The sequence below is a fragment of the Hippichthys cyanospilos genome, chromosome 5, assembly GCF_059441005.1.
Source record: "Hippichthys cyanospilos isolate Australia breed blue-spotted pipefish chromosome 5, RoL_Hcya_1.0, whole genome shotgun sequence".
Taxonomy (NCBI): Eukaryota; Metazoa; Chordata; class Actinopteri; order Syngnathiformes; family Syngnathidae; genus Hippichthys; species Hippichthys cyanospilos.
The window spans coordinates 23692311-23836489 of record NC_142373.1 but is presented as its reverse complement, the minus strand read 5'-3'; the positions used below and the strand labels follow the sequence as shown (position 1 = coordinate 23836489).

The following is a 144179-nucleotide window of genomic DNA, read 5'->3' as shown; positions in this document are numbered from 1 at the left end:
ATTGCAGATATAGAAAAACTAAAAAAAATATTCAACTGTAAGGCCCTACAATGTTTCAGGAGACAGGGATGGCCAAATAGACAATCACCATTTGCCAGAATGCATGAGGGCCGGCGGCGCCTAGCACGTGCACAGATATGCACACACACGCACCAGCTTTAAATAAAGAGCCTTTTAAGAGACACAGAATCTCATTTGTCACAATCAGACATGCACAAAGTGTTACCTATGTTACGGCGGCTCGTCAGCCTCCTGGAAGCCCTCATGCATCCTCTTGCAGCTCCCTCCTGTCTTCACCTTCCTCCTCCTTCACACTTTGGCTGACAATGCGGCACAGACTGTTAGCTTGACATTCCACCTCCCTCCTCATATCTTTTTCCTCTCTCTCTCTCTCACTTTCTCTTTTGCTCACTGCTGTCTTACTTCCCTTTGCTCCCTCCTCCTCTTCTCATCTACTCTGGTGTCAGCAATTACTATTCAGCAGACGGCTGCAGTGGTCGGTGCAGAGAGAGAACGCGCTGCCACACAATAACACCTCAAAACAGCAGCACTCCCTCCAGTGATCTCAATTTTACCTTGTCTTTTTTCAGGTAAATTACTCTTTAACAACATATTTTTCTATGAAGTACCTCATGCATCACATTCTAAATATAAAATGTCACTACCACAACTAAAAATGTAAACCCACAAGACATAACGCACGTAAATTTACACACACACACCCAGCTGTGCGGAAGGGACTATTAAATATCCTGAGACTAAAACCTGAATTTTATCACCATTCCAGAAGCAAAATATAACAATGGCACATTTTGGATGCAGCTGACATGGCCTTTCATGTTTAAATGCATCAGTGAATTTACTCTGGGAATTCTTGCTTTAGCACATCTAGGTAAATTACAGCAAAATTGCTTAAAACCCTAAGCACGCATGAAATATTTACAGAGGTGTGTTCAATGATGAAACACCTATTTTGCTAATAAACCGCTGAATGTTGAGAAACCTTTAAGAAATGACAGACTAAACCTGGCGGCGTAATATTTTATCCAGCATTTTCATCTATCATTGTAATCATCAGCTGTCACCCAAATAAATCCTACAAATTCCTGAGAAATGTAATATCTGTCTTATACTTGAGAGTATGGGAGTATAAATCAGTCAAGCTAGGCAACAAGCTAACAAAAGAACACCCAGTGAGTACTGACGTATAAGAATACTGCAGGTTCAACTTTGAAGCTAAGTGTCTGTACAGTTATACAGCGAGCAACACTTTTAAGATTTACTTTCACCTCAAAGTGATTGCTGATTATGGTCGGGATGTCACTGTTTCCTCTGCACTTCACAGTCATGGTTACATGAAGGGAAATTCATGAGTACACAATTTCGCTGAACATTTTCATTGTACAGGCCTAAAGGACAAAGTAATGTTTAAAATTGAGATATGATAAGATTAACTTTTTGTCCCCAGGGGGAAATTTGTCTTGGGCAAAAGTGCTTTGACCACAACAATGTTAAAACAAACATACATATAAAACACACATATATAAACACACATTAGCATAGCAGCATGGTACATTCAGTGCAGAGAAATTGGGACACTATAGCATGTTCATGGCAATCCTACGATGAAATCAATCTTGTATTTATAATCAAAATAAATACCAAAGATACACAAAAGAGTAAAATGTTTTTGTTTTTTTGTTGTGTTTTTTTTTTGAGTCAATCACCGATGGGCTTTTAGCAAAGGTATTGTGTATGTAGCAGACAACTTAAGATCACATGAAGTTTGTTTTAGGAAACAGGCTTTTTTTTAAATTTTGTCTGGATGGATGTTTGAATTAAGTGATGATCGTATGATTTGAAAGCCCAATTGGACTTTATTTGAAAATTAATCAAATGTCAGAACTTTTATCATATGGCTCAATGGTAGAGTGGTCATTTCACAGCTGAGAGGGTGTGGGTTCGATCTGCCAACCATGTGAGCGACACTGAACACCCCAGTTGCTCTTGATGTTGCATCATCAGTATGTAGACAAATGACTAGTTAGTGTAAAGCGCTTTGAGTACCAAAGGTAGAAAAGTGCTATACAAGTCCATTTACCCATTTAGTCATAATAAAATGGTGGTATTATTATTATTATTATTATTATAACTAAGGGTTCCTTAAAAGGTACTACCAGTAGAGGTAGTGCCAATGGAAATGGGTGCCGATGGAAGTGTCAATAATATTTGGCTGCTGAAGCAACAAACAGGAAAATACAGTTTGGGTCAACTTCCTAAATAAATGGTCCAAAGGAGATGGTAGAGGAGCCACAGTACTGACGGATTGTAAATGATGAATCGGTAAAAAAAATGTAATATGTCCATCTGCTCATGATATCTAGTGATGTGCATTGATTTCACTTCTTTAATATTGAAAAGCCCTGAAATAGTTCCACTATCTCCAAATACTGCAAGCTTTATGTACATGTTGCTTAACTTTGGAGGTTGTACTGTAAAAGGTACACACAAACACTTTTCTCGCCAATGGCTAATTTGGCAGTCAATGAAGAGGTCAGCTCAGTACAGTACAGTGAGGTCATCAGGCAACAATTACACCATCATAATCCAGTCGGGTTAACGCTTCCACAGATTGCAGTAACGTGACATCTTTGAATTTGATTTAGCAGAACCAGTAACAAACTTTACAGTATTTGTTCTTAAAATATATTCCTGCGCTTTCTTTGCCCAAAAATCATAAAGTGCATTCTTTTCCTGTTTTCTTGTTTGATCCAAAGTACTTCATCCCATATGCTGATTGAATGGACCAGTCACATAGAGAGCATGTGTGTGTGTGTGTGTGTGTGTGTGTGTGTGTGTGTGTGTGTGTGTGTGTGTGTGTGTGCTCACCTGTGTGGGTGTATGCGTACATGTGTGTGTGTGATGCTGGGAATGAGCCAGAGCTCAAGAGGAAGTGCTGCACCCAGGCTGAGCGAGGACATGTAGCACATGCCAAGCTCACTAAGTGCAACCAAGGCATTTGCCCAGACAATGTTATGCACCATTTCCTTGTATAGTTTATACACATATATACATACATGCATAATAAAGAACTGGTAACATATTTTTTCCGATTTCAAAAGGATAACTTTTTATTGAGAAGGCTGCAATTAATCTAAAGTTTTATTCCAAATGCTGCTGCAATTACAAATGAGGCAGCTGAGATCTCTTAGAACAGTTGAACGTGCACAAAATATTCCTTTTCACATGCTGCTTCAAGAAAAATTGCAGCTGTGTTCTTTCATATTTGAACATGAACAAAACAAAAATAAAATGTTTAAAGCACCAAACATTAAATAAATAAACATTAACACAAATAGTAACTACAATAGTGATTTTACGTCTGGGCATGACAAAAAGCCACGAACATTTGTCTAATCTTTAACGGTCATGTTCTTTATTAGAAATTCAAGCATCTCCACATTGTAATGATGTTACATAAAACGCTCAATGAAAGTATCATAAACATGTTAGCCATGTTGGACATGATTGGCTGTGTGAATGAGTATGAGGTTCCCACAGATGTCTGCAATTGCCCGTTAAGGCACGACGACACGGGAGGCGGTTAAAAACAAAACAAAAAAATACTGGTTTTGACTTTTTTGTTTTAAATAACCATAACTCTCAAAATCGCCGTATGTTGCCATTACGATTATCGTCCTATGTCTAGTTGGAACTACAGTGTGTGCGGCTTAAGTTACCGTGGCTTGAGGGGGTGAATTAGCTTCTGAAATCCACTGCCTTTCATCGTCACAAATGTCTTCATATCGACCGCGATGTACATACAAATATCCTGTGTTATTTTGGTAGCTCTCGCACTTGATCTAACCAATGGAGATGCAGAAATGACTCTTATTGTTGCCTGCTTGTTTGAAGGTGTTTCTGAAAAGCTGCCTAGGAGTCAATGTGTTACCACGCTTTTCCTCCAACCAATATGTTGGCACGCATATTATTCTAAAGTAATTGGAGCATCATGTGTTTCTCCTCTTGTATTGTGGTATATTGTGATACAGCAAAAACGTGTTGTGATATATTGGGCAATGTTTTGGGGGGGGAATCTAATGACACCTTGACTATCCTCGCTCACTTGCACGCGCACGTGAATTAAATAACCTAACAAAGTACATATATTCTTACGGAACATAAAGCAAATGGCCCGTAATGAACACAACATAAATCTTCAGCTTGTTCACAAAATTAAAAAAAACAACTAAACAAAATGCAAAAAAATGTATGCAAACCCCAAATTAATTCATACACACATATTACTCACATGCATTGTAAAGGAATTAAAATAATGTATGCACTGTAGTAAATAATGTTACAATTGTGATTGATAATGCTGCCGATATGCTCAAAGATGAACAAACTGGCACACGTTTCATGCTGTCCCCATATTCTCACTTTAGCTGCTCAGTTGAAAAAGTTTATTTTCATATCTTGTTTGTCATAAATGTACTGAGAAATATTAATATTTTTCACTTGGGCAGCAGTTTTTCCCCACATATTTTGAAACTGCAATTTCCAGCAAAATGACAATGGACTGCTTAGCGGCAACAGAGATGGAAAAGACTTAGCAGTTTTGACAGACTTGGTCAGATGTAAATTCCTAGCAGTGACCAAAGTTTATTTTGAAAAACATATAAAGCACTGTTCCAAACCCCGTGATTAGCACGTCCGCCTCACAGTTCAAGGACCGGAATTCAAATCTACCTCGCTCCTTACTGTGTGTTTGCATGTTTGCAACAAGCCTGCATCGGTTCTCTCCAGGCACTTATAGCCGTCATGTTTTTATCATATGATCAGAATTGAATAAACCAAAGTGTAACAATTGATGTTGGTTCTTTGCAGCAAGGATTGCAAAATCTGAAAACCAGAGTGGCTGTACCTTTAGGCTGGACTCGTGGTCTGTGTTGACTTTAAACATGAGTCCCAGTCGCAGGTGGATTTCTTTAGAACGTGAAAAACTGGGGTCAATGTAAAGCACCTCCTGGAATGCCTTGATTGCCCTGCAAAAAAAAACAAAACTGTGAGCTCATCATGAACTGGAAAACAAGTTGCATAAACATACTCTCACACAGCCTGGTTCTTAAGAGATATGCTAGGTGTAAAACAACTGATAGATTAATCAATATCTAATCAATTATAAATTTAAGTGGCAAATATTTCAACAATCAAGTAATAGCTCAGACAGTTGAATTTCGGCATTTTGACAGTAAATAATAGTGTTAGATTTTTGTGGCCTTTCATAAAGGCAAACTTATCTTTGAAGTTAAAAACAAATTAATTTGCAAACGTCTGCTTTTATTTTGGAAATCAATGAGTAACATTTCTGCCCATTTTCTGACGCAGTTTAGAGAAAGCATGTCACTTGTTCCACTGGAGACGCAGTTGAAGCTAGCTTGTAGTTCAAATGTGCTAGATGTGATTGTTGCGTCAGTACTGGCAAGAGAGTCAAACATCAATAGATTTATAAACCAATATTATTATAACAACAGATCCGCTAGAAGCGCTAGCTGAAGGACAACAGGCTGTCTAAAAAGCACCACCAAAACGTGTGTTTGTTAAATTTTACATGGTTTAGAGAGCGCTGGTAAAGTTTGAATTCCATCCCATCAATCATTTCATTCTCTCATTAAGAGGCAGTGTTTCCTCTACAATAATTTAGGTGTGACAGGCCTACGCATCCTTCAATTTTTTTCATGGGTGCACCACTGTGACCGGAAAGGTTTCCATCTTTACAGCATGCATCGGTGAAAATTTCATCTGCTCGCATTGCACAAAAAAAATGATCACAACAATCATATAATTACCATATTTGTCCATGTATAAGTCGAGTGTTTTCCCCCCTCGTTTTCAACCCCCATAGAGGGGGGGGGGGGGGGGGGGGGGGGGGGGTCTGCTTATACCGGCAAACTCATAACAGACCAAATTTCTCCACACATTTGTGTCTGAATAACATTAATTCGAATGTAAAATAAGTAATATGTCATTTAGGAGTCTTAAAATGATTGGAAATACTTCCAATTCGATATAGTATTCATGCGTTTTTGTGTGTTCTTGCACTTTCAAATGCACTCGTCAGGCGCCACCTTATTGCCTCTTTGTTGTCAACAATGAGGCTGCGCGGATCATTTTTTCGGCGGACTTTGACGGATTATGAAATGGAAAGGACGTCTTGATTGGTCTCCTTCAGCCTTTGGACGTGCGCTTGAACAAGCCGGCATGGATGTCGGAAGGTGGAGAGAGAAACAGCAACGGGCAACCTTCCGCGCTCTAATCACCAGAGTCGTCACTTGGGTGAAGAACGTCTTGAGTAAGATCATCAGCAAAGCATATCCAAAGAACTCCATTTCAAACAAATTGGATGAATACCCGTGGAAACGTAATGAAGATGTTTGAGCAAATGACGAGCAGAAAGGAGAGGTCCGGGATTTAAATAGGAGCTGGCATGTCAGATAGTGATGATAAATTTGAGGGCTTCTCGATGAATTTACATTCAACTGTGTCAAAATCAAAGCATTGAAACTTCAAACCGTTTTAGTGTTGCAACTTTAGTTTCAGCATTTGCCTCCATGAGCACATGCAAATTGCCTCGCAATTGTCTCGTTCCGACCCCACCCCCTCCTCTCATAACCGCAGCAGTGTGCTATTCATATATGATGAATTAATGCGTCTAAAAAAAGCGTAATTTTGTTGTTTTAATGACACACACCATGTGTTTTAATTGGACAGCCGTGATATGTGTAACCACATTAAGTCAGAGGAAGACTTGTTTTGCTAAAATTAAGACATTGACACTTTGACATGGTCATCAGGATTAACAATCAAACCCTGATGTCTGGATTTGAAAACGACCATCAAGAACCTAAGGTATTCCACCAAATAAAATGAGGATCGTTTGTATTTGTATTTCTAACCCTAACATAAACATGTAGTAGTACATCCAGACAAACCTCTCGCACATTTGTCGCTGTAACAACAATAACAACGGCATGTTTGCTCAAAACCTCTCTCAGGCAGCTTTCATACACGCACGCACACTTGAACTCATTGCTCTCATTCCCTCCACCTCCTCTCTTCAGTGACCCCTCCCACTCCTCCATCGCTATTCCCTGCTATCACCCTCTCCTCCCACGCTGAAAAAGCCAGAAGAGAATACAGCTCAGCAGTGTCACCAAGTATGAGACAAGACTGTAACTAAAAGAAGAACGAAGGTTAGGGTTACATTTCAAGCTATAGCATAAAGCTACGGCTTTTTGAGACTGGTCAGTCATAGCACAGTATGAATTTCACATTTACAAAATGTGACAGTTGAATATCTCTTAATCTGATATTCCCTCCTCAAATTCACACAAACCAAACATGCAAACACAGCTGACATTGCTGCTGTTACAGTCAAAGCATTTACTGCAATAACAAGCAGTTGCCTCAGTTTTTACAGAACAACAAGATGCAACAATAGCCCATAGCCTATTCAAGGACACAAAATGGAGCAGGGAGTGAAGGGGCCCAGCATTCCACCAATATTCCACCACGTTGCCAAAAAATGAAATCTACGATTTCTGATCTTTTTACCATTTTACGCCCTTTCATGCATTTTTTTTAAGAAAATAAATTAAAATGTTGAAGTTTTGCTTTTATTTTAGCAAGCATTTAACAGGCATAGCTCCTGCTTGGAATTTGAGACACAAGATGTCTGCCTTGCATAAAATACATCTGTAAACAAATGTAGCATAAGAGAACATTGCATGAGATTAAACATTTTTTTCAACTTTGTTAAACATTCCAACTTGTATCACTTAAGATACAAAACAAATCTATATAGAAAAGGTGCTACCAATTTTGTTGTGTACCAGCTATACAATGACAATATAAAGGCAATGTATGAAAGACCTGAGATGTGTGCTTGTTGCGCCCCCCCCCCTTTTTTTTTAGATTAAAGGAACAACAGCCTGTCCACTTCTTCTGCTGCATGTGAAAATTCAGCCCAATGTTCCAATGTATGTGCATATGAGTGCATGATCTTCAGCAAAGTGCAAAGCTGCTGCTTCTGTGATCGCCCTCTACCTGATATTCTCATATGTCCTTCCTTATGTAAATATTAGGAAAATATTGATTTTATTATTTTTAAAATCGTCCATTACAAAACCTTGAATTATTAAAAATCTAAATAAATACTACATTGATATATTTCTCAGGCCTACTGCCATTAGATAATCATATTCAATCACTGATTAAGGACGCTAAAAAAGAAAAAAGTTGTACTGTCATTGTATGATTCGGCACAAGTCTGGGCTCGCACCGAGCCTGAGAATTAGACCTGTGATATGTTCAAACGCAGTCAAACATTTCAGAATCAAACAGGAGAAATGCCATTGATACATTAACCATTACTGTAAGGTTAATAATAACAATAATGTTAAGTTCACGTAATGTTAATAGTAAGATTATTGTTTAATAAAAAATGATTGGTTCAGGTCCGTAGGATTAACTTGCCAAAATAAAAGGTCCACAAAGTTAGAAAATTGTTACTCAATTCAATTAGTAACCATTTTAGACATCAAAACCATTTTATATTTTAAAGTTGGTATTGTATCTTATATTTTCATCATATTTTCTTCTTTTTGTTCCAACACAAACACAAAACCATCCTGAAATAATACTCAACCGCAAATGAACCCACTAAAAATAGCGCTCATTATTCACGCTGCCAATAAAAATAAAACATATACAACAGTGTCTGCTCGAATGCATTAGAGTTCAACTCCAGGCGGAAAATGCCCGATTGACTCACAACAGCCAGATGACTTTTCAAAGGCCGTGTAATTAGCAAAAATAAATCTCCACCTAGCTTTGAAGCTGTTCACTAGAAACAAATATAGTTCCAACCAAAGCTATACAGCACAAACCAGGATCACACTGCTCATAAATACTGTTGCAGCAGTTAAACCTCTACTAGTGCCGAGTTGTCAATGCAGGTTTGGGGTTTATGATGATTTCACTATCCATGGTGCTTTCCATGAGTTGGTAACTATCCTTAAATCATTCCATGTTTGTATTATTAATTAGAGTTCCACGATTTGAATAGTCTTGGCATATCCAAAATTCCACTGTCCAAAGTATGAGGTTAGTTCACACATTTGCACAGAAAAAGTAGTAGGTAATTGACACTTACCATTGAAATGCATTGTAATGGAAGTAGACCAAGCCAAGCCCATATAGAAAGGCAGCATTCTGGGGGGGATGAAAACACAATGTTCATTCCATTAGCATGTCGCATTAATAAATGCCTTCTCTGATACAGTTCTATAAACAAACTTTTGGCATTCAAACATCAAACATTTTTCCTAGGTGCACTAGCACAAATCTAAGGTGTAGCCCCATTTTTAACAGAATTGCATCAAAGAGTCCTTTATTCGAAGCATAGTTTGGGGGTAAGGTAACAACACCAAATGTAGAATTTTACCTTAGTCAGCAAAGGGTTTGGGGAGCTACAGTCCACTGAATTTGGTAAAAAAAAAGGGGTGTGGCCAACTTCCTTTGAATCCCTATAGAGAGTATCAGCCACGATCTCGCGAGTCAGCGCCATTTTGTGGGTCAACCTTTTACTAGTTTACATCGTCAAGTTTTTGAAAATGTCAGACACGACTAACTCTAAGGTTACTTCTGTAAAAAGATGTATGCGGAAAGTTTAGATCAAGAGTTCCTGGAGCGAGTCGAAACTTTGTTTGACAACCAAAATCGATCTGCAAAAAGCGAATGAAAACTTTTCAAATGACTCTGAAAATTTGCCGAATATCACGTATCCCGATATCGACCATTGTTTAGTGAACACTGCAAGTGCATACTCATTAAAAGCCATGGAAGCCTACAAATCACTTGAGTCCTACAACTATTTTGTGTGTGGATGGCCAAAAGATATCCAGCATCTCTCCGTCAATGATCGAATTCTTATCAATGCGAACGTAAGCCTGACAGGATATCATGATAACCCTCCCTGGACACTTAAGTTATAAGATGGAGATCTACTGGCAGTATTAATTATAAGATATTGAATTTGTATGGTGAAACATGCATGAGAACGTGTCATGGCTGTGCAAACATACACAACAAACAACGAAACATACATGTGTTTGTATGCAAAAATTGCTGTCTTTAAAACCAGATGTATAGTTTGTAAAACACAAATAGACGAATGCCAATATATTAAATTGCCATTCCTAAGTATCATCTCTATGTATTTATAATGCTTTAAAAGAAGCAAATAATACACGGGGGATTTCGCCGTTGAATCTAGCATTTAACAGACTTGTAAGATAGAAATTAGCATAACATTAAAATCACATAACGGTAAAATGTATTATTTTAGCAATCTTACAGTAATATTCAACTTAAACAAAATAGTCAGAACACATTTGTGTATTTTGTCGGTTGGAAATCCGTTCTATTTATCCTTGCATTCCATGTGTATCGTCTCCGCTCAATGAGTTCCTTCGTGCGTTCGCATTCATTGTGTCTAACAACAGGTATTCCGAAGTAGCTTTCGGAATACCTTTTGTGCGATCTCCTCTGCTTTTACTCACTGACCCCGGAAGTGTTTGTTTGCCCAACAATATGGCCGCCAGGTCGGGTCAGTGACGTCACAGTATACTTCAGGAACTACTGGGCCAATGTCCCCAAAAAGGGCATTGTGGAAAGGATATTCAACAAGGTATCCAAATCTGAAATGTACCTATATTTGAATGATTGATTTAACTTAAAACTCGTTTAAAAACTAGTGCACATTTTGGTAGCTTGATATTTTTATCAATAAATTGACCTGGAAATTATTAATACCTTATGAATCAAATCCAATTTTTGACCAGCCCTTTCATCGTTAATGGTTGGAGCACCATCTGACAGTACTTGCATTTTAAAATGCATTGACTGACTAGACCACAGCCAATCAGAGGGTGACTATGTCTTTGAAAACTTCTGATTTGTTAATGCCTCAGTGTGTTCAGGACACCGGCCCTCGAGTACTGGAATTACCACACCTGGTTTAGACCCTGGCGATAACACATAAAGCACAAAGATGACATTGCTCACCTTATTGAAATCTTCAGAGAATTTATTCACAATTTTGTTATTGATTTAAAATTATCTTCAAGAAAGAAAAAAAAACACTCGTTTACTTAACATATCAAGCAACATCTTCTGTAAACTCACCTTCCAGTAATCTGGCTGTAAACTGAAGTACCGCTGGTATGCAGATAATGCTGAGAATAGCGAGATGGAAACAAATTTAGTCAATGGAAAATGAGAGCAAGTTGTCAAAAGTATGATTGGGATTTGAATATTGTAAACAAAAAGAAAACCTTTTGGATAGTCCTCCAACAGGAGATGGAAATGGCCCAGTTGACAGAAAATGTCAGGATCCCCTTTCCCATCTGCTTTCAGGATGATGGCGTTATAGCAGCTAACAGCCTGGATAGGGGAAAAGTAAAACTATTTGTGTTTCTGTATTCAACTATAATTAATATGTGCCATATATGCTACGAGGTGGGAAAAGAAAGCGATAGGCACATACACACACACAGACACATCACACCATTTTTTTCGCTATTTCTTCTTAAACATGGCGGTCAGTATTCGCGCGTGTCTACTCGGGGCAACGCGCACATAATTAATATGTGCCATATATGCTACGAGGTGGGAAAAGAAAGCGATAGGCACATACACACACACAGACACATCACACCATTTTTTTCGCTATTTCTTCTTAAACATGGCGGTCAGTATTCGCGCGTGTCTACTCGGGGCAACGCGCTGATATGTCACTTCAAGTGGCACTGCTTATGTCACGTCACTGGTCAGCGTCACCGCTCCCTACGAGGTCACAGAGATGGCTGCCTAAAGACTTGATTTCGTGTGAGAGTGCTTTCAGTATCGTATTTATTGTACATTTTAGTGCTTAATTCAAACTTTAATTTGTTAGCCATGGGTCCCAAGATTCCTAGTGATGTTAAGAGAATTAAGGAGATGATTAGTACGGAAACGAGGCTGGAGATAATTAAGAAATACGAAAAAGCCTAAGCTAGCCTAGCCTAGGCTACACTCACTAAGGAAAATAGCCATAACAAGGTCGTCACATTACTCAAAGGTAAAAAAAACCTCTTTATATATTTGTATTTATGATATTGTTTAATTGTAAACATGTGTATTATTTATAAGCAGCACTTACTATACTATTTTGATGCCAATTTTTAATGGTGGGATTTCTGATCCCTGACATAAGTCTGCCTTAGTCGGACATAGGCCCGCTGCATATGCCGTGTGATCCATGTGTTCCGTGATCCAACGTCAGTTTGCTTCAACAACGAGAAGTAGGAAGGGGACAAAGTCGCCGATGGACGCGTTTGCTGACGCCTTCGGCTGGCATTTCAGCGTCTCTCAGCGTGTTGTTTCCGACAAAAAGCTATGAAAACACACGGACTGAGCACCAAATGTAGCAGATTTTTGATCCAGATTGCCGAGTCGTACATCTCCTTCAGTTGGTGTTCTGTGTGTTTTTAATTTTTTTTCTTTTTTTGAAGCGCCGCAGGACGCTACCTCATGGTGGGCATTTCGGCCAGCGACTCGCCTTTTCTTGTAGTTGAAGCAAATTGGAGTTGGATTTCCTCTTCTCCATCAATACGCAGTGGAGTCTGTTCCAGAGCACCCATTCACCTATCCTTTTTATCTCGTTCTATCATTTCAAAATATTAAACTGGCCAAAGTGAAAACAAAGTGTGGAGTTTGCATGTTCTCCTCGAGCCCATGTGGGTTCTCTCAAGGAACTCTGACATCCTCCCACACTCCAAGAACATACATGGGAGGTGTATTGGACACACTAAACTGCCCTTGGGTGTGATTGAGTGTGTAAACAGTTGTTGGTCACTGTGTTCCCTGTGATTGGCTTGCAACCAGTTCAGGGTGTGTGTTTCCTTTAGAAAATGAGGATGGATGGATGGATGGATGGATGGATGGATGGATGGATGGATGGATGGATGGATGGATGGATGGATGGATGGATGGATGGATGGTGTCAAAAAAAATCTTCGTGTAGGTTGCTGAGTAATTGGCTGAAAAATATTTAACAGGGGGTACATCGTTGAAAAAAAGTTTGAGAACCACCACTGATCACAGTACAGTGGGCCCCCGTGTTATGAACTTAATCCGTTCAGCGGCTAGGCTCGTAACTTGAAATCACCGTATGACGGGCAATCCAAACCTGTTAATTAGTGAATGCATGCAACACGTGCAAAAACCTTAGGTAAAAACATCACGGCTTAATGCACATATTAAAAATTAGTAATTTTTATAGGAGGATATTTTTTTACGTAATAATCTATTGTAAAGTTAAATAAAATAAATATACAAAGGAAAAATGACATTTACCTTTGGGGCGACGTGACTTGAGCTGGTGGTGGGTGGAGGCGGAGGGGAGCAGAGATGAACCCGCAGAATTGTTTTTTTCTTAAACGATGACTTTTTTGTATAAACGAGAACTTATTTTTAAATGAGAACTTATTTTTAAACGAGAACATATCACCGGCGATTTCCTTCTCTTTAATCCATAATAGAAGAAGCCTCTCCATTTTGTTGTTGACCGAGGTTCGTCCCCTGGCAAGGAAAGTCATGCCCTTAGAAGACTTGCTTACTTAAATAGCTCCCTTGTTCTTGAGAAACGTACCGATTGTCGAGGGGTTACGGCCATACTCACTAGCAAGGTTAACTAAGCGTGCGCCACCTCCGTATTTTTTTTATTATCTCCTGCTTCGTTTCTATTGTCATCATCCTCTTACTTCTTCTTTTACCACCACTTGCTATTTTAGAAGCCTTGTCTAATAGATAAAAGTTTGCAAAGTCTTCACAACACACAGACCAGCTCGTGCCATCAAGCAAGATGAGGGAGTTCAGCCAATAGCATATCGGCATTTCTGTGATTGACGTGACGCCGGCCAATAGCATATCGGCATCTATGTGACTGCCTTAATTGACCAATAGCATATCAGCATTTCCGTGACATGCGAGAAAGTTGTTTTTTGTTGATGCAGCAAAGCGAAAAAAAACTGTGCGGACACAGTGACCGGCATGTTGGATGGTTCGTAAGACGAAAGGTTTTTGCGTAAGAGGGGGACAAAAAACGCTGTGGTCTACGTCGTAAGATGAAAAATACGTAAGACAGGGGGTTCGTAAACCGGGGGGCCATTTTACTAGTAAATATATAGTGACAGACAGAAAATTCAAATGTTCATCCTCTGAGTAACATAAGGTAAAATCCACCTGTGTATTACACAGTTGCTATTCAACCAACACAATACTAAGTGAATGCTCCTGGCGAATACAAATCATCAAATACATCTGTAATTTTCCAAATATAGGATGCACCTGTGTATAAGACATACCCTTCATTTTGGGGGGTCAATTGTTGGTATTTTCTATGTTACCGTGTGTGTTTTTCCTTTTCCTCGTGACACAGTTCATTTTATCATAAATACCTCAAATTGAGCAGCATCCATGTTTTACCAAGTTTATGATTGTGTGTATATGCCAAAACACCGCAATCATTAAACAAGTCAAATGAAATACCTTTCAGTGTTCTGTCATTATGCCTTCCCACCACACAAGTAAAAGATGAAAAAAAGCATGTTTTGAATTGGAGTCAATATACGTAGTTTGCACAACATGGCAAGACGAAGAGCAACATGAAATTCTGCTCTTTTCGCATGGTCACAAGTTAAAACATTTTAACTTTTGTTGGGCTTCGCGTTGTGACAGCTAATCAACTTCCGGAGAGTTCAACTTCTCAAATGTGGCAGAAATTAATCATGGCGGCCATTTTGTAGACAGCCAGAACTACCCAACAGGGCCAACTGAGCTTTCAATAAAACAATGTCAAGCAAGAGCACTCACCTGGCTGAAAGAATGATGGAGGAGGAACCTGGGATAACTGTTATTTTCAGCATTTACTTCCTTTTTTAACAAATGTTGAACTGTGGTTACTGTTCCAATATTAGCAATAGGGCAGAATTAACAGCACAGTATTTTCCACAGTATCAGCCACTTGATTACGATGTTGATTTTTTTTTCCCGTCAGACGATTATTTCTGCAAATTGAGGGACATGCAATGCAAAAAAGAATAAAGGTGCTGTAGAAGCAAACACTGGTTCTGCTACATCCCAGAAAAGAAGTGAAAGCTCTCAGTGGCGCTCTCTTTTCCCGAGCCAATTTAAACCTTTGTACAACAACCTCACAGGTGCACAATAACCTGAGAGTAGTGAAACCATATTTCGCGTTCGGTGAGAACGTAGCATAACTGGTGCACTCTTCATTGAAATGGCTGGAGACACCATAACTTTTACATGATCCTATCCGTTTTAGTAATATACTTTTATTGAAAATAGTGTCGTAACAATACCAGCTAACATGAGCTGCTGTTAGCTGTAGCAGGTACTTGCTGCTAATAGCCACCTGACGTTCCCCTTTAGCTTGTCCCATTACGCTCATGATTGTAAATAAGAATACTGCCGATATAAAAAATGCACATCTGTGTCTCAAAACCGATAGTGTACGATCGCTGTCAAAAAAATGTATGCGTGTAACACTATTTGTATCCTTCGCTGTCAAAAAGATGTACGCATATTTCACCATTTGTATCCGTGTTTGAGTACGACACTCACGAGACATGCGTGTTTCACCATTCGTATGAGTACGACTCTCGCGAGACACGACTTCACATCTTTGCGTGAATCTCTCCTTTGGATTCGTGGGTCTGAACCTTTGCATTGCATGCAAATTGAGAATACGAATGGTGAAACATGCAGATGTCTTTTTGACAGTGATCTTACTCCATAAAAACTCGGCTTATGTGGCTGACAGATCAATCTTCCTTTAAAGGTGTTGTATTAAAAAGATCTAATTTTTAAAATGCAAGCTCGGTAGAGCAGTGGCTAACACATCCGCCTCAAAGTTGAGGGACCCGAGTTCAAATCCACCTTGCCTTCCTGTGAGGAGCTTACATGTTCTAACTAAATTGTCCTTAGGTGTGATTGGGTGCATGAATGTTTTTTCGTCTCTGTGTGTCCTGCAATTGGCTGGCAACCAGTTCAGGATGTCCTCCAGAGTCAGCTGGGATAGGCACCAGTAAGCCTGCAAACTTTGTGAGATGAAAATGGATAGATGAATATTTCTTAAGTTCTTATTGGATAATTCTTAAGTTACCGTTTATAGGACGCACCCATACTTTTGGCCTTCAATTTTAGGGAAAAAAAGTGTGTCATATTTGGAGAACTACAGTATCGACTTCTAGTTGAGTTTAACAATCTTAGTTTTAGTACAAAGTGTATTGCGAATTAAGTGCGACAAGATTGTTATTTTGGTCATCATTTTTATGGTTTTGTTTTGTGGCTACCTGTGGATTTTTTCTGAATAGGTGCGTCTCCTCAACAAAGTCTGTATTCCAACTGATCTCAAATTGACTTCTCTACAAAAGCTCAAGTTATAAAATAAGTTTAATATGATGCACATTTGCTGATGTGTTTGAAAATTAAGAGAACTAGAACTGTACTCTCAACATAATGGCAGAGTTGCAAACTGTGTACGCTGGTCTCGCTGTCAATTCTGGCAATCGAAACAGGTATTTGGCGGAGGTAATGAATGTTAGTGAAAAACACACGGTCTCATCCGGCTGTTGTGTTGGCCCATGCATTTAAGGCAAAAACTTGCAAGTTTGCCATTTCGCCATGTCTTACTGTGAAATTGCAACAGAGTGGTGTCACTGACAACCATTCACCATCAACAAAGTAGCTATGTCACACCAGAAGAGCACAGATGGACAAATAGGCAAATAAAGTAAAAAAAAAAAATCATTGCGGTCCATGCAACCAGGACGAGTGGCTTATGATTGTGAATGCATCATGCTACGAGGGACAGAAAACGCTACTCAGCGGTGGCATTGAAATATGAGAAAAGCTACTGGTCAACATGTTGTATTAAAGAGAAATAAATATATAAATTCAACATTTTTACTAAGCTGAGTCCGGAGCCGATAAGGAGTCTAGTGATAAATGGTCGTTGGATGGGTCAAGAAACACTATCAAAAACAGATTGAAAATATTACTCAACACAAGCGAAGCTTTTAGATCCATGTCTATACCACCAGTAAGAATATTAATGAAGTAACACCAGTGTAGTGTCATTATATTTCTTACTCAATGACCAACAACGTTATCATCGGCATACAGCTGTTTTATATGAATTTAATAGACTTTAATTAAATAATAATCTTTGTGCCACTGCCCTTGTTTGCCATCTTTGATGTTAATCTATTATGACTAGCAGCAAGAGCACTTAGCCTCATGTTGGCTAATGTTTGACTCCGCTAGCTTCCATCATACGAGCGAGCAATGATACACGAGCCCTTGGCAGAAGAGACTGAGTTTACAGTGGCGTAAAAATAGGTCATGATTTGATTTCAACCTGATTGACCAATGTGAACTTTGATTTTTTTTGGGATGTATGTGTGTAAGATTGAAGTGTTATTTCCGAAAAAAGAGAAACACTATGGAACAGTAGGCAGCAATATGGAACAGTAGGCAGCTGTGATTCAGATTCCACCGCAGAAGAGACTGAGTTTACAGTGGCGTAAAAATAGGTCACGACTTGATTTCAACCTGATTGACCGGTCAACTTTGATTTTTTTTTTTTTTTGTAAACATATGTGTAAGATTGTTGTGTTACTTCTGAAACAAGAGAAACAATATGGAACGGTAGGCAGCTGTGACTTAGATTCCACCTCTTAACAGCTCTCATGAGGCCACACTACTTTAAGGCCACATTCAACATAGAAATACAACAGTAATTGAATTTTGTAGAAATATAAAATGTCTGTACATTATCTTTACAGCTCTATTTTCCCTTATTAAACACATACATATAAAAAAAAAAAATAAGCCTGGACTACGGCCCAAGAAATTCACGGTATTTTCGTTCATTTCAATTGGAAAAAAATACTGGAACACAAAACATGCGACAATGCAGTTTATCAAGACAGATAATCACACGTTCATGCACGAACGAGAAGCCCACAAACCACATGTTGAAAGCAGACATCACGCTAAGGCAGCTCAGGCTGCGTGCACGTTGTGGTTGAGGATAAATAAAACTGCACCACGCTGTTCATTCTGTACGCCGCCGACCCGTGTGTCATCTGTAATGTTTCCTGTACTGTAAACGGTACCATTGTAATCTCTTTTTTAGCTGAAGTGATTAGCACAGTTAGCGGGGCTAGTTAGCTTGATACGTTCGCCTGCAATTTACATCCCATCGCCGCCATCTTGCGTGCAATCATACAACCGTTATTTTTGATAATCTTCACATTTACATTGACTAAATGTATCTCTTCATTATGTCGGCTAAGCGTGTGTGTGTGTTAACTAGGCAGTAATGCGCTACATACCGGTAGCGGCTAAAGACTAGCATTGGTGAAGTGACGCACGAACCTAAGCAAACGGTTTTGTATGACCTAAGAATTGTCAACTTGCTACACTTCTTTCATTTTATTTTTCACTATAATTGTAACGTACAAGCAGATTCACTCTTGAAGGCTTTTCAATCCACTTCTGTACTTTGCAGCCAAGTGCGAGGGTTGGTTGATTTCAAACAACAAGCAAATCTAATATGTGTGCCTGTTTATCTCATGTCTTCATTCAAACATATGTTGCAAAAGAAACAATGTCCCTTTGGAAGCCTCATTGATTTGTAGTTAAAGGTGAAGGTGCATCTTTTCCCGGCTTTGGAACTGTGACTATTAAACGCGGCGTAAATAACATTTTGCGGCCTTTTACACGGATCGGGTTGTGATAAGAGTAGTGTGGGATCAACACACAATAAATATGACATATCTAAATATTCACGTAAGTCAGAGTTGGGCAAATTCACGCCTGTGCACGTCGCTGCTAACAACATTAGCCACATTAGCAACGAGTGGCGCTGAGAGGTCGCTGCCACTTTATCTCGGGAGGGGATGCGCACTACTAACGAGAGGAAATAATGGAAAGGGGCGACTGTGATGTTACGCTGTGGTGGCATACCTTTAACAGTAAGGCCTTCGTTCTGGCGCCATCTTCTTGAAGCCTATGAAATCCAAACAGGGAACTGCAAGTAGAGGACACACAACACAGGCGGTTCCGTATTACTTGAGGGGGCATTCGTGTTGTGTTATTGCAAACTGCGTAAAACACGCTTATATGGTTCGAAGCGGATATTTTGCCCAACAAAAAAAATGTCACCAAAACATTTGTTTTATCTAACCTGTCAATTGCGAGGAGGCTCTCTTTCTCTTTCGTCGTAAGCGTCGGAAAGTCCTCCTTGGTTTCACTCGCTTTTGCCGACGCCATTTTCTCCTCGTCATTAGCGGTGGCGCTCAGACTCTGCACAGCAGCCGAAGAAGAGGCGGTGGCGGCGGCGACAGCGACGAGCGAAACTCCGCACGATTTCATGGTGGATAAGTTGAAACGGCAACGGGGACCGAATCCGGCTGGGGAGACGGCACGAGCAACGAAAGAGTTGCACACCTTGTTCGCAGCAACTCGCGCGGGGCGTAGCGTGTTTTTCCTTTCCAAATCCTCAAGGAAACGAGCCCTTCAAGTTAGCTTCCACCCGCCTCATTTTACCAGCGTGATTCCCGGCGCCGATGTGTGCATGGTGTGGATGCAACGTTGGCTTTTAACGACTGGGTGTAATTTGATAATATCGTAAACTTCCCCAACCATCGGCTCAAAGTTGTTGTAATTGTGTCACACTCGCAAACGCACGCCGCCGCTATCGGCACGCCTTCTGCGCACATTGTCCAATAGCTGTCGGGATCTGTCGTCATGTGACTGTCCCCGCTTGACGTTTGGCGAGCACGCCAGCGAACACGCGCTTGTTGGCGAGAAAAATGTTCGGCCCTCGGCCTTCTAAACTCCCACGATTGGTTCCGCCCTTTGTATTGTGATTACGTAATCCCACAGTGTGTCATCTAATTTGTTAGAGCATCTATCATTCAAAAGGGCCAGAAAAGGGGAAGTTGTGGTCCGACGTAGGAACCATTTTGTAGTTTTTGCGATCGGTGGAACGATAAACGGTGACGTAATTATAACCAACGTTAGACGGTCCAAAAAGCCAGTCTCTATTTTATGCGAAGGTTTACCAATCTTTGTACTACAAATATGTTCCTTAAAGTGTTGCATTACGATCGCAGCAGATGTTGCGTGGAGCGGACCACACAACTTGCCACAAAATAACCACAATGCCTACATTTACCATAATTCACCTGGGTATAATGTGACGTCAGTTATGACGGATTTCCTTAAATTGGGACTTAGATTTTTTTAAAACTTTTATCTATTTTTATTGAAGACATGGCGGGCTTAACTCATAATTCTATACAAACAACAAGAGTTTTACGTGACTGTCAGACTGTATTCATGTGCTTAAGATCTTATTTTTTTTATTGTTTGCAAAGTTAATATTTTTTGGAAACAAGTAAGTCCTCCTCCTTCCCACTTTGAATGTCAAAAGTAGTCCAAGTGACAACGGACGTGAAGGCAACTGAGGATACAAAATGGCGAAGCACAACAAGGGTAAGCAAGTCGTTCACTCGTAGCTATTTTACCTTCTTTTGGCACACACAGATGAACATAAAACGGTTTTTGGATGAAAAACTTAAAACTGTATGATTGGCTTTGTCATCTGATCATCGTACATCCTTGAAACATGAACACACTGCCTTTGAACAACGATTACCGCAATGTTGGCTAACTTTTCAGCCGTATCCCGTGAGGATGCTAACCAATTGTTTGGACATTAGAACAGTTTATTCAAAGTTGCGAATGTTGTCTAATACACACTACATAAGACCATTTTGAATGGCAGTAATTTTTGCAATGAGGAGACTACGTCACCGTGTGCTGTAATATCACGCTACAAAGATTCAAGCTAAAATTAACATTCTGGACTTTATGTCGTCTGAGTGGTTCAAAACCAGTCATTGAGGTGCTGACTCATCGTTGTGCACTTTCATCCTACTTGTAGATCTTGAAGAGGAGCTCTACGATAAGGTCGTCGATCTGACAGAGTATGCCAAACGTCAACGATGGTGGAACCGTCTGTTTGGCAAGACGTCCGGCCCGATAGCAGAGAAATACTCCGTGGCCACACAGTTAGCTATAGGAGGAGCCAGTGGATGGTAATAAATACATTTATTTATACTTTTTATTTCATAGGTACACATTGGAAGAGTGCAACACAGCAGGATGCTACATCTAGGGTTTGTGACAAGAGTTAAACAAAAATAAAAATCTGTCAAAATGAAAAGTGTGTTTGGAAACGCCACTTGTTATATTGCTACTGCATGTTGGCAGAGTAGAACTATGCACCAGCAATATCGCATCTATTTCCAGGATCAACATAACAATTATATAGCACTATAATGACAGACACGACCTGGGTCTCTGACATGTGGAAAGAAGCAACAAATAATCAAAAGTATTAAGTTATGGAACAATAATGGATTCTCAACTGTTAGGTCAACTTTTTTTGTTTAAATGGATTTTATCTGGCAAATATTAAATTGGATTAAACCCGAACAATTCACATGTGTATATTTTATTAACCCTTACTCATCTAAACATGGTAATTTAACTAATATTGTTTGGCCAATCAGACTAATTCATATTCAACATTCAGCTACATGACAAATGTGATAATTTCCTTTTGTTGTGCAACAGACTCTTAGCAAAAACGACGTCTCTCCGTTTGTGTGGAAATTGTAATCCTGCAAAATGATCCGTATTTTTAAAGGACCTAGATCATGGTACTTTTTCCACTGTAAAATACATGTACATGAATTACATTTGGCATATTGGCATTTTTTTTCTATTAAATAAGAGTTTTATGGTACCAATATTTCCAACAAGGAAGTGAAATATCTTGCCACACCTCTCGCCATGTGGCCGGCTCGTCCCCTTCATGATGTTGTTCAATTCCGACCGGCCATGTAACATCCATCCATCATCTTGCCCGCTCAGCCTCACACGTCGTCGTAGCCTATCCCGTTAGAGTGATTGGAGCCGCCAAAACAGGTGTTGTTTTACTCCTCTATCCCTAAAATGCAAAACAGTATCAAGGGACCATCCTGATGTTCCTCCTATCAAATCAGTTGAGTGGAAAACCGCTATTCATAACAGTTCAGCCTTCGAATGAATTATTTACTATTGATGTTGACTGTCTGACTTTGCACTCTCAAACACACATTTTCTACTGTTCATCTTTGTTAACTAATAAATGAAACGTTGCTGGTTAATTGGCCAACCTGGACCAAAACAGTTCCTCCTCAACTCCAGAACCCAACACAACTACTACTCTTGCACGAGTGGTACGAGGCCTTGCTATCATCATCTGGCCTCTCGCAAGTCATGTTTATTAGCTTGGATGAGCCAGTGTTGGGAGGTAGAATAAAGCAAGGAAAGCTTAGAAATGCATCAGTGAAAGGAAATGACACTTATGGGGTGTTTAGGAAAATGCACTGGTAATCTGATTACATGTATTTGTTTGTGGAAGTGTATTGAAGTGCACTTGCATATTGTCTTCTGAATATGTGAAACTGGTACATGCATTCCTTTACTTCCCAGGCCTGAACGTGATCAAGTGTTTGCACCTATATTCTGCCTCCTCAATGATAGAGATTGAGGGAATCAACTTGTTGCAATCATATTCTACTTTCTCAAACAGCATCTAAACTGTAATCGAGGCAGGAATGGGGCAATCAAGGATGTGGTGTAACACCCAACAGTCACCACTTATGTCCTGTTCTATTGAAATTAACTGTCTGACAAGTAATTTTATGCATTATGCCATGTGTTGGTGCCATTCAGTTGTGTGTAAAAAGCAAAGCGACAGGAATGTCACTATAAAACGTTTGAAGAATTGATTATTCCTTTGATTAACTCATTCGATCCCAAAGATGTTTTTTTACGGGTTTTTTTGTTTGTTTTTTAAGTCCATGCAGACATTTTATGCCAGGTACCTTTTAACATAAATTGTTTACATTGATTTCGGATGTTTGGTTGAAGGAGTGTCTTAAAATGACTCGTACGAAATGAATTAAGTACTAAAGTAACCAATTACTTTAAGCACTTTAGTGAGTAATTTGTACTAAAGTAAATGATTAATTTAATCACTTAAGTACATAAAGGAATCGATTAATGTATGAAGTTGTGGATTAATTTATTCTTTTAGTACCAGTCAAAAACAAAAACTTGAAAACAATAATGACACAAAAGTCATTACATGTGATTGAATGTTTGCACTATTAAAAACAAAGATGCCTTTGGGATTGAACGAGTTAATCAAATAATAAAGAAAATATACAGTTTGCATTAAAGAAACTTTAAAAAAAAGAACACTTTATCCTCTTTACTGTTTATTTAATAATTACCTGTCAATTTTCTGAGCAAATTGGTGGTGATACAGGAGTTTTTGCTCCACATATAAAAATGACTTTGGGATTGAATGAGTTAATGAAAAAAAGTATAGTTTGCGTTAAAGTGTAGTGTAAAACCACTTTCTCCCAATTACTGTTTATTAGGTAATTACCCATGTATTTTGTGAGCAAATTGATGACGAAAAAGAACTATTAGCACCTCACCAAAGGATTATTGATTTAGTTACCCGATAATCTGTTTTTTTACTGACTTTGATCAGATAGAGATAATCAGGCTCAAATGAGCCCTGACAATGAATGTGCACACCCTGCTTAACCCTAACGAATACATTGTCTTCTTTTCAGGTGTGCAGGCTATCTCTTCCAGAAAGTTGGCAAAGTTGCTGCCACTGCTGTGGGTGGAGGACTCCTGTTGTTACAGGTATGTATTCATTCACTGTTCAATATTTGAACCTTTCATTGGAATTTTAGTATAGAATTCTTGTACTCTTGACCTTGTACTCTTGACTTATCTGCTCTCTAGATAGCAAATAATAGTGGCTACATCCAAGTGGATTGGAAGAGGGTTGAAAAGGACGTGAACAAAGCAAAAAAGCAGATCAAGAAGAATACCGACAAAGCAGGTCCAGAGCTAAATACGATAGTTGAGAGGGTGAGTTGCTAACACACACAGAAAATCATCAGCTTTATTCTATCATGCTCATTATTGAGGTTCACTTGCTAAACTAATAGAGCAATCTTACACGCATCAAAGTCTCTCATGCCCAGCTTGAAGTTTGCATTTATGTAACAAATGTGACAACAGGATACAGTACAGGCCAAAGGTTTAGTCATACCTTCTACTACCAAGTTGGCCACTTGTTTTTTTACGCTGTTTGGGTTTTGCTAGTGTGACCTTTCACAGTTGTCCATAATAGACATTTTGGCAGTTGTCTAATAGAACTGTCAGCTGTGTATAAACTTGACTTTTCCACATCGCAAAAGATGGTCCCAACTCGATTAATAGTGCAAGAAATTCCACTAATTAACCCCGATAAAGCGCACTGGTGAAGTAAAAACCATTTCACTCGAGTTATGCATGTGATGCCATGAGCAGCTGTGTGTTCAGTTGCCAGCAAGGGACAAAATGGCCTTCCCCTGAAATGAATACAAATGGGTGGAGTTTGCTGCATAATTAAGATTACACAAAATCATATTTCACAAACCCCAAATTAATCCAAATATAATGCTTAGACTTCTGGGGCAAATGAAACACATTGCAAAGAACATTTGGGGCTTGACTTTCCCTTAATATGAGCAATTTTAATTGATGATACTTCTTTGTATGGTGCTCTCAGTCCACAGAGTTTGTGAAGAAAAACATTGTGGTCACGAGCGGCTTCGTCGGAGGCTTTCTCCTTGGCCTTGTGTCCTAGGCCCAGGCAGATGGATGACTGAACGCATCGGGAAAAGGGAGACTTGTTGCTCGGTGGATAATCAATGCGCTATCGGCATGTTTCCAGTTTTCCTGTAGCTTTATTTTTAGGCTGCACCCTTCTCTATGTAAAGATAAATCACATCTTTACCTTCTCTTGAAGAATAACCATCATGGGTGAATACACTCAGTTCTTGTAACAGGCCAAATGATTGCACTTGTATTACAGCAGGAGATGTTTACTGTATCCATCTTCCATCACGTGAGCCAATGTTTTAACAAAAGTGCGGTAAAGCCTCACCTCGGACACTCCTGTGATAAAGATAAAGGGGACAGCTGTTAGAATGTTGCAACTTTTATTTATTGTTACCACCAGCGAAAGGTTCACAATGTTGTAATCATATTTGGAGCAAATGCTGATGCTGATTATTTTGGGAAATTGTTTGCCCTTTTTATGCTGTTTAAAGAAGCAATAAGTTAATGCTTTAAAATTGTTACAGACTGGTCATTAAAGTGGATGTTTGATTGAAAAATAAAGTACATTTGAACATTAGCTTTATTGTTATTTGTTCCGTTGCTGCGTAGGTTAATGCACATAAATGTAGAACTTGAAATACAAACGAACACAAGTCTTCTTCGTAGGTTCCTGCTATTGGAAACCTATCAAGGTAACCCGGGTTACCGTCAACACAGGACTGATACACTGGGAATAGCAAGAAGCACGTTTTTGGCAAGTGGAAACGGGACAATTTGCGCCATGGCGTTACCTTTTCTTCCCGGAAATTCTGCAAATTTACACGTAAGTACTGTGACGTTTATGGAGACTGCTACGTATATAGAATGTATAGGGTATAAACGTGTAAGTATCTTGGAATTTATACGAGCTAATATGGCCAGACAGTTGAAAGTTAAAAAGTTGGCTGACCTATTGGGCGTTGCACTTTAGTTTGGTTTTTCTCGTACATGAGTTAATTGTATTGAAGTCACTATTTCGTTCACGTAATAGCCTTGATCAGAACGGCGGGTGGGGTGAGGGGTCTACTTTGCACCAGTTTAAAGTGGCGGTAACAAGCCCTTCTTACCGGGAAAGAAAAAAATAACAATAGATGAGACACGGTACAAAATTTCAGTCTGAACGTCCGGGAACAGGCGTTCAAAGTTTGTCATTTCAGGGAAGGAGCGTGTCTCATTTTAGTGACCGTGACGACGAGCTAAATCACGGTGTTAAAATCGAGGGCGACCTGGCTCATCAAAGCATGACTCCTTACACGATGTTAACTTTAAATTAACTAAACTTTCTAATGGTCATATGTAATACCTAATTAAGATATTGCGAGCAATTTTATTGTTGACCTCGCCAAAATTCGGTCCACAAGGGCCTGTGTCTTGCATGTTTTCAAAGTGTTTCTTTGCAACAAAGCTGATTCGAATGATCAACCCATGCGAGGTCTGCAGGATCTCTAAAATGATCCAGGCTCTCATGGACTGGAGTTCGCCGTTTCTGGACAAAGAAGGGTTTAAACATAATTTGGACAAACCTTTATTCTGAACTTCTGATTTTAAACTATCCCTCAATTTGTTGTACGCTGTATATGTACAGTAATAACATTGGGAAATGATTAAACATTTACAGTATGGTTTCACACAAGGATCACCAACCTTTTTGAAACCGAGAGCTTCTTCTTTGTCACTGAGTAATATGAAGGGCTACCAGTTTATGTGAAGACACTGATCAAGTTAGTGGTTTCTCACAATATTAAGAAACAGCTGTAGTTTGATCAAGTGTAATATGTAATGTGCAGTAGGCCTATATGTCATATATGCACAATTGTTGGTAACATTCTTAGAAAATCAAAATGTTCTATCACTTGTAACCTATTTGCTGAACAGGTCTGTGGGCTATTCATATGATCTTCGAGGGCTTCTCAGTGCCAGTGGGCACCACGTTGGTGACCCCTGTTTCAGAGTCATAATGCCCCTCCAAAGGCAACAATAAGCCTATAAGTACAATGTGTCCCACAACAAAATGAGTTTGTCAGCCCTGATCTGAAATAATTCATCCTTTTGACACCCAGAGAGAAAAAAAATAAAAAACTCTTCCATGTTCCACCAGTCCTGAAAATGATGAATGAGCTACAGAGGTATTTTCTTCCTACTGAGGTCCCTTAACTTTCTAATCCACTTAGATTGTTCAAACAGTACTGTAATACTGCTTTTAACTACAGACACAACTACAGTATACAAGTGCACTGTACTTAGCAACTGTACTGTCTGAGATGAAAAATATTGTGTCTCTGTGACATGCAATTAGAACATTCAATGTTTTTTATTTCCTCATAACACGAGGGAGCCAGAACCATTTTTGGTACTAATTTAATACAGAAAATCACGGATTTAAATGATGTGAAAGTTTTATTGTCATGTGCATAATATTATTTTACCACACAATGAAATTCCTTTTCCATTCACTTACCCGAATAGCAGACTATATTCCATTTTGGAGCAATAAATAAATAGAAATAAGTCATTGACGTTTAAAAACTTTTAACAAAACTTCTTGCTTCTTTATATTCATACACTTTGATTAACACAGTACAAGACAAAGATGACGGCTAACATCTGATTGTTAGATACTTTAATTGCTAAGTTTCAAACAGGATGTTCTCATGTCCTCAGATACTGAGCTTAGCATATCACAAGAGTTGCATCAACAAATTGCAACAGAAGCAGACTGCAAGTCATAGAAAGGCATTGGTGGATCAACTTGGAAATCCATCCATGTAGCCATGTTTTAATAAAATACAAGAATGAGAGTGGCCACAAATGTTTTTCCTTGGTACAATCTAAATAATGCAATTCACCTGCTGTTATACTTTTATATTGTTCTTTGTGATCCAGCTGCTGAAGGAGAAATTCCATAAATCCCAACATTTTGATTATCTAAGCGGAGAGCCCCTGCTAGCTGGAATAGAAAAGCCAGGCATCGGAGGTGAGCTGTTGCTGGGGCAGCGGATCAAACCAAAATCTTCCGTCTATCCCAAAGTAGCAACAGGTGGTTTGCCGTCATGGGTTGCTTTTGACAAACAGGTATGGGTATGGCACCTTATTTTATATCACAAATCAAATTCAAAGTTTCTGTTAATAAAATTGCAATTGTTTTCACTGTGCAGGCGCTGTGTTTTGAGGCATACTTCCAGGAAGCCGTGCCAGATGCTCCCAATGACACGAACAGAATCCGAAGGTGTAAAATCTATTTCTACCTGGAGGATGATACCATACAGGTGGTTGAGCCAGAATACAAAAACAGTGGAATTCCACAAGGTGAACCAATTTTACTTACATGTCTTTGTGGGGAAAAAAAATCTGGCCTCACTCACTATAAAATATGTGTTTATTCAATTTGAATTACAAAAAAAACCTTTTTTTTTTACGCCAAAAGTTATTGTTAGTACAAAAGTTTAAGGTTTCTGCTTTAAAGTGGAAATATAGTCAGGAAAGGCCTACAAGAACACAGGAACTGTATGTAGGGTTAATACGAGGCACATTATATGGAGGCAGTTGCGTACAGAATCCCATTTAAAGTGAGATTGGTTGTGATCGGTTGTTTCTGAATTCAACCAGATAATCAACAAAAAGTGTGCACATGTTCTCGACCTTTTTTCAGTTGTTTCCTATAACTTCCCCACTCAGAAAAGTAATCAATTAAGTTGTACAGGGTTTTTTTTTTTTTTTTTTTTTACACACTGTACAAAATGATGTGACGACAGATCGTATCTGAATCTTGTCGTTTTCTTGTTAGGAACTCTAATTCGTCGCCAACGCATCCCACTGCCAGCACCCAGGCAGGAGCAGTTCTACAACGTGTTCCACTTTAATCTGAACCAGCAGATGGTGCTGTTTTCCCACACGTTCACGGTGACCAACTGTGACCATTTTACAAGGAACTTTCTCACAAAATGCGGTGTGATACTCAATGACCCTATCGCTGTGCCCGAAGACCCTTACCGCAGCTTAAGAGAAAAGGTTACACCCTATTCTTACTCTTATTCTTAATTCTTTTAATTCTTATTTGCTCATTTTAATAGTGGTTGATTCAGTCCTACAAAACATACTGAAAAAAAAACACTGTTTTCCTAGATGGAGAAAAGCATGAGTCCTTTGCGGCCATACGAGAGGCAAGATACACTGAAACAATTCTTGGATAATGACTGCAAAGTCCTGCGCTTCTTCTGCTTCTGGGACGACACTCAGGCCGCGTACGGGGATCTCCGAGAGCTCGTGTTGCACTACTTCCTAGCTGATGACACAATAGAGATCAGGGAAGTGATCCCTCCAAATTCTGGTAGAGCCACAGCATCCAAATTTCTCCGTCGCAGCAAACTACCCAAGGTGAGACAAGATGAAAATTATTAGTGGAAAAAAACAAACAAATCTGTTGAAAAGAATTGATAGATAGAACATTCTGGAACCTTCCTCAGCATATTTAGAAGCCCTCCAAACAAATTATCCATAATATGCATTTAAAATAACATTTTCACATCTTAACTGCTATATAAGTGTAAAAAGACATTAACTGCTCTACTGAGAAAATAGTAATAGAGGATATGAAGGAGAAACTAGCAGTGTGGCGCATAACATCATCAAAGACAAATGCTCCCTCCCCTCTACATCAGAGGTCCCCAACCTCCGGTCTGCGACCCGGTATCGTTGCGTGGATCAAGTGTACAAGATACACCAGAAATAATTACTGTTCCGTTTTATATATTATTTGAGTCTGAAAGCTATTTTATTTTGAAAAAATATATATATTCTGAAATCTAACTATATTCTCTTCGTTTGGTTTCGGTCACTGGAGAGCCAAAATTAATAAGGAGTTTGAGCACTATTTTCTAGCCAAACCAAGTGAATCTAGCATGGCTGTACAAGAAGATGATCAACTGCTGGAGAATGCGAATGACAGTGCCCTCAAAATGATGTTCGAGATTTCTAACATCCGATCTGCTTGAAGTGGTGTTTTCTGCAATGACCGCGACAAAAAACAATCAATAGAGTTGACTGGATATGAGCAACACACTTTGGGTGTTATTGTCTCCCATCACTCCTAGATGGACCCAGCTTGTTGCGGAAAAACAAACTCAGGGCTCCCAATTAAGTGACTTAAAATAGTAAGTTCAAATTTTGTGTTGAATTTGTATATTACTTTTAAGTTAAAAAAAATAGCTTATTTAATTTTGTCTAACACTGCAAGTTAGAACAAATTGCTATCCCTCCACAAGTGGTCAAGGATAGATGCAGCCGCCGGAGCACTTTCAATCACTTTATTGACCAAACAAAAAAAAAATAAATGCAAGCACATTCACAGAAGAGCAATAAGAGCCAAACAAAACAGTCACAATGTTCATCCTTGTGGTTGGCTGACCTCTTCCCTTCAATCTAGACCTCATTCACTCTGACAGCCCCACTCCCCTCGAGCATTTTGGCTCCACCCGCCGAGTGCTTAATTCAGCTTGAAAGACAGCCAGGCCTCTGTCATGTATGTGTGCTTTCACGCCACTAACTTTGTTTGTACCGATGCCTGTTATTAAATGTCAACAGCCCTCCAAAGGTTGACCGGAATCTCCCATCCTGTGCAAAGATAGCAAGCTGCATCCTTGATGCATCTTTTTTTTTTCTATTTGTAGGACTTGAGCGTGGTGGTCCACAGAAATTGAATGTTTTGACTGTCAAAAAAATGACAAAAAAAACCGTCATTTTGAATGGCTTCCTATACAAAAAATGAGTAAATTTTGTAGGCATTTCTCTTCCATCCATTGCATTTGTTCTCATTAGTGTTAGAGCTTGGGGAGCTTGAAACCTATCCCAGATGACTATGAGTGAGAATCAGGGTGCACCCTTGCACCCTGGACCAGTTACCAATCAAGCACAGAGCACACAATATAGTGCCAGACAAATTACTTCAGTGTTTTGTCTCTATCATTATTTAAACAACATCTGAGTGGTACATGAAAAATTACAGTATGCTATCCACATTATGAAAACATTTTGATGTGAGTGTTATATAATTTAGAATCTTCAAAGTACGCACCATTTGGCCCAAAAAGTAACTTTGTACATCCGGGTATTTCCTATCAGTTTTATAATTATTTTTATTAAATATTATTATTGAGCCAATGCACATATTTTACATTAGAAAACAATGTCACGTCTCATCATAATGCCCAATAATTGAAAAAGCATTGAATTATTCTGCCTCAAACTATCTTAGATGCGGGCGTAGCATGGCGTCAAAGTTTGATGATTATTTCCTGCTTGCAGCTTTTGTTATGATCATGTCTTCATAGCATGCTTCAAACCAGTTGAATCTACCAGGAGAGGTGACCAACCGCACTGTGCTTAATGTGCTGGCCTCCCCCAGGCAAGGAGACCGTTTCATACTGGACAGCCTCAAAGTACATCATTCCAGTTGACTTTATACTTATAACAAAATTGAATCACATAATTGTAAAGTATGCCCAGCCAATGTTTACATTTTCCCGCAGACAGGAGCCATTCAAGAGGAGTTTTATAAGGATTGTGATTTGACCGTGGGTGGCGAGTTGAACGTGTGGGGCAGGAAAGTAATTATCGCCGACTGTGATGACTTCACTAAAGACTACTACCGCAGCAAGTATGGTATAGGTAACCAAAAGCAGAACTCTTTTTTATTCATTGACATTGTTTGTTTAGTTTTTTCTATTTGTAACGTCTACATTTAACCACTCAGGGGCAGTAGACGTTAACACATGCAGGTCACTCACCCAGCAGTAAACCCTTTTCCTCAGAACAATGATACGTTGCTGTAGAAGAGTTATAGTTTAGCTTCCCTCAGTTTTTATAGTATATCCTCCCTCCCAGCTAAAAAGCTTCTCACATGCCTATCAAAGATGATCTTGTTCATCTAAATCCCTCTCACTAAACAATAACACTCACAATCTTTGTTTTCATTTTTGTGTCTAAACTCAAAAGAGCCAATCGACCCCAATCTATATTAAATATTGATTTATTTATTTTTTGGTGAAAAAGAGAAATGTTGGGGTACTTTTGTCAGTTTTTTTTTTTTTTTTTAAGCGGGGGAGGTAGAGCGGTTGTCATGGTCAAGGCATCTCATACAGCTGTGGCAAAATCTGGTTTCACTGGTACTACAGCGGAATATTGGCAGGATGGTTTTCATGTTTATACTGATCAGCTAATAGAAAAAAAATAGATTAGATAAGACACTCTGGTGGTGGTGCCATCACTGGGGCCAAGGGAGGTTGGGGTGAACAAAAATCAAACTGGCCCCCAGCAGAAGTAATCCAAGCCGGGGTAGGATGAGTCTGCTAGCCTGGGCAGAATGTTGGGGCTCTGCTGCATTAGTCACAGTCATAAAGTAGGCAGTGTGATGCATGCTGATGGAAGCTGTTGTCTGACTCCTAGCAGTCATAGGTCGTTGGGGGTTAACATCCGCCCAGGATGCCATGCTCCCTCACAGATGGATTACCTTGGAGCCTCTGATCATTTTAGAGCTCCTACCAGGGTTTGTCTTCTATTAAGTGTTTTCTTCTTCTGACCCCCTTCAGAGGACTTCAACCCAGTGCAGTACAAAGCTCCTGTAGTCCCCAAGCCCCCCAGGCTCGTACCTCCTTATAATGGCTTTGGCTCAGAGGAGGACTCACTAAGTTCCTGCCAGCGCCTGCTGCCCAAACCACCACAGAAAGACCTCCATAAATTCATGGAATATGACAGGTTGGATCATATTACACGTTACATTATTTGTTGTTTACAACACACCTAATTTTGGCAACCATATATAACCCAGTGTTGACACAGACTCAAGATTCAGTTTCAGGGTACAGATTGCAACTTTTTAATTCATATTGTTTTACATTTATTAGTGTGTATATTTAAAATAACATTTCCTCCAATAATACGGTAGTCATATTGTCAATTCATTAATCTTGACCACTTGCCAGCTCTATGCCAGCTATGCCAAAAACTTGCAAATAAATGTGTTCTTAATGACCAACAGTATATTTTAAATATAATCGTAGGTCTAGTTATCATTAAATTACATTACAAGGGGTGTGGCTGCCATGTCTGTTATAGCTACGGACAATGGTAAATGCAGCACCTCCCGCTGTCCATAATCAAAAACGGTCTAAATCTTACACATTGTCCCTTCAAGGACAGAGTTATCAAATTTGGTCAACCATCTAGATTAAGGCATTTATACTACCTTAGTGTGTGAATGTTTTTGAATATGTCTTTGTTTTTACATAACATACATAACGCAAATAACACTGCACTTCTTGTCAGTGCTCTACCACTCTTTGTCATGTGTGGTTGGGATTTGTTGTTTTCTTTGGGTTTTGTTCATGTTCCTAAGTTCTAGTTTCAAGTTTTGTTTCCCCCTGCATCTCCTTTTGCTGTCGGTGTCTCATCAGTTTGATCTTGTCCACCTGCTTGTTTACCTGCCCTCCTTCTCATCCAATCAGCTTCCCCTGCCTTTTGTCTCTCCCCCAGCTGTGTCGTGTCTTCTCGTTAAATGTGTAGTCTATTTAAGTTCCCAGTTTGCATTCGCTTCTTGTCGGGTCTTTGTTTATTTTCCGTGCGGCCTGGTCCGTGTCGTACGTCTCCCCCCTGCTGTCTTGCCTCGCGTTCCCTTGTATCCATCCTTCCCGTGATTGCCTCCCGTTCCTTGTTGCCCCAGTAAGTTAATAATAATAGTTAATAATAAAGTTAATAATATTGATTATTATTATATTCAGTTGTGAAAGGTTTGTGTGTTTCTTATGTGAGTTTTACTTTCAGGGCCAGCGTTCCAAAAACATGCATGTCAGCATAACTGAAAATTGTCCTGGATGTACTCCGAATATGGGCGAACTGATCAGAAAATATTTGTTTTTAAGTGAGGTTTCTTATATTCCTGCAGGTGTGGGCTTGAGAGTAATGTGCTCAAGTTTTATGCCAAGATGGTGACCACCAACCAAGTAGATAGTGACAGGGAATTTGTCATCTCCTTCTACCTGAGCGATGACTCCATCAGCGTGTTTGAACGCTCACAAAAAAACTCAGGTAAGGACCGTGTCTCAGAACGTGAACAACAAACTGATTGTAAAAGTTTCACATTGAGGCGAATTTTTGTGAGACTGCAGCTTCAGACCTCTCTCTCCTTCCTGGACCTTTAGGTGTGATAGGTGGCATGTTTCTGGCGCGGGGTCGCATCAAAAAACCAGACCAAGAGTTGTTTAAGAGAGAGCCCTCCCAGTATTTCACCGCCCAAGATATGTACGTAGGCGCTTCCCTCTGCCTTAACAACAGGCTATTCCGGCTGCTGGATGCTGACGAGTACACCTTCAAATACTTGGAGCAACATGCTGAGCAGGTATGGATGGAAATGTTATGATCAAATATTGGCAGCACAGTTAATTATTTCATGCAATATCGTGTGTAACTTTCTCTGTAAGTTCCCCAAAGCCAATATTGGCACCATCCTGGCTAAACTACGGTCAATTCCGGAAGAGAAGCAGCGTGAGATCAAGAATTTTCTGACCCTTAATGATCCTACCAACACTGGATTTGTCACCTTTGAGTCGCTCAGGTACTATATTAATAGTTAGTAATCTTAGTTAGACTCCCTTTTAGGCTCTTTGCAAAATCAAAATCTTTGCATAAATGTCACTAAGTGAGGTTTTGGGAGGTTGAACACACCTAAGCGATAATTACGCAATCCCGGAACCAAGATCCCTGATATTGGATGCAAGAGAAGGCCTGGCACCAAATCTCTATTGCATGGCATTAAAAAAAATGCATTGTCCTACAAAAAGACAGACATTTGTAAAAGTAAAAATACAAAAACCAAAAAGAGAAAAAATTCACTATTTGATGACCATAAAGTGAACGTGCAATTTTGTAAAGTTAACACTAGCGAGGGGTTAGGCCCAGGGTTAGAGAGAATGACATCATTTCAGTGGAACAAAGTTGTTTATTGAGGGAAAATGTAGTTGTTTCTTAAAATAAAGTTGCATTTTTTTCCTGTAAAATATATATATATTTTTTTTTAAACTTTCTTGATACGCCACAAACATTTTGAAAAGTTCTTTAGGTGATCTGCCATTTGGGAGCACAATATTCTCCCAGTCTTATGTTTGAACAGATAAAAGTCTTTTAAATTGGGTAATGCTATTTTTCTGTGTTTGACCATATCCCAGGAGCATACTGATGGCGACGGAGTGTGGGCTGAGCGAGCATGAGGTGTTGGTGTTGTGCCGATCTTTCTCCATGCAGCAACAGCCTGAAGTGGACGTTGGCCTGATGCTGAGTGTGGCCCAGGATGTTCTCAAGAAGAAGGACTTTGACCAGATTCCAGACATGACCCGAATGTTTGAACTCCACGACCTCACCAAGTAGGGAAATATTTTCGTGTTTTGAGTAATACATTACAATCAAAACCATCATCATAATCATAATACACTATGTAGATTTGCATCAAACATCAATCTAGCTAAAACAGAATTAACAGCAACTTTGTAGCTTGCTGAAAAGGGTAGTCCATTTGGTCACTGATTTAATATCAACTATCCAAACAACAATTACTTTGCTATTACAGAAAGCATGAATATGAAATAAATATGCAGTATCAAAGCATGCGATTATGCCACAAACATCATCTGTAGCTGCTCAAAAGAATTGTTTGTCTTATCGGAAAAACGCTTTATGAAGTACTCATCGGAGGGGCTGATTTTTAAATGTATCGATGTATGCAGATTACTTCAGATGTGTTTTGCTACTCAAAGTTAAGTGGAACAAGTTTTGCCGAGACCAACTTTTGAGGACTGGAAAATTAGATGTGTGCTGGTCCCTGGATGTTCTGTCTGATTGGTTAAGGTCTGATGGGGGCGGCATGGCTCGGTGGTAGAGTGGTCGTCTCCCAGCTGCGAGGCTGTGGGTTCGATCCCCCGACCATCGAGACCATGTCGAAGTGTCTTTGAGCAAGACACTGAACCCCCAATTGCTCCTGATGCTGCGTCATCAGTGGGTAAATGACTAGTTAGTGTAAAGCGCTTTGAGTACCCAAGGTATAAAAGTGCAATATAAGCGAAAGTCCATATACCATTTACCAAGGAAAAAGTGTTATTACCGTTTAGGGGAAGATTCGATTCACGTGGCAACATGTACAGGATGGAATCTGATTGGACAAAAATATCTAACATCAATTTATACGTTGAGAAATGCTCTGACATGATTAGAATAGGGTACAGGGAATGTGTAGTATCGGGAATACATTTTATGTAAGGAACAAATATTAGAATTAAGGTTGTAAATGTAGCTCAGTGCTTTTGATAGTCAACACTGGTATGTTGCAGCCAGGCAGCATCTAGTCTAAAATTGGCATTCTGGTTAATTTTGTGTTTGTGGCATATGAATTAAGCATCAAACGCCACCTGTTTTCATCAATCTCAGAAGATGACCATTTTGTGTCCTGAAAGCCTGAAATGACAACACAGTTGCTCAAGGCTCAGGTAGCAACCAATCAAGGCTCACCTGTTTTCTGAGTTTGGTCATGTAACATTTGCAAGCTGAGCTGTGATTGATTGCGCAACCGTGATGTCATTTTTGGTTGACAGCAAGACATGAATAAAAAAAAAAGGGTGGATTTTGTCTTTAATTAATCGGAATGCCGTGTTTAGACTAGTGGGAGTGCATGGAACATATGAAAGAGAAGGGTTGACGTCTCCTTCAAAACATCTCCTTCAAACTACAATCAAATCTTTGACTTCAGTACTCCACAAAATTCGTAACCATGAATTCATTGATGTACATGAATTCATTGTTCTACTTTCAGCTGCTGCATCATCGTTAAGATGTTTTTGTACTGTCGTTCGCCAAGTCGTGCACTCCCCTTGCTTCTCATGGCTGTAGCTCATCACAGACTCACCCAGGTATTTAAAAGCCTGGGATGCGTCGGTAGTGCGTCAGACTCTTGGCCTGCGCCTTTGAACGGAGTGCACAGGCGCTGATTTGCGAGCCTTCAGTGACCAGCCAAGCATCTCCGTCCGAAATCGCCTAGTGTGAGCGAAGCATAAAATACACAGATAATGGATTAACAGTCAAATGGACACATGCGTGCGCGCACACACACACAGGCGTCACGCAAGGCATCAATCGTGCAGTCAGTGGCCCCCAAATCTCAGAGCAAGCATTAGTTCCAGCTTTGGGAGTGGAGCATTGGAGCCAGATGGACCCTAAAGACAAGAAACGCCATGTAGTGTGGAAGAACACACACACACACATGCAATTTCTTTGTCACCTTCCTCATTTTCGCTCCTCCCTTTTAGTGCATTAAATCAAAAGATGTCAATCTAAAGAATTCACATACTTTCTAAAAGCAAAACAAAACAAAAGAGTCAACATGGACAGGCATTGTTGATTAAACTGCTGTCAATGTTTTCTTGTAACAATTCAGCATTACACACTCCAGTAGAAATAAAAAGCAAGTAAACATACAGGAATCAACTTGAAATATTTTTTGTTTTCAAAGGTACAGTTTTCAAGAAAAAGAGCTGTAAGGTCTTAATTCTAAAAGTAAAGGATTTTTTGAAGGGAAGATTTCTCATATCTCAAGTAAGCTTTATATGAAGATTTTTTTAGTTTTTAAAATAGAATTTATTTTAATATGCCAGTAGTTATGAAAATGGTTCTGTTGTGCACATTGTTTTCAAAGTTACAAGAAAAAAACTGAATAAAAAGTCATAAAAGTAAAATGACTTGAAATCAATAATATTACAATTAAAAAGAAAAAAACAGTGTTCTCAATGAAAAGGTGAAATTGGGGGTAAAGATCTAATTCTACAAAGTGTTGTATTTGCTCTCATATAATCGGATATTCAGATTTTTTTTTTCTTGTTGAAAAACCATTTAAAACAGAAGACCAAATAGAACATTTCTGAATGACCAACTATACATGTTTGATGCTCAACTTTTTTTTATACCTCAATTCAAACTGTGCTTCAGAGCACACTACTATACTTTTCTCTCTTGACAAATTGGTGAGAATTTAGACAAATCTATACCAACAATTTTTGTTCAATGAGATGAAATTATATCAGAAACACAGGCATAGTGTTGATGGGTGAACAGCAGTATTTTCTATTTGGCTGTTTACAAGTTATGTGTGCATGCATGTGTTTTTTTTTTTTTTATCCCAATATTTCATTTTTATGTGGTGTGACATATTTCTTAGATGCAAGCAGTCATTACAGAACTTGCACACCCATCTTGTTTTCCTACATTGGCTTTGGGTTGATGGGCTTAAGAGAAATTTAGGGCATTGCGCTCTTCCCACCGCAGCTTCCATAAAGTTCTCGAGATTGATCAATGATGATATCTGTGGATTCATATCGCAATCCACTCACTTGACGAGTCCGGCTCGGCGTCGCTTTTTAATAGTCTAATAAATGTCAATATTTTATTAGATATTCTCCACCAAGCCTTTATATATATATATATATATATATATATATATATATATATATATATATATATGAATGAAGAGGATAGTTCATCTTCCAGTAGCAATTTTTCTCAGCAAAAGTAGTTTCAACCAGAATGTAGCTGATGTAAATAAGGAGTAAAAAAAAATTCCAAGAAGAAATTTTAAATGAACAATGACAAGGTCATGCACCCATGTTTGTTCTTACTGTATGTGTGTGTTGAGATCCTGGTGTTGATTGTTCTCCATGGCTCTAATGAAACGGTATGGCAGGAATGGGACGCTGGATTTTGTGGCATCACTGAGTGTGAAACAACTGGCAGTCCAGGACAAGCACTCGTGTGTGCTCCATATGCACCACATTAAGCAAGTTTTTTTTTTTTGTTTGTTTGTTTTATAAACATACATATATATATATATATATATATATATATATATATATATATATGCATACACAGACACACTGTACATAATGGATTACTGTCACTTTTGTGCTAACCTGGAGTGCCTGCACTCACCACGGATGAAATTACAACTAAGTAAATCTGTACCACAGATGCCACCGTTTTGTCTGCAATGACGGTGATAGGTCGAATTTGTTTCCAGTGAGGGTTGGGCTCCGCCAAAGCTGCCCTTTTGTCAACAATTCCATTTATTACTTTTATGGACAGAATCTCAAGGCACAACCGAGGCGTTGAGGAGGTCCAGTTTACACATGATGTGGTGCTGTCGGCTTCTCCTTCACAGCTGTCAAGTGGCTGGGATGAAGATCAGCATCTCCATATTTGAGAGCATGGACCTCAGTCGGAAAAAGTCGGAATTCCCTCTTTGGATCAGGGATGATGTCCTGCCCCAAATGTAGGCGTTCCGCAGGATGTATGTTCTCTCCCTTAGATATAGGGTGAGAGGCATCCGGGATGAACTCGGAGTAAAGCCATTGCTGAGATAAGACAGCTCAGGTGGCTCTGGCATCTAGATGGCTCCTTGGTGAGGCGTTTCGGGCATGTCCCACCAGGAGGAGGCACCAGTCACGGCCTAGGACACGCTGGAGAGACTACAGTATGTCTTTTGGCTGTTCTCGGGATCCTCCCGGAGGAGGTGGACGAAGTGGCTGGGGAGAGGGAAGTCTGGGCTTCCCTGCTCAAGCTGCTGCCACTGCAACCTATCCTCAGAAGAAGCTGTAGATGATAGATGGATGGATAAATCTGTTTTTTATTGCTGGTTTCCAAAATATGGCTGGAAGCGACTCATTTTAAATTCCCTGAATTTTTCTGTCAGCCCTTCATGAAAATATGAGCATGTCAAAGTGAGTAAACATAAACATAAGCAGAGATGCAATGTTATCTTCGATTGGATCAGCACATTATCTTCCAATAACTCGCACATTCTCTACTGAAACGTTTCACAAAGCTGCCCTATAGGAGTGTGTTTTGGTTGATAACTAATTCGACAGCTTGGTTATGAAGTCCTATATCTCCAAGTGAAAATACACACACAATAAAAAGTGATTTTTGAAAAAACTACCAATTACAGATGTTTTTTTATTGGACTACTAATTTTCTTGGTTAGATGAAACAACCGATGGAAGTGGTTGCAGGATGTACAATTTACTACTGTAGTTTGTGCCAACTTATTAGTTTGCCTACCTGCCAATAAAGAATTCCAGTCAATTCTATGCTCAATTTGATACCAGTCAATGGCAATCCCTGTGTGGGTACTCGGGCTTCTTCCCACATTCAAAAACTACCATTCTAGATTGGTTATTTTAACCAAAGGATCAGCCGGAAAAAAACCAACTAGATTGGTAAACTTCAACCAAAGTTCTTCTGTAATTTTGACTAATCAGTTTTTAGAGTACACTTCAACTTCATCTCTGTACTATAGCAGTGTCGTCTTTTCAGGACAGGACCACCCAGCCACAGACATGTTAATTGCAGTTGCGGATTGCAGGAAAAAAAATGCATTTCCTAAGTCACTTGGTGTGTTGACCTATAGATGAAATAATATAAATATTGATTTATCTTTTCCTTCGCTTCTTCAGAACAGGACGCGCGTCCATCAAAGAGGCAACAACCATCTGCAGAACCTTCCAGCTCCCCCTCTCTGACAACCTGCTAACACGTCTGCTCCACAAGTATGACCTGTCTACTTTAAAGCGGGATTGATTTGATACACTTCTCGGATCTCATTTGTACCTTATGTTTCGCATGCATCTGTGACGTTAAGGTTTGCAGATGGGGACCAGATAGACTACTATGCTTTTCTGGCTGGCATCAACTGGCTAGAGCATCCTGCTCCCCCAGTGATGCCTGATGACATTCTACAAGTAAGATGAAACTTAACAAAACTTGCAATTAGACAAAAAGTGTCACCCCCGCATTTACCTTTGTAGAGTTTTTTTTTTCTAGTTTTTGTTATTGTTGTTTTTATAATTTTTCAAGTCCTGTATTCAAAGTACAAGTTGACTTTGCTTATAAGTCTAACAAGCGAATCAGTGAATTTTACAAAAACGTGTGTGGGGGGGGGGATAAGTGCAGGGCAATATGTGTGTTAATACAAATGCTGAAACTACATCATGTTTCAACAAAATTAGATTTGAAATTTCAATGCTTTATTTATTTGACACTGCAGAATATTAATTTCTCGCCTCCAATTTAACTCAGACGTCCTCACCTTCCTGCTCGTCATTTGCGCAAATATCCTCGTTACTCTTCCACAAGTAGTCATATTCGGACCCATTCAATTTGTTTGAAATGGAGGTCTTAAGGGATGATTTGCTGATCATCTTACTTGGAATGTTCTTCACACAAGAGATGACTGTGAGATCAGAATGCTAGCATCAATGTGCATGCACACATCTGAGGGCTGAAGGAGACGAGTAAAGCTGTCTTTTCCTTTTCATAATGCGCCAAAGTCCGCCAAAAACATCCATGCAGCCTCATTGTTGACAACAATGCTTTGTGCAAATGCTCTAAAACTAAATTAGAGGTAAATATAATCATCTTAAACCATGTAAATAATGACATATGACTTATTTCGCATTTGAATTAATGTATATATCATGGATATCAAAGATATGTGGAAAGATATTGGTCTGTTTTGAGTTAGGCAGTTCTCAGTCGACCCCCCTAATAAGGGGGTTGAAAATGAGGGGAAAAAAACTCAATTTGTCCTTGGAGAAATAAGGTATTAGGGGGGTTGAGTTGACCCATATTTTTGTGGCAAACGCTTATTGCCAATTTTAATCGCACTAATTCAAGAATTTTGGGGTTGAATATGATACGATACCATTATCACATTGTGTCCATCAATTATTTGCAGATTGCCACTATTCGAATGCTGTCTGATCCTATCTGTATTTTATTGTTTTGGAAAAATACTACATTGTTGTAAATTTACAAGTTACAATTAAAGCGGATTCTCACAAATTAGGATTTTTTATTGTAAATAATCACAAAAAATACTTATGTATCCATATGAAATATTTAATAATGTTGACCACTTTTGTACCATATTGTCAAAAAAAAATTGTTAACACACCTCAACGTAAAGCATAATCTTAAGGATACTGTTACTGATGTTTAGTTCATTTGGAGTGGGGAAAAGAACATTTCTACAACAATGGTGTGATTGTCTTTATGTTTTGAATTTCTTCTCTTACTACACTGTGTTGTCTTCTCCAGTTTGATGTGAATCTGCGACGTGACGCTAACGGAGTGAAAAACATCCATTACCCCTCCCTGGTGGAGGAAGTGTTCTCCGGCGTCTCCATTGCAGCCGACCCGGAGAGCGTGGCATTGGCATAGAGTGCATTAACACACACCCAAATACGTTGAATGAGCCTAGTAAATGAACATGCAATCTGTGTGGTTTTGACATCATGTGCATGTATTTAAAAGTAGGTTGACTTATAACAAAACCACATTTCAGGTCAAGTGGGGTTATATAATGACTACGGGTATTTTGCTATGGCTTCCAGCACTGAGCTGAAATTATACAAGAGATAATTGGCTTGAACAAAGATCACTGCTGTCAGCTCACAGCTGTGGAAACAACAGGTACCTATGAGATGATCACATTCAGCCCAAGTGAAATGAGACAATTTTATGTCATTTTCGTAACATCTCTAAATCAGTGGTTTTCAGAATTTGTGAACCATAGCTTCTCTATCCACAGTGTCCTATGCTGAGCCAATTAAAAGCTTGTGTGATGGTGGCCTTCTATCATCTGACATGCCGAAATAAAGATTTTTGTTGTTAGAATAAGAGGTCAAATTACAAGAAATAAACTTCTTTTAGAACAAAATGTTTTAGTTTTTGCAAATACAATAGCACCTCAACTTATGCACTGAATTTGTCGTGACCAAGCTTGTAGCTCAATTTATTCATTAAAAAAATGTGTTATTGTAACACAAAACATTTTTCCTTCAAAATAGGCATATTTTTAAAGGAGGTGGGGATAATGTTGTGCTTTTAAGTGTTAATGCATGCACAGCAAATACTTGAAATGTAAATGGGGATAGAAATCATTAAAGTTCAAATGATTGCCAAGTTGAATCAAGGGCGTTGTGATTAGCCAACTTCCCATCACAACGTTTTCCGATGCTACGCTACCCTTAAGCTGAAGTGGTGTCCCCATTGAGTCATATCCGGCTGCAGTGTTGTGAAGAGAAGGCTTATTGCTGGATAAGTGACATCCACACAGGGTTGGAGGTATATAAGTAGGTGTGATTCTGGGAGTTAAAGCCCACTTTCCTAAGTAAAAGCCACATGGCGTAAACGTGGAGAAACAAGGGGAGTTACAATAAGTTATGCTTCCAGTTATGCTTCCAGTCATCACACATTTCTTCATTACCTTCAGTGGTGGATAGACAGATTTGGAAGAGAAACTTCATATCTTCTCTGAATGTTTTTTTCCACAGTATTTTCTTTTTTTAATGTACATATTGTGTAATGCTTTGTGTTGTGACAGAGTACCACTAGTTCTGATTTGTGCTTCTCTGTTCTTTTTTCATTCTGTTTGTACATAAACAGTCTCTCGTCATCCAGCAGCTGTTGTCTCATTTACTAAAATCCTAGAATTTTTCAGGACAAATTCTGTGCAGGCAGGATTTGCACGCCCACGGGCCACAGAGTTCGGGAATGAAGATGGGATGTGACCTGGCCGGCAAATCTCACCATGAGGAAGGAGGCCCAGTCAGGACCGGTCACATTATTGTGAAGGGCCTGAGTGTCGGGTTGCATGCAGACAAGGTGGGACTTGCTTTGGTCATTTTATTTTAACTGCCAAATATTTAAACAACTCTTGGGATGCAGCACATTTTAAACAACTTCTATTGTTACAAATTAGACTAAATTTATAAACCAATACCCCTCAGGCAGTATCAATTGAACTGACGCCATATTTTTGTGATTGGACAGGTATAAATATTATATATATATATATATATATATATATATATATATATATATATATATATATATATATATATATATATATGTTTTATACCTAAAGTCTAAAACATTCCCAAACCGCAATCTCTTATTAAAACCCCAAACCTGCCACCGTTTCTATGTTTTTTTTCGGGGGTTCTTTGGCTTCTTGCGCTTGAACTGTTGGTAGAAGGAAAACAAAGCTCTATCATACCCTGAAGAGTATACAAATTGACTGTCACTGTATTTGATATAAACTGATAGGATCTTATTGTGGGTGGGCGGGAGGATAAGTTCAAGGGCAGAAGGAGGACATGAAAATGGAAGCGCATGTGAGAGTTGTCGGTCCAATGAATGGTAGATGTACTGTAACTTTAAAAAATGTGTCGATGGCACTTGAAAGGTAGAGTGATTTGTATTCCTTGTAAGGAGCTAGCTTACCACAGCAACCCAAGTTTAGCCTACCACATATATGCAAAGCATCCAGCTGTAACTGCAGCCACAGCTAACAATAGCAAAAAAAGACGTTAATGTAGCAAATCATCACAAAGCACTTTGCCAAATTTATTTCAAGAAAAAAATGAATTTGAAGCACAGTATGAATAATGTTTTATATTAATGTTGTTGCAATGTTGTTGCAATGTCATCAATCCAAATTGTTTAGAATGTGTTCTACCATTTCATTTTCACTAGTTTTTCCTGACCATGTTTTTACAATTATTGCACCAGATCAGCATTACACTTTTAATCCCGCGTACCTCGAGAGGGCACTTCGCAGGCGCACCACAGTTTGAGAAATTTGGAAAGTAAGTCATTTTGCATCTTTGAAGGTGGTTTGTCTTCTGGCTGCAGCCTTCTTCCTGCGGGTCCACCTTTTTCCCGTCGCATATGGGATTCACATTTGGCTGGCTTGAATGCTAAAAGTGATATTATGATGCATTGTTTTGAGTCATTTTCTTGCTGACCATTGGTGTGTGCGAGTTGCAATTTTTTAATGCGATAATGTCAGGAGCAGCAATGTCTAATGATGCCTGGAAGTGTCATTAGAACCCAAACTGTACGTGTACAACTCTACAGGAGGCTGTTGCTGCTGCGTGTTGTTGCTGAGCCATCTTCTCATGGTGTCCCCCCACTCCTCCCGATATGTGAGGCAAGGTGGGGAAAAATGTAAGGGCCAATCGAGGTCATTCAGGTAATTGTGCATCTTAAACTTTTGACCCTCTAAGCTCCACTTAGTCCATAGCAACTTAATTTCCCTTGAGGATTTAGAACTGGCATACCAGGACAATGCTTATGTGTGCACTTCCAACACAACAAACAGTTTTGCTGACAAATTTAATTAACTGATCACTTTTTGTTAATTAGCCTGAAATATTACACCAAAACGGCACAACTGAAGTCCATCTTCCAATGGCAAATATTAAGTGAGCATAAAATATAAACTCACAGTTAAAGGCAACCTAATGGGAGCCTTTAGCTTGCTTAAGTCTCCAAAATGCTTTTGAGGCTGCCTACTAAAAATGTACAAAAATGTACACAAATTACATTAATCAATCATTTAACTGAATTACAAATGTTTGTCATTTCAATATGAAACGTTTATTAGATGCAAATGAGTACAACAATGCAAAACCTTTACAAATGCTAACATATAGCATAGGGAAATACCTGGCACAAACGAAAATGCTAATGTGTGAAACGCATACAAAGCAGCACTATATAACATGCTGATGATAAGAACTAACATTAGCTTGCATGTTATTCACAGCCACAAGTAGTTGGATCAACATAACTTATTTTCGGAATATCATAAATGAAATCATCCTTAAGAAGAAAATATAACCTACAGACAGACACTCGTGGGCCAGATTTCACAGATAGACAGAACAACGTGTGGTGTGTGTCACCGACAGTGACTGCTCTCAATTGAAGCCACACCGTCCTTCCTCACTACAAAATGTAATATCATTGGCCAGAGGCAGCACCAACAACAAAGATCAAGCCGAACAATCCACAAATTAATGAGCTGTTAAAGGATAAACTAAATCAGCTCCAAAACATCATTTCGGCTGCGCCTCATGCGACCTGGTACCAGTTGATCCACGGACTGGTACCGGGCCACGGACCTGTGGTTGGGGACTCTGCTCTACTGTATATATGTGACACCAAGCATTCCTTTTTGTCATTTAGTTAGTTCACCAAGTCCCCACAGTGAACAATGGAACTGTCCCATTGGTTCACGTTTGTCACCCGCTAACATACGGACGCTATCACAGTTTTCAGTTGTGTGTGAAAAAATCCTCTTTACTACCTTTGCCTCGGGATGATGTGACTTATGATTCTGGCTGTGCCTTCTTCCTCCTTGTCTCATCTCCTGGATTCCGTCCGACGCACCTACAGAGTGCCAAACTTTGTCAGCGCGAGTCTTATTTTGGAAAGCAAAAGGCCACAAAGCCATCCAGAAATGCAGGCGGAAGATATAGTAGATAATGCGAGGAAGTGGCCTACAACGCAGTTAAGTGTCATTCATTATGAACATTTATCATCTTTTGCCTCATATTTAATTCTTCTTTAGGGTGTCTTTCATCACATGGAGCCTTGTGAGAAAAACAGATGAGGTCATTACTTTTGGAAGTCCTGCACGCATCATTCACAAATGCATGTTGTCATATGCACTCAGTGTACACTTCATTAGGTATACACTAATCTCCGCTATTTCACAGTTTAGGCTCTGCAGCCAAGGCTATTTGCTACTCTGTAATAATCTGAGCACATATTTTTTATTTGTGAATCCTCTCCACTATATCGTGGCATCTGAAGTGGGGTAAAAGGTATTTTCAGTACAGCGTGATGCAATTCTATTCACTCGTTCATGCGTGTATTGGTGTCTACAATGCATTTGACCTTTATGTGGTCATTTGTCCAATCATTTAATCTTTACAGCAAAGGCATTTCATTTCAAAGGGAAAGCACTGAAATAAAATATTGGGCAGCTGAAATTTCACCCAGATGGTGACAACATGTCCAAGTTCAATGTGGCTTGACCAATAATTATTACACAACAAGAAGTGTACCATCCCATGGGTAAAGTACTGCGAGAATGCCATGGAAGAAAATGACCCCAAAATTGGTCAAAATATTCCACAAGAGTTCATTTAAATGTGTCAAACTTTAATATTGGGAATAGAAGAACACATGTTGGGAGGGACATGGATGGCGGAGGCATCTGCCATATTTACAGAATTTCACTTTTCGCTGCAGTTTCTAAGCAACCCACAAGAACAGATTACCGGCACCAACCAATTCCAGGTCTACATTTAAACAAAAATATACATTGCCTGCTTTTGAAATTTTCTTGGGCATTCAACATTGACCCCAAAGTTGCCTCCAGGTTGGCATGGTAGATGAGAAACTGTTCTCAGTTGCTTTACCTGCATGATTAAACAAAGAATGAAAAAAAAATAATACTGTAATCTCGGTTTTCTCTCTCTGACTAAGAATTCTACTTTGGTTCTTCCTACTAACTATTTGTCCCTGTGGCTGATTGGTGTTGTGCTACAACTGCAGTACATCGCAGTTATTTTTTTTTTTTTGTGCTACCAGTGAATTGCAGACATTACACATAATTATCAACCGTTACTATGGTCTGTCTTACTGTGTTTGAATGCTACGAATTGAAAAGCTGGTTTGAATTTGAATGGTTCTAAAATTTCGTTAAAATGCTTCTCAATTTTGTTTCTTGACTTCTTGACTAAAGAGTGGAGGTATGGGGAAGTACATGATAAACAACCAATCTGTCTATAAGCTCCAGAAAAAAGCTATACGAATTATTAACCGCTCAAAATATGTTGACTCAACCAATCTATTATTTAGCAAATTAAAAACTTTCAAAGTCTATAACTTAGTGGAATCTAAAACAGCACAAATAATATATATATGCTTTATATATTATTATATAAACCAACTTTGTAGCAGTATTCAGAAGCTGTTCAAGGTCAAAAAAAGAGTTGCTGTTATAGTTTAAGGGGAAAAATGGACTTTAAGAAAATTGTAAATAAAAACAAACATAAAACAAATGTGCGTTTCTGTCAAAGGACTTAATCAACTGTGCAGATGTACCTCATGTTGAGTCTGATGATTGTAAATTGTTCACATATGCTCTGAAAATAAAATATCCATAAAGTGAAGTTGACCCCTCAGGGTGTAGTTTTTATGAGTACTATTCAAGTTTTCATGTAAACTCGTAGGTTGAGGGCTTGGGAATACAAATTGGATTTACAAGCGTGGAGATTCCATCAATAAGCTATTAAAATCCTGCCATCCTTCATGCATACCACATGCTGGAGTAAGACCGTGAAGGAGCAGTTGTTTCTTAACCAACATTGTACAACCCTGACCTCCTAAAAACAAAAAAAGAAAAAGTTGATGTTTGGTCGTCCCTCTCTCTGATAGTTTGGAATGACCATTTCCCACAACGGGAAGCGTGTCACACAGCATCAGCTGCTCTGTTGGCGAGGGTGAGATATAAAATTGGTGTCACGGTCCACAAGCTGATACATGGGAGCCATGCTGGTAGGCAGGAGTAGCATCCTCTTAGACTGACGCCGTTTGTTGCCTTCCTTCAGGAATGACCCGTGAGAGGCGGAGAGAGAGAAAGAGGAGGTGAGAGAGGGAAGAGGGAGACAGCACATGAGTTGAGAGGAGCTTAGAGGGGGAACAAGAGTTGGACGGTTTCAGTCTTGTGTGGTCGGGATACTCGGACTCTTGGGAAGGTAAGACTGTCGTCCATCCTGTAAGCTAAAAGCTTCGGTTGTCACTTTAAACAGGTGTTAAGGCATACTATTACCATCCACTAAAACGCACCTAACAGTATGCCCACATTTTGCGCAGTGGCGGGAAGTACTCGAGTAAAAATTACTTTGGGACTGCATTACTAGATTTGTCATGTATGTTATCTGTACTTTACTTGAGTATTTGTTTTTTCTGACATTTTACTTCCTTCATTTGATATCTTTATGTTCTACTTACTGGGTTTTTCCTCAAATCCATGCATCTCCATTTTCCTCCCCCAAAGTGGGGAAAAAGTGATGATTACCTTTTTCGCACTGGTTCAAATGAAGTTTATTGGCAAGTTTTCCGTGATTTGTTAGTGTCTTTCTAACTTCACAAATTATTGTTCATACATTTTTTAATAAGATCGATGTTGAAGCGTTGATTGTTTGTGTTTTCAAATCAAATCAGCACACACTGAAGCAAGTTTGTAACTGGCTGGCATTGTCATAAAATGGATAGTTTGCTTGGACTAACTTCTATATTGTCCCTGTCCTATGTCACCAATTTGTGTGGGTTATGTTCTTTAGGAGATTCAAGTTGTTTCACTGGACAGCAACACAATAGATGAAAAGCTAGTATCTCAACACTTGTTTTTCTTTCTTTGTCCCAATCATGAGGTAAACACGATGTCTGTGTTTTGAGCACAAAAATGTCGTTGGATAGCAACCATGTATCAGAAAGTAATTTCTTGACAATTCTTACCTGGTTACATCTGAAAATGTGCATGTTTAACTTTGCATGTTAATGGCTTTGTTTATGAAGGACCTTAGTTTATTTATATATATATATATATATATATATATATATATATATATATATATATATATATATATATATATATATATATATATATATATATATATATATACTGTAGTATTTTGTGATTTCACTTGAATTAAGGCTTGCATCACCCAAGTGATGCCTTAACTTGCTTATAATTTGGTGGGGAATCGGCTTGATTTACTAGATTTGCCATTATTAACTTGCTTGAAACTTGAAGGTTAAGACTTGCGACTTTCTTGTTAACACCTTTAATCTTTTTACATGGACTTTGAAGACACAGATATGCGTATAGTGTCATCAAAGCGCGAGGGGTTATAATTGGGTGAAAGCGACGTTCAGTGGTAATGAAGGAGTTTACCTTGGCCGAGCCAGTTGGCCTAATCAGGCACTGACAAGGAGGTGTGTGAGGGTAAGTGCAGGTCGTGGACCTTGCGTGGAATGTAAAGTTAATAGTGGCGAGAATGACCCTGGGGGTGCATGTCTTGCAGGTGTGTGCGTTTACGTGCCTCACGTTATTGATTTCTTCTGGCAGACCACCAAAGCTGTGGAGAAAGACCCTGGTCGAAAAGGCATCTTTCTTACTGAAAGAATTAATCATACAATAGATCAAATCTCAAAATTCCCTAGGCCTGCCTGGTGCATCAGGTCAGATGACTAGCTGCTTCTGGAAACATCAAAATCTAATTTAGGAGCTCAGAGATGAGTCCCAAACTATGGAAAGTCCTCCTGGTACACTTTAGACAAGCCCCTTCACTTCATTTTTAAAACCCTCTCAGAATTTATATTTATTCTTCAGCTTTCAATGTTGTGTGAAACTGGAGCCATTAGTTGAGTGCCATTTGTTTTTATTGTTTTTAATTTTGTTACTGTTCCTTTTTGTTACTGTTTGTTCCAGTCAACACCAGATTTTAATCAGAGATGGCTTCATCATCCCTAAATGTACTTTTGACACAGATTTTTTTTAAAAAGTCTTTTTCCCCAGCACATTAGGTTTTTTAGATATATGTTTTTTTGTTTATAGGTTTGACCTAAAACAGCTTGGTCAATAAAGATTTTACCATGTGTTGTACTTTTTAGCGATGACATTTCAGAAAACATTCCACCTGTTGCTGAACCTAATCATAAATTCTGAAATATTACTGAATATATTACGTATTATTATTATTATTATTATTATTATTATTATTATTATTATTATCATTATTATTATTATTGCATTCCGATTGTGAAAACAAATTGCTAGAGAAAATATTCTGATCGTAAAAGAATTACCGGGCACAGCGGTCACTATCGGTCGATAGTCTAAACAGGCAAAAAGAGCCTTTATTAGGCACACATTTTTCTATTTTGAAGTCCTTAACAGGCAAGAATTTTCAGGACTTTAGAAAAAATTCAGCATACGTTAGAATTTAAGCAATGGCTGTTACGGACGCTTTTGGACATTTTGCCTGTTTAGACTATTGGCGGAGAGCGGCCGCTGTGTCCAGTAAAGGCTTCAAACATGAACCTTTTGATGATGTGTTGACCAGCGTTGACCAGACTTTCTGCATGCAGATGCATGCAGAAATCACATCCAGAAAATTCATCATTTCTATACTCTGAAAATCCATTTGGGCAAGATAGCTAACCAGCACTGGGGCAAAAATGTTATCCAACGCATTATATTGACACTTTGACCTAGCACATTGTGTTAAGGTTTCGATAGAACAATGGGGAAAAACATACCCATACTGCTGAATTAAAACTACCACAAAATGAGTTTTTAGTTTGTCAGTATAGCTGTGGTTACCACTAATTTCATCAACGATATTTTGGAAGACAAGCTGGTATCAATTTCTCTCTTACAAAAATGTAACCAGAAGTATTAGAAAAATAATTGAATTCAAGCTGCACCTTTTTTTTTAAATCCTTCCTTAATTCCTAAGGCCAAAAAGCATAAAAGCAAAGCATGCCCCTGTTTGTGAGGCCTTAAGTGAATGTTTTGCATTATACTGGATTATATAATGTTCACAGGGTCTCACTGAGCAATACTCCAACACGACTGCAACCCTGGAAAAAAAAAAAAATCCCTTCAAGACCAACAATCTGGTCTCGTACGATAAAAATGAACACACCTACATTGCATTTTGATTGCTGGAGGTTGGACGCTGAAGTGAGTCTTGATCTGGTTTCATGCTCTGATTTTAGCCTGCAGCTTGGTATGTGTTATTGGTTATCTTTTTTATAAATACGCTGTGGAGGTACAATGCATCCAACAAGTATTCACACTGCTGTAAGAAATTAATCCCTTATCTCAAAATTATTCACACAATACCCCATTATGACATTTTTTAATCTTTCAAGAATAAAAAAAACAAAGAAATCACATTTACTTAAATAGTCAAAGCCTTTGCTTAGTACTTTTTTAAGACACCTTTGGCAGCAATTCCAGCCTCAAGTCTTTGAATATGATGTCACAAGCTTAGCACACCTATCTTTTGTCAGTTCAAGTTCCATCAAGCTGCATTGGAGACTTTTGTGCACAGCCATTTTCAGGTCAAGGGATGGTCAATCGAATTCAAGTCCGGGCTCAGGCTGGTCTACTCCAGGACATTCACAGAGTAGTTCTGAAGACAATCTTGTGAGATTTTGGCAATTTACTTTGGGTCACTCAAAAATGAACCTTCTCCCCAGTTTGAGGTCAAAAGTGCTCTGGTCTAGATTTTTATCCAGGAAAAGTCTATATTTCTGCATCGCTTTTTACTTCTATTCTGACGAATCTGCAAGATCTCTCTGCTGAAAAATATCCGCATAGCATGATGCTGCCACCATTTTCACTGTAGGGATGATATTGGCCTGCGGATGAGCTGTGCCTGGTTTCCTCCAAACAGGACGCCTGGCATTCACACTAAAGAGTTCAATCTCTGTCTCATCAGACTAGAAAATATTGTTTCTCATGCTCTGAGAATCATTTAGGTGCCTTTTGGCAAATTCCAGACAGGTTGCTATGTTCCTTTTACTAAGGAGTGGCTTTCATCTGGCTAGTCTACCATTCAGGCCTGATCGGTGGATTGTTGTTGATATGGTTGTCCTTCTGGAAGGCTCTCCTGTCTTCACAGAGGAATGCTGGAGCTCTGACAGAGTGACCATCAGGTTCTTGGTTACCTCCCTGTCTAAGGCCTTTTTCTCTCCATTGCTCAGTTTAGACAGGCGGCCAGTCCTAGGAAGAATGCATACATATTTGACAAGAATCGATACAATCCAATTGAAAGGGGGTGCCTATGAATTTCAAAGAAATTAGAAGTTTGTGTTTAATTTGCATGTGCCATCCACACACAGTAACAAAAAATACATTGAGCAATTAATGTTCAATGCACATTCATGTGCGCAAGGACAGCCACAGTTGCAGATGCACAATTTTATTGAACAAGAGGAATAATCAAACACAAATATAAAATGAGAACACTTGCAATCCCTTTCAATACGGACGTTTCGCATAAATCTGCAGAACAAGATTCTTTTGGGGGAAAAAAACCTGCAAATGATGCTAAAATGGCCAGTTCTGAATCAAAATAGCCTATCCCTCCCTGTATTTTTTCCTGCATGGAATGTTGCACTATTGAAATCATGTTTAAGATGTGACTGGAAAAACCCTTAAATTGTCCTGTTAATAATAATTTGTCAACGGCCAAAAAATTGGCATACAGCATGGCGTATATGGCTAACAGATGCTTAGCTCGCAGGGATGCCTGTTGTTTGTCTTAACAGGACTTGTGAGGTTGAGGGGCGGGTTTATATTTAGTGGGGAGCTTAGCTTTTAGGAGGGTGGCGTGTGGGGAGGGCCACTGTGTAGAGAAAGCCCACATTTGTGTGCATGTGTGTGTGTGTGTTTGTGTCAGGAGCTGGCGTCAGTGAACAGTTGAAGAGCTTGCCACTCCACATGCCAAACTGTGTGTGCGTCTATGTGTGTGTGTGTGTGTGTAGGACAGGTCTATGGGTCTGGACAATCCCGCCCCCCATCCCCGTGCCGCAGTCAGGAATCTGCCCTTTAGTTTATTAAAAGCTGGTGAAACAATGGAGGGAGGTGAGGAGGGGGGCAAATAGAACATCATGACGTAAACGGAGGCATGTTGCGGCCGGGGAACAAATCGTACACCCCAGTGATGTTGTCCTTGGGAAAGACAAGCTTAGAAGGAAAAGGTGGTCTTCTAGGGCATACAGTGGGAACTTCTAGCTGTCCAGTTTCTGCTTTCAAAGGTAGAATCATAGCTGGAATGCAAAAGGGATGCTGGATTTGTGTAAGGGGGGTCGACAAGGCTGAGACGAAACGTATCCAGTCATGATGTGTTGAAAGCGATAGATGATGTTAAAAAAGTATAACATTCAATGCCAGTTGCTTACTGTATGTCACATCTCATTAACAGATGGCAGTATGGATGCTGTGGTGCTTTTTTACAAAAAGGAATGCCTGCATTGTGTTCAAAAATTTATGAGACAGGCATCTAATGTAAATTGTATAGTATCAGCTGACAAAAGTGAAAGCGCTGTGGATTGCCAACATAGTCTGTGCGTGTGTGTGTGTGTGTGTGTGTGTGTGGGTGTATCTGCGCAGTAAAGTTTGTAGAATACATTTTACTCTAAAAAGACTACCGTATTTTCCACACTATAAGGCACACCTTACATTTTATCAGAAGCTAACAGTGCGCCTTACAATTCGATGCACCTTATACAGCGCACAATCCGTGAGTTTTCATTTTTGGAGAACAAAAAAATAAAATAACTTAATCGCCATGTAAATTCTTCAATTTTTACCTCTGCATTTCAGTTATAAATGTATTTTTTTACAATGAAAATGTTTAGGATACCCTTTTTGAAATTTTGATATGCTCAATATATGCTCCAATTTTGAAGCAATTTATATGGGGACAAGACACATAAACCACAAATTCAACAAAACAAAATAATATATTTTAAGGGCTTTGGTTGCAAATTGATTTAAGTATAAGTTTAGTATTTAATTGAATCATAATTATATTCTCTTAAACTCCTGATTGGTCTTGGCATTGATTAATGTAATCAAAAGGTATTTTTCCCCATTCTTCAGATTTCAACAAAGCTTTCAACAAATCTTCTTTCTTCTTAATTTCTTATTAAAAAGTTTGAAAGATCTGATTGTTTTGTTCGTATTCCCTTTAGTGCAGCTCTTTCTAGTGGATGCGCAACGCAACCCCAGCCACTAATGTAGCTTCTATTCTATGCGCCTTATAATGCGGTACGCAATATAAATGAAAAATAGGCCATTCATTGAAAGTGCGCCTTACAATCCAGTGCACCCCGTAGTGCAGACAATACGGTGGTATCTGTCTTAATACAGTCAAATTTAAATGTAAATACTTTTAGACGATAAAACACTGAAATCCCAGTCAAAATTGGACTCTTTTTCGATTTGGACTAAGTAACGCCGTTTTCAGGAAAATGTACTCTAAAAATTTTCTCTGTGGAAGGTTTATATGCCAATATATATAATCTGAAATGACATATGAATTCCAACACTCTATTGTAGTTACTTGCCTACGAATTTTAAAAAGCAGTTTTACAAAAAAAAAAAACCCTTCCTAGATGTCAAATGTCAAGACATAAATAAAATGTAAAGCGTCCGCATTAAAGCACTTAATGACGCTAGATGTGCTCATCCCATCTCTTCGACAGGTGATCTAATACATTTGTTTCACACATTGGACTCTGCAGTCAATTTGGAGTCTCTGTTCTTGAGCTGTGTGATATTGCGACAGACAATACTATTAATAGTGCGGATGATTGATAGAACACAAGATGAATTAGCTGTCTCTGCTCTGTCCAAAGTCTATAAAAAAGTCTTAATAAAGAGGCGCAATTGAAACACTGACATTATGTGTCTAAATGGGACACCATGACGTCCCCTTCAACACAAACACACACACACTGCTGCCGCCATATGTCGTGTGCAAGAGAAGTTCATGGTGAGCGCATGGATTGGTTCCACACAGCAGGGCGCACGTATAAATATCCGCGGCCCACTTAACTTATGGCTTTTGTGTTGTCACATTTGCAAAGCTGCACATGTCAAAAAGTAAGTTGTGTTTGCTCCGGGGGGCCCTCCACATTGTTGGGATGCTGACTGGATAGCACGTGGGGAGCACGCAGTGAGCCGGATCTTCGCGGGGATTCGCAGCTTCATCGCGTGGGTCAACAGGCCGGCAGCTGAGTACACTGAGTGCACCGCCCAGGACGGTCTTAAGGCTCGCAGTTTTTGTGCCCAGATATTAGACTTTTGTGGTGAGTGGTGAATCATCAAAGAGGCTGGCACATCTTTTGATGTATAGTATTTGACTACACATCGGTCTTACAATTCCAGGTTCTGATTGGGACTCAATGAGCTAGTCGAAACCTCGCATTGAGTTTTTTAAATTAAAAGTCTCATTATTTGCCAACGGCTAGCTGTTGATCTAATGTTTCTCTTATGGAATGACAATCACTACTAATACAATTGCTGCTACTACTATTACTACTACACCATCCATCCATTTTCTAGAGCCGCTTATCCCCACAGGGGTCGCAGGGGTCACAGTAGGCAGGGGACACCCTGAACTGGTTGCCAGCCAATCGCAGGGCACATCAATCACTCCTATGGACAATTTAGTATGTCCAATACACCTGCCATGCATGTTTTTTGGAGTGTGAGAGTAAGCCGGAGTGCCCGGAGAGAACCCACGCTCAGAGAACATGCAAACCCCACACAGAAAGGCCGGAGCCAGGTGGATTTGAACCGGGACCTTTGAACTGTGGGGCGGACGTGCTATTCACTGCGCCCCCCCAAGAAAAGAGAAAACATTTCGCACCCCACTTGCTGCGTGGACTATAAATGAAAACATCTATGAAAGTTGTATAGGGATACCTAAAATTGTATCCTTGATAACATGAATAAAGTAAAAAAAGCCATTTAAGTAAACTTTGAGCAAAGGTTTACTTTTTCAAGCAGTATATGCAGGTTACAGCTTATTTGTACTCGGAAAAATAGCTTAAAGTGCATCAAAGTGCCTAAAAAAAATGTCAATCCTTATTTGAACTAGAAACATTTTTAACCAACGGAACCAGTTGAAGCTGGAAAAAAAAATCCATCCATTTTCTATAGCCGCTTATCCTCAAAAGGGTCACAGGCTTGTTGGTGCCTATCCTAGCTAACTCCGGGCACTAGGCGGGGGACACCCGGAACTGGTCACCAGCCAATTGCAGGGCACACAGAGACGAACAATCATTCATGCACCCAATCACACCAAGGGACAATTCAGTACAGTATGTCCAATATATGCATGTTTGTGGAGTATGAGTGGAAGGCGGGGTGCCCATAGGGAACCCACGTGGGCTTGGGAAGACCATGCAAACTCCACACAGTGGAGCGAGGTGGATTTGAACTTGGGTCCCTGAACTGTGAGGCGGATCTCCTAACCACTGCGTCACCTTGAATAAATAATAATAAATGTAAATTGATCTGGAACATTCCCAGCAATATCTTAAAGATTTTAACCTGAAGAAAAAGGTATAAAACATTGCGTTTTTTTTTTTTTTCACATTAATCATTAATGTGATTTAGAAAAAGACTGTTGAAAGCAAGCAATTTAAAAAGTTAATAACAACCCCTGCACCCACTACAAAGCACAAACGCAAAGCCCGTTTCCCGGCCTACAATGTTTAGGAGGCTTCCTTGCATTCTTGAACAGAAATGTTTGACTTTTATACTTGATTCATTTATGAGTTCTCCAAGAAAAACCCCGTGAGCCACCTCAAATTTGGCTATAAAATGTTTAAGATGGTAAATCGTCAAGAGCACACTGAAAATAGAAGCACTTACTAGTGCTATAGATGCTGTCTGAGGAAAATAGTCTCAGTGGTCTAATGCATTTGTTGAGCACTTAAATGTTACTACTTCAATTGTTCACTGATGTACTGACCCAGTCAAAAGTTTGGAAACAGCCTCAAATTCAAATGGTAACAAACAACATCAAGGGGTCAACAAACGCAAGTTTTGCGCAATGTAAAAATCATTACAGGTAATCAAGAATCACCCACGTCATGAAGCCGCCTGAGAAAATACCACGATGTGAAAAGGTCAAAAGATGCCTACTTCAAAGATCGAAATTATCAAACCTATTCTATTTTGATGAACATTTTTCGTTCACCAAACACTCTTATCGATTTTTCTTAATTAGGTCAACGACTTAAATATCCATCAACAATTCAGGAAATTTTAAAATGATGGAATAGAGAAAATTTGTGTTTTTAAGATTCTTTAACCTCAAAGGTGTCGCTTTTTCCAAAGGTTGGCGAGTAAAAACCCGTATCTAGAAATCAAAACACAAAATCAAATGCATAAAAGCTAAAGCAAAGCGAGTTACATTCCAGTAGTTATTAGCACTCGGCTGTGTCGGTGTGTGGCGTCTTTCCCACCGCAGCCTCCCCGTAGAGACGTCATCATATCTGATCTGCTCGCTTTTGCTTTGAAACAACTTCTCATAACTTGGTGAGCCCTAAAGCTTCCCGAGTGGATGGATACCAGGACGGATTGTCTTGCAGCTTTGTGGTTTGGCTCTCCTGCTTCTTCTTAAGAATGCGGAAACAACAAACCAGCCTTTAGCCAAGTTTTATTGAAAAGAAAATGAAGCGGGATAGGCCAATGCTAATTTTCTGTTGACTTAAATTCAGGATGTGACAGTTACATGTGTTTCATGTTGTTTGACGAGGCCATCCGCCTACGGCACTTTGGCTTTTGGTTGCAAATTAGTTCTGGGATATCAGAAATGTCACCAAGTCAGTTTTCAGAGCAAACAGAGAATGTCTTTAATGATGGGCTCATTTCACGGAATCGTTCATGTTGTATTTTGTTTCACAGAGTATTCACAAAGAAATGCAGACTGTTTTGAGAGCAGGGAGATAAGAATCAGCTTTGGTACACTTTGAAAAAAAGGGGAAACTTAACCCATACCCCTCAGAAATGTCAAGGTTAAAATGCTGCGGTCGATTGTAAGCAAACAACATGACTTAGCGTGCCGATAAGCTAGTGCAGGTTTTGATTTCTTCTCAACAGAGACCGACTGATAATCCCGGAAACACTTCTCATCTCAATTGTTATAATTTATCAAATTTTGGAATTTCCAATTCAAAATGATTCGATTCGATTAAAAATTATTTCTGCTTCAATCTATAGATGTGCAAAGAATCATCATACAATTTCAGTCTGCTTTGCAAAAAACAACATGTGCACAAATGCTACTCTTTGATGCTAGCTATAAATTATATAGCTTTTATATCATAAAATAAGATTAAACAAAACATTTTAAAAAAGGTAGTGTAAGATACATTGTGATTTCCAAGGAAATTGCAGGAAATTCCGACATATTAAACGAAAAACGAGAGATGAAAATAAATATTTTTCAAGTGAGTAGCTAAATTGCATGTGTAAAGCATGAAACGTGCTAGTTTGTTCATCTCTGAGCATATCGGGAGAATTATCAGTCACAATTGTAACATTATTTACTGATTTATTTAGATTATATGTGAGTAGGCAGGGGACAATATCAGAATCTGACATTATGATAACCATTTTGCTGTCTAATTTTGCTACATATCTATACATTCCAAATTCAGTTCAACACAGTTTTGGCTTTAATTCTAGTGCATAATTCCAAGCTGTGAACCACATTTTGGTCTTTGCTTTTAGGACCCAAAATAAAAGCCATCTCAATTAGGTAAAAACATTCAGCAACAAAACAACACAAAGCAACACAATTTGGAGCTACAAATTACAGTAAATGCAGCACTTTTGCCACACAGTTCTGGGTTCTTTTCAAGCTATTTCTGTCAAAAAAAAAGAACAACAACACTGGCCATTCATCCATTCCTCCTGATAGACACTACACTGCTGCTGGACACACTACACACGATAGAACATAACTGATACCTACTTTATCTTCCAGAACACTTCATGCAGTACAGTCCTTGAAGCCTGAACACTGTAGTGATTGTTTTCTCTCAGTTTTATTCAGTCCATCTCTTGTGACTTGTACAATTTAAGTAGTTTTCCTGCACCTTGAATGTTACTGTGTTGCTTTGTCTTAAGTAACCATTAAGTAAATGTGTTTACTTTAATTGAGCTGAGCATTTCTTGTATTATGCACAATTATCCACACTGAAAGACTTGTTGTTCGCCTGCCAACAAGCATGTTTTTTTTTTGTGGGAGGGGGGGAGTCCGGGGGGGGGTGAAAGAAGAAAGCACCCAAGGTTACTGTGTTCCAACAAAACCAAGTGTGAGGAGGGTCCAGCTGTTCTTTGGGAACAGCCAGGCCCCCATAAAGCAGAGTCCAGGGCGAGAATAAGAAAATATTTGATGAGAAGCTACTCCTCAGCTTCCAACCTCACCCATATGCATAAGATAATTAATTGAGCAAATATTTGGTAACGTTACATACATATTCGTTATTTGTTTTCACAAAATCACACTGTGCCTTAAATATTGGTATTTTGTAATTCTACTATTAATTCTCTTTCACATTGTTTTAATACATGAAGGGAGCTCAAAAACGGATGGTTACAGCAAGTTGAATGTTGCCAAGGTTGAAATCCTACACGTTTTGATTAAAATCATTTTATGCGGCCCGCCAAATGCTGATTTGACTGCTGATTTCTGGCTAAAATACCAAACTTGCAAGTTGTTTTCAACTTTTCAAAATTTGTTGGGGGGAAAAAAACAAGCATTTTCTTATTCCCAAGCTCTCATTTGAACTGTTTTTGCCAGCCTATGATTTTGAAACTGTGTATGTTTGTGATGAACTTGAAAATGTATCTTAACTTTACAGTTATTCCGGCCCTCTGACAGAAACTATATCTGCAACCCTGAACTATAGTTTGCAAACAGCAGATTTTCATGTTTTTGTTTTTTTATGGCTCACATGGTTGTTTACTAAAATGGAGCTCAGACCAATTACAGCAGTAAACAGTAAAGCAGAGGTCAGCAAATGTTAGTCCAGCATCGTAGTGTGTTTGGTCTCCAGTTCTCTTTGCTCATAATGAAAGTGTCATCTATTATCTTAATGCGAACTTAAAGACCATAGGGCACATAAGCTATGCGCACAAGGTGGACGTGAGGCGTCAATTAAAGCTCAGATGGAAGTTTCCATGCACGACCTCCTAAACCAAATGGCTCCTGTTTGCTATAACAGATGCATGTTTTCACTGTTGTCAACGTCACAAAAAGTGCAGCAAACTTAAATACTGTAAAGCTAATTTTCAGCTGAATCAAAGATTTTGCAGGGGATATTTTTTGTTTTGTTTTTTTTCTGGCATTCGCCAACATTCAGGATGGTGGTACGAGTTACGAGAAAATAACCCATCGTAAAACAAAGTGTATGGTTGTATTTTAGAGTCATGGCCAATCAAGCTCATCGCCAGTAGTGTGGATGGGTAAACAGTAGTGAAATGCTTTTGTTCATACCCTTTCAGGTGTGTTTTTGAGTTTGAGTAATTTTACTTCCTCTTTGTGTTCTCAATGGCTTCATTGGACTCTCAACTGGATACGATGTTGATGATTTTTTTTTTTTTTTTTTTTTTTTTTTTTTTTACAAAAAACTAATCTGGAGCTTATGTGTCTGGTGCCATCCCTTTGGGTCCTTTTATTTGTTCAATTTGACTATAAGAAAAGCTGAGTGAAGACACTGCCATGTCAGCCTTTCAGGGGAAGTGAATATCTACCGATCCATCCATTTTCTATACCCACTTATCCTCACTACTAGGGTCACTGGCTTGCTGGTGCCTATCCCAGCCAGTCCGGGCAGTAGACAGGTGACACCATGAACTGGTTACCAGCAAATCGCAGGCACACAGGAACAAACAACTCACCCAATCACACCTAAGGACACATCTGAGAGTCCAGTGATACACCGCCCATGCAGGTTTTTGGTATGTGGGAGGAGAGCGGAGTGCCCGGAGAAGACCCACACAAACACGGGGAGAGCATGCAAACTCCACACAGAAAGCCGGGGTGAGCTGGAATTGAACTCTAGACTTTTGAACTCTGAGGCATTTGTTCTAACCAGTCTGCCACCACAGCGGCCTAGTCAACGGTTATAGTATCTTAAAAAAACAGTCGTTATCATTAATTAGCTTGTGTCTAGTACATTTCTAGTCTAGATGGAAAATTTGAAGTACAACAAGAATCACAGACACAAAAGCTACCTGAATGACCCTTGAATTGAAAATTGACCAAAAAAAAAAAAAAACCCACACACACAAAGCGGCAAGCAAGGCTAATGTATAGAGATGAGTTTCGAGTATGGTTTCATTTGGAAGTGTCAGCGTGAAAGTTGCTGATTGGAGTTGGCTGTAATCTATCTTGCAGCTCATGTTCAAACATCCTGGCAAGTGTTCATTTGAACAGACCGAATGCCTATTCTGGTTTTTCCTCAAACGTATGGCTTTTGAATCGCAAGATTTGGGCGATGAGGCGTTATTATAGTTTCATGTGAACTCGTTTAAAAGGGAAAATCAATGAATTCACAGCAGGGAGTGTTCATAAAAAGGCAGAATGATATTCTTTGCCATTCAGGTGCCAAATACTCAAATCCTCCCACTCTGTATAACATGATACGTTAAGTTCATTTACTCAGGCAAATAACAGACAAAGACACATGATTATTTACTACCATGGTTTTTTTAAACAGTCCCTTAAGCACAACAACCTCAGTGGTTTAGACAATGATGAGCAAATGCCCTAAAAAGGCCTTTTAGGAGCACTGTGAAAATAAAAAAAAAACATCTATTTAAGGATTTTTTTATACTGTATATATTTGGGAAGTCTCATTTCAAGATACATGATCAGGTAATGTCATTTATCAAAATACAAATGATTCTTTTAAAGATTTGAACTTTCCTTGAAAAATTACACCACACAGCATTCAGGCATTGCTTTTTGAAATTCACAGGCAAGCGGTGTCAGGACCTCCCCGATTCCTCTCTGTTGAATAAGCATTGAAAAAAAAATATACATACTTAGCTGCTTGCCAGCCAGGGCACACAGAGAAACAACCATTCACGCTCACTAACACACCAAAGAGAAATTTGGAGTTTCCAATACTTGTACAATACATGGTGTTGAGAATGTAGGATTACACTAGTACCCATAGAAAACCTATGCATGCACCGGGATAATATGCAAACTCCACACTGGAAAGCTGGAACCGGAATCAAACCCACGACCTCCGAACTGTGAGGCAGACATGAAAGCCAGTCTACCACTGTACCGCCACATTGTGAGATTATAGTTTTTATTTATTGTCCATGGCAGAGAATTCTTTAACAGCAGTTTACATCTCTGGCTTTGAGACTAAATCTCCTGTCACAAAAGGTCACTTTAATGAAAAAAAATCTATACTACAGGTCAGTCCATACAAAAGTGTGGAGCTGCTAAGGTGTAGTGCACATTGTTAACTGGCGAATGTTTTTACGATTACTTGTAAATAAGTTCAAAGGTGCTGGCAAATACATGTGAACCTACTTTCAAATATATTACATGGTAATACGTTTGAACATATTTGCAAATGTTCAAATGTATTAATAAATACATTCATTTAAATTCAAACATATTTGCCAGTTTAATATTATTACTCCACATCGGGTGCTTTGTTTCCGTCAGTCTGTGTGTGTGCGTGTTATTTTTACAATCGATCTAAAGTGTTGAAAGCAGCCATTTTTGGGATCTCCTGAAAAGTTACCGTTTTGGAGACTCAGCCTGACGCCAGCTATAGTTAAAACTTTAGGACAGTTCAAAATGTTTTTGAAAATGCCTCATACAGTTAATAAAGAAAGAGGGGGGGGGGGGGGGGGTCGAGAACAGAACGGGCTAATTCTGTTTCCATTGTTTCCTATGGAGATTCAAACTAATAAAAAGCATCAACATAAAGCTTACAGATCGGAAGCGTAAAACTCATTCGCTATGTGTCCCCCTTTAAGACCTGTGACCCAAGATATTTGCGGCCCGAGTCTTAATTCACAACACATTGCCTATTAACACAGCAGCCTCAGCTGAACTAACTGCAGGTCTTAACCCTATTGTCTGGAGGACAGTAAAACTGTGATCTTGGAAAAAGACCCTACATAAATACATGTGAAAATATGCTGCCTGACTCGGTGGAGTTTTGTTGCAGTCGTGAGAAGCCATTTGTTTTAATGAAAAAGTCCTTCCCGCGGAGAGGAAAGTGGCCGGCTGCAGGCTGTTTGTGCATGGCTTAGGTTTCTCCGCCATAATAAAAAAGCATGGACGTGAGCGTCGAGGGGGGCGTCTGCCAACGGAGACGACAGGCTTCACAATGTGTCGCAAAGTTCATGTATAGTGCAATCGTCACTTAGGAGAAAAAACGGTTTTGTTGAGCAGCTGTTCAGTAGTCTTGCTTGTCATTTAAAATATTAATCTTTTTTAGTAGTTCAGCCTAAATCCCATCACTGTTTATCACTGTTCTGTGTGAAAGGCACCAACCTTGAGTGGAGGGTTGAAATAGATCCCCAAATCTCCAAGCATTAGAGGGACCGTCAAAGGAATGACTGAGGGAGGGACAGCCGCTGGACAATCGGGACGAGGTTGTGAAGTTCAAATCTAACGCTCACCTGTAGCACACTGTGTTGAAAGCAAGTGTCACTGTCTATAACCATAACCATTTTATGTCACACCTGACACATGCATTGACTTTACCTAATTATGTGTGGGCTGCTGTGTCACTGTTACCATCCCAGTTCACGGGGTTCTGTGTACGTACACTTGTCCTCAAAATTATTCATACCCTTGGGAATTTTAAGGTTTAAGACCCTAACTAAGGCCCTAATAAAAACACTTGAGCAGGCAGGGATGACTGTCTCAAGGTTTAGCATTGAGTGGCCTAGGAACTCAACCCTAATCAAGAAAAAACATGGTGAGGCTTGCCTGGCTTTTGCCAGAGGTCACCTACTGCAAAACTCAAGATTTTGCTGTTGTTTTTACTTTGTTTCCAGGGTATTGGTGCGTCTTATACATGGTAACTAAGAAAATAGCAGGAATTGACCCCAAAATTAAGGCTGCGTCTTACACATGGGTGCATCTTATATTTGGGGAATGACGGTGTTAGACACCGACAAAATTTGCCTCTGCTAAATGGTTGGCAATCATGATTAGCATGAGATTACTATTGATTACCATTTTTGGACAACAAACAACAAAAGAGTTTTTGGTCGACAATTTTTCCGCAGTTCCAGTTGCATATTTGCATGACTTGGTTCATGCTCACATATGTGCGGTTCATGCAGAGTAGTGAACAAGAAAAAACATGGACAAATCTCAACTTTATCAAACTATGAAATTGGGGCTACTGTTACATTTACCTAAATTGGAAGCCAGTCTTTCATTGTTTTTACTGAGGTGGGAATTTTGTTTGACTTTTGATCCATACTGTTCTGTCATTTTAAGCCAAAGTCTTTCCATTCCAAGTTCTGATGGTTCACGTATTATGTCTTTGTCCCCAACCAGAATGTGGTGAATCGGGACGATCGGAGATGGCGGGGCTCAGTGAAGCAAACCCACTTCCAAATTTGGCTCGACAGCGCACAAGATTTGAAGATCCATTGTTCATGTAGTAAGCAGTGAGCGAGATCAAGACATCATAATTGAGGACATCCTGAAATCCAACTTGTGCGGAAGTCTTGTCGGGGGAATTTGGACAAACTCAAAGGTGTTGTAAAGGCCTTGTAAGGACCCAGAGCCTGAGGGTGGTCGGACCATGAAACCTTCAATAGCCGTGGTCCCGCCCTCTGGCCTCCTGCTGGTCCTTGTGTGCTGCCCCCTGCTGGGCTTGGTCCAGTCCGCCAGCAGCAACAAGGCCAGCGACAATGGACGCTCCCCGCACGTGAGCGACTCTGACCCGCAGCGCTGCATGAGGCATCATTTTGTTGAGACGATCAGTCACCCCATTTATAAGTGCAACTCCAAGGTAAGACTTTAAGAATGGTGTACGAGTTCCCACTTGTAGTTGAGAAGTTGAGATTCTCTGTGGTCAACCGTACTTTTTTGGTAAAGTTGTTTAAGATAACAAGACCGCTCTGGAAAACGTTAGTTCTGCGCATTGGACAAGCGCAACCAGCCAACAGTAGCTCCTGCCAACACAATCAAGGGGCACTGAATTTGTCTTGCATTTGTGTAAAAAGAAACACACAGAGGTTATGTTTGCTTTGGTTCTGGTTGTACGCTCAATGACGGCTTGAACAGAGGGCAGATCCAATCAAAACCTATTGGCTAGGATTTGTCTTTGGCTTTCCCGAACGTAATTCCTTTTGCAGTCAAAAGGCTGAAACACAACCTTTAGATGGTCAGAGCAACACCTTGTAGACAGCCTGGAAAATCATTTGCAGCCACAAGCAAGGGTATAATAAGTGCTTGCTTGCTCACCTCGCAGCGCAAATGTCTCATGCTTAATCCCATGCTTGCGTATGTTCTTTTTTTGGTGGTACTCTGGTTTCGTCCAACAGTCCAAGCTCACGCATTTATTGAAACATCTTAAGTTGTGGTCACCACTATTGAATTAGAAACAGACATCAACTGTGGTTTCATGTTTTATGAAAAACTTATAAAAGTGGGTTTCAAAGTGGAACTTATTGAAAAGACCAGCTTTGTTAGTGCCAATATTTCACGCAGGACAAAAGCTTGACAATGAATTGTAGACTTGCCGTGAATGTGTGAGATGCAACACTCCCGTAACTAAATTCTCAATCAAAAACAAATAGTAGACTTTTAATTCTTTCACTAGCAGTTAATTCATTGGCTGTGAATCAGTAAAATGTTCCTCTACGAAGTGGCAAATTACGCCATTTATTCATCGCAAGTGATGCATTGTTATTTTTTTTATTAATGCCACAACATACGGAGACAAGTAGGGTGATTAACTCATCCACTGCCAGCCCAGTAAAAGTTCACTTTTTACCTTTATTGCCATCAATGGCATTGAATGAGTTGATTAGGATGAAGCCAAGATAAGTCGCTTTTGCTAAATTTGTCGGCTCATTATGTAACTTTTCAAAATCCCACACTAAATTTCCAGCCTATTCCAGCCTATTCCAGCCTATTCCAGACTATTTTTTTTTTTTTGGGGGTAAAATCAGTATCCAAAGATATGAGTGTAAAGTGGTCAGTCTTGAAGGACCAACAATTCTTGCTCTTAGTGAGCAAATCTCATCATTATCTCACCATTACGCGAGTTAAAGGCATAAAAAGAATCCTGGAACACTAGACTGCCTGTAAATTGGTTCAGGTTTGGTCCAGCACTGTTTGTTTTTATTCATTACCTTTGAAAATACACTGCATCTTATTTTCCCCTCAAATGAGTCTGCTTGATGGAACTACCGTTGTTGGCTGGGTGTACATTATATACTGTAGTTCAAGTGACACATTTCAGACATTTCTCCTTGATGTGTACATGGCTATAGACACAAATTCGCACAAGTGTGAATTGAAGTGCAAATCCAGGCTCAGACATTCAGGTATGGGTTCCATGTTGTTCAACTTTGTAGCTTCTGAAAAAAAATCACTTTTGCTGGTCCCAATTTCCAGAGAATAGTGGTCAACTGTAAATATATTGTTGTAAAATATCTATATTTATAAAATAAAATACAATAACCTACTTTTTGATCCCCAATACATCCCAGTGAAATACTTTGCTATAATTACATGATCTTTTTTCCTTTTGTTCATAAAATAAGTATTTTGTACTGACCACATAATTGATTATTTATTTAAATAATTCTAGTGGAAGTGCCCCTATCAAAATATGTTGTTGTACAACTGCTTTTCAAGGAGTACATTGAAAAGCAAAGAAACCTAAACGAATAAAATGGTGTCTCATTTTGGACACTAGGTGGCACCTAGTTAATGGCATACGTGACAGAAAGAAATCTCACAAAAACAATGTTATGATGTCACATCAAATACGGAAGTGCAGTGTGCTAACTGCTGGACTGTAATTGAAGCAAATTAAGAAAAAAATACAAGACTAACTATATAACAGGGAGCAAAACCAAATGTCTGGTCGCAACCCAGATGGTCACCCCTGCCCATTGTGAATGTTTTTGGGGCAATTAAAGGATTTTACCTTCACCGAGCAGTAGCGCGACAAAGCTAGATACGAATGCTAACAATAATGCTAGTGAAGTGTTTAACTGAAGCAATCAGCAAGCAATTTCGAACATGTGTGGCAACTGGTTACTTCCGCTTGTGAGTAAGTTGGGGTGCTCATCCGGCCAGTGCTCGTAAAAGTAACATTTTTTCCTTTATTGATTATGGATAGCGAACTAATGGGTTTGGCCCTTTTTTTTTTTTTAAATGCTTCACAAAATTAATTTGTGGGCTGGATTAAACATCCTTGTGAGTCGTTTTCGGCCCACAGGCCATAGAGTTGACCCCCTTGTTCTACTGTTTAAAAACAGTTTCTACAGTTTAAGATGGAAAGCTAAGAGAAAAAACTGAAATGAGGCCCAATAAAAATCATAGTACTGCGCAAACGCCAATGGCAATTTTCTTTCGCTTTTGTTGAAATGCCAGCATGGTTGCCGGTCATGCGTGAGCGATCACGCGTCGGGTCTTTTTTTAATATTGTTGTCTCTGAGTGTCGAGCAGGTGGCTTGAAGCACAGCTCAGCTGAGGCGCGGCAGCACACTCGCAGCAGGAGTCACCCCTTTTCTATAACGGTACTCTAAGAATTGGCTTGGAGGCAACTCTTTTACACAATCCGTCTGCCCACTCACTTCTCATTTCCTCTACCCGTATGTGTATAGATTTGACTATGTATGCGTTTAGTGGGTAGCTAGTATTGTTGTATACGATTTTATGACATAATTGACGGAGTAAATTAATTTACTTTGTATCACCATTCGCTTTATTTATCATTAGCGTCACTATCTTAAGCTTCATTGTGTACATGATGATTTGTATGTTGGACAGAAAAGCAGGAGTGACTCTACCTGTTGACTAGATAGAGTTTTATATGTGTAGTGATGGAGATGATGTGCAGCAGGTTAGGTTAATTGAGAATAGAGATGGAAGTGTGATAACTGGTGCCAATAGTGTGTTTAACAAGTGCAGCAAAGAGTACCTTGAGAATTTGAAGAAGAGAAAGCAGCCATGATTAGTAAAGGGGGAAAGGCAGATCTTCAAGACGTGCGTGTGGAGGTTTGGAAGCATCAAGCAAAGGTGGCTATGGAATGTTAAATAGAGTTCTAAAGACTGAGCATATGGGAATAGTAAGGCTACATTGAGAAGAAAAAGTAGAATATTTTAGAGATTTTTGTAGAATGCGCAACACCCGATTTTCCAAGAGTCCAATTAGTAAGTACTAAATTTCACGTTTGCTTTAAATGGTGATGCAAGCTGCTGGTAAGCTTGTTGCACATAATTTCTTTGGTTAGCAATATTTTATGTAGATGCTCATTAGCAATTGCTAAATAGTGTGTTCACTCGTTCAAAAAAAAAAAAACACTACCTGCTGACGGAGAGACCAACACCATTGGTTACAGCGTGCTGAAATAATTCAGACACACAGAAATGAAGAGTTAAAAGGAGTTCATGTATATATTTATTTATTTATTTATTGGGGGATATAGCATGATTCCATGACTAACTCTACTCATTACTACAGATTGTGGGGAAAAAAACTTTTTTTTTATTAAACCTAGGCTCAAAAGCATTTAGACTTGCAGCTGACGTTGCTATTGTTGTCAGTTTCTTCCAATACATGCAGTCCAAATGCTAAATGCTGCTTCACTAATTGACCCGAATCTGCAGACTCAGAAATATTATGAGAAAAAAAGTTTTAGATGTGTTATTGTAACTGGTCAAAAGATTAGTATACAACACCATAAATCGTTTATTTTCCTGAGCAGGTGCAGTTGTTATAATTTACCTTCGGCAGTTTCAGTTACCTTCTTGCCTTTGCATAGTTTCTGTTAAGCTTGCGTCACCCCGCGTTAGTTTTGATTTGGTCCACCTGTCTGCATTTACCTGCCCCTCGTGTCTACCAAGCCGCTTACCCTGCTTATTGTTTCCTCCCCACCTGTTGCGCGTCGGTAATTAGTTCTTGTGTGTATTTAAGCAGAGTTTTTGTTACAGCCAGCGTCGGATCCTTGTCGTACGGCTTGTGTGTCGCAATTCTTCTCTGTGCCCACCTGCCCGTAGTATCCTTCTGTTTCGCCAGCCTGCACCTTAGTATTTTTTTGCCGTACTGTTCCCTGCTTTTGTTCCTGCTTTCCCTGCCACGAATTAAAATGAACTATCACACGCATCTTTCCCCCTGGAGCCTTCCTACATTTGGGTCCTCAGCCACCACTATCACGCCCGCCTTTCTCCTAGCCCCGCCTGACCATGACAGACAGAGAGCTTGACTATGGCTTGCTACATTAGCGTCTTCGTCAGCTGTGGCTGCAGTCGCAGCTGGGTGCTTTGCATTTATGTGATAGGCCAAATTTGGGCTGCTTTTGTGGTAAACAAGCTCCTTCTGAATGCATATCGCTCTACCTTTGGCGCGGGAGCAAGTTTTAGAGTTAATTTTCATATTCAACGGGCCACACTCAATCTGTTAATCTAACACCGATGCTATTATCATTTCAATGACACTGTGAGCAGTGCATGTGGCGCCCAAGAGTTGTCACATATGAAAAGAATTGTTGCCGTATGACAGCCTGAGCCTCAGCCCGGGCAAAGACAAACGGTCTTAAAGTGGCGACAAAACGCCGGCACCGTGTCTCTCTGTGTCCCAGACAGGCTTGTGGCAAAGTGGGTACATGGGTGGCGACACAGCAGCTGACAGACAAGCACGACACAGAAGTCCGTTTAGGGAGGCGACAGGAATGCGGCGAGCCACAAAGCAGAATGTCGTTCTGATGGAGAAGGGGGTAATCAGTCGTGTGTGCTGCTTTGCGTCACGCGACTTGACAGATTCAGCTGGCGTTGCGCGCGACGCAAAGACGACGCCGTTGTAAATTAGCCCGACTCACGTGTCCAAATGTGGCCCCGATCTCCCGGGTCAACCCGTCGGTACTTGAGTTCATAGGTGCAAATCCGTAACAGGGAGAGAGATTCCTATTCGTCATTCTGAGAAGCCACTTATTTTTCTCAAGCTCGAGCTGTGTTCAATTCGCCCAGTGAAATGTTGAAATTCCCTCGGACATGAACAAAAACATGTCTGAGAAGCATGATAATCTCGTATTTGTTTTGACTTTCAGCTGTCCTGATAACAGATCTGAACATTGTGCCACAAGTTCCCACTGCTATCCTGAAACCATGATGCTGTGAATGGAAACAAATGCCACCCTAGCAGGGAGTGGTTTTGTGTTATAATTAAAATTAGGCCCAGCTAAATCATCTCAAAACTTTTGTTCACTATTAATGTGTCCATTTGTATAAATTACCTAAAAAAAAACGTCTTTTTTTAGAAAAGAAGAGAGGTAAGTTAGATAATGTCATTGCACAAGTGTGCACTTTGTCCTCTACTTTTTGAAAATCAAATTTATCATCCCTCATTGCAAATGTTTGCGGAAACCCTAAATCATTTAAGCCAAACATACAGTAATTGAACTTTTTTATCACCAATGTATTCAATTTGACATCAAGTATATTTGTTAGTTTTCAGCCATACTGAAGTTTCCAAAATAAACATTGCAAATTGTATGCTTCCTCATCACAAATTGGGTCAATTTTTTATTAATAAGCCAAATTATTTCACAGACCCCTGCGGTCAGGCAATGTACTCCCGAGGGACCGCAGAGCCCATTTTGAGCACTACTGCTCGAAGTACTTAACCAGTCAAATTGATAACAAAGTTGAGTTGTTCTAGTAACTGTTTCCTAATATTTTCTCAGTTGTTTATTCTTACTCGCCCTCTAAAACAACCCATTTTTTGTTTCAGCTCTATGTTATGAATAACATCAATACTAGAAAAAAAAGGAGAGGATGCTTAAACAATGCCTTTTTTTTTTCATCCATGCACCATAGATATACAGTACTGTACATGTTCATTGGAAGCCTTGGTTGACATTTTGAAAAATAGGGCTGTGAAAATGTTTGGGTGATTTTAATAATTGGTTAATCTCTTGACTATTTTGTAATGAATTGATGAATTATGTATCTATTTAACTTGTTTTAATAGCCATTCTTTGATTGAAAAATAGGGTATTTACTTGAATGGACATTGCAGAAAACCAAATCCCAATCACTTGATTAGAAGTTGGGCGCGATTACATTTTGAACTGATCGCTTACAGCTCTTGAGGGCCACATACAGAAAGAAAGACAGACATGAAGGCCAAAATGTCTTTTTTTTAATTTTTTTTTTTAGTCTAGCTAAAAATTGAGTATTTGCAGGCCACAAATGGCCCCTGGCATAGCTGAGATTAAATGTTTTGGGCTACTCAGTTTAAACCACAGCTTTACTAGTCATATAAAAGATGTCCTTTTTTTTGTAAAAAAAAAAAAAGGACCACTGGATACGTTTTTCTGTCCTAAATACAATGTGAATGTATCAAACCGGTAGCAGCAGATCCTTAAATCAGGTAACTTGAACTCAAGAGCGAAAAAAAGGGATCAGAACGAACCCCAGAAAACATTTCATTATCTTAGTTTCTGGTTTGGTCCGTGAATGTTGATTATTGTTTTTCAAGGTAAAAGCAGATGTTTGCAAATGTCTAAAATTGATTCAACACGATTATTAGGGCAGCATTTTGAAAGAGTGGTTAGCACGTCTGCCTCACAGTTCAGAGTCTCAAGTTCTCCTGTGTGGTGTTTGCATGTTCTCCCTGTGCCCACGTGGGTTCTCTCCAGGCACTCCGTCCTCCTCTCACAATCCAAAGTGTGCATGGCAGGTGCTCAAATTGTCCTTTGGTGTGATCGGGTGCGTGAATGGTTGTTCGTCTCAGTGTGTCCTGCAATTTGCTGGCCACCCAGTTCAGGGTAAGCGACTCCATAAAATTGATGGTTGGACAATGATAAATAATTAGCTACAGGACTAAAGCCAAACATAAGTGAACTTATTGCTACAGGACTAAAGAAATCTGAGTATGTTTCCAATTCCAAGCATTTGGACAATATTAGGTACCACTATTCCCCAAATATAAGACGTGCCTGTGTGTAATTTTTAGGTCAAATTCTGGTATTTTCTATGTTACCATGTATAATACGTAACAAAACTCTTAATATTTTCTTGTCTTCATATCCGTAAGTTATTGTATTTGTTGGGAAAAAAGTGTGTTTCAGATTTCCCACATTGTGAGTGGTCAGTGAACACCTCGACACTGGAACTGAATGACCTTGAATCTGTTGTCTTTCCTTTTCTTTGCGATGCAGCTTGAGTTCATTTTATCATAGGTACCCCAAGCTACGCAAGCATCCGTGTTTCAACTAGGTTATGATTGTGTGTGTGTGCCAAAAGACCGCAGTTAATTAATGAAATACCTTTCCGTGTTCTCCAACCGGAGCACTTTGCTTGCCTTGCCACTCTTTATTGGATCAGCTGGATTCGTCATAACTTTTGCATGATCCTTTCCATTTTAGTATATTTCTGTGTGTGCACAAGGATGGACTCAGACATTGGTTCAGCCTGCTCGCTTCTTTTAAACCTAACGGGGCTGGCTGCTGTTAGCTGCAACAAGCACCTGCTGCTAATAGTCAACTGGCATCTGGCCTCTAGCTCGTCCCGTTACAGTAATTATTGTAAGAATACGGCTGATATAAAACTCATCTCAAAGCTCATCTTATGTGCCTGACAGATCAATCTTCCTCAACTGGCGTTGGAAAAAAAAAATCAAATTTACCATTTATAAGCTGCACCCATACTTTTGGCCTTTGTTTTTTGTGGGGAAAAAGAGTGTCTTATATTTGGGGAATTGCGGTCATGTGGACATGTAACCTTATTCAATCAAATATCAAAATAATAATCAGCGAATTTGGTAATTGTTTACTTGCCGATTAATTGTTGCACCAGTATTAAAAAAGGGGAACACGTGGACTCATAATCACTAGGCATCTGAAATTTGAACACATTTCAATCAATTGTAGGATGTTTAATCCCTCTTGATAACTGCCATTATTTTCCCCATTATCAAGAAACTGTGGCGAGATTTTCCGTTTTTCTGATCATCACTGTTGACATCTTTTCCGCGCTCCCCGCTCTGCTTCCAGATGGTGCTTCTGGCACGCTGCGAGGGCCACTGCAGTCCAACAACGCGCTCCGACCCGCTCATCTCTTTCAGCTCGGTGCTCAAGCAGCCCTTCAAGAGCACTTGCTCCTGCTGCCGCCCGCACACGTCCAAACTCAAGGCTGTGCGTCTGCGCTGCGCCGGTGGCACTCGAATCACAGCCACATACCGCTACATCCTGGCCTGCAACTGCGAGGAGTGCAGCTAAGCTGAGCTCCACGGGGTTTGTTCCCTCCCTCTCACAGACCCTGAAAGACTTTCACGTGCCAAGCGGATTTTTTGGGCCACCTAGGACTTGAACTGGTTCCAGTGTTCATCCACATGAAAACAAAACAATGTTCCTCTTTAAAGAAACTAAAGTTGCCCCATTTGAGGCCCGAGCTTTCATGGAGCACCTGCACCGCCATTGTTACCCCAAAGCCTAGGCCCCATAACTTTTTACCCACTCCCCTCATCTGGCAGTGTAAACCATGAGAGGCACTGGCAGGCGAAGATGTCAGGTGAACTATAAAAAGGAGAAGTAATAAAAAGGCAGGCGTATAAAAGACAGAAGGTTGGGTGTGCATCAGGGTGGCAGTTTTGGACTCTTCGCGGACTGCGTGAGGTGCTTGTTAAATGTCGTCTATTTGAATCCGATGCTCTCATAATATCACGATGGATTTATGCAAGCGTCCTGTATTCTGTCACTCGGAAAAAACTTGACCCTTTCCTCGTGGAGGTCCTGCTATTCTGCTTCAAAGAATATGGAACATATCCCTCATGTGCCATTTTTGATTTTCACTCTCAATAAAATAATAAAACATTTTTGTCAAACAATTGATTTGTCTTCATTGTTAATTTGCAAGACTTGATATTCAATTGCTGAATTCATTATAAAACAGATAAGATTGTGAGGTTTATTTTAATATGGAATAGTTAACCTTTTATTTGCTTTCTCTATTTGTGTTAAGACCATTTGTGTGAGTGCACCCTGGTCAATCTGGGGTGAAGGTGAGCAGAACAAAAGATAGATAAACAGTGGACAGTCCTTTGGGGGGGCTGTGCGTATTTCCAAGGTGTGAACAAGAGGTTTTGAGGGACCTCCTGTCTATTGCCTTGGGGAACAGGCCTCTAGCGGACCCTGGAGCCAGCGGTTGTCCCATAGGCAACAAAAGGGGACCACGGGCTTTCTTCAACCTCAGCTGTCTTATCCAAGAATAAAATCTTTTTCTAACCTACATGGTCTTCACTTCCGACAGCAATTTGCTTTGCTTTGTGGCGACTCTGGAATTTAACTGGGACAGAGCCATCTCACTAAGAAAAAAACAATACAAAGTCTTGTTAATTTTGTGTGAAAATTCAAACATGGTACCTAAATAAATGAGAAATTTGTGTTGACTTACCAATGTATAAGCAAGTATCCTCCTGAGACCCATTCTATTCATTTGAGTCCAGTGTTGTGTCCGTTTTGTCTCAGAAAGACCGCAAAGTTAATTGCATCCCAACCAAACACGAGACATGTGTCCTCTACAGCAGGGGTCCATCATCACAGACCGGTCAACGTTAGAGAATTTTACTGTCGACCGGGGGGCTTAATCAATGATTGACAATTTTGCCGTCAATGGCGACCTATGCAGACATATCGACGTTTGACGATTTTATTGTCGATGGGGGGCAGATGGCAAATATAAAATGCACAGAAAATTTGAACTCACCATTAGTGGGGCTTGTCACCTGTCTACTGGGCTTTTCTCCCCTCCCAAAGATGTCTGTTTATTACTCATTGAACTTATTTGTGATTGAAATTTTGACACTCAGGTGACAGAAACGAATCCAAGAGAATCCAGCCAGTTTTTAAAGTGTTTTTTTTTTTTTTTTAAATAGCTTTCATACTTGGATAATACATAAAACGTAAATAGTTCTATTCTGCCCTCACTGTTGGCTAGAGAACAAATTGACTGCAAACAGTCTTCAAGTGAAATTATGAGGCTGGAGTAAATTTGAGCTCTTTACTTTTTGCCCTTTTTTTACTTATATTTTGTGAAAGTGAAACGATACAAAAATATATAGTACAATAACACACTGTCATTTATAAACAAATAAATGTTTATACGACATGAAATGTACTAACAAATACGAATGTCGCATGAAAGAAAATCAGCTGTCGAGTGATTGTAAATACGGACACTAGTGTGTTATCCAGTTGACGTCGTCACTGTCCCATGAGCCGGAGGTATCGTGTGATTAAATGAGTCTATGAGTAATACAGTTTGGAATTAACTGAAATTATATCTATTACTAAAAATGCCTAAAGAGAGAGGCAAAACAACACAAACACTAGCCAACTTTTCATTCATAATTTCATTGTGTGGCCCAAGCGGGCCGGTAACAGTTGATCCACGGAACGCGAACAAGCAGTTGGCGACCTCCCCTACAGCACAAAATAGGATATATTGTAGCATGAATCAAAAGACGTTTAGACAAAAAACAAATTCCCACTATAATGGACAAATAGGCTGAGCCTCAGGAAAAAATAGTTTTATCCACCAAAACTGTTTGCATCATCTGTCAAGAGACAAACTAGCAAATGCCCAACTTACCTGCTTGGGTACTTTCTGGCAAATTAGCTTGCTAACCGTTCAAGCTATTTTGTACGCTAGTTAGTAAACCAACAAACTCACGTGAAACATGTACACATACTTACATATCTAGCTCATTTGTTAAAAATTTAAATTCTGTCATTTGTTTGATGATTTTATGGACTGTAGCCGACAGAATCCCTCCGTTCCTCGCAATAAGACATTCGGAAGCATTCTTGAACTGTTGGAGTATTTTTTCACGCAGTTGCTCACAAAGTAGTGATGCTCACCCATCTTGGCTCGTGAAAAAGTATTTGGTGATGTTCCTTTTATACTGAATTATGACATTCACCTGTTATCAATTAACCTGTGGAATGTTCCAAAGAGATGCTCTTGAAGCATTCATCAATTTTCCTTGTCTTTTGTCGCCCACGTCCATGCTTTTTTGCAGTTATGGTGCAGGCATCCATTTGAAATCGTAAAACATCTAAGTATCATTTTAAACATTAAATATCTTGTAAAAATCATTGTACTTCTCTATTTTCATTTATATATATCACACAAAAACTGTATCATGAATAAATAAATACATGATTTTGAAGTTCAATGGAGTTTTTTTTTACTTACTGGACAAGATATGTTTCACATTGAATACTGAATACTGCACATTTTAATTAGCAACTGAATTGATAATATTTTATTTTATTATTTGAATCTTGAAAAAGTATTTCCATTTTGGCGCAACATTTCATTGGAAAAAGATGGAATAAAAGTGAAGTTATTTCATGCTTCTTGCTGCCCTCTGCTGGATTTTGCACACATGCACACACACGCGCGCGCACACGCACGCACACCCTCACATACGCTGGAAAGCGAACATTGATTTATCCATGTCCACAAGGTCGATTTTTTTTTTTTTTTTTTTTTTTTGGGGGGGGGGGTCAAAAATAGTAAACTATTGATTATTTTCTGTGGGGGGGAGTCAGGACTGTGTTGCCTTAAGGCCGTATCTCATTGAGCGGTGAGTGCATGCGAGGGTAGCGAATGTTGGGTTTCATCAAGGTTGGAAAATGTTGCCACCATGCTTGCAAATAATTTTACTTTTCACAAACAGTAGGAAACCATTCCTTAGCATTTATAATATTTATATATATTTATATATACAATATTTATTGATTGAAAAAATCCAGGAACATAGTAAATAGTATTTTTTTCAACAATGCATTCTGGATGAGGTCTTGGTTCAAATCCTCCTGGCTCCGGCCTTCCTGTGTGGAGTTTGCATGTTGTCCCTGAGCCCGTGTGGGTTCTCTCCAGACACCTTAGGTGTGATTGGGCGCGTGATTGGTCGTTTGTCTCTGTGTACCCTGCGATTGGCTGGCAACCAGTTCAGGGTGTGCCCCGCCTACTGCCCGAAGCCAACTGAGATAGGTTCCAGCAAGCCTGTGACCCCTGTGGAGATAAAGCGGCTATAGAAAATGGATGGATGGCATTCTGGATGAAATTTGCTGCATTTAAAAATTGAACTAGTTCATGCTTGTCTTTGGCGCAATGGACAGGGAGATTGCGGCCAAGTGGGGGTCAATGCAGTTGGCATCTCAGAGAAGTCAAAATGGGTGAGCGGGGGATGTGAACCCACCACAGCAGTGAGAATTCCAAATCTGTGTGTTTAGAATTTGACTAGAGCGAGTGTAGCTACTTTGTTTGAAGTCCCTAAATAATATTAACCATCTACTCATCTCTTGACTAATTGATAAAGTTTGCATCTGAACGTCATCATTCGTAGATGTTTAGTTATTTTTGTTAGTTTAATTACATAAAGGCAAACCTGTGGAAAAGATTGGCACCCACAGGCTAGAAAGCGCAACTGCGGTCTCTTGAGGCAAAAATGAAATAACAGTGCGCCCGTGGGACCAACTTCAATGTTGCTGCACACGACTGGACTTTAAAGTGGGTTCTAGATCTATTTTTGGTTTAACGACAAAGGCTGAAAAACAAAGGGAGACAGACAACGTGTCATTTTTTACATTTCGGGTTTTTTTTTTCTACATTTAAGTTTTGATTTTGTAACGAAAAAGCCTTTTCCCGCAAAAATGGTATGAGGACAACTGCTACTTTTTGAAGCTCGCTATAAATTGTATAGTTTTTACAATATAAACATAACATGAAACAATAAACAAACCTAGAACATGCTGTTTTGTGTTGTGTTGATTTGCTTTCTGCTCCATATGAATATTGGTTCCTGGTTAGCTCATTTACTGTAATTCTCCAAATATAAACTGTGTATAAGACACACCCTTAATTTTGGGGTCCCAATCTGGATTTTTCTATGTTACTGTGTATAAAATGCACCAAGAGTTTGGCAACAATGTAAAAAAAACTATAGCAAAAAAGAATAAATCTCATCTTTTGTAAACTCTTCATATTTTCTTGTGCTCATATCCGTAAGTTATATATTTGTTGCGGGTAAATTTAATTGTGTTTCCAGAGCAGTCAATGAACGCAACGCCAGTAAAAGTGAATGCGCTCACAGTTGGTTATACTTCTCCTCGCGAAGTGGTTAGCAATTCTGCCTCACAGTCACAGGTTGGATTCTAATTCCATCCTTCCTGTGTGGGGTTTGCATTCTCTCCCCATGCCTGGGTTATCTTCAGTTTAGTCCAATTTCTTGCCATATTTCCCAAAAATATGTATGGTAGGTAGATTGCACACTCTAAATTGGTCACTCAAAGTGTGTTTGTGAGAGCGAATGTCTGTTCGTCGTTGCGTGCCCGGTGATTGGCTAGCGATCACCTCAGGGTGTATCCCGCCTTCTTCGAGAAGACAGCTGTGATAAGCTCTGGCACAACCACAATGTTTGTGTGGATAAGCTGTCAAGATGATGCATGGATGGATGAACGGACGAACGGATGGATGGATGGATGGATGAATAAATGACTCCTTTTATCACATAATGTGTTCTCTAAAATGAGGAAAAATGTACTGTATAAAGGAATGCTTTGATTCTATTTAAAATCAGTGACAGAGATGTTCCACTCTTAGTTTTCTAGTCACACATGCCTAAATGTAAACATACTGCATTTGGTCCAACTTGGAGGTACCCCGATGAAAAGCCATCTTGTGTCTCACGTACGCCTGTATTCTGTTGTTGTTATTTTTGCAAAAGCTCATTTGTATTTTTGATTACTGTTACATCAATGGTGCAACACTGACATAATTGATGCAAGTTTTAAAGTGTAGCAAAACCGGTGGCCACCAGTCAGTCACTAATGATAGGTAGTTGTCAAACTACGCAACAATTGAGTCAGTCTTAGTCATCGCTTTGTACGCGGCAGGCCTTATATGCTTAAGGTAATGTACACTAACGTATGAAAGCACGTGATGGCATTAAAATTAATCTGTATACTACTAACTTACAAGTAAATCTCTTTAGCTGTCAAACGCTGACGTCAATTGTAAATTATAATCATCCTTAAACTGCAGTGAGGATTAATGTCGCTTGTAGCCACTTGAATCTATGACTTTACGCGTTAATGTGTAGGAATTTGCAAATGATTCATCACTCAAACCTTATTTTATAGAATAGAACGAATCGTACAAATGAACCTTTTGAGTGAATGCAATGAATGGAATCACTTCACTTGGTGAACTGATTCAGAGATGGTTGGTGGGCCGGATGTGGCCAGTTGGCCCAACATGTTTATCCATGAGGTTAGTGGGTCATGGGAAAAAAAATGATCACACTTTTTATGAGCCCTCTTGTTAAAAATTTGGTTTAATAGTCTCAACCTTAACCTTTTTTTTAAATGACAAAATGTAGCTATTTTGTTTTTATATGACATCTTCAAAATGATAAATACACATTTTTACCAAACTGTTGTTTCACTTTTTTTAATCCAATGAATATAGTAAATATTAAGTAGAGCCAATATTAATTCAGCACTTTCGCTAATGGACTTGTTTTATTGGTCCAAATATTAGTAGTTAGACAGAAATATAATTATTATATTCATCTAACTTAAGGTTTATTTTGATGATATATTATTAATTTTATTGATTTGATCGAAATATTCAGTAGGTTGATATTTAAACATCTGCTATTATGTAAATATTTAAATAGGAACTTATTTTAGAAAAAAAAATAATTTAATATGCATTCACTGATTACTCAAAAGACAAATCCATATTTAGTATCAGCTACTGAATACTTACTGTTACTACTGTTACTATAATTTACAAAACACTTTTCCAAACAGTAAATATAAATGTTAGGTTGATCCAAATGGTTCAAATAGTATATTATTGTTCTTAAGGTATTTTCAAAATTTCACAGAGATACCAAAAACCATGAAAACGTTAAAAAATGTCTTACAAATGTGTTACGAACGGGACAATATTTTTTCAGACATTGAAAAAATATCTGATTGAATGTTATTTTTTTAATTGTCACAAATTTTGAATCAGAATTTCATACAATGTTTTTGTTACATGCATATAGTAATTATTAATTAGATCTAAGATTCACGACATGTTAGCGTTTTTCCCAAAAAACTGTAAATACTGTATCATATATTCATCCATCCATTTTCTATTGCTGCTTATCCTCACAAGGGTCACAGGCTTGCTGGCTCAGCTGACTTCGGGCAGTAAGCGGGGGGCACACCAAAGTAGTTGCCAGCAAATTGCACGGCACACCCTGAAACCCACCCACACACTTAAGGACAATTCTGCGTGTCCAATACACTTGCTTTGCATGTTATGGAGCGTGGGAGGAAGCCTGTGGGCCTGGAAAAAATCCACGTGAGTACGGGGTTAATTTTCTCCTAATATTCATTTTCTAAATATATGTGCACTTGGTGAACATTTGCAGTAACTCAATATTGTCTCTGTTTTTTATTTTGTTCCCAAATATTAAGGTTATGCAATGACTCGATCCAAATTGTAATGAAGGAGATCCAACTTTTGCTTTTGTTTCATTATGCTTAGTTTATTATTATTATTATTATTATTATTATTATTATTATCATTATTATTATCATTATCATTATCATTATCATTATCATTATCATTATCATTATCATTATTATTATTATTATTATTTGGATTCCCTTTCCAGAGTGTGTAGAATGTGACTGTGGTATTTTTAGCTGGTGGTATTATTTATTCATTTTTGTACTTTAGACAATTATTTTGAGGACCAATTTGGATCGGGTAGTCAAACGCGCTTTTACAACCAAGGGGCGGAGTCTTTCGAGGCCGTACGCCCAGCCTCCCCTTGACGGCCCCACCCCTTTGCTTCAGCTCCCGCCCACATGGCTGTTTATAATACAGATGCGCCCCTGCCATCAACTCAGCAGCGGCAGGCAGGACGACGACTGCATCGAGCAGAATGACGGCGCCCGACAACACCTACGACGTGATCGTGGTTGGCGGAGGAATATCTGGTAAAAAAAAAAAAAAAAAAGAAGCAAACAACCAAAAAAAACTCCGTTTTACAATCATTACTCGCGGCGAAGAAACATATTGTTTACCTTAGCAACAGAGTGAATTGGCTTGAGCGAGCCACTGATGGAAGTGTGGAGGAGACAACTGTTGCACCGTAGTCTCCGCATTCTACTACTGTTTCTCCCCAAAACAAATGCAATCGACGTTTTACGCGACAAGGTGATACTACTGCATGTGTAGATGATGATGAGCAGCAGTCGCAGAAGCGCGGCGCCTGTTGAATAAGAGCTAATCATCCACACACAGCAGACTTTGCATTACATAAGAGCAAGAGGAAGAGGGGTGGATGGGTGGAGGGGTCTCCGCTCTGCTTTGGCTTGCTTGCTTATTAATTGCACAGACTTGTCATTGTCTTTCTGGGGAACGTTTTCGAGCTAAAATAGCAGCAATGTGAAAATCATTCCTTCAAGTTATTCATGTGTGAGTTAAGTGAGAAGTGGTGACTTAGCTCTGGTCACAAGATAATGAGATCATGATGAACATGATATTTTATGAATTTACTCTTTTTTTCTAAATTGTTTACTTTGTAAAATTGCTATTTTAGTGGTGCAGCAAATCTGGCTGCACCCATGACAAAAATAAATTGATAATTGTATAGTTTATTGTTGTCATAGAGTCGTTTGGTGAATTAGATGGTTAACCTTTGTGCTGCTTATTTGCTGAATAAATGACCTCAGAAGCATGTGAAAAAATTGTACACAGTCGCAACACCCTGGCATGTGTTCTTTATGCTGCTTTATGCTGCTTTATGCTGCTCATCATCCCAATCACGCGACTGCTATGCGATAGCACCCTAATATAATGCTATTTTGGTGGACAGTCAAAGGTTTGAATTTCTTTATTATTATTATTACTATTACTCATATTACACTTCTACTACTACTACTAGTAGTACTACTACTGCTACTACTACTACTACTACTGCTACTACTATTTCTACTACTAGTAGTAGTGTTTTGGATTCATGTGCTGGTGGTGGTGTTGCTCCCTAAATGTGGATGCACACAACATTGAGGAGTGACCACCAGTCAGTGTGCAGGTATGCTATTTATGTTTAAGGTGCCTGCTCCACAAAACAGTGTCATTAATATAGAGAATGTAGACTCATGTTTGTTTTAAAGTAAATCTGTTTTTCTAAGGAGGTGCTGCTGTTTAGGCCAACAGCAGTTCAGATGTGCAGCAGCAGTTAATCTTTTCATGTCGGTGTCAATAAGGTGACATTGTTACACATACTTTTCACTGATGGAAATATTGAGGCATTTATTATAGCGAGACATTTACAGTATTTGTTCTAAGTGGTTGCTGGATGCACCCAGCAAATAACTGGGAAAAGGCATCCACAGTAAAGGCCGCTATCTGAAAAATATGTCAAGACCGGTATGAGAATTAAGCAGTGTTCTTCAGCCAGGGGTACTCGTACATCTCAGGGTAAGCAAGGACATAACAGAATTACATGGAAATAATAATTTTTTGTCCAACACAATGAACTTCGCCACAGACAATTTTGGTGAGTCAGATAAATGATAACATGTTTTCAAGAAACCCCTGCATTGTATTATCATTGCTGTTTGTAGCATTGCCCAAGTACAGTATTTCAAAATATGTTTGAGATGTCCTATGCACCTTGAGTCAATATCTTAAGATGAGTACCTTACAGTCTTCCTTGCAATCACTAAATCATTTTAATAAAGTAGGCAATCATATGTCAGAACACACTAATTCACACCACAATGCCTAGAGTGCATGCAACAACATGTTAGCTGTAGATAGGTTTAAAGGATTCCCCTGGCACTAGACTGCAATAAACTGCAATCATGTGCACTGTGAAGCATTAATGTATTTCAGGTAGCTTTCAACCTTTGGAGTCATTGTTTGAAAAACATCAATAAAAATTTACATTTGACCTCATGTTATCTGTCACAAACACTAAAAGTCAAAAGCAAGGTTATGCTCAGCTTAATTTCCTTGTTAATGCCTTTTGAGGCAGAATTTAAAACTTCTGTCTTGCATTTCCTGACTAAGAGGCAGATATTCCCTTTGCGATGGGACAAGTGGTTACTTAAATTCCATCAACTCAGAAAGGCATCCCCAAATGCTTTGCTCAATGATGTGCAAGCGATTTATTCATTAAAATGATATTTAAAAAGCAAAATAACAAATCTCTTAATTCAAAACATTGCTTTTTACATTAAACCTGTACAATGAATGCACTGAGCAAGATTGTGTACAGTGTGAATTTCAGTTCATGAAACCATGACTGAAACATTGACGTCCCAGATACCCCAGCTGGCAATGTTCAGGGGACTACCCCGGACAAGCAACATCAGATTGGCATCTCGCTTGCTTTTGTTTGCTGTGCAACTACATGAGTGTTGTTTGGAGAAGAGTAGTGGAATCTCTGGAGGACAAAAAAAAGTTTGTTGTTACATGTTAGTGAATCTGGTGAACAGTTGTGGCTAATGCTAAAAGCTCTCTTGGGTTACAGTTCAACAGCTGTAAATGTTTAACAAGCCAACGCTCTCAGCACCATCCAATCTTTGTTGCTGAGTCACGGCAGCTATTGGAAACTGGCTGTCATTTATTAGGCTCATCTTTTTTTGCTCTGCTTGTAGCGAGAGATGAGTAGGACTACTTTACCCATGATTCTTAGAGGCAGAACCAGGAAGCTATTGTCGTTCCAAATGAAGCTTGCCACCATGTCACCTAAATTGAAGTTGAGGATAAGACCGAGCTGGTTCTAAATAAAAACAATCCTATATCAATCCAGTCATTTTGGCCTGCATTGTGTTGGATTACGATATCAGAACATACCCCAAAAATGCTGGAGGATGTTCGATGGTTAGAATTTTTGCTCTTGTATTGGTTGTTTATGTGCAGTCTGTTTTGAAGAACTTTAAGTGGAGAAATACATATACCATGCTATTGGATTCATGCAGGCTATTTACTGACTTTCCAGGCAATTCTTTGGAATATCAGGATGACAAAACAACACTGCTCAATTTATTACATGGGGTAAACAATGTGAGGTACAACAGTGTGGGTACTATTGATCTCCACTTTGATTGTCGCCACAGCAAACTTGTTATTTACCTTTTTTTTTTTTACTCTATGAAATTCTGATTATATAGTGAGCTGTGTGTATCAATATGCATCAACGCTTTTTGGAATGGAGTGATATACTGCAATATTTGTGATCCGATTCTAAAATACAGAGCCAAAACTGTATTGGTACTGATGAATCATCAAATTGCACAATCTTGATTTGTGTATTGTTTTGTACAAACCAACCCGTTTTGCGGGCTTGTTTTGTGTGAAACAACTCAGAAAGTTGATTCAAATTGACCAAATTATTTGGTCAACTTTTTGACCCATAATCGGGTCATTTTTAACCCAACTGTTTTTAGTGTGTACATACGGAAAGTTATGAATGATTCAATTTAAATGACTAAATAACATAATTTGAAATCCTTGAGCTTGACTAAATGTCTCTTTCAATTCCATAACCACCTTTGATTGCTATTGATCAATACCATCACTGATATCGATATTTTAACTACAACTTGTGCGCCCACCACTAGTATACTGCACAGATGAAGCGAAGCACATTAATTGGTTTGTTATAAGGGTTTCTTTTCAGCATTAACGTTCCAAGTCCATACATGGTAAAAATATCTGTTACTGTACATTTTGATTTGTTTTGCCGGCAACAGTTTGAAAGCATAATTACTGATGCAACCTCCAAGTATACGTTGTTTGCAGTCAAACGGATTTGCTGTACTTTTTATTTTTTATTGCATAGTCTGGAGAAACTTGCTGATGATTTATGGATTGAGGTGACGAGAGTGAGATGGTCTCTGATCTGGGCCCACGCCCTTTTTGTGCAAGATTCAACTGAGCGTTCGTCTTGTCAGTCAGACAAGAAATAGACACTGAGGTCAGTGTTGCTTCAAGTTCCAGTTAAGTGTACGCAAACAAACGGTGGAGAAATGAGCTAATTCAATGAGGCTAGCGTCAACCCCCTTGCGTGTCACATTAGGCCCTTGTAACAACATCATTTATTTACTCATATAAAACCATCACAGTCAGCTCGATGACCATTTCCCTCTGCACTTGAAATGCAATTGTCCTTTTGCTGCTGGAGACCGCCGCCCATGGCCAGCGGTCCCTCGGGGGGCTGGATGACTTTTACGAGGCAACATTAAAGCCTTGTGACAGCCGCTTATCACAGTGCGAAGGAGGCGGGAGAAAAAAAACAAGGGGGAACGCCGTCTTCCTGCTCTGTGTCAAGCAGAGGGACATCAAATCATGGGCGCAAAGAATTTGGGCAGGAAATGGATAGGAGTGTTGAGGGGGGGATAAAAATGTAAAAATAAATAGTGGCTGTAAGCAGGGTCATTTCTAGATTCCCCCTCCTCACTAAGTTAGCAAAAAAAAAACGCAAAATTAACAAGAAACTAACTACCATCACAGAAAGCAAACATTACCCAAATTTGTTTCTGTGATCAAATAAACAAGGTATAGCATATATTTTTACATCTCTATTAATGTATTAGCTAGGCTGCTAATCTTAGTTTATAATTCTTTTTTCTTTTTTAATTCTCCATGCTGCAAGGTACCAAATGGCACCAGTTCGCAGACAAGTGGTTGAGGACCTCTGCCTTAATTCATGCTTTTGTATTGTTTGCTTGTTAGTGTGTTGTTTATTTCAGGCACCTGGGCAATTGGCTGGGTTGCCTGAGAGTCCATTCGTGGAGAGAAAACTTTTTCTTTTTTTGTTTTTACCTCAGGAGCACTTTGACTGCATGTCCATGCAACATTCCTTCACTTTTCCTGCTGTTAATTCAGGGCAATGACAACTCTCCAATTGATGACAACTGATGACAGTTATTTGGCAATGCATATTCTTCAGGGATACAAGCCCTGAAGAATATGCATTGCCAAATAACTGTCATCAGCTTGCTTTGAAAGTTTAGACTAACAACATTTTATACAAGAGCACTCCAACTTGATGGAAAACAGTTGTTAAATTGGTGGTGTTTTGTCAGGGTCAGAACCTCCTCGCTGGATTAAACAGTGGATTTAATCAGAAACACTGAACTGCATTTAAAGCCTCAATTATAATGCGTGTTCCAAGAAAATGTAATCTAGTGTTCCCTCATTTTTCACGCTTATTAGGGACCGGAAACCCCCCGCGATAAATGAATTCCGTGTTGTAGGATTAAAGAAGTTCATTTTGGTTTTATATTGTAGTTTTAAAAAAAATGTGACATCAAGACTCTCTGTTAAAGACCATAAGGCAAATAAAATTGCTGTGTTTTCTTTTTTGTTTTTCTTGTTTTGATTTTTTGGGGTGACCCATTGGCCCTTTATGCCACTGGAATAAATCTACCCCTCCACTGAGCTGTGGGCAAATTCCCAGCTCCTCATTCAGAGTCAAAACAAGAGCAATCTGTTGTAGCAAAATCAACATGCTTTGGGATCATATGAATGTAAAGTTGTCCACAAACCGGACCTATACGCTAAGCAGAAAATGAGGAAACTTTTTTTTTTATCTAAAATCTAAAGACAGTACTTCCAAAATTCCACCAGCATGTTAAACGGCCCACAAGAGACGGCAGCACTTTAGACCATATGTAGTCTAACATTAAGCATGACTACAAAACCTCCCCCTCCCCCACATTGGTGTGTCACACCACAGTTCCCTGTTGCACATTCCTTCCCTCAGACAAATGCAAAATGATTGTCAAATTCGCCAACGACACAACAGAAGTTGTTGTGCAGATCTCAAAGGGAGATGAGGTATGGAATTATATCTCTGCCACTATCGGGTGCGAGAAATGAAAGATTTTGAGCAAGCAAGGATAAGTTCTGAGCACAGAAAAATATACTGAATGAGCAATGATAGATTTTGAGGAAGCTTGTTACATTCGCCCGGAAAAAGTAAACAAGATTGCATTACACTGACGTGGGCAGGAGAAGTGCACTTCTTTGGAAACAATGTTCGCGCAGTATTCAGTAAAATGATGATTTTTGTCTCATGTGATCAAACTACCTTTATAGTTGTTATACATACTGTAAGTGATGTAGTGATATAAGTCCGCCTTCTCCCGCCAATGTCATTGTGATGCGATCTCGTTTGCTTTTTCCAGGTGAACGTAACAAGCGAGCTAAGTGGAGACCAAACAGCCAATCAGGGTACTTTTGCTGGCTCTGATTGGCTGGCTTTGTCTCATGTTACAAAGCAGACTATTCAGAGCATGCATGCTAACTCAACATCCTGCGCAGTACCCTCTTACCCCACTCCCTTTTTAGTGTCTTATAATAGCGTTGCGGGCTATGTTAAGAAGTATTGGTAGTATATGGTGTGAGTTCCTAAAAACTGGAGGGCCGTAATTTGGACACCATTGGTGTATTCAGTTCACTTCAGAGTAATTGTACTTTATATATGTGTACAGTATATGGTTTGTGATAGCGGCACCTTAACGTTTGGACACAAAACATTTGGCATGTTTCATACTTGTGTGTGTTTCCTTCTGCTTGAATAATGATAATACTCATTGCTTTGGATGTGTAACTAAAGGTCAGATGGTAGTTGGATAAGATTGATTTGATGTCATGACATTGTAAAGGAATATCACATAAAAATATGCCACAGGGAAGTGATCGATTCAGATTCATATGTTGTAATGATTTAGTCAGATTCTTATGTTGTGATGTGATGTATTAACCAGCAGAATATAACGGTCTTTTCTTGCGTCCGTTAAAATACTTATTTGTACAAGCCAGTGAGCCGACAGTCAGCATCAACATTGAAGGGCATGAAACTCAGGGGGAATTGTAATTAGACCATGTGGATCAATACAGTGCCTCTCACTATCGTGATTGAAGAGGCTCACTTGGTACTTTTCTTCAAGTGGATTGTTTATGTTTGCTTCCCGGGAAGATAAACACATGCCTTTTTTTTTTCAAGAAAAGTCACATATAGTTTTTTATTGTCATTTGTTAGAGTTAAGCAGCTGTTTAAACTTTATTTGCCTTGTTTTCAAGCATAGCTTAACACAATGGCTCTTTGTTTGTAGACAACGCAGGTGCGCTTCAGAATGTTGGACATTCTGGCGGACATAGTGCATTTTCCTTGACGTCCCCAGTGCACTTGACAGTTTGGTGGCGAAAGTCAAAGACAAAAAAAAATCTGCCTGTAAGAAAAAAAATCTGAAGATAGGCATTTTAATCGTTTAATGTAAATTGATATTTGGGTTTGCCTGATTTGACGTCGTTTTACTTCAGTAGAAGAACAAAGAACAGAACAGGAAGAAACAAACAGGAAGTGCATTTTGTTGAAGCTGTCTTGTGTGTCCATACACAACTACACAAACAGTGGGAGACATTTGATACTGCCAAGTGACTGTCTCAACCATTAGGAGCGCCGCGGTTTCCCAGGCAACAGCATGTCGCTGTTTTTTTTCCCCAGTGCTGAGCATGAAAAGGTGTATATGTGTGTGGTTGCGAGCTGGGTTTACACATGCTTACTATAAATGTAGTGTACGCACGACTCAGTCATCTACATGAGCAATTGAAAATGATTGCAATACAGTAGCACGTATAATATTATACCTGGCAAGAATGACTGTAAGAAATTTTAGACAATATCATTATATAAACAAAATAATTACAAACAGATGCAATGACTGGAATATGATCAATGGCAAACTTCTTTTAAGAGGCTATTCCAGGATAGTCAAGCAAATCCAAATAATGCCTATTTCCAGGTTTAGTCCTAAAACACTCATGACAACACCACCTTCTGAAATTGGCAACAGTGCTTTATACTAATGAAATCGACAAACACAGCACAAAGTCCCTCAAAGTACTCCAAAAAGGGCGGGTTCTCTGAACTGCTGTTTGGAGTGTTGGCATAAACAACAGTCGGGACCCATCCTCCCCACCCAAACTCGGAGGGAACTTATCCTCTCGTCCACCTCCTCACTGTGGGCAACTCCAGAGTAGAAGAGTTTCCCACACCTCTCGAGAGGACTGGTACCTAGCTAGTTTAGACCGATTACTGTATCTAGTCAGTACTTTTTTGCCTCTTAAACCAGCTCAGGCTCCTAACCAGCTAGATGACATTCTATGTCCCTTTGAGTTAGCTTCTGTAGGCGGGGATTGGACTGCCAAGGTCTGGTTGCTTGGCTGCTGCCCACAGGTGGTGAGCCAATAGAAAGCGTGAGCCTACCAGGGGAGTAAAGCCCCAGACAAGTTAACTCTTGAGATCAATGGAACACGCAAACCAGCCGGCTCATGGAGAGGCACCACGTACAAAACTGAAAAATTATTCTTTCTTGTCCCGGAGCGTTCTCGTCTGATTACACCCTATGCATAGTTTGCATTTAGATGCTGTCAAGCATGATCACCTCATTCTCAAGTCATCAGATCACACCCACAAACGTCAGATGCCTGAGTTTGTTTGTGTTGCAACCAGGTCTATTGCGTTGTTTCACAGACTTTTTGATAAGCCTACCCAAACAAAAGGATGTAGCCAGAAATTTTTCTTTGGGGTGGCGATGGTGACAAAACATCTCACTGCTATGATCGTGCATGCATGCATGTATGCATCATCCTTTATAATGCCACGTACAATTAGGGTGTGGGCCACACATTGTGAGCATGCGCTATGCCAGGGGTGGCCAAGTTCGGTCCTCAAGAGCCACAATCCAGACTGTTTTCAATGTATCTCTTCAACCAACACACCTGAGTCAAATCAGCGTCGTTATCAGGATTGTGCAAAGCATGTTGATGAGCTAATCATTTGAATCAGGTGTGTTAGTTGAAGAGACACAATGAAAACAGGCTGGATTGTGGCTCTTGAGGACCGAACTTGGCCACCCCTGCTCTATGCCAAAGATGAAAGCTTTTGTGATCATTTCCACCTTTTTGTCCTGGATTCTGTGCCATTTGTCTCAACAATAGCTTTTGCATCATACTTGCTCTCAGTAATTTTGTTGATGGGGATGTAAAGAAAGAATAATATGATCTTTGTAATCAAATCAAACAAGCTTTCTTATCAAAGAAAAATCCAAACAGAAGGCTAGTTTTTCTTGTTCTGTCTGATGGCTGCAGGCAAAAACAAGCGATGCACAGATGCTCTTTGTTTCCAAAGACAGACAATGACCTTTCCCAGCCCAGTGCAGGTAATAGCATCACTTTAATAGTGTCGTGGATTTGCGAGGACCACTGTATCCACGTCTAATTTGTTCTTGAAAGCTTAGACGGGCTGAGTGTGTATTTGTAAGAAGGGCCGCTCGTTGGTTTAATGCAGCCCAAGCTTTGCTTAAAGTAGTATAAACCTTTCCAGACTCAGCGTGGCTTTGTGGGATTTGAAAGCAGCAGGAAGGCTGTAAGTGAATTCAGGCCAAAGGCTGGGTAAACATTGTCGAGATAACTTCTTTTCATTTTGACTCTTTTGATAAGTCGGGACAAATCAGGACCAATGATTTATTTTTAAAGTATGGTTTCCTAACTAAAGTACAAAGTCATTAGAATACAATAATAGTTTGTTTTTGTCCCTTCAATTTTGATCTTTGTGTCCTCAAATGTCACTGTTTTTAAAGGTTTCTAGGACCAAACTCTAAAAAATTCAAGTCTACCGTAAAATTTTCCAATGGGAAATCATAGAACAGCCAGTAGCTTTGATTAGTGCATCTGCCTACGCGGTTGGGGGTTTGAATCTCAGTTTAACCATAACACCATTGACAATATTTTCATCAAAATGAGTAGATGAAATAGTAGAATTAGAAATCTGTCCAGTGTCCACCAATGTCCACCAATGGCCATTACACCATTTTGTTCACCAAATGTACCGTATTTTCCGCACTATAAGGCACACTGGAGTATAAGAAGCACCCTCAATTAGTGACATATTTTAAAACTTTTTCCATATATAAGGCGCACAGGATTATAAGGCGCACCCTCAATTAATAACATATTTTAAAACTTTTTCAATCACAATATAGTAATACTCAAAGTAATAACAATAACTCAAATAATAACTCTAAACTCTCAATAGCATAATAACTCAATGTCAATATGACCAACCTTGTTCAACTGTGAACACACAAAAGAAACATTTAAAGCTTACTTTATCAGTTCATTCTCCATCTACGAATCCCTATCTCAATATTGATCCATATATAAGGCGCACCTGATTATAAGGCGCAACTTCAGCTTTTTAAAAAAATTAAGGCTTTTAGGTGCGCCTTATAGTGCGGAAAATGCAGTTGTTAACATCTGTGGAAATATAAATACAGCAAAGCAGTAGTACTGAAACTGGACTGGAGAAGACATACTGCATGGTGACACTAATGTCATATTATTATAAATGCAAGTCTGCTCAATTTAAGTAATCTTTTCCTTTCATAACAGCGCTTTTTGAGGTGACTCAAAATGTCCCATTCAATATGCAAATAAAAAAGTCATCTTCCCTCGAGATACTCCAGCCTCTGCTTAATCACTCAGGCAATGAGCTCTTCATATTCAAATAAACTTGCAAGAGTTTGTGTTCTTTCAGTTAAGATTATGCAAAATATATTTTCCTCCACTGTGTGCTGATTGCTAAGTTTGATCTAGTCTTTCTTTTATTTTGTACATTTCTGGTTTATTCTCTCATATTCCTTTTAACTGCCATCTAGGTTTGCAAATAGAAAAATCCCTGCAAATATATAATCCTCCACATGACCTTTTATTACGCTACACAATTTTATAACACTACACGTCGGTGCACAGACTCGCTATATATTTTCTGTACATTCGCCTTTGGGAGTTCTGCTCCTATTTCAAAAAAACCAGCTACAACACTGATGACAGTATGCACTGGAAACAAATCAAAGAAATAGGCTTCTCATCTGACATTGTCCAGTACCACCCAGCCAAACCCTCTTTGTGTATATGTACATGCATGTGTGCGTGTTTTCCCACGCCCGAGTTCCTTCTGACTGAGCTCATAGTGAAAAAGGCTGCAACATTCTGTGAACCCCACCCCCTTTCCTCCCATCACATGATCACCCGCTGTCTGAGTCGCGGAGTGTTTCTCGTGTTCTTCTCTAAGGTTACGACAGGTCAACACATTGGAAGTTGAACATGAGTCAGTTAATCATACTGCTTTTAATCCTATATTTATGGCAGCAATAAAAGAGATTGAGGTGAATGTGAAAACAAGAAAGAAAGGACAAAGTGCAAGAAATGAGCTGATTGGTTGGGCACAAGGGGAAAAGGGTGAGGCTGACAAAGCTTGAGAAGTATATTAAGCAGATATGAGAGTTTAGAAGGAAAAAAGATAGAATATCCATCAAGCTACTCAAGATTGAAATGGAAATTGGAGCAAATTTGTATTTGTTCATCCACGTGTTTAACGTGTTTTCATCCATATGCGGGGTGATGTTACAAAATAGGACGGTACTATTTTTTTATTCTGGTCAAAGACCACTCAAAAATATTGTATTGCATAGCGTGACCAAATTCATTGAACAGATGAGTCGTGAATGGTCGTTCCTCGAGAACCTGAAAAATTGTGATGCCACTTTCAATTTCACAGCAAGTGGAAGAATGGCTTCCCCATGGGTAGAGTTTGCTGCCTAAATTCATATTCCACAAATGCAATATTACCCAGAATGTCTATTTTAGACTACTGAGGGTGCATGGAACAGCTTATTGTAAAATATGACCCCCCCCTTGACAAAAGTGAAATAAATGGTACCGTAACACAATCGTTTGTCTTAAAAGAGTGATAATAGTTTGTTATTGCAAATCTGCAATGCCTCCCCGGAATGAGTTAAAGGCAACGATTAGCCAGAAATCTAAGCAAATGGCAGACTGCATTGTGGCTGAAAAGGTAATTGTTTCTATTTTTTAGGGTTGAGTGCCGCCAAGCTGTTGCTCGAGAGCGGACTGAGCCCTGTGGTCTTGGAAGCCCGCGACAGAGTTGGCGGTCGAACATTTACTGTGCGGGTAAGAACCGGAGGTTATGAAATACGATTAGTCTTAAGATTTGGTTTCTAACATGAAATACTTCCATCAATTGCCAAAATGTTTTTTGTTAAACCTAATGCGTATACAGTATTTAGATTCGGAGAGTTCATTTGCCTCGAATTTCTCCATAACATTGATTTGTTCTGTCTATGAAAAGTTTAGCTCAGCAGCATTAAAGCAACAAGCAACTCTTATGGAAATAATTAGACTGGAAATGCACCAGAAAAAGTCAATATTACATAAAAAATGTACTTATATTTTATGTCTTGTCAGAATAAAGAGACCAAATGGGTGGATCTTGGCGGGGCTTATGTCGGTCCGACACAGAACCGTATCCTCCGATTGGCTAAGCAGTACGGCGTCAAGACGTACAAAGTCAACGAGGAGGAGCAACTGTTGCATTATGTCAATGTGAGTGTTCAATCATTATTTCTACATGGCTTTCCTGGGAATAAGCGTAGTAGTTTACATTGCTGGATGGATGAATGAATGAAACAATGTGCAAGTCAAATTCCGCAGTCAAGCATTTTGGGACAAAATCTGAATCTGGCCAGTTATCAACAAGGCATACCATTGTCCTGGCTTTCGCACCGCACCCAGAATATTTTATCAATAAATCAAAGTGTAAATACAATTGAAGGACTCTAGAAGAGGCTGAGCGTTATCGTACAAAAGTTTCATGTATGTAGCAGAAAGGACCTCGGAGGAGCGAGGCTGTTACTGATCAGAAACAGACTCCCTTTTTTTCTGACTTTAAGCAACAGTGTGAGTCCGCTGTAACCCAAGAGCAAATGCAAGGACTGTTCAGATAAATGGAAGCCCCTTTCACTCTGGCATCACAAAGGCAACAATAGATTTAGACCTATGTCCCTTTCAGACAGAGTTTGCCGTAGTGAAATGTCTCTGTTTCTAAATCTGTTCACACTGACATGGCGGCCTGTCTCATTTACACATTTGTGTGCTGAAAATATGCTTTCAACATAACAGCGCAGGGATAGTAAGCCTCAGAGTGGAATTCCACATTCTGGTCACAGCTGGCAATGGCCCATGTCTCCTACACATGGAGCCGTTTCACACCGGTAATCTAATTGGGTTTTTTTGTTCTTGACTTTTCCTGGCTCCATGTCCTCCGTGCAAGGGACTGGCAAGTGGCAAATGGAGTCATCCGGGGATTTTGCCCACTTTTGCATAATAGAAGCCAAGTGCTGCCAGCTGCAACCAGTGTGAAGAACCAAGAGTCACTATCCAAATCTCCCTTGTGTTTAAGTGGTTAACTTTAGAACCAGACATTAAAAAAGCCAGGGAGAAAAAACAGCGATTCAAACTCAAAATTTTAGATCTGTTAGGCCAGTGCAACACAATTATTTTTTGCAAAGCCCTCCGAAGCAAAGAAAACATTTGCGCCCCGCCACTCACTGTGTTGGCTGTAAAGTAGATCATCATCTATGAAATTTGTGAATGTATACCTAAAATTGTCTCCTTTTTAGTCTTGATAAAAGAAAAAAGTCCTTTAGACCAACTTACAGCAAATGTTAACTTTAACTTTTAGAGGTGTTTATACAAGGCACAGCTTATTTTGAGTCTGAAAAAATAAATCAATGTGTATCAGTGTCTGAAATATAAAAATATATACAGTATATGAACAACTGAACCATGCTGAAAAAAAAAATAATAATAAAGGTAAATATGATCTGGAACCTGAAGAAAAAGGTATAAAACATTGTGCTAATTTTATTCTAAAACACAGACGTGCTAACCACTAAATCCACAGTGATGCCCTTTTGCCTAAATGTATGTATATTATACACACTATATGAAGATCATTTCTGGTATTAGTAGATATAGCAGCTTCAGGAAGTAAGGGAATAAAGGAAGTAGCCACTCTTTTAGAAAGACTTTCTTAAAAGATTTTGCATAAGCACCAAGCAAACACTCCCTCCATGGCCTTCCCATCGGCAGCCATCTTCTCAACCCGTCTTCTGCAGTATGCTAGTGATGCTAATCTTAGCCTCGGGCCTATAATGCAGTTATTTTTTCATTGTTTCTAAAAGGATTGCTGAAAGCACTCAAACAAGAGAGATGTCATTTTTCTTTGCTTTTCTCCGTATCGTTAGCACTGGGTGCACCGTCGTCTTTAACTCTGTTTTCTTCCTCAACATGATTCGATTTTGTGCTGCTGCCATGTTTCAAGCCTTGTTCTAAATCACATGACTGGCTCCAGCATGCGTGTCTTATCTGGACGTAGGCTATGTTGGTCAATTCAGTGTATCATAATGTCAGAGAAAAACTTTGAGCATTTAGCCATGTACACCACCAACTAAACTCAATATGATATTATTGTTAGTATCAACATGCTATATTGACGTTAGCCACTGTGCAAAGCTGCCTCCTGTAATGACTATCACAGTCGGATCCATTTGGAGCTTCCTGGCTGGTTTCCATGACAGTGGGCCTCATCTAAAGCTCAGTGCTAAGTCTGACAGTATGTTGTGTTGCAATTGTGCAAGCGTAGCAGGAATAGTCATGTTGTAGGTTCATAGTGGGAACAGAATTCTAATAATACCTTATTGTTGGTTTTTATCTTAGTATTTTTTCAGTTACCATGCTAGTTTTTGATTGTTCCGCATGTGAACATTATAACGTGTGTTTTGTAAGTCACACATAATTGTTGCACTTTCAATGTTATCGCATATTGGAATATAAGTATTATTGTACTGTAACTTGCAAAGATTTTGACATTAATATGTATCTGTAAGTAGATTGAAAATAATCTCTTTACCGGTAAGTTAAATGGTCTACAAATGTGTTCTGACTTTTTTTTAATAAGATAAAATATTAATGTCAATCTATTTTAACAAACAATTACAGCAGTAGTAGTATAAATAGTATTTGTGTTCATTTCCCATTCTCATACAGTAAATGTATTCCTAACTGTTAAGATTTTTTTTCAGAAATACATAGCGTCTAGTTTTTGCTTATTGTTCTCTCTTTCAAATGTCTTTTTATTGTTGTTACAAAACCTCAATGACACAAATGTAACAGGATCATGTACAAATAACAGATTTCCATGTGTGTTAACAAAAAACCCAATTCCCTAGACAGCAACATTTATTCACACAATAATACTGTACTACACTCCACACAGGGTTTGTGACATAAAGTACATAAATAAACAAGATAAACATACATCTAGTTTTTGCTTATTTTTGTTTGATGGACACAATACACAAATGCATTCTGTTTTGCCTAGGCTTGAAATACCAAATATTAATTAATCAGATAGGCGAAGTAGTCCCTCACAACTCATATTTAATGGAAATTCACCTACAGTAAAAAAGCTCCCCTTTTAAATAAAACATTAACTCAATATACAACATAATAATGCGCCAGATCTTCCAGTAACGTTTTTTGTCATGAGTGATCATAACCTCTATTGTAAAAATACAATAGACATTTTATCCCCTCTTATATTTTTGTACTGTAAATATCTTTATTGTTATTCTTCATTTATATAGCCGATTTATTCCAAAAGACATGCCTTTTTAAAGGCAGTAGCATTCTTTCAGAGCTGCCAGTGACCTGGAAGGCAATTATTGCTTTAGATGGGTGGTGGAAAGTCAGTGGACTAATAGCCATTGTGTAATCAGGGGCTAGCCTTGCTAGCGAGGCTGCATTGCTAATCAGCTTTTCCTTGGCAGATTGTAATCCAAAAAGGCCAGTGCTTGCTATCTTTATCAGCAGGCTTCTGAGGCCTGCAGCTGTCAGCGCTGCAATCTTTCATGTCACCCATTGGCCAGAAGACTTTTTATTAGGCATTTTATCACCTTATTATAGTTTTACAGTAGGCTCGATTGCTCATACAATATCAGATGGTTCCATTGCACCAAACACTGGATAATTAAGTGCCAGTCTCCATTTTATTGCCATATTGTTTGTGCTCCTCAATTTCTTCTCCATACACTATCCATACGAAATGTTAAGATTAAGCAGGGAGGCCGTTTACAATCTGCAATAATAGGAATACAGACACTACATCGTAGTGCAATCACAAATTAAAATGTACTACAATTATAATCTATGTTAAAGATGCTATTCGTACAGACACATTATTATCCTCTTTGATATTGTGCAAGGTGCTCATTAACAACATAACCAATGGTGGAGAATTGATATTATCCATATTGTGGAGCACTTTGAGTTTGATTTTTATGCAAGAAAAGAATATTGAGTGAAGAATACGGAATAAAATCCACACAGACAAACGCAATATTGTGGAGCATTCACATGTCACAGTGTATTTGCATGGCAGATAATCATAATCCGTCTCATTGAAATGCTCCCTTTGTTAGATTAGAGAATAGAAAAAAGAGGGAAAAAGTGCTCATTACCGACGATAGACAGTATTAGTGGTTATTGAAACCTTGACTTTTAAAAACCACGGTAAACCATCAATAAGCACATGCCAAGGTATGAAGTATTAACATATTTACTGAGCATAGATTTCTAAGAGGTAAACGGTCTAGAAATTAGGCTATGGAAAAATATGGACTGTTAAAATTATAAATGTGTTGGAACCCTGTGATTGACCCTTTTAGACAATCAGTATTGTGAATATGATCGTCTTTAGTGGCAAACAGCATTCTGAGATAGTTACCTTAGCGCCACCTACAGGACGCCGGCAATATGCCCTGTCATATTTTCAGATGAGGAAAAGGCAATTGGCTGCTGCTCTCTGATGTAGAAGCAGATGCTTGTGTGCATCCTCTGCCCATCCTCCTCACATACCCGCCTTTCCTGTGTATTCGCTTGACCGCCATTGCCATGGAAACGCTGATGAACTGTCTCTATGGCAGCAGACATTTCTAACATTCTAACAAATAGCAGGAGCACCTTTTTGACATGTGTCATATTTGTGTGCTGTCAAATTTCTATCTTGAGATGGTATTAAAACAGTGCGTTCGGAACGGGTGGCAATTTTGCCACTTGATAATGACGAGAAAGGACATCGCTGTTGCTCAGAGCTCATATAACGACCAATCAGCTATCCTGATTTCCTAGTAACGACCAATCAGCTATCCTGATTTCCTAGTTTGATTATGTTATGTTTGCAAGCTGAGCCCAGATTAACTGTGATGTTCTTATCAGTCGACTGCAAGTTGCAAAATGGCTGCCTCATAGATGGTTAAAATTGGGTGAATTTTGCTTAATTTACATTCCACATACTCAATATTAATCAGAATACAGTGTTTAGACAAACAGTGCTGTATGCAACACATTATTGTAAGCAAAATTGTTGGGGTGACTTCCCTTTTCAGTAGTGAGTATTCATATACAGGTAATATCTTTTAATTTTTAATAAATTGGTAAACAATTATTTTTCCACATTGTCACTGAGGCTGGAATGTAAATGTGGAAAAGGGAAACATGAATGCTTTCAAGATGCACCTCCTTTGTTTTAGATTTAAAAATGTTTGAGAGCAATAAAAGAGATACATTTGAAGGTATATGGTTTTGCTTTACATGGGGAACTAATGTCGCATATGAACAGTTGAAAAGCTTTCCCTTGAATGAACTTTTCCGAGTTAGCTTCTTATCTAACATGTCTGTTGAGAAACAATCTAAAGTCCAGCCAATGACAATAGCACAATTGTGATCTGAGTCATAAAGTAAAAATTACTGCTAAATGAAAGAAAACGTGTTTTTGCGCCCATCTAAATGTGCCGTCATTTATTATTCATTATACATTTAAAATATAGGTAGGTATCAATCAATCAATCAAATTTTATTTATATAGCCCTAAATCACCGAAGTCTCAAAGGGCTTCACAGAATGAAAAGAGGTCGTACAGAGACATCTTTTCAGTATAGGGTACACAACAGCATCCCCTGTCAAAGCTCCCAGAAGGGGAAGGAAAAACTCAAAAACCCCAAATTTGGGGAAAATCAGAAACCTCCAGAAGGGACCACAGGTGGGAGGAGCCCCCTTCCAGGCCCACAGGTTGAAGTGGATGCTGCATGTACCAGACACAGAAACGACATAAATTACAGAAAACATATTGTTTTCTGTAGTATAATATATAGGTATTTTATATAGGTATTTTATATAGTATTTTATATAGGTATAAAAGTAGGCATGCTGTGCCAGACATTGTGTAGTGTTATTTCACCGATGTAATGTCATTATTCACATACTTTTGGACACCTATGTACATATCTGGGTTATTCTACGACCTGAGATCAATATTGGGATCATCACTTTTCAAAAAAGGATTTCTTTTTTTTTCTTACTTCTTCTTTTTCTTCTTTTATTTTGTAGTTTTAAGAAACCATCATGTAATTCCAAACATCTATTATGTTCTGGGTATGTTCTGCGGTGGTATCAGAGTTTTCTGTTCCTTTCATCTTCTGGACTTGTTGATTGGGCTTTGCTCATATTTTCTGGTCCGCTTGTTTCAGTGTTTTGTTAGTTTGAATATGTCCACCTGTCCTCGTCAACCTGATCTTTTGTGTCAGCCAATCAGCTCCCTGAACCAATTGTATCTTGTTCAGATGTTCAACGTTTTCTCATCAGTTTGAAGTGTAATTACATTTTGTATATTTGAGCGTAATGTTCTTTTTTGTCAAATATTATGCATTTAAAAAGAATCAAATGCATTTTAGCTCCTAATTTAATGGCAAATACAACACAACCATGTTTGGATAAGACATTTTTAATCTGACTGATTCCAAGATTGTAACAGCTATGAATCTCACCTCTCATCAGCGCAATTTTAATGCACCAGCTAAATCATAGCACCTTTTAAAAGAAAGTTTGCGGCCAGATTAACAGAGAATGGGAAAATAAACATGCTTGCATCCTGTACTATATTTATATTTAACCCACCAACACCCATACGTATGTAGCAATATTTGAAAACAAATATTTGTTGTATGGTCCATTGATAACTTGGCCCGTTGAAAAAGGAAAGGAAATAGATACAATACAACTCACGTAAAGATAAAATTCTGCGTTTATGGCTTATGACCTTAAAACCTCCACTGTCATAGTTTGCATAATATATGTGTGTTCGTGCATGCTTGCTTGCTTGCAGGTGTGTGTGTGTGTGTGTGTGTGTGTGTGTGTTGTGCGTGTGCGCCATTCAGACAATCAATGATAAAACCAGTCTATCGTGTCAAACAGCACTTATGTCCACAGGCAAAGGGAGTGCAATAATCCACTCCTTGTCCAAAGGTGGAGTTCAATTGAGTTCAAGGTTATTGGCACAAGTAAACTCCATACGCAAACAAACGCATGCTCCCAAATGCAAACCATGACCAAAAATGTCACTGAAATGTAGCATGAAACGGTACGAGAATAGATACGAACATAAACTGTCCGTTTTCTCCATCAGGGAAAGTCTCACACCTTCAAAGGCTCCTTCCCGCCCACATGGAACCCAATCATCATATTGGACTTCAACAATCTATTCAGGACCTTAGACGAGATGGGCAAGGAGGTAAACACTGGGTGCACTCGCATTGGCCTCCAAGTGATTCTATTCAATATTCAATTTTGAGCGATTGCTCTTGTTTGCTGTCAGATCCCCAGAGAAGCCCCCTGGAAAGCCCCCCATGCTGAAGAGTGGGACCAGATGAGCATGCAACAGCTCATAGAAAAAATCTGCTGGACCAGGTAACATTTCAATTGGTTACCTTTGTATTTTAAGTCTGCATGTAGACTGTAGGGACATTTTATTTGAATGTTTATTTAGGTTAAAAATAACATTAGAACTTTGGGGTTTGGGTTTTCATTTGGAGTGGATGTCGCAAAAAAGGTCAAAAAGTCAAGAGCAGCGACAGATTAGACATGTGCAAATTCAACACTCAGATTTAACACGAAGTGGCCCTACCTTATGTTTGAAGTGCCGCCCGCCGTTTCGCCACGTTATTTGTCAACGTGAACGTGACCTCCGAACCCCACGAGGTGTCGGCCCTCTGGTTCCTGTGGTACATCAAGCAGACGGGAGGAACAATGAGGATCTTTTCCACCACCAATGGAGGACAGGTATGACAAATGCCTTACAAATAGGCACACTATAAATTAGCCAATGAGATTATTATGAATGAGCGCTGTGGAAAAAACGCAGTCAATGTTTATCAGGGTTTTTTGAAGAACATGATGGGATTTAATTTTATTTCCTTATTTTCTGCCCAGAAAATATACTTTATAGATATTACACTGAGCTGATCGACTTGACTGTGATTGGACGATATTTGGCATTTTTTGCAAAATCGGTGATGGACTATGATGTCATAATTTTTTGCAATTACATCATTGATTAAGTCCGCAAATTTAATTTTACAGTCTACACAATCGCGTGTACCCTTTTTATCCTGTTTATTTTTGAGCTTGCCAATATTCTGCTGCAACTTTATGGTCCCTTTTTTTGTAGTACTTTCACTTCATTAATTACCCTTAATTTTCAGTGATTATAAGTTTTATATTATTGTATTTGTAAATGTTTTTCCGGACAACATTACACCTTTTAATTTGCGGTAGCATTAGTTCCTTAGTTGTGATATTTGGTGCTGTAAACTAACTGAATTAGAATTAAGTCTTCTAATGACAGTCAGGTGTTGCATCTGTTCCTTTGTCTGAAGTTGTTACCAGTTACCAGAATGAACTTTCAACTTAATATTTGGAGAGTTCTTGAACAGTGATTGAAACAGTTTTAAAATAAAGCACTTTTGCCATGGTTTAACAATCCTTGCTTGGTCCCAAAGTGGCAGAGATTATTTTTCTGTTTTTGTGGGGGGATAAATCATACATAAGTATACCCAGTAAATATACATTATTTTCAAACTCGCTGATTAATGATTGTTATCAGCCCCAAAGGTCCTGATCATGTAAACTGTAGAATCTAATACTATAGTACTGTATACTGGATTGATTTATTTGTGATCAAATTTGACTTCCCTCTTTTTATTCTCAAAAGATTCCAATGTTATTCACACACGAAAGCCCCTATATGATGGCTCTCTCCATCGTCTTTAGGAACGAAAGTTTGTGGGCGGATCGGGTCAAATCAGCGATTGCATGGCCAAAGAGTTGGGCGATCGGGTCAAGCTGCAATCTCCCGTCTACAGGATTGACCAGAGTGGCGAGCTAGTACTTGTGGAGACGACCAGTAAACAGACCTACATGGTAACCGACCTCTTCCACAGAACATCGTATGGTGGCAAAACGCTGCCCTTCCTCAGTCAACAATTCTAAGTCATTTGGGCAAGCAATTGAGAAAACACTGTGTATGGCTTGATTGACTACTAACCTCCGCCACAGTTTGAATTTGTGATGTCTCAATCAAAGTGATATTACGTCAAGATAAATTCTGCCAAAGTTAGACAGATTCTGAGCTATAATTTCCAAATTAATAGGTAAACTCTGCCCAATGACATCGTCCATACGTGCAGAAAGAGCAATAGCTACACTATGTGTCTTTGCTGTCCTGTCACATAGAAATCAGGTCTGCACTACTGTTGCCCCTTGCTGATATCTTTTTTTTTTTGCGACTTCCTCAGGCCAAGTATGTGATTTTGGCCACCCCTCCTGTTCTCAACCTAAAGATGCACTTTAACCCCGAGCTGCCCCCACTGAGGAACCAGCTAATCACTCGTGTCCCTATGGGCTCAGTCATCAAGTGCATGGTGTACTACAAAGAAAACTTCTGGAGGAAAAAAGGTAACTGAGTCAAGGGGAGGGAACTTGTCATTTGCTTTGTTTTCCTTTTTTTCTCGATCTATTACGGAGGTTTGATTTCTTCAGGTTTATGTGGCAGCATGGTGATCGAGGAGGAAGGGGCACCCATTGGCCTGACACTGGATGACACAAAGCCTGATGGCAGCGTTCCAGCCATTATGGGGTGAATAGAAGCATTCAGATTAATCAAAAATAATAATGAAATGATCATTAAAAAGGACTACAATGTAGCTTCCAGACTAGACCTACAATTCAGGATTAAGGCAAAAATTGACGAGTAGAAGCCGCTAGAGCAGCGCACAGTAAATGTGTACAGAATACACAGGCATAACGCAGATACCATTTTGTGCCATGTAACAATATATTCATACACCACTGTAAAACTAATTCATTCTAGATATATATTTTTTCCCCCTCCGGTAGATTTATCCTGGCCCGCAAATGCAGAAGATTTTGCGGGCTCACCAAAGAAGAGAGGTATAGTCAAAAAACAAAAACAAAAAAATCAAACAAACATGTATAACACTTTCACTTGCATGACGAAAGCGTTGTCTTGTGTTTAGGTTCAAAAGGATCTGTGAGAGTTTCTCCAGAGTGATGGGCACTGAGGAAGCTCTGCATGTGAGTTTAGAATTTTGTCAAAAATTAGGATTTACGGTCTATGGCAGATGTCAGCAACCTTTAATTTTCAAAGAGACATTTTGACTATCTGCCTTTGGGATGAAGAAAAAACACACGGGGCCACACAAATGTTTTGACATCTAAAATGACATCTAAACAATGCGTACAATAAAATTATAATAAAGTGTATTTTAAGTAACTCTCCTATTAAAGAAATAAAGATAAAACTTGGAGAGTTCTTGAATATAATATACAAACCAAAAATGCCATCCATTTTGTTATCATTTTATTGCATCTGGATCATGCAATCAGCAGTTCTCTTGAATTAAGCCCTATTTCTCTTCATGTGAAATGCATATTTGCAAAATAGCCAATTTAAATATTTACAATGTCAGTCAAAGGTGTGGAAGGACTTTCAAATCCTAAGGCCCTCAAACACATTAAACGTTCATTTAACCCTCGGGGGCTTGTGTAAAACATAGTACACGTTTTATTTTTCTTCGAAAAAATGTCACTGCTTTTGAGGTGCCATAACAAAACCATTTATGAATATATTTTGCCTTTCAACCACTCAAAAAGCTCAGTGTCATCACATATCAAGTTAAAAAAAAAAAGAGTAACGGATATCCCTTTTATGGACAGCAATAGCAGAATTTTGCTAATAGAAAATCTAACGATGTTGTACTTATATATATAAAAACTAAATATTTGTGGATCATTTTATATGACATAGAGCATTGAATATGTCAATAATTCATTGCAACATAATTGGTATATGCATGCCCACTTTTTGACAAGGACAGTTTATCACTCAACACGACACATCACCATGTTTGGACAAAAAATGCCTCTGCTTTTGAGGTGTCATAACAAAGGCACTTGTGAATTTTTTTTTTCCAACTGCTCAAAATGTTCAGTGGCATCAGACCTATCTATACATATCTAGATAAAAAAAAAAAAAAAACACATAGCCCCCTTCATCAACAAAAATAGCATATTTATGCTAATAGCAAAACTAACTGTTGTGTATATACATATGTAAATAAAATATATTTGGATCATTTCATATGACATAGTTCGAGCATTGAATATGTCAATAAGTCATAACAACAGAAGTTGTTTATACATGCTCAGTTTTGACAGTGTCAAAATTCAAAGTTTTATAAGCCCTGCAGACTAGTGTATGAGCTGAAAACATCCACATTCAATAACATTCATTTCTTTTGAATTTTGGCTTCCTTTTGACATTCCACCTGAAATTTCAGCTCTGTAGTGTTTTTTTTCAATGTTTTATCTTCGATGAAACACAAAAAAAGTCCAAAAAATGTCACCAAAAAAAAACACGTTGTGAAGATGTACAGCTGTGAACTAAAAGTCATTCCAGTCATGAAACAAAAGCCGCATCATAAAGATGATTGAGAGAATACCAAGCTTGATTATTACAAAGCAACACATTACTCTCATTTAAATTTTAGATGAAGTACTCACTATGTTCCAAAGTCTACTAAATCACACAAAGCACACTTATCGGCAGTGCGCAGTCTTAAAAATGAGACTGAAGATGTAATTTAGCACCCACTATTCAGGAGCTCAGTAAACGGAACGCATTAATGTGTGCATCAGGCGATCCACTACGAGGAGAAGAACTGGTGTGAAGAGGAGTACTCGGGAGGATGCTACACCACCTATTTCCCTCCAGGCATCCTTACCCAGTTCGGAAGGTAAGTACGGTTGATAAACCAGATGTGTCCGTGATAAACAGCTATTAAAGCCTCCCAATCACTTCCTTACAGGGTGCTGAGAGAGCCGGTGGGCAGGTTGTACTTTGCAGGCACCGAAACCGCCACTGAGTGGAGCGGCTACATGGAAGGCGCTGTCCAGGCGGGAGAAAGGGCAGCCAGAGAGGTCAGACCACACACAAAATATCAGAAAAGCTGGAAATATATATGCTTGTTTTATACATATACATCTTGAGCTCAGTATCTGTGACCCGCTCTAGCAGAAAGGTCCGCAAGTCGATGGATAAACCTTCGCATGAATGATAAATAGAGATCATGTTAACAAAATGATCAATTATGAGATTTCTTCAAAAATACTCCCGTTTTGGTCTCTGTTTTCATTTGCCAGCAGCCAAAATTTCCATTGTGGTGGAAGTGTAATTTATGTGACCAGTACCTGGTAAGCTATCACAAATGCTTTATATAAATCAACACAGGAATTTATAAAAGTCAAAAAAATACAGCGTAGTTACCTTCCGGCACAAAATCACACAGAAGACTGACTTACATACAGCTGTGGTGTTTACAATATTACCGTCCTAGTATCCAGACAAATGTAATCCATCATCTGAAACAAATGATTCCTTTCTTAATGCACATATTAGTCCTAATTCTCAATGAGACCAAAAATATACTTGACAGAATCTCCTTTCTCCTGGCTACTGCTGAGCACCTGGTGCAATGCTAACATCATTAGCATCATGCGATAGCCTATATAACAAGATTGGCTGGCACTCCCTCGCTATCAGCGGGGATCATCTTGGCTTCGTTTGCCTGATTGGAAGACTCCTGCCATACCTTAATTCACTTTGATGCTGGAATACTGGAACCTGAAAGTCACTTGTGAACGCATCCCCGTCTCATGTGTCCCTCCAACATCCCATAAAAGAAACCTTTCAAGGTTAATACACAACATCCTTATAGTACTTAACAGACGTTGTTGAAATAGAATTCTCTTGCTCTGCAATTCTCTTTTTGATTGTCTTTTTGCCTCTTTAGTCATCGATACAAAATTCAAGCATGTGTTTTAATGTTTCTTGACACTGCTAGAACAGAGTGTCTCAGGTCATTCTTCTACAAATACTGTTTGCATTTCGAATGAACGCTTATCACATCAATACATTTGTGACACAAATAGTTTATTGTAAAAGGGAACAAACTGCCTTGGTGCATTGAAAATACCACATTTGATCAATATTGGTGGAGGGATAGAAGAGTACATACTGTAGCAGGAAAACGACCATGCAGTGAATGCCACATTTCAGAATTCATCTAATATTTTTGAGAAAAATGGTAGGAAATATTTGTTTTTATTTTTTAACTTGTCTTCCTTTGACCTTGTGCTAACCATATTGTCTAACTCTAGTTTATGTAGGTCGGTATAAAACCTTTCTAATTGAAGTACTGTATATTTACAAATATTACCGACATTATTTGTTAGGTGACATTATATTACCTTTATTACCATTATTTTACATAACGCTGCGTGACATTGCATCACATTACCTTATATTGTATTAACTTACATTACCTGAAATTGTTTCGTTACTTTTTGCTACTTGAAGTATTGTTCCATCCGGTTCAGTGGAAGAGTGGTTAGCACGTCTGTCTCACAGTTCAAAGTCCCGAGTTCAAATCCAGTTCGCTCTAACCTTCCTGTGTGGAGTTTGCAGGTTCTCCCCAAGCCCGTGTGGGTTCTATTTGGGCACTCCAGCTTCCTCTCACATTCCAAAAAACATGCATGGCAGGTGTATTGGACACTCTAAATTGTCCTTAGGTGTGATTGGGCGCGTAACTGGTTGCTCGTCGCCTACGGCCTAAAGACTGCTGGGATAGGCAGCAGCAAGCCTGCGACCCTATTGAGGATAAGCAACATCAGACAATGGATGGATGGATGGATGGATGGATGGAAGTATTGCTCCGTGACTTTACAACTCATTACATTAATCCCTCGTTTTTCATGGTTAAGTAGGGACCGAAACCCCCCACGATAAGTGAAAAAACGCAAAGTAACATTCCCCAGAATTTTTCACGCACGTGTAGCGGGTTCCTGAATTTTTCAAACGTGAAAAGTATTTATACTTTACATATTTAAGACAAATATTACTGCAGCACACTTATTTACTTAAATCTTATCCTATTAAAACTTATACAGTGACTGTACAGTACTGCTATCCCTTCTGTTTTCCATGTCTTGGCTGTATGTAGTTGGGGTCACGGTGAGCCACAGTTGCCCTACGAGTAGGCGTTAGATTGGCAAACTACATTGAAGCAAGTGGCTGACCAAACATGATTAAAAAGCAGAGTTAAAATAAAAATAGAATCCCAAAGCTTTCTTCCCACCTCTTGTGTGATCGGCTCAGCAAACTTCCTCTGCAATGGCAAATTAAAGAAAAAGTCATACTTTTCTCAGCTGACTGGCCAATCTGTCAATCAGCTCAAAGGGCACTCCTACAAGACACGTGATTGGCTCGTGGTGCAACAATCAACCAATGAGGACAGAAGTTGCAAACCACTCATTGGTGCCATCATCTTGTAGGAGTGCCTCTTGAAGTGATTGACAGATTGCCTGGCCAGTCGGTTGAGAACAGTACTACTAATGTTTTTTTTTGTTTTTTTTTTTTGTCATGAGTCAATCACACATGAGTGGCTGAAAGAGACTGGCAAGGAGGAAAGAAAGCTTTTTTTCTGTGACTATTATCATATACTATTATTTTAAATGAATAGAAGCAAAAGAAAAATAGGATACGTTTGTTGATGTTTTCAAGTATCCACTTCCCCTAAAACACGATTTCCTATGCTGCAGATTTTGTGCACGATGGGAAAAATCCACCGCAGCCAAATCTGGCAGCCGGAACCGGAGTCCGAGGTGAGCAGAGTCTTCTTGGATTTTTACAATACATGCTTTAAGTCGCATGTGACTAAAGCCCCGCCTCTTCTCCAATCCAACAGGACGTGCCGGCACTCCCCTTCATCACCACTTTCTGGGAACGTAACTTGCCTTCCGTCGGTGGCCTTGTCAAGTTTGCGAAAGTGTCGGGCTTTCTCTCTGCGGCCACCCTGGCTGGCGTGGTTGCCTACAAGAAGGGCCTCATCCCTCGGTGTTAGATTACCAGCGCTGCCGTCTCATCACCTCACTTGTGTTCTTACTTACTGAGCAAGACCTTTCCTTGTGGAAAGGAGTGTGCTGACTGTTCATTCTTAGCTACATTTTTTTTTAAATATTCATGTGACAACCTAAATAGCTAAGCTATGTGGATACCTCTTATCATGATAACATCCATCAATTTACACGCATTATACATTTTCATTAATCCATGACATTGCCAATTCTGTGACTGTTTTTTTTTTTTTTTTAAACAGGTTTTTTTAACAAATGTGTGTGTCTGAGCTATTGGTACACTTTTGGGCTTTGTGTGCGTCGTGTGTACACACCTGTGTGTATGTGTGTATGTGTGCAAAGTGTCTAATTACATTTGGTGATTTTAGGTGCTGATTTAATGTGATGATGCAGCAACTGTGCCATTGCAAATGGGGTGGGGGTTGCTATATCCTCATCAGAAATCTGTGTAGCCCTCAGTTAAGCACATCCAACATCATATTTGATAGTGTGAACATATATTGAAAAATTATTTTCTCAGGCCCTCTATGTATATGTCAAGCCACCCTTTTAAGCCCCGAAAAACAAAAATTCAGGAATCATCCCTGCAGATGGTCTCAGTGAAAATCAAAGCATAGTTCCCGTTGATTTCGTTACACTCTGTCAATTCATACGTATAAAACAATGCACTTTCGTCCATTCTTTTTCAGTAGGAATTGTTAACTTTTATTGGTACCTTAGCGTTAGCCTTGTTCATTTTTACCAAGAGGTAGGCTCAATTCTGACTCTGTCGCTGGCCAATTGTGGGTCTCATAGACAGTACAATTGACAAGAACTCTCTCATTCCTAAAACGTTAGTCCTCAATAAACCTCACATTCGTGTTTTGGGGAATGTGTGAGGAACCGTAAGACCTAAGATTCGACCACACCATAAGGTAACCATATTCCACTGTGTTGCTCAGCAAGTAAAAAAATGAATACATTTTTTGTTAAAACTCACCCCACAAATTTAGACTGGCCAATTAAAACACAGGATTAGCTCAAGGACCTAACCCTAAAAGACGCTACAGTACATCCCATACATACATGCATCATCTACATGGAATAACCTATGGTTATATATAGAGAAAAATGTAGATATGAATATGAATTTATTGCAGGGATTTATCGATGTAAAAATGATTTTTTTTGTTGAAGTGAGCATGACAGCTCATTATGGTTGCGCTTTCATTGATGTAATGCAATCATTTGAATGTATTTGCTGATCGCTAATTGTGAAAATGTGTATTCTCCTTCATAAGTGGTATATTTTCACAATCTTCATGCAAGCGCTTCTTATCGTGTCACGTGTCATGTCATTAAATCATGAATAGAATCTGACACATTTTAATCACAAATGTAAGTTGTTTTTCTACATGGTTTCTCTCGTCATAATTCCAAATTATGAATAAATGATGGGCTCTAGGCACTTTGATAAACAGTAATTACAAAAAATAAATATGTGCTGTATTGTACAACTAGTGTGTATGTGTGGAAGGGGGAGATTTGTTATTGTTCTTGTCCCAAAGATGTATATTTGTGAGTTGTCTGTCAAGTTGTTTGTGGTGCCTTTATGGGAAAATAGTGGTGTTATATTATTATTGTAATTATTTTCGGATTCTCTTAAGTGCCTGTGTGAGTGAAAATTCCAAACACTTTTTCTGCCCGCCTTCCCATCTGCCTACACTGGAGGTTAGAGATCTGATAAGGAGTCAACTAAATGAACCCTTGTTGCACATGAACTGCTTTAACCTTTGTGGGGTATTTTGTCCAATCCTTTGATATTGACATCATAGGGAAAGCAGGTACGAGAAGGTACTAGGGAGCGGGAATTTCAACCATAAAATGACAACATCTCAAAGTTCAAGAAGGCACAACCACTTTATTATCATACTACCAGGAGTGTGCTGAAAATGATGCAGAAGGAAATGATCCAAACATGGTCAAAATCCTGCTCAACGGTTAATCATGCTGCGCTCCCTTAATGTTCCAATTTACCAATTCCAACTAACAACCAAGAAAGATGTTTTTTTCATTTTAGGTGTTCGCTCCGAGGTCCAAAACACACTTGCAGTGAAAACACATTCCAATATAGAAGAACTCAGTGGATGTTTTATAAAATGTTATTAGCTTGTCCCTTTCACTCTGCTTTGGAAGTGACTTTTATGATGGTTTATTTGTTCGCCCTTATTGTCCTGTATAGTATGGTGCAAAAAGACAGTGTTTGTTATCCCCTATCACGCATCTCAAATAAATAACTCAGACCACACTCCCACCGTTTTGTAAAATGGTGCAATGTATTCCCCATTTTTTGATTGCCAATGTTGTGTTAATGTACCCTACAATTGACAACCTCTTCTGATATTATCAGACTGTTCATCTCCAGTGAGCCATCCCATGTACAGTGGGATCTACTAACTATTAATGAAAGAACAAAGTCCATCCATGAAAAGTGAAAATCTGGAATCAGTTGAACACTCCTTGAGATTTGATTGAAAGCATCACTGCCGTGAATGTTTTTCTCTATTAATCCCCTTAATAACAGTCTTTTAGATATACTGTACATGTTTGCTTTTTTTTAAGTGACATTTACAGAAAGAAAAAAGTGAAATAAAATCTGTTTTCCTGATTTTCCTGATGCAATCTTCCTTAATATTGAGGTTTGAAAATGACACTTGTTTAACCTGTCAAACATTCATGTATTTTTTTTCACTGAAAAAATAAACAGTAAATAAAGCATCTGAATTGAAACATTGAGTCTGTACATTACAATTACCAGTGCACGTTTAATTTATTTTTTTAAATTATTTCTTTACGCTAGCAAATTCAGCCTTGGCAGAGGGGAAAACAGCTCAAATATAATTTTTGGAGCTATATTAGAATTTTAATGTTTATTTTAGCTTTTTAAAAGTTTATTATACACATTGTACTATATTTTAATATGCCTAAACATACATACTGTACCTTTCCTTAGCCCTTAATCTCATTAGGGTCGCAGGCGTGCCGGAGCCTATTCCAGCTGTCTTCAGGCAATTGGGTGGGTACATCCTGAACTGGTTACCAGCCAATCGCATGACACTCAGAGATAAACAATTATTCACACTCACACGACATGTATATGTCATAAGGAACTCTTTCCTCGATCTATGGACTGAATTTCCAGGTGGAGTTATAAATTTGACCGCTAGAGGACAGTCGATGACCATTTAGAAAAGCGTACACGCTCTTTGTTGTTATTTTTAATCTATCTATCTATCTATCTATCTATCTATCTATCTATCTATCTATCTATCTATCTATCTATCTATCTATCTATCTATCTATCTATCTATCTATCTATCTATCTATACTGATGTAAATACAGTAATACATTGTTTATTGCTGTATATCCTCAAAATAACAGCAAAGAAGTGTTTGGGTCCTAAGCATGGGGCCTTCCTACGTGGAGTTTGAAAGTTCTCCCTGTGCTTTTGAGGACTTTCTCTGGATACTTGTCCACATTCCAAAAACATTGGCTTGGCTCGTTGAAGACTTAATTGTCCATAGGTGTCACTGATTTTTTTTTTTCTTACGCTATGTTTACCCCACAGACTTGCATATGTAAAATTAATCTATCCACTCAGATTTGTTTTAAATTATTATCTTATCCTCCTTTATTGTTTCCAATTTGTTGTGTTTGTAATTAGGCCAAATAACATTACATAATTTCTTTGGCACTACCTTGTCACACCATAAACATTTATAAACCTGCTTCTAATTAAATTTCACTGTTTCATGTGTTTCTGTTTCTGTGTCCAATGTATTTTTGACTGGCTGGTTGGCAGTCCTCAGTACATCCCGTCACCCAAAGTCCCAAAGTCAGGTGGGATGGGCTCCAACCGACTTTCTTATTCTTTAAAAAAAAAAAAAAAAAAAAACATACAACAGCACCTGCCTACCATAGAACCTTCCTACCAACAACAGTTATGTAAATGTACTGTACACCCTATGCCCACTAATTCCCTGAGCGCATTTCTGTTAATTCCCGTGGAAAGTGTCCGAGCATCATCCCTGCTGATCGCGTTTCCTCAGATCCTCTCTTATATTTGTCATAGTAGTGGTGACTGTAATGAGTATGCAGCAGCATTTGAAATGCAGAGGCTTTGCCACTTGACATATGGCACTTTAATTGCACTGATCACTGCCATCTTAACGCACACCACTTCCGGCCCGTTCAATCACAAATTGACATGGCGCACTTAGTCAGCGCCGCCACTTTCTAATGCACCGTGACATGTTCGGCTTGCTTGTTTGCTTTCATGCACACATACGAAATGTATCTAGTTTAAGACACACACACAATCACACTGGTCTCTCCTTGTTAGACTGCAGGCCTACTCCTACCCTCAGTACACGTTTCTGTGATATGAAATATGACATTGTCAATTTGTTTCCCAATCCATCAAAATGGGAATTGGATTCAGATACAGCAGCAGTACATGCTTGGAGGAGTGTGTGTGGTGGAATAGCAACAGCAGCATTCATCCGGGGTAAGTTGTTAACATTATACAATTTACCAAAGATAAATTTGAATGGAATGCATTCCTGTAGAACAAATTATATTTGTGGCCACACAATACGACCACATCCGGCGAACGTGTATGTATCATCACAACTAACTGATAATTCATGTCCAGCTTTACCAACCAAGCAAGCTTGTGCACCAGGTCTCTGCGACAACCACTGACCAATCTGTTGCTCTGGCTTCAGGTTTGGAACAAGACACTCAAAAAGCAGTCTCTACTGAAAAACCATTGACATGGTTGAACTTTAATCCAGCATTTGTGCGACCCTTACCATAAAGCAGACAACAAAAACGCCTTGCCACAGCATTTTGACTTGCGCATGCATTCATTATTATATATGTATTATATCTACTTTAACATTTATCCATCCATCTATTTTCTATATGCAGGAAGCGCACAGGAAGGCTTGAGCCAGCTGGAATTTAACTCGCGAACTGTGAGGCAGATGTGCGAACGTCTCTTCCATTGGGCATTTTAGATGTTGTTGCTGGTCACCTGTCATCATTGGTCCAAAAATTTATTTGAAAAATAAAAAGTTTCACCTTTGAAAACAATCATAATCAAACAGTATTATCTACAGCTTGATGTTAAAACAAAAAGCAAGCTAAACTTCACAGCCTTCACTTCAATTATCCACATTAAGTAGATGAGTGTAAAAGTCAAAATAAATTGCATGCACAAGCAATAATTAGCAATCATTATAAGTGACGGGTACATAAAAATCACACACAAACATTTGACCATGTGATCTGTCACATACACTACAAGTAAAAAGCAAGGTTTGGCTGATCTTAATTTACTAAATACTGTAATGCCTTTTTTACAGAATTCAAAAACCTCTACCTTGCATTTCCCAGCTAAGAGACAATCACAATGAATTGTCTCTTTGCGATGTTGCCAGTTGGTTACTTGAACGGAAAAGCATCACACATTTCTTTGTTAATATCATATTAAAAAAAGAAGAAAAAACATCTCTCACTACACAATCCTAAGCGTTGCTATTTATTTTAGGATTTGTGCTATGAATCCACTAAGCAAGATTGTGTACTGAACAGTTTGCATTTCAGTTCATGAAACCATGACTCTGAAACGTAGCACAAACATTGAAGTTCCCAGAGCCATGCTGGCCGCTCTCAATGAGGAAAAAAAAGAGTTGCTCACATTAAAGATACTTTCTCCCGTGATAGTAGCTGCTGCTAACTAATTCTTTAGCACTCAGCCAGTCATTCCTGGAAGCATGTCTAATACCTATACTGAAGACTTTGTTTACACATCCACACTCCCTCGTTTATGACAGTTTATACCTTTCTTGGAAATTCGGAAGATTTAACTGTGTGAAGTGACAAACCGTCCCCAAAATGTGATATGTGGCACAGGCGGTGACGATTACAACGCTGGATTAAAATGTTGGAAAAAATCTATTGTTCCGTCAATCACAGTATGTCAATTGAAGTGTTCTCTTCATTCGTTGGTCTTAGTATGTTATTTTTAAATTGTTTTTGTCATTAAGCGCTGATTTGTTAGTGATGGACCGACAGTCTATCTATGCTGACAAACTGCCCACCTCTGCAGAAGAATTCACAAGAACGTTCAAACGCATTTGACAGTCAAAAATGTTTCTTCACATCGGCAGCTCCTCGCCTCCATAAATGACAAACAAATGGTGAGCCGGCGTCCAAGAACATAGAGTGCTATTCCTTATGGGCTCCACTGCATAAGAAAGTGAGATCAGATGGGTGTAAAATGTTGAAAGGTTAAAGTAGCGCGTAAGCTTTGCGGCGTAAACGCAGTGGTTGTTTGCTCAGATTCTCTTTTAGCAATAAGCCAGGACCCTGTTGAAGGTAAAACACTTCTGTTATAGTTTTTAGTGCCCGTGAAATGACATACAAGCAACTACTGCAAGTTCAGATCTCTCCAGTGAGGTGAGAAAACACACACACACACACACACACACACACATACAAAAGCAGGACAATTTATGATAGCAATTCTGGTCCGCTATCTAATAATACAGCATTTTATCATGTAGTGATTGTTTTATTTTTATTTTTTTAAGTGGGCGCTCAGAATCAGAGCAGGAGCCGCTCGGGGGCATTGCTTTGTTTGACTGGGGCTTTGACACGGATAATTACATAGATTATGCGACTTGAGCTCAGCCATTGCATTGCCGTTACCTTTTTCATGCTTGGATTTCTTATCTATGGCATTTTGTGGCACACTTATCGAGTTGGCTCTACTTAAGACCATTGAGTCACACATTGTCATATGTTTGTGTAGGGCGATGAAGATAGCATACGAGTAGGAACCATTTTGGACACATTAGATCTTCTTGCAAACCTGTCAGAAAACGGCACCATGGCTGTGTGTCGATCCGTCTGTCACTCCTTTTATCGTTCAATTGAGTATATCGGTATCTGATGTTCATTGCCAGTATGGCGGGCGTTAATGATACAAGGGCAGACATACTCTAGGTTTATGGGAGAGTACAGGATAACTTACATGTTTATTTTGTCCCACGGCAAAATTTCCATTTTAATCATATCAATTTTCTCCACTGAAATGAATTGAATTGCCATTGAGTCATTTGAGCCCACAAGGCGCATGCCAGTATTTTTGTTTTTAATAAGAAAAAAAGCACAACTGTATAGTAAATATACAGTAAATAAACAATGAAATATTAAAAAACAAACAAAAACAAACAAACAGAGGAAATAAAGATAATAAATTCAAACAATACAATTAAGACCCACCCCTGCTCAAAATTGGAGTGAATGCATTGTGTCAATGGCTGGGTGTCTATGTGATTATTGCAATTTTTTAATCAAAGTTAACTAGGGTATAGGCTTCAGTTACACCTGACCTGAATGAGGACAAAGATTCAAGATTCGTAAGTTTTTATTATCACATATATAGTATTATTATACTACACAATGAAATTCTTATTTGTTTACTCTCCGAGCAGCAGACTACATTCCATGTTCAAGCAATAAAGAAATAGATAAATAACATAAACAATAATACAATAGACAATAAAATAACTACAGAAACAATGGTGATAATAATATAGTGCAAATATCATGTGGTGCAAAATATTCTTAAAGCATGTAGACAGATTAATGCGTGAGAGATTTGTTGACAATTCGAATGGCTTGTGGGTAGAAGCTGTTTGCCAGTCTGGCAGTCCTGGCCCTCGGGCTCTTGTAGCATCTACCTGATGGCAGCAGCTCGAATAGATTGTTTTGTGGGTGTGTCTTGTCCTTGATGAGCTTGCGTACCCTCCGCAGAACAATAGTGTGGTAAATGTCCTGCAATGGGGGTAAGCCTATATAAAATGAATCAGGGTGACAATTCAAAAGCTGTAGATAGGAAGTACCAACTAATAACCGCTTGCAAATAACAAAGAGTTCATCAAATGAAGTTGTGAGCGTTGTGAGCAATGCAATCCGATTGCTTTGAGGCAGAGCGTTTTTTACTTTCAACTTGGCAGCATGTCAACTTGACTCCTCCCTCACTCACTCGCCTGCCTGCCTGCCTGTCTGTCGGTCTGTCTGCTTACCTTACCCTGCAAACCTCTTCGTCACTTCTGTCGAGTGATAAATAACCGAAGTAAATAGCAAAGCCACCTGAGTCTGCAGTGGGGAGACGCAGACAAGCAGGCAGGCAAGAGGGATGTAGTTGAGAGAGAGGCTTTGCGAATCTTAATCCCCAAAGTGGAGTGAACGCTGCAGCCAGAGAATCAAGCCCTGGAACTCAAAATAGTCTGCTGCCCGTTTAGGCAAGTAAATGGTTCTGTGCAAAGAAGCAGGAACAGAGTGCAGGTGAATAAGATAATTAACAGTGTGTCTTATTCAATCCCGCTGGGCCAAACATAATGTGTCCCATTTAAAAGTGGGTGGTTGGATATTCTGTTTTGAGGCAGCATATTAATAATAATAATAAGATGACCAATCAGCAAGCAGATTGCACTGGCGGCCTTTGGATATTGCTGATGCAAAGGAGACAGCCTCAGGTCTTGTCATCCCTCTCTTAGCCATTCACGGATGGCAGCCCTGCGCTCGTCTCTCAGCCGTGACCCCATTCACATGCTCCGGTGGCCACCGGAGCCCAGGAGTTAATGCCTTGTTGGGAATACGAACCTGACTGCTACCTCTGATGCCCAGGTAAGGACACAGGCAAACTCCAGGGAGAGGGCATACAGGACTTTCAAAATTGAAGAAACGAGCTCAGTAATTTGTCATTTTATGCCATTTTATGCTCTTAAAGTACTGGTTCACTGTCTGCGATTGATCAGTGACCAGTCTGACCCACCTCCCGCTCATTGTTAGCTTCCAGCTCACCCATAAATCTAATGAGGACAAGCCCTATGGAAAATGGATGCATGGATGGATGGTCCATTGCCTCATGAGACCAATCTTTTCCTAAGGCGGCAATAGTGAATCATGGTATGTGCACTCGGGCGGTCCAAACATTTTGCGCTTCAAGGCAAAAACTCATTTTGGCCATTTGTTTTCTGTAGAGTGGAGTGTTGGAACATAGTCTGATTGGAAATTAGCTCGCTATTGCTGCATACAGTATGGCTAGAAAATCAGAAATTGTAACATTATCGCAAATGTTCATGTGGAAGTCAAGGTCTGGTACGGCAACTGCACAGCACAAGACGGGAAGGCTCTGCAGCATGTAATCAAGACCTCACAGTGCATCTGTGGAGCAGCCTTCCCCTCACTGCAGGATATTTACCACACCAGGCTGCTGCGGAGGACAAACAACCTCATCAGAGACATTACTCACCCACAACACAACCTGTTTGAACTGCTGCCATCAGGCAGATGCTACAGGAGCCTGGGGGCCAGGACTGCCAGGCTGGCAAACAGCTTCTACCCACAGGCCATCCGGATTCTGAACAAATCCCTCACGCACTAATCTGCCTCCTACCACGTGCACACAAGCACCTTACAAACCCTGCACACACTATATGATATTTTGAATCTTTCTCATATGTATAAAGTTTCTTTCACTCAATCTACTCTGTAATATGCTCAGAACGTAAATACAGTGATTCCCCTACTTCGCGGTTAATGGGGGCTGTCAGCCCCCTGCGAAGTCTGAAATCCGCGAAGTAGGGTATCAGTTCCTAGATTTCTATGTACGGCCCAATATAGCCACAGTAAACATAAACAATCTTTTTTTTTTGTATTTTTTGCCTATTTTATTTCCTTTCTCCTGTTATTTAACATTACATTATCCTTATTGTATATTCATTAAATAACTAATATAACTTAGTTTGTTGAGAATTTGTTCTCAGGACTGGTTATCTGCACCAAGACTCCAGTGAAAGAGTACGCAAGTCATCATGTTGAACTTCACCTTTATTTTGGCTCATTTATGGTGTATCATGTAGTATCGGTTGAATAATAAATCAACAACAATCTTAAATTCAGTCAACTAACATATAAACACTTAATCTACGAATTTACTGTATTTTTAGCCGACATTAGCGGTTTAGCAACAACTACTAACGATAAAGTGCAACCGCTACACAAACGAACACATAAACAGAATAAACGCTCATTGCTTACTAAACATAGGCAGTAGCGTGCATTATCAACATAAATTTTAATAAACTATAAATATGAGTTTACGTTGTCATTCACTACGTGACCGTAACGAGTCGAATTACGCACAGGGAACGTAAAACAGGAAACGGAAATGCAACGTGATCCGACAAATTAAAAGCATACATTTCAAATAAGATTTAAAAAAACGTCACGAAATCTAACGCGTGAAGAATTCTTAACATAATTATAAACTAATATTACTTCGTTATTTGATTAATACAGTCCTGTTTAATGTACTGTTTTGCTTTTTTCATTTTTTGTACATTTTTGCACATTTTTAAATAATTTTTTATTTTGAAATATTTTTGATTTTCCTGGAAAAAAACGCAAAGTACTGAGACCGCGATATCTGAGACCGCGAAGTAGGAGGGATCACTGTATATCACTATATCTATATTATTGCCCAGCCTTACTGTACTGACATCCGGAGTCTTCTCAACATCATGGAAAGATTGGTGCAGCAAGATCTTTAGCTGAGTTAGCTGATTTTTTTTTTCCTGCCAGTCCTAATAATAACACACAATAAAAATTACATAATAATAAAGAACTAAGATTAAACTTAATTTGAGCAAATACATTATTTCAAAAGTATAAAAATCGGAGGAAGCTGTTGCACCCGAACGAAGGACTAGGAATACAGTACATGCAAACCCCACAGAGAGTGGCCAAGGCGGGGACTCAAATTCAAAACTGAGGAATTGTGAGGCAGACGAGCTAACCACCACTTTGACCATTGACTGTTTGTGCATTAACACAGGGAGACCGGTCACATCTTCAATGTTCTTTTTGCCCCTTTGTTCATTATTCAACGTCCCAACCACCCACATACCAGCGCTAAGGTAGCTCTTAGACTTGACATTCAGATTTGGCCAATAAAAAGTTGCAAATGGCGAAAAAAAGACTAGAAAGGAAAAAAATAAATGAATCTGCCAGATTAGTGAGGTCACAACAAAGAAGAAAGGTGTTCATGAAAGGACAAGAAAGGATAACGAGAGTGAGCAACTAAAGGTTGGAGATAAGAGATAAAAGGAGAGTTGTGTTTGGGCTTAACACCAACCCTCCCTCTTGTCTAATCTCCCTGAGGGACAAAGAATTCTTTCCAAAGATCCAGGGAGAATGGGGTGCTCTGTCCGTATCGGCGCTCATTTGCAGATGCATTGTTTGTTTTGACAGATGAAAGACAAGAACGTGCTAGATTCTAAGTACACCACCTCTCCACAGGGGGCTAATTATTTCCCTCAAACCTCATTTTGCAGCAAATTTTACATATTCCTTCTGGCTTTCCCTGAAAATGTCAACAATGATGCCTGGATGATGAAAAAAGAGCAGTTCCTTGTGGCCACAGGTAGGAATCGTTCTCGAACAATAAACAATACAACATCATAACGATAGAGAACAACAATAATTGTAATACTTTGCCATTATTGTCGAAGTGTAAAATTGCATTATGTGATACTAACATCTTATTTTGATGTCAACGTAACTAAAAAAGTTACATGGGGAATTAAAACACTTGTCTTGTAAGGTTGGAAGGTGGTCTTCAAGTGCACACATCACAGCGTTCAGCTATGGTCTCCCTCGTCATCTTATGATCATTCATTGGAGCTCTGCTTGCGGTTCCTTAAAAGCGTATTCTGCATGCTTTGAACAGATCAGTTTCTCATTCTGTCATTTTAAAAACTCTGTGTTACCCTTCATGAGCACATTCAAATGGAATGAGAAGAGCTGCTGAGAAACAAGAGGAAACACTGAAACAAGCAGACAACTGTGTTCACACCTACAGCGGCGCAATGCGCCCTTTTTCAAATGCGCCAGGCTGCAGTCGCTCGTCTAAAATGTCTCTGTGGCGATTAAATCGGCTCGCCTCACTGATAATGAAAAACCAACAAGGTAAACTTTTCCCCCAAATTCCATCCATCCATTATATTGACTGCTTGTCCTTACAAAAGTCACAGGTGTGTGCGCGTGCGGGAACATCTAGTACTCCCGCTGCCTTTGAGCAGAAAGTAGAGGACACCCTTAACTGGTTTCCAGCAAATCACAGGGGCGCAAAGACAAATAGCCATTCTCACTCCCAAACACACCAAAGTATGCCCAATGGGCCTACCGTACGTGTTTTTGGAATGTGGGAGAAAACCGAAGTACTCTGTGAAAACCCACACAGGCACAGGGAGAACATGCAAAGTCCACACAGGAAAGCTGGTTCCAGAAGCGAACCCATGACCTTTTCACTGTGAGCTATACGTGCTTACCAATCATCCAGCCAGCCTTTGCTAAACATGAAACAAATATTATCGTTATTAATTTTTAGTTTTGAGAAAGTAGTGTAATTACCGCAATGCACTACATTTTGCTGTAACGCAGTAATGTCATCTATTACACACAAAAAGTTATTATATTTTACTTGGTACAAATGAGAGTAACGCAATGCATTTCTAGCCTGAAAGTGTTGTTTATCCCCCAAATTCACCAAAAACACCGTGAGATCAGAGGAGAAAGGTCCGGGGCAAAATGTTTAAGATTCAAGAGTTTGATTGTCAAATGGATAGTATCATTATACCGCACAATGAAATTCTTATTCTGTCCACTTCCCGAGCAGCAGACTACATTCTAGTATAATCAAGCAAATAAATTTATAGTAATAAAACAACATACAGAAACAATGGTGCTAATGGTGCATAGTGCAAAATATTAGTGCAAAATATTATTTATGCATGCAGTAAGAGGCAGATTAGTGCGTGAGGGATTTGTTGAAAATCTGGATGGCTTGTGAGTAGAAACTGTTTGCCAGCCTGGCAGTCTTGGCCCTCAGGCTCCAGTAGCATCTGCCTGATGGCAGCAGTTCAAACATACAGTATCGTTTTGTGGGTGTGTCTTGTCCTTGATGGAGTTTTTCTTATTTACTACAGCAGAAATGAGTCTGACAGCAGCAGACGACACGTTGAATATGGATGCAGACTCCTTCTGACTTGATGTCCTCCACGTTGGTTCTTTATGTCTTTCTTAACCTGCGTCAACTGGTTTGCACCCTTCAGCAACCAAAAACTTGATAACTGACCGCTTTTCAACCCTGGAGCATGCTTCTTGGTCAGACAAATTTGTTAATCGCCAAACACTCAAGTTTTTTTGTTTCTTTTTTAATCTGAGACTCAAATTAAATCCATGTGGAAAAATAAAAAAAGAATAATGGAAAAAATAAGTAAGCTCCTATCTGAATCAAAAGTCCTGTACCGAAAAATTCACCTAATTTGTTGAATATATAACTTACTGATATGGACACAAGAAAAGATGAAATCTATTCTGTTTTGCCATAGTTCTTACATTGTTGCCAAACTCTTGGTGCGTTCTATACACAGTAACATAGAAAATATCAGAATTTGACCCTAAGATGAAGGATGTGTCCTAACCACAGGTGCGTCCTATATTTGGAGAATTATGGTATTTACTGATTTCTCCCCCCAAAAAATTGATGACATTGTAAATGCAAACTAAAATTGTTTTGATTCTTCATTTAAGAAAAAAACATGAATCGGGCTTACGAGTGAAAAAGGGACTTTTTATGTTCCTCTAATTGCCAGGATCTTTGTCTGGTCTTATGGTTCACTACCTGACTCCTAACAAGCTGGAAACCGCTTACTTCTCATGTATAAAACCAGGAAATATTTTCCCTCTTCTGGAAATAAGGGAGAAGCAAGGTTACACAAGGTATCACATGTGTAGTATTCCACAATATTATCGTATAGATAATAAATCAAATATATCTAGTTAATAAGATATGTCTTAGTATAAGAATTGTACCCAACTGAGAGTAGGTTTTCAATGAACAGTGATGATGCCATGTGAGGGTTCTCTCATGACCCTGACCAATTTTGGGATGGGTTAACAAGCCAGCTAACACAATACCTCTGCATTTTTACATTACATTAGAAGAACGAGCGAGACATACTCTAAGTCTAAAACAAAATGAGATCCAATTGTGCATATGGGTAGAGGTTTTTTACTCTTGTTATTTTTACAAGTGCGGTTAGAAACTGGCTTAGTGCTGTTGTGGGCACGAGCATAGCAAACTTGCTATCAAAAATGATTGCAATGCTGTGAAACTATCGTTTTTATTTGATTTATTCTATGTATTTGTTCTACATATTGTTTATATGTATTTTATATGCACCGATCGGAACAGCGCTCCCAAATCCTTTGTATACCTTTTGTACAATAACAATAATTCTATTCTATTCTATTCTATTCTATTCTATTCTATTCTATTCTATTCTATAAAGGCATCCTATTACTTGTCAATAGGAGTGCTCCTTTCAGTCCCTTTGAAAGCAGTGGTGAGAGGTGCACAATCTTCGAACCTTTGTATGAAACCAATGTATAATTAGAGCAGTGGCTCTCAAACTTTTATCACCGATGTGACCCCTGTGAAATATCTTTTCATCCAAGTTCAAAAACTTAAAACATGTTATCAGTGTCTGATTTAATATGCTTATTAATGCTTCACTTCCATGTCTAGCATACCACGGTTAAAACTGGAAGCAATAATACAGAATTTCTTCAGACAAGTTGAGTTTTGGAGGACACCTGGAAATTGGCCAAACAACAAACAAAACCATTTTTAAGTCATTTTTTTCTGTTGGCTTTGACTTCAAGGGCTGAATATTGGAGGCGATTGAGTCATATTTAATGCTGGTGTACAGTTAGTGTTTCAAACATTGCAAGTCAGATGTTTTTGTTTAACTCCTCAGTCTGGAGAAGGGTTTTTATTTTTCATACAGTGTTGGTTAGGGTATCAGTGCACACCACTTAGTGAGTCTGCACCTGCATTGTGGCCATTCACATGAATGACTGGCCAGCTTCTTTCCTTTGGGGAATATGGTCAAGCATAATGCAAGAAAGGCTGGTATGCTGGCAGTGATTCCATTATATCGCATGCCCGGGTGTGTGGGTGTGTGTTTATGTGTGTGTTCTATAGAAGGAAGTTTATCCAGGCGGTCCGAAGAGATAAAGCCCACTGAGATGCTCTTATGGCAGCACACACCAACAACACCAAAATCCAATCCATGCTTACTGCCTGAGTCCTGCCTTTTGAAGTTTCAAATTGGAATATTCGAGCGTGGTGAATTGCTTGGGCTGCTCTTTTTCCATCAGTGGCCTGAATCACCACCCCCACACCTCAACCACTCGACCACCATTTTATGTTTTTCAGTACTCTGGCCACTGCAAAAAATATTTTCTTTTTAAAGCAAACATTTCCTTGTCGGATTACTTCAATAATAATAGCAATGTTATTCAAAAAAATCCTGCAACATAAATGCACATTTGAATGTGCTATTTTCACACTCATTGATTAATTGACAATTCACATTTCACACAATTAAACACTTACTTTGCACCTTATTAGTTACACCTGCAAACTAAAAAAAAGATTCAGTGCCTTCATTAGAGTGAAGATTTCTACTCAGGCCACCCAGCAGATTTTCTAGACGCCTGTCCTGATTACAGTCACAGATAAGTTTTGGGTGAGACGAGCAGTACACCAGAATATAGATCGGGGTGTCAAACATACAGTCCGCGGGCCGGGGCCGGCCCGCAAGATGATTTTGTGAAAACAATTAATGGGACCAAACCCATTAGTTGGCTGTCCATATGTAATTGCAGTGGTGGGCCGTCAGGGCCAGCAAGGCCTTCTCTGCAAACCTAAAATAACCTGATATTATCATAACTATAATAATATATAGTAATGATAACTATAATAAAAGTCGATTTCATCTTACATTTATTTTCACTAAATATATATATATATATATATATATATATATATATATATATATATATATATATATATATATATATATATATATATATATATATATATATATATATATATATATGTATTTTATATATTACATTATTCTCCATATTCTGTTCTTTTCGTGTCATTTTGTATCCATTTGGTTACGCTCCTTGCAGTGCTGCAGTTTTATGTTGGAGTTTTTAGCCAATTAGAACTCAGCTAACTTTGTGTCACTATGCTGTGTGAAATCTGCCTTCGCCAGAAGCCAGGGCATCTGCATCAACACGGCGTGGGCTTCTGCGCAATCGCAGATGGATATGCCAGCTGCTTAATGGACTGCTGTAATAGTCAATTGAGCCATAAGTTCGCCATCTAGAGGCCTCATGTTTACAGTGACATGACTGGATGCTCACTGCACGAAGGCAGTGTTATATTGATCCACCATATGTTTAACGTTCGCAATTAAATAAAGTTATTTACGTAAAAAGAAAAATAAACCATGTTGCTCAACCATAAGCTAACAGCAACCATGAGGCATAGTGTACATTGAAGCCAGACCCGCGGACATTTAATAGAAAATTAAAAGAAAGAAGTGGGAGACACGCGTTTTGGTAAGTCGAGCATTTGATTTTTTTTTCATTTTTAATATGTTTTCATCATTTTATTTTGTTCATATTCAATTAGTGGTAAAGAAATCAAACGATGTTCTTATATTAAGGACAATTTGACTATTAAGTTTGACTATTATACAAATTGACTATTTAGTTTTGGGTTCGTGTTGTTTTTCCCTGGCGTCTGTCGTTAGTGTAACTTGTGTCACCTGTCATGAGCGTGTTCCAGCCCTAGTGTAGCTCTAGTGTCTCGTGTTTCGCTCAGCTTCTGCAAGTAATTAATCGTTTTATTGAGCTCGTCTCATCCTGCCTCCCTGCATTTTGGATCCACCTTCCCACATCCGTCGCCAGCATGCCACACTGACATGACACTTGGTGGATTTCATAAAACTTTGTGAACAAATAACTTAAAATTACTATTCATTATTTTAAGTTCTGGCAGTATCGCGTATAATGATACCGTCAGCTGTATAATTATATTGATACAGCTTAACTGATAAGTTTCCATCGCTGATGCGGGTTTATTGATGTTTAAAAGCGCTGGAAATTAGCCTGTCTAGCCCAGTAATGTGTACGTGTGCTTCAAACCACTGAAGGCCTAAATGTGAAACGCACGGACCGCCGCTGTGTAATAGATAAAAGTTCTTATTTTTACAAGCAAGCTGAGTACTGCAACTTGCTGATAACTTGAGTGACAGAAAGTGGAACCCTACAGTAGAACGTTCTCGCTTAAATGTATTTTGTTATGGTGATCATTTGTGTTATCCAAAGATTATGTGTATGCGTGGGGTTGATTGTAGATCATTGATTTCAGATTTGTGCATACGGGGTAGGCGGGCTGTATGTAAGTGTCCGCGCTGTAAGCGGTCACCAGGTTCAATGTTGGAACCGGGATGTATTGACGGTTTTCCTTCCTGCTACTACTACTGCTATTGCTAAAATTACTGCTACTGTTGCTGTTGTTGCGACTACTACTCCCGTTACTGCTATTGCTAACGCTGCTGTTACATGAATGCATGCCAGTTAATGCAATAAACAAAGTCGAGTTGCATCCACCGTCCCTGTTCCATGTACCCTTCCAGAGGCAGTTATTTTTACTAAACAGATTAGTTTAACAAAAACTGGACCACTACAAGTTCTATAATAGAGTCTAGCTTTGTTGTGCTACTGCTCAGGGCAGGTAAAATCCTTCGATCGCATTGAAGAGATTCATAATGGGAGAGTTTCGCCATCTGGGCAATTACCAGACATTCGGCTTTGGTCCATGAAGAGCTGAGTCACCGACGCAAGCGCTCGACGCCTCCTACCTTCGACAAGCGCGTCTGTCTTTTTTACCATGTGCTTTACGGACGGAACACCAACTGTAACGGGTTTACATCCATCGATCTGGGCCAGAACGTAAATCTGCTTGGGCTGTGTTTTATTTTTTTTTAAAGTAGGGGAGTATTCAAACTAATGGGGTACATCATGGAGTTCCTGTTTTGAAAGTGGTAATAGAAATGCAATCCATTTACCACTTAACTTAACTATGCTGAGAAATGTTTCTAATATATATACAGTACTGTACAAAATATTAGGATCACCAAACAGTATGATTCTTTGCAATTCTACCACACTGCAAACAACAACAACAACCTTTTAAAAAAACACATTTTCTCAACAATGCTTTGGCATTCTTACATGACTCATGTTTTGTCTTGATAGCGGGCTGTACTGTACAACGTTTTTCTTTCGTTTATATTCATTTAAGAGGCATAAATGGTAGATCAGATGGAGAATATTGACATTGAGGTCAATATTATATTGAAATAATTTAAAATATTAAAAATGATTCGTAAATTGTGGCAAGGAGTTAGAATGATGGTTGAAAGTCGTATGAATAGAATCTCATCAGTATTTTGCAAAGAAGAAGTGACACAAAAGGATGAAATTCATGCCCACATTCAAGGTCAGGTGATGTCATAACTGTAAAATACATTATGACAGTTATTACAGATTACTATATGATGTTGGGGGGGGTACACAAGATTTGTTCCTGTGGCCCTGAGGCTTAGCTCATGGCGGATAAAGGTGAGGTGCGCAGCGATGAGCTCATCTTAAGCAGCCTCCTCTCCAGAGGGAGCGTTCTGACTAGAGCACAGCTAAAGCGCTTGAGCTCTCGCCGGATTAAAATATTCCATCTTGTTGGGTTTATGAAAATGTCAGTGCAAGTGAGAATCCTCCCTGCTGTTTATCACGGTGTCCTCTTCCTCAAACAGGCTCTAAAGTCATCAAATATGAAGTTGCTGATGAAACAATCCTTGGATTTTGTTAGACTGTAAACCGTTTACTGTAAACTATCATCCAATCCCAAACGGTTAGCCTTACTGTTTCAAAAAGGGCTGAACAATTAATCTAATACAATTTGACATTGCAATGCGGTGAATGCAATATTCATGTTGCAAAGGTTGGAATTTGGTGTTGGTGCACTTCTTCATTTCAGTGGGTCTTATATATTGTATTTATTTATTCATTTGTTTAGTCTCTACATATGTTCAGTGTAAGAGAATTGCAGTCCACATTTTTTCATATATTTTTTTTTCATAAAACGTGAAAAAATGAAGTATTATTTCCACAGTTCTGATTGCATTGTTATTAACTCTAGGTGAAGTAGATAAAGAAACTTTTATTTAATGGTTTATTTGCCTTGATTTTAGCATCGACCTAAACTATAAAAAAAACACATTTAAGGATACTAAGCCTGATATTATAAAGATTCATTTATTGCTTATGTTTGTGTTAAAAAAAATAAACTGAAAGAGTTCTGAGATCACCAGTGCAATATTCAGGAGGGTGGGTGCAATTAGATTGTTTTTTTAAGATTGTTTTCAATTTTAATTTTACTCACTACTTCTGTGTGCTAGAAAGGGGAACAAGATAGCAAGTGACACGGTGTTGCACTCTTATCAACTTTATCCAGATATTCCTGATTGATTCCTCAAGCAGCAGACAGAGCTCCCGTATCGTCTGAGCTCTGGAGCCTCAAGCAGGAATGGACGGCTAACGCCAGGATAAATATACTCAGGTTGACAAACTAGTCACATAAAGTCTTCTCACATGAATTTTAGGGTAGCGTCTCATCGGATCCATGAAAACATTTCCTTGGGCAGGATAAAAGGTAATCTGTCAACTCTTGATTGCAGTCAGATAATATGTTATATAATTTAGATTCTTCAAAGTAGGCACCTATTGCCCATTTAATTGCTTGGCACATCTTGGTGTTTTCTATATGATGTGTATGATGCTTTTCGACCTGTAATGATTTTACTCCACAGCTATGCATTTTAAATCCTGAATTTTTTTGACATATTAGCTCATTTAATGCCAGGGGCGTATTTTCACATCTTTTCAGAGTCTGGACCATAAATCCTAGATACTTAACTATCAAATTGTTACTTAAGTACATTAAGGACATTAATTTCTAGATATTTATGTATTAAATCGATACTTAAGTATCTGGGATTGAATGTCCGGACTCTTAAAAAATGTGAAAACACATACCTGGCATTGAATGAGTTAATGTGCTTGAAACCCTTTTAATTTGAGGTTCAAATGCTACTGTATTAATATTACTACTATTGCTATTGCCACTTCTACTACTACTACTAAAGCTAATAATAATAATAATAACAACAATAATGTAATGGTTGTTGTGCGAAAGTTTGTAAAGTTGCCCCAGTGCTGTCCCAGTTTTATTTCCCGTGTTTTTGGGCTCACCGTGTCATAAATTTCCTGAGCATTTTACCTCAACCTTTGCTTTACATTATTAGGTATCCCTTCACAACATTCAATGAGACACAATGCAAGATCTGTATCAGTTAATTGATTTATTGGGTTTATTATTGAGGCAGAGGACAACCTCTTGTTCCTAGGAAACTGTTTTGCCACATGACAGTGGCATTAGATTCAACATAGGTGTCGAGCTCCAGTCCTCGAGTGCCGATATCCTGCATGTTTTCCGGTTTTATCTCCACAACACAACTGATTCAAATGATTAGCTTATTAGCAAGCTCTGCAGGAGCTTGAAATTGATCCTAATCATTTGAATCAGTTGTGTTTGAGAGAGAGGACTGGAGTTTGACACCTGTGCATTAGAACATAAATGTGAGGTCATATAGTTGAGGCCTTTTTGTGATGTTTGAAGAGTATGATTACCAATGTCTGGTGCATTATTCAGAGAGCCGCATTTATCTGGAAGCTGTCATTTTGAGCAACTACTGCTGTTACAATAAATAAGGTTGTGTTGACACTCGTCATTTGCTTTCAGGAGACACATTTTTGCGAAGGCAAATATATGTTATTTCTCCTTTTTTTCTCCTTTCCACCACGAACTCCAAATCTTCATTGAATTTCTTTATCATTGTCTGCACTGAAGGGCAGGTGAAATGGTGCATAGAACTTAAAATGCTGTTTTTTCATGGCAGCATTTGCACATTCAGTGCTTTCTGCGTTTTCATTTTCATGTACAGAACATCGTCAAGGTTACAACACGTTTCTTTGTGCGAATGACTCATACTCAACTTGAATGTCGCTCACCTGACAAGAACAGCAGCAAAAGTCTGGCCGATCAATTTACTTTCACGAGTGAAGGTGAGAAATCAATGAATGGGCCACAATATTTATCACAATACCTTTCCAATGAAGCTCATAGTACAGCTTCATATATTTTATAAAGATGTAGCTTTAATAACCGATGAAATCAATCAGCATATGTTATCCTCTTGGACTGTTTATCTTGAAAATACCTTCATACATTTATTCCATATTGATGTCAAATTTCATGGCGATTTTCTCCCGTGTTGTAATGGTGTAATCTAAACCTAGTTTTAACAAATCTTTCGTTTGAAAGATTCGAAACAGACACTTCTTTTTCCCTAAAACTACAGGGTAAAGGGACTGGCCCAATTCCAGGGTTGTATTACACAAAACAACTCAATTTTTCAGGTTGTCTTGTATAGAACGACCCTTTTGTGGGGTTATTTTATGCAACCTTACCCAAAAATTTGGGTCAAATTGACCCATATAATGGATTGATTCTTTTTTTACTCATAATTGAGCAGCAATATTAAAAGAATCAAATAATAATTCACAATACAATTACAGAAAATGCAAAACTCAATACAAAGGAATGAAGCTTTATCAAATACAATTCCTATTGGGTTTCCGTTGCTACAAGTCTTGCCTTTCCACAACAAAGTAGAGCGAAATTCCTCCAAAAAAGCCACAATATTGAAACAGATACCCATTATGTTAATAAAATGTCTGTGACATTCTTGTATCGCACTTAGGACTAAGAAGAAGGATTCAAGTATGGTGCTCCACCTACCCATGCTGACTATGGCTTTTATTTACCATGACAGCCTGGGCTAAACAATTAGGCTGAGCTAGGCAAGTGGCTTTTACTTGTGGAAGAGAAGCCCTTAGAGTGGAACGAGCTTCATGAAGCTTCATTTGGCCATTACTAGTGCCAGCCTCCAGGTTCCATGCCATTTAATTGACATGACACGCAACTGTGCATTGCACATCTGTTAGAATAAACCTTTCTGATGCAAAAATGCAGTTAAATGTATGTGAACAGCCTCTACTGCTAGAAAGTCGATACAACATCTTAAAGAAGATTTCTCCATCAGCATGTCGACTAGCTGTGAAGAAAAATTCTCAACATCAACAGTGATCGATTTCCCTGACAATTTGGGGGGCTGAAAGTAGGGCTTTTATTGTACATACTTGTAACTCGAGCATAGAAATATCAATAAGATTTGTGTTTTGTGTAGAACTAATAAAATGACTTTTTTTACACAACTTTTAAATTAATTGCTAAACGAATATTCACATTTGAAATATATTTTCCATGATAAAAAAAAAAAAAAACATTCAAATGAACAGGGCAGCTCCGATATAAGAACAACAATATGCCATACAGGAAATGACACCACAGAGTGTATTTTAAACATGATATATTTGTATTTCATTTTAAATAATTTAACATTTCAAAAAATGTTTTATTCAAACTTGGGCTAGGTGAAAGATTTTGACCAAAGGAATACAGTGTTCCCTTGCTGCGTCACGCTTCACTTTTTGCAGCTGAAATGCTTAGTGTTTTTTTTTTTTTTTTATGGTTATTAGTTTTAAGGGTTTTTTTGTTTTTGTTTTTGTTTTTTAACATAAGAGTGTTGAACTTATGGCTGTGAGTGTGAGAGCTGTGCCGTGACGTACATTCATGGGATATGCCGATGCATGAGGGTTTTAGAAAGAATGACAACACAGGCTGAGCCTGGCCCTTTAAGAAAACGTGCATTGTGCGTAAGGGGGAAAGTGCTGGGGGCTGTGGGCATATAGCGGCTGATCACCTCGCACTGTGTGTTGTGCATTGTAAAACAAAACTGCTTGTGTCCAAAGACACACATGTTCAACGTTCGTTAGGACATCATCCCCCCCCCCCCCAAGAAATAAGTTCTGCCACAGCGGTGTATACCTCCCTCTTGCAAATCCACTGGCCTGCACTTGTCTAAGAAATACAGTAAACCGTCCAATTTGTCCAGAGATATGCTATGTTTCATTGAGGATTTACATTGATCTGTTTAAGATATTGTAGTCACACTATCACTTAAAGTAGCTTCTTGATCTTCCCACAGGCTTGCTGGCATGTTATCGCCATATGAACAAAGTGCAGGGGTGAATATTATGAAAAGTAGCTCACTTGTGTCAAAATTGGCCAAACCCTTAATGGCTTTGCTCCTAGCACAAAATTTCCTCTGTTTTCATTCATTCACTTTTCAGGGTACATCCCCTTTGAACACATCGGTAATGAAACTATGCTAATTGGCTTTCCGATTCATTTCAATGGGGAAACCTGAGTAAAGGGCCCTAAAAAGGAATTCAACCTGTACCACTGTATCTAAATGGAAACATTTAATTCAATAGGAGACAAAAACAAATCCCAGCAGCGTACAAAATGAACATTAATGTAATAAAATACAGAGCATGCTAACACTTACATGCATGTTAATCTTTGCATGTTAATCTTTGTTATTTCTTGCACAAGTATCCACCAATGCAAAAATGACACAAACGCAAACATAAATTTGCAATGAGCGGTCAAGAGTGGTTTACGTAAGGCATACACGCTTGGTGGCCCAATTGAAGAAGCCTTTACAATTGAACACAGGTGGTAAAGTGCAGAGTAAACAGGACATAAAATCACAGACATTTGTGTGTTTATAAGCACACCGAAGGAGGCAACTGCTTTAAAGCAAAACATTGCATTTACCATTCATCTCATAGCTCGCTGCTCTCCATGTGCCTGATAAGCACCCTGCAGACACCGCCTGGGCTGCAGTCAGCCAGACAGATTAGCTCCACTTTGCCGTACTGTGTGTGTGTGTGTGTGTGTGTGTGTGTGTTTGTGTGTTTGTGTGTAAGAGTGTGTGTGTGCCGTACGGTGCGTGGGTGTGTGTGTGTGTGTGGGGGGGGGGGGGGGGGGGGGGGTGCACGTGCCATCGACACCACTAACCAAATAATATATTTCTTCAGTCTTTGAAGGCCATTGATTAAATCTATGTTAACAGGCATTGATTTCTACTTTGTTAGCAGCATCTGAAGAGAGCCACGAGTACAGGTAGTCATGCATTTTTGTTTACCAGCCCTTCCACATGAGGTGCAGACAAGGAATGTATTGAGGGGCATTTTCCCTTGCATTAAGTTAGAAAAGGTGCTGTGCAATTTTTTAGTTGTGCAGATCCTCTCATCGACAAGCATGTCACTTATCCACGTTGATGGAACGTACACATTTTTGAGTGGAGCATGTCATTTATCCACGTTGATGGAACATACACATTTTTGAGTGGAGCAACCCTTAAAGGAACACTGAACTTATTTTGCCGTTTTCGGCAGTGAAAAATTAGTATTTGATCTATAATTAATAACTGAATTATTTTTCATGTTCATTAAATAACTTTAAAAGTGCATTTTGCCTCTCTTGACTGAAAATGGTATCACATGTGCTCAGGGTGGTTGGCTTGCTGGGAGAGTGGTTAGCACGTCCGCTTCACAGTTAAGAATCCTGAGTTCAATTCCGACTGGTTCAGGCCTTCTTGTGTGGAGTTTGCATGTTCTCCCCGAGCCTGTGTGGGTTTTCTCTGGGCACTCCAGCCTCCTCCCATATTCCCAAAACATGCATGATAGGTGTATTGCTGAGCTGTGATTGGTCTGTACTTGAGCATGTGATGTCATCTTCATTTGACAACAAGAGGAAAATGTCATTTTTTTAGGCATTTTTTGTACTTGAAAATTTGTCAGCATATTAGTTAAGGGCAAATAATAACTTTATTAATAACTGAAAATTGCTGAATAACTTTAGTATCTCTTTTAGGAGGGTGTTTTTTGTCAAATCTCACACGAGACCGCATTTTCGCAAATGCTTATTTCACAGAATTTTTATTTTATTCAATGATGAGACGTTTGCTGTGTTCCAAGAATGGTGGGTGTAAAAAAAAAAAAAAAAAAAACACGTCTCTTGGAGAGAAAAAACAGTATACAGTATACCGATTTACTGTTACATTATGGAAGAGTAGACAATATAAGAGCGCTGTCCTGTTGAAGGCAAAGAAAACAAGCTAACCGGTAGATATATATCGGTAGTCATATATTGTCCTGCACCCCGACATTTGCTAAATAAAGACATAACAAAAGATCAGATATCTTCTAGTTTTCTGTCTTTCAATTAAAGGGAGGCGGCTTGTGTTTCCGTTCAATGGAGACGGAAACACTGCCTTCCTGTGGACGAAGAAGGAACAGGCCTTTAGACGCGTGATATCTGAAGACCTCTGTATGGAAATCTGCAACAGCGTGATGTTTGCCTTAAAAATAAACACGCGTGCCCACCGACATACAAATGCACATTCTAAAACACAGAATACAACATAAACAAATGGCCAAGCATGATAAATGCAATAAAAAACAAATGTGTAAAAATCAAATACGTAAATATTTGTGAATGTAGAAATAGAAAATATGTGGATCTGAAAAGCACGTGGGAATTTTAAATATATGTGTTGATCAGCTGCTCGGTGGGAGACTGGTTAGCACATCAGCCTCACAGGTCAAAGTTAGAGGGTTCGCTTCCGCCTTTCTTAGGGGAGTTTGTGTGTTCTCCCTGTTCCTGCATGGGTTTCCTCCTGTTACTCCTGTTACCTCCCATATTCCAAAAACATGCAAGGTAAGTAAACTGGACACTCTAAATTGTCCTTAGGTGTGTTTGTGAGAGGGAATGGTTGTTTCTGCCCTGTGGTTTTGATCTGTGGTGTATCTTGGCTATTAATGATGGATGGATGGATGGATGGATGGATGGATGGATGGATGGATGGATGGATGGATGGATGGATGGATGGATGGATGGATGGATGGATGGATGGATGGATGTTCTGAAAAAAACTCTAAATGTTTAGGTACACAAACAGGGCACGACATTTTTTTTCTTTAGACCTGACCAACCTTCGGCCATTCCTAAAGCTATCGCTGGCATGTGCACATGTTGAAAATCATCACAAAATGAGTGTGTGTGCATGGTTTCAAGTTGAAGTGACTGCAGGTCCCCTCACTTGGTTCTCCCAACAAAAAAGATGATGAATTCCATGCGCAATACTTATCATTCAGCCTCTCGGCGTGGTACAGTTTGCTTTCCACATGAAAAATGGAGCAACCTCTGCTCTAAACTCCGCCATAGGGCCAAGCGTAGGTAGTACTCCAAAAACCAAAACGAGCAGAGGATAACATTAAGCAACATCAAAACGTGGCTCTCTGATATGCGCCGATTAGTGCCTTGAGGCAGGAAAGAGTGTCTCATATGTTGTATGTTACAAGAGACCCCATCAGTCAATGCACTGATTATGAACTTTGTATGGGATTTCTGAGAGTACACGGTGCCCTGAGCACACATACACACACAAACAAATTGGGCAGATTGGCCCACTGGCTGAGTTGAGAATGGTGTGTTGGTTGCAGATAAGATTTTCTCTGATGTCCTGATTCCTGTGATTCCTAAGCCAAATGGGATTCTACTGAGACGTGCCTTGAAACGAGGTGTTTGGACCTGTGTGATCCTGTGGCAAGCTCAAGAACTTAAAAGCACACTACATACAGTAGATTCCAGTAGAAGACATTTTACCATGCCTGTACTTTCAGGTGGAAAAAGTCCCCCTAAAATTTAATCGCATCACCAGTAAACAATCTCTTGCATGTCATTTGATTCAAAGCAGAGTGATTAGGAAAAAGGGCAAAATTGTTTAAGGGATAACAGGCTTGACTTTTAATTTTCGGGGCTTTCTCCACTGCTTTGGTTTCAATATTGGATTTCAAGTGTCAGTCGAAAAGAAGCTGTCTTGTGAGGTAAATTGCTTAAACGAGAGGAAGCGTACCAACCATAAGTTATATTTGACAGGTAAGTTTATTTAAAAACAAATACAAAATAAGATGTGAAATTTCAAACAAATGGATTAACAAACAAGCACATTCACAGACAATTTAGGGGGCTAACCAGTTGGCTTGCTGGCACCCAAGTTGTTCTCATTCCAAAACAAATCTTCCCACAGGAAAAAAATGCCAGGCTCAGCTTAAATGTTATGATTCAAATCGTGCAAAACATTACATGGCTCATTAAAACATTAATTATACTCTATTAATTATACTTTATTTTTGTATTAAAACCTATTTCTTGTCTTTGTAGACACAAGGCCTTAATATGTGACTATTTCAAAGTTGGTCATTGCGATACTTAGAAAGTACACTATGTATTTTCTAAGGTGTTAATTGATGCAAACGGTTCGAAAATTACTGTTCAAATTAAAACCTAAAAGCAGTTAAGTTTCAACTTTCAAGGTGGAAAGTTGAAACAAAACACCTTGTAAGTTTTATTTTGATATGTGTGCCCTACACTTGGGTGGACACCAGTTCAGAGTGTCCCCCTCCTACTGCCTGAAGCCAGCTGGGAAAGGAATGTGAGGATAAGTAGCCCAATAAGATGGATGGATGGATAGATGTTTTTGTGTTATGTACCATGATTTGCTCAGTCCGGCCCACATGAGGATATATTTTACTTATATATACAAGGAATCTTGTGATTCACTAGATGGCATACATATTTGTTTCCCTTCAGAGTGTTTTGGTGATACGGGAGGCAATTGTATTGCGAGACACAACTCATTTTGAGTTTTCCACGAAATAGTCTCATTGTGTACTGAGTGTGCCTACACTGATGCAAATATTTGTTTGCAGGATGTAGGTATGAGATGTGCAATTTGTTGGCATTCTGAAATGTACAGTAGTTACATCGATCTTTGAAATGCATTTTAAATCTGATACAATGTATGACAATATTCAAATTACAACACTTAAAACAAGAGGATTTCTTTTTTATTTGAATGGCGAGGTTCCTTGCAAGTCTACACCACTGGGACTGCCCTGGCCAATGAAATAGTCCTGAGGAAACTGCGGCTCGTTAGCCTCCACCAGCCTGCTGCGTCGCCATGTTGGCTCTCACCGTTTCACCGGCTCTCGGAGAATTCTGGGAGTGCTCCCTGAGCCAACATGGAAGACGGCGGGGAGCAGTTTCACAACCACTAGTGCGGTGGGCGGGGCTTGGGTCGCTCCTTGCAGCCGAACAGAAGACATTGATGTGGGGAAGAAAACACGAACCCAGAGAAGTGGAGTGAAGTCGAGAGCGACGCTTTTGGATTTTTTCCCCCGGCAGCTCCGGAGAGGATCGTCGGCGTGCAGCCGGCGGACACGAAGGTTGGCAATCAGCGGCTTCTCGGGATGTGAAGCTCAGTGTAAACCCACCTGGACAGAAATTTAAGTGGACGCCAAGAGCCGGCCAGACCGATTGTGGCAGGCTGAGCTTGATCGTTGGCTCTCACACCGGAGCGTGCCATCGGGAAAACTGCGAAAGGCGGGGCCGCACTAGTGCTCTCCCACTCCGGGATTACCGAGCTCCCCCTGCGCCGCTTCGTACCCGACGACGCAGCGGAATTCTCGGGGGGAGCCGGGGGTGGTCGGGGGAGCTTCCACAGACGGTTTACCGGGAATTATCCACCGAGGCGAGGACACCGCCGCCGCTGGGCGCGGGCGCGACGTTTGTCAGTCATTATTGTCAACGGTCACCTGGTCGTGGCCCTGTCCCCTCCTTGTTTGGAGTCTAACCCAATAGTACTTGGGATTTGCACCTTCTCGGTGGAAGTGAGACTATGGCGGACGACGACATTCTCTTCGAAGATGTGTACGAGCTCTGCGAGGTGATCGGGAAGTAAGTGTTTCCATTGCCGCTGATATATTCCTGCATTTCGCCGATACAGCGCTCACGTTGTCATGTGCGCCCATTTCATATGGCGTCATTCTGGGAGAATCAATAGTAGTCTCGCTGGCGTGTATGATCCCTTAATCCCTCTTGAGTCGACCTCTGAACCCGATTGTAAGAGTGCGGTGCATTTATTAGACGCACAAAAAATGTCATAGAAAACAGTTGTTGCATTTCCACTTTCATTGCCAACATGAGTTGAGGATTTGTTACGTGTGCACCAGTGCACAACGTGATCCTAGTCGGTAACTTCCTGCGCAGATTAAAGACTCAAACACACGCTGTACTTTTGGGAACATCCATTGACATAATAAATTACATCGATCCTAACATTAACCGTCAGAAATGATTGCCTCGCTTCCCCTAACCCAATTCAAACCTATAATCCAAATGCAATTCTTGACCCTCAAAACGAGGTATGAACAAGTGAGGACAGGACAGGTCAAATATCCTCACTTCCCCCAAATGTCCTCAATATGTCGGTAGAAAACTAAAATCGGTTCTCACAAGTGCAGTCGTACAGGAACACACACACACACTCACACTATTCTGAGTCATGCACGCCGCACACATCTGGTCATGTTTAGGGAGTGACGGTTCGGGTTCATCTCAGCTCCATCCATCCCAAATGTGGGCACATTGTTTCCATGTAATGAGCCCTGCATTCATGGGCTGCAACTGACTCAAGTCCAGTTGCATTTTCTGAATTGATGGTTAACTGATGGTGGAGAATGAAGGGACCCACAGATGAGATATGGCAGTTTGCCACCTCCAGAGGTGTTGGTATCACAGCTCTATGGAGGCGAAACGGTGTCTGAATGTAAGGGAATACTGGGAAGGAGGAACACAAGTGTGAAGTTTCAATTCTTTGGCCCTGTTGTGGCCACTATCAAACGCTTGATTTGTATTTTGTACAATAGGCCAAGTGTCCAATTATGATTTAATGCCCACAGCTGTGGATATAATCAGCCACAAACTGCAATAGTTCATTGATAAACTTGTCTGTATACGTCAGTGGCATAGATGTTCAGCAAAGGTAATTGCTGTGAGACATGTGCCGCAAAAATGTAATAATAATTGAAAATGTCTTTTTTAAGTTGTTTAAAATATGTTTTGGTGATATATCTTGGTCAGTGACAAATATTTACAGCAATAACACATTTATTTAAACAACTCGTTTCTTGACTATTGTCAACCCCCATTATTCCATCCATCCATCCATCCATCCATCCATCCATCCATCCATCCATCCATCCATCCATCCATCCATCCATCTATCCATCCATCCATCCATCCATCCACAAATTACCAACATTTTCACAGAATTGACAACTATCAAAATGCATTGGAAAAAAGTCATATTTAAACCTGAAAAACTCTGCCCATAATGATACTGGAAACATTCAAAACACGTAAATTCAACTGTATATGCTGGTAAAACATTGCATTATTAACAAGGAAGCACAGAATGCCTTGGGTTTTTGGGGTTACAAGAGTTTGCTGGCCACAATAAATTATTTCATGTGTCCGATCGATGACATCATTGATCGATCTGCAAATCCTGACAGTACACCATCGGAAGTAAATCCAACAAGACGTTACGAATACATACTGTTAGCCATTGCTGGCTCTTCTCTGCTATTGATTTAAAGGAGCGGCTTCACTCCATTGTTTTGCTTATTTAATGATGGACGTGCTTCTAGTCTAGGTTATCCATTTTTAATGGTCTCTACTAGGACTGTCAACCAACTTTTGTAGCAAACCACACTGTAGTAATGATTTCTTTCAGAAGGCTTTTACGACTATGAAAATCATATAATCTATACAACTTGATGATCATATATACTCTTGCAAATTAGATATAAAGTTCAAAAATTATAGAAATTGTGAAAAGCAAATAATTTAGGTACACCGTATACTCATGGTTCAGCACCTGCAGAATTATATCTATATGGAGATATTTTTTTCAGTATTTTTACGAAAAATGTTTAGCATTTTTAAAATACAGTCGGCCCCCGGCTTACGAGCACCCTGATTTACGAACAATTCGCCTTACGAGCGTGGATCGGGGAGATTTTTGTCCTCCGCTTACGAACAAACCTCTCGCTTTACGAGCAAGTCGACACGCCGGCCATAAAGTATGTAGAAATGTTCTCGTTTAATTGCGTCAATAAAATCAACAGTAGCGACATCATCTATCATCAGTAGATACTTGTGGCAATAACGTGAACGCTATTGGTCTTACAACGTCACACTGACTGTCTCACTCACGGTGTCTAAATATATTACCATTTAAGTGTAGTGTTTGTTCAGCTAAAGGGAAAAACAGCTGACATGAAATTAAATGTGCCGATTGCAGGACAAAGAATTGTCATTGGTTTAAATGTGTGTTTTTTTTTAAATTAATTGTCAATACATTCCAACCGTTTAAAAAAAAAAGTGCGAATAATTATCAGTCAGTCACGGAGATGCGAATATGCTATTGGTCGATTAAGGTCACCCGGTCTCACTCACGGAGATGCTATTGGCCGGCGTCACACGTCAATCACAGAAATGCCGATATGCTATTGGCCGAACGCCTTTATCTAGCTTGATGGGACAGGATGGAAGGAAGGAGAGAAAATTAGTGAAAAACGGAATGTTGTGAAGACTTTGCAAACTTTATCTGTTAGACATAGCTTCTAAAATTACTAGCAGCGGTAAAGAAAGAAATAAGAGGATGATGTTTTAGTATCTGCGTGATTTGCACCCTGACTGAAAGAGTTACTGTAACACTGTAAGACCAATAGCATATCTATCGCCGTGTTAACTTTGAGCGTTGGACTCTGCCCCCCTCTGCTTACACCCAGCTCAAGTCTCGTCGTTTCAAAGGTAAAAGCCATTTATCCATTGTATTTATTATATAATACAAGTGTACAGCAGATTATGTCACTCAATTTTAATATATGTATACAGTGTGTCGTTTTTACCTAAGGCTCCGGCGCGCGTTGCACGCATTCACAAATTAACATGGGTTTGGATTGCCCGCTATACGAGCAATTCGAGATACGAGCGTAGCCGCTGAACGGATTAAGTTCGTAACCCGGGGGCCCACTGTACATGTTTATATTTTTTGTTTTGTGAGCTGGACTACACCCATTTCTTGTAGAAAAGTTATTGTAAGCTTATCCAAGGTTGTTGTTGTTTGTTTTTTTTTCCCAATACATTCACAGCATCAATCATACAAAGATTTTCTGAACTTGCTGGCTGGCCCATTCCATACCATCCAGCCATCCATTTTCTATAGCTGGTTCTCCTCACAATGGTCGCAGGCTCGCTGGCGCCTATCTCAGCTGGCTTCAGGCAGTCGGAGGGGGACACCCTGAACTGGTTGCCAGCCAATCGCAGGGCATACAGAGACGAACAACCATTCACGTGCCCAATCACATCTAAGGACAATTTAGTATGTCCAATACACCTGCCATGCATGTTTTTGGATGGTGGGTACCATCTACAAAATTGTTCTGTTAATGTCATGAAGGGATTTAGTGAAAAAAAGAAAAAAATGCAATCACTGTTAGAAGTAAAAACTGCAACTTCTGTACAGATTTTCCAACAAGATCAAAAGAAAAAGTCAATTTAGCAAGAAACGTGAAGTAGACATACTTTTTTGGCTTAAGTGGGCCACATAAAATCGTGGCGTGGGCCTGAGGTGGCTCCAGGCCTTGGGTTTGATTCTGCATAAAAAGCAACGGCAGATAGAGTTTTTCTTCAGTTATGTCTGACGTGCCAAATTTGCAGGATAGCTGTATAAAACAGGGAGATGTATCCATCAAAGGGTGCTCTGAAATAATGCCCCCTTTCCCATTTGTCTTCATTTTTCTCCCTTTTCCATCACAGGATGGGTAACAAAGTTGACTCTGCAATATTCAGAGTCCACAGGCACTAAGATGCAAGACAGAAATGTCAAGTTTACGGAGTCGCTTTTTTTTCCACGTTGTGTTGAAGCAATTACTATCAGATGCTGGCTCTGACGTTTATCCAATTATTGTGGTGCCGGGAGATACGAGTGGCCCAGTTTATACATTTTTGGAGATATGAGCTGTTATTTGGCAAATTTTTAGTTTGGACTTGTGAGCGCAAAATTAAAAGACACAAGTACTGCATAATGGAAAACCAATAAAACTCAAATGATTTAACAATGCACAGCCTTTTGGCAAATAGTGAACATTTCATTTACCAAAAAAAAGAGGCAAGCTTTTTAGTCTGTCTAGGTTGAAATATAGACCAAATTAACACAAAACAGCCATTTATATTTTGTACATGTACGTATTTGAAAAACCTAAATTATGTGGTCTCAAGAAGAGCCCGCTCGATTAATGCTAATAAATGATGGAAAATCTCACTGTCATGCTTTCGGTTTACCTTGATGTTTGTTGGCTTTATAATTGTATAACGGAAAGATTTCAAAGGGTCTGTTAATTCATAAAGGTGCCAGCCTGCCAGCCAGCGATTATAGTGAGGATAAGCGGATATAGAGAATTGATGGATTGATATTATTTCATATTTTCATTGTTGTGAAATGCATATATGTCATTTCTAGGAAGTTGCCAACCAGTGTTCGATTAAAAACTAAGATTTGATTGCACATTCCAAGGGTTTCGGAACATACTGAAGGTTGAGGCATCACGGGTGTAATGTCTTTTTCCACAGCTCCTGGAAGAAAAGTTATAATCGCTAGAAAGCAGCTTACACCATAAAGATAGTTCAAAATTTCCAATGTACTATATGGAATACTTTGCCTCCTGATCTTTAAGCAAAACAAATGATAACACTCATGTTGACAATATTCATAATAGTACTCACAGATATTCTTCGTCTTGTTGAAAAATAACTAGTTACAGCAACTGAGTAAGAACGTGTTCACATTGTAGCTCGGTCCATAACTGTCAAGGAGTTATGTGACATGTATCTGATTTGTTTTTGTTTTATGTATTGTAGAGATGACAATTCAGTTATTTTTTGTGTCTCTTTCCTATGCGGCTATAAAGCCGATATGTATGTGATTTGCAGCATGCACGCTCATTTGTACACATCCCAAACCCAATGCACAACCAAAGGCACTCTGAAGAGCACACCAAATTGAATTTCAGCATTAAATGATGATGCATAAAGTGACCAATCCAAACCCACAAACACCAAAAGTGTCTTCTAAATTGCTAATTGCTTCGAAATTGCCTTTGGTAGTCGGCAACATGTAGCAGACTGGTCTTTGCGTTTGTTGCAAGTGATTTTTTCAAAAGAATGAATGTTTTGAGTGAATGAGAGTCAATGGATCACATAATGAAGTGATCCCCTCAGTTATGACCAGTCAGCAGTCAGTGTCAGGCGTGGGAGGGACTTAGCTGAATGTACTTCCATGCTATTTGCACAAACATATGTACGCCGTTTTCTAGTTCACAAAAGTGTAAAAATGCCACTCCTTAAATTGTACATGTGTTGGTAGGGTACCACTGTTTTTAATTAGTTGCAACCAACTCCACTGCTGTAATGTTCTTAGAATTGTGCGCGCATGCAATTAACTCAAAACATTCCTTCGCTGCTGTGCTGATGCCACCGGGATGACTAATAACACAAAGTTGGTTATAAACGGCTGTGTTTATTTTTTGATGGCCCAGCCTCTCCAGGCGTTTATTTTCACATCACATCCGATGAGTTCACCCTTTTTGTTTTGCAAAATAAGCTTCAGTACCTGCTCTACACCGGGGGAAGTAGCAGCTGATATCACAGCGTTTCATAAACCAGCCGAGGAATCAAAGACTGTCGAGGGAGAGCTTGCTTTGTTTTTGTTCACAACAGAAGCGCTTGAATGAGCGCAGGAATGGAGTCTCTTTCTGCTTTGAGCGAGACGTGAATAAGCGAGCGTCATTCGAATGATGCCCTGCTTTGGGTGTACTAACCTGACTGTCAGTCAATCCCGGGTGACTACATGCGGGTCTTCTGCTTGACAGGCCGATAAGGCCTGCGCTGCATGTTTAGGCAAGTCTGAAAATGACGTATTCAACACAAACCAATGGTGAGCCGA

The 144179-nt window shown here is 39.2% G+C and overlaps 6 protein-coding genes across 29 annotated transcripts in view; 5 read left to right on the top strand and 1 right to left on the bottom strand.

The window, feature by feature from the left end:
• LOC148424054 (lysine-specific demethylase 6A-like) overlaps positions 1-19892 on the bottom strand; it is a 49352-nt gene extending 29460 nt beyond the window's left edge. For 2 of the 4 annotated variants that reach the window (XM_088414320.1, XM_088414321.1), the window contains exons 1-5: positions 19159-19892; positions 11400-11508; positions 11251-11300; positions 9218-9276; positions 4928-5048 (exon numbers count right to left, since the gene is read on the bottom strand). In XM_088414320.1, coding sequence (XP_088270446.1) covers positions 4928-5048; positions 9218-9276; positions 11251-11300; positions 11400-11508; positions 19159-19566 — 747 coding nt within the window. In that variant the 5' untranslated portion in view covers positions 19567-19892. Of the gene's footprint in view, positions 1-226; positions 399-4927; positions 5049-9217; positions 9277-11250; positions 11301-11399; positions 11509-19158 lie in introns of those variants that run through there. The other 2 variants (XM_088414322.1, XM_088414323.1) reach the window with 2 other exon arrangements.
• Positions 19148-25519, top strand: LOC148424053 (FUN14 domain-containing protein 1-like). Of its 3 annotated transcripts, none has more exons than XM_088414327.1 (6): positions 19148-19166; positions 20630-20691; positions 21143-21296; positions 23898-23973; positions 24076-24204; positions 24890-25519. In XM_088414327.1, the coding sequence occupies exons 2-6, from the start codon at positions 20673-20675 to the stop codon at positions 24965-24967; spliced, it is 456 nt and encodes a 151-aa protein (XP_088270453.1). In that variant the 5' UTR covers positions 19148-19166; positions 20630-20672; the 3' UTR covers positions 24968-25519. The 3 variants fall into 3 exon arrangements, with proteins under 3 accessions (XP_088270453.1, XP_088270452.1, XP_088270451.1); XM_088414326.1 differs by lacking the exon at positions 19148-19166 and adding an exon at positions 19474-19567; XM_088414325.1 differs by lacking the exon at positions 19148-19166 and having other exon boundaries at positions 19855-20691.
• LOC148424052 (EF-hand domain-containing family member C2-like) lies at positions 25518-43334 on the top strand. The gene is made up of 15 exons (XM_088414324.1): positions 25518-25765; positions 27865-28053; positions 28137-28287; positions 28766-28989; positions 29104-29355; positions 31308-31415; positions 31506-31644; positions 32565-32730; positions 33917-34059; positions 34173-34369; positions 34452-34585; positions 35196-35390; positions 40518-40610; positions 40703-40802; positions 42160-43334. The coding sequence occupies exons 1-15, from the start codon at positions 25556-25558 to the stop codon at positions 42280-42282; spliced, it is 2424 nt and encodes an 807-aa protein (XP_088270450.1). The 5' UTR covers positions 25518-25555; the 3' UTR covers positions 42283-43334.
• Positions 43335-48528: 5194 nt separating this feature from the next.
• Positions 48529-74595, top strand: LOC148424051 (norrin-like). The gene is made up of 3 exons (XM_088414210.1): positions 48529-48680; positions 65085-65544; positions 73769-74595. The coding sequence occupies exons 2-3, from the start codon at positions 65335-65337 to the stop codon at positions 73991-73993; spliced, it is 435 nt and encodes a 144-aa protein (XP_088270336.1). The 5' UTR covers positions 48529-48680; positions 65085-65334; the 3' UTR covers positions 73994-74595.
• Positions 74596-81695: 7100 nt separating this feature from the next.
• Positions 81696-111893, top strand: LOC148424050 (amine oxidase [flavin-containing]-like). The gene is made up of 15 exons (XM_088415905.1): positions 81696-81787; positions 93754-93848; positions 94143-94280; positions 101260-101364; positions 101449-101540; positions 101771-101912; positions 102903-103052; positions 103427-103586; positions 103671-103767; positions 104028-104081; positions 104168-104225; positions 105849-105946; positions 106019-106130; positions 108810-108872; positions 108956-111893. Exons 1-15 carry the CDS (start codon positions 81733-81735, stop codon positions 109109-109111), a joined length of 1575 nt encoding a protein of 524 aa, XP_088272031.1. The 5' UTR covers positions 81696-81732; the 3' UTR covers positions 109112-111893.
• Positions 111894-137423: 25530 nt separating this feature from the next.
• Positions 137424-144179, top strand: part of LOC148424048 (peripheral plasma membrane protein CASK) — a 116665-nt gene continuing 109909 nt past the window's right edge. For 6 of the 19 annotated variants that reach the window (XM_088414599.1, XM_088414605.1, XM_088414609.1 and 3 more), the window contains exon 1: positions 137424-138064. In XM_088414599.1, coding sequence (XP_088270725.1) covers positions 138006-138064 — 59 coding nt within the window. In that variant the 5' untranslated portion in view covers positions 137424-138005. The remainder of the gene's footprint in view (positions 138065-144179) is intronic. The other 13 variants (XM_088414608.1, XM_088414607.1, XM_088414600.1 and 10 more) reach the window with 3 other exon arrangements.

What these genes read in the sequence shown, in the direction of transcription:
- LOC148424053 (XM_088414327.1), top strand. An exon ending in ATAGGAGGAGCCAGTGGATG is followed by an intron (nt 21,297 to 23,897) that starts GTAATAAATACA and finishes TCTTCTTTTCAG; the next exon opens with GTGTGCAGGCTATCTCTTCC. An exon ending in TAAATACGATAGTTGAGAGG is followed by an intron (nt 24,205 to 24,889) that starts GTGAGTTGCTAA and finishes TGGTGCTCTCAG; the next exon opens with TCCACAGAGTTTGTGAAGAA.
- LOC148424052 (XM_088414324.1), top strand. Translation starts at nt 25,556, where the DNA reads ATGCACATAAATGTAGAACTTGAAATACAAACGAACACAAGTCTTCTT. An exon ending in ACCGCAGCTTAAGAGAAAAG is followed by an intron (nt 28,990 to 29,103) that starts GTTACACCCTAT and finishes CTGTTTTCCTAG; the next exon opens with ATGGAGAAAAGCATGAGTCC. An exon ending in GTCACCTTTGAGTCGCTCAG is followed by an intron (nt 34,586 to 35,195) that starts GTACTATATTAA and finishes ACCATATCCCAG; the next exon opens with GAGCATACTGATGGCGACGG.
- LOC148424051 (XM_088414210.1), top strand. Translation starts at nt 65,335, where the DNA reads ATGAAACCTTCAATAGCCGTGGTCCCGCCCTCTGGCCTCCTGCTGGTC. An exon ending in TTTATAAGTGCAACTCCAAG is followed by an intron (nt 65,545 to 73,768) that starts GTAAGACTTTAA and finishes CTCTGCTTCCAG; the next exon opens with ATGGTGCTTCTGGCACGCTG.
- LOC148424050 (XM_088415905.1), top strand. Translation starts at nt 81,733, where the DNA reads ATGACGGCGCCCGACAACACCTACGACGTGATCGTGGTTGGCGGAGGA. An exon ending in TAGACGAGATGGGCAAGGAG is followed by an intron (nt 101,365 to 101,448) that starts GTAAACACTGGG and finishes GTTTGCTGTCAG; the next exon opens with ATCCCCAGAGAAGCCCCCTG. An exon ending in GAGAAAGGGCAGCCAGAGAG is followed by an intron (nt 106,131 to 108,809) that starts GTCAGACCACAC and finishes CCTATGCTGCAG; the next exon opens with ATTTTGTGCACGATGGGAAA.